The sequence below is a fragment of the Cololabis saira genome, chromosome 1 (genome assembly GCF_033807715.1).
Source record: "Cololabis saira isolate AMF1-May2022 chromosome 1, fColSai1.1, whole genome shotgun sequence".
Lineage (NCBI taxonomy): Eukaryota > Metazoa > Chordata > Actinopteri > Beloniformes > Belonidae > Cololabis > Cololabis saira.
This window is the reverse complement of record NC_084587.1, coordinates 29,436,419-29,555,649: the sequence shown is the minus strand read 5'-3', so window position 1 is coordinate 29,555,649 and position 119,231 is coordinate 29,436,419. Positions and strand designations below refer to the sequence as shown.

General features: G+C 40.6%; 6 protein-coding genes across 15 annotated transcripts in view; 5 read left to right on the top strand and 1 right to left on the bottom strand.

The window, feature by feature from the left end:
* Window positions 1-5,649: 5,649 nt before the first annotated feature.
* Window positions 5,650-7,191, top strand: LOC133457642 (sialoadhesin-like). The gene is made up of 3 exons (XM_061737324.1): window positions 5,650-5,979; window positions 6,095-6,352; window positions 7,094-7,191. Exons 1-3 carry the CDS (start codon window positions 5,871-5,873, stop codon window positions 7,189-7,191), a joined length of 465 nt encoding a protein of 154 aa, XP_061593308.1. The 5' UTR covers window positions 5,650-5,870.
* A 4,548-nt stretch (window positions 7,192-11,739) lies between these two features.
* On the bottom strand, window positions 11,740-13,602 carry LOC133452174 (uncharacterized). Of its 2 annotated transcripts, none has more exons than XM_061731398.1 (3): window positions 13,497-13,602; window positions 12,864-13,028; window positions 11,740-12,623 (listed from the first exon to the last, which is right to left on the bottom strand). In XM_061731398.1, exons 1-3 carry the CDS (start codon window positions 13,516-13,518, stop codon window positions 11,914-11,916), a joined length of 897 nt encoding a protein of 298 aa, XP_061587382.1. In that variant the 5' UTR covers window positions 13,519-13,602; the 3' UTR covers window positions 11,740-11,913. The 2 variants fall into 2 exon arrangements, with proteins under 2 accessions (XP_061587382.1, XP_061587389.1); XM_061731405.1 differs by lacking the exon at window positions 13,497-13,602 and adding an exon at window positions 13,309-13,485.
* A 61-nt stretch (window positions 13,603-13,663) lies between these two features.
* On the top strand, window positions 13,664-23,541 carry akap8l (A kinase (PRKA) anchor protein 8-like). The gene is made up of 13 exons (XM_061720402.1): window positions 13,664-13,810; window positions 14,693-14,734; window positions 16,697-16,913; window positions 18,300-18,891; window positions 19,726-19,837; window positions 19,932-19,981; window positions 20,122-20,152; window positions 20,257-20,353; window positions 20,681-20,822; window positions 21,266-21,371; window positions 21,460-21,590; window positions 21,930-22,025; window positions 22,410-23,541. The coding sequence occupies exons 1-13, from the start codon at window positions 13,786-13,788 to the stop codon at window positions 22,827-22,829; spliced, it is 2,061 nt and encodes a 686-aa protein (XP_061576386.1). The 5' UTR covers window positions 13,664-13,785; the 3' UTR covers window positions 22,830-23,541.
* A 2,171-nt stretch (window positions 23,542-25,712) lies between these two features.
* Window positions 25,713-65,404, top strand: LOC133442378 (bromodomain-containing protein 4-like). 5 transcript variants are annotated; one of them, XM_061720374.1, is made up of 23 exons: window positions 25,713-25,793; window positions 33,645-33,786; window positions 36,516-36,757; window positions 36,865-36,957; window positions 37,446-37,583; window positions 40,657-40,789; window positions 41,642-41,707; window positions 41,945-42,423; window positions 42,505-42,876; window positions 44,423-44,551; window positions 45,632-45,853; window positions 46,021-46,244; window positions 46,322-46,422; window positions 46,527-46,784; window positions 51,028-51,129; window positions 51,241-51,630; window positions 52,477-53,064; window positions 56,678-56,778; window positions 59,751-59,871; window positions 61,796-61,929; window positions 62,042-62,223; window positions 63,164-63,407; window positions 63,500-65,404. In XM_061720374.1, the coding sequence occupies exons 3-23, from the start codon at window positions 36,629-36,631 to the stop codon at window positions 63,566-63,568; spliced, it is 4,275 nt and encodes a 1,424-aa protein (XP_061576358.1). In that variant the 5' UTR covers window positions 25,713-25,793; window positions 33,645-33,786; window positions 36,516-36,628; the 3' UTR covers window positions 63,569-65,404. The 5 variants fall into 5 exon arrangements, with proteins under 5 accessions (XP_061576358.1, XP_061576344.1, XP_061576375.1 ...); XM_061720360.1 differs by having other exon boundaries at window positions 52,474-53,064; window positions 63,500-65,403; XM_061720391.1 differs by lacking the exon at window positions 36,865-36,957 and having other exon boundaries at window positions 52,474-53,064; window positions 63,500-65,403.
* Window positions 65,405-80,515: 15,111 nt separating this feature from the next.
* lpar2b (lysophosphatidic acid receptor 2b) lies at window positions 80,516-102,360 on the top strand. Its single transcript, XM_061720348.1, has 5 exons — window positions 80,516-80,879; window positions 89,833-90,334; window positions 91,595-92,089; window positions 97,127-97,386; window positions 101,276-102,360. The coding sequence occupies exons 2-5, from the start codon at window positions 90,079-90,081 to the stop codon at window positions 101,369-101,371; spliced, it is 1,107 nt and encodes a 368-aa protein (XP_061576332.1). The 5' UTR covers window positions 80,516-80,879; window positions 89,833-90,078; the 3' UTR covers window positions 101,372-102,360.
* A 7,102-nt stretch (window positions 102,361-109,462) lies between these two features.
* LOC133442339 (calmodulin-regulated spectrin-associated protein 3-like) overlaps window positions 109,463-119,231 on the top strand; it is a 25,416-nt gene continuing 15,647 nt past the window's right edge. For 3 of the 5 annotated variants that reach the window (XM_061720315.1, XM_061720306.1, XM_061720330.1), the window contains exons 1-7: window positions 109,463-109,646; window positions 115,099-115,376; window positions 115,749-115,889; window positions 116,861-116,947; window positions 117,324-117,359; window positions 117,885-117,932; window positions 118,915-119,053. In XM_061720315.1, the coding sequence (XP_061576299.1) occupies window positions 109,511-109,646; window positions 115,099-115,376; window positions 115,749-115,889; window positions 116,861-116,947; window positions 117,324-117,359; window positions 117,885-117,932; window positions 118,915-119,053 (865 nt within the window). In that variant the 5' untranslated portion in view covers window positions 109,463-109,510. The remainder of the gene's footprint in view (window positions 109,647-115,098; window positions 115,377-115,748; window positions 115,890-116,860; window positions 116,948-117,323; window positions 117,360-117,884; window positions 117,933-118,914; window positions 119,054-119,231) is intronic. The other 2 variants (XM_061720336.1, XM_061720324.1) reach the window with 1 other exon arrangement.

Here is a 119,231-nt window from a genome sequence, read left to right as displayed (position 1 = left end):
GAAAATTTACTTGAAACAAGTGAAAATTGTCAAAAATGTTATTTTTCTGGTGATGACTCTAAATGTTGAAATAGCAGTAAAACCACATTCATTGATGAAATGACATAAGGGATGGAAAGGGGGGATGGCAGTTTTACAGGGGGGATGATTTTGACGGTTTTTATTTCAGGGGGGGATGCCATCCCCCCTCATCCCCCCTCAACTCCAGTACTGACTTTTGTAAGTAAAAACCAACAGCTGCAAAACAGTCGCACTTCATAAATGGATCATTAGCAGCAGCCCAAGAAGAGCAGTTTGCTTGTTTGCATCGTTCGGGTGGAAGTGCCAAGAAGGGATGTCCTCAGTAATCACCTATAAGAGGCAGTTTTTGCTGTTCATTGGTCAGGGTAGGGATACAAGATTATTCCCAAACAATTTAGAGTCCATTATACATCAAGGAGAAGGAATATTCACATGTGGAAAGCATGCAGAACAGTTTCCATTGCCTCTAAAAAATGAAGTCCCATCAAGTCACCTAAAGGTCAGCGCATGGAAAGCTCAGAGATTGCAAAAAAAAAAAAACTAATTGAAGTTAATGACTGTACAGTTAGAAAAATAGGGATTGTTTGCCAGGAAAATGTCTCATCACTTCAAAGTTTTTTCTCAACAAGCCACAAGTCCTCCGGAACAATTTCTTTTGGACCGACATGACGTGAGCAGTGATGTTTGGACATAATGCCATTTTTTGACATAAATCAAAGAGCTTCAACGCAAATACCTCAAACCAGCTGTCAAGCACAGCGGTGGAGGGGTAATGATTGGGGCTTGTTTAGCACTGATGGATTTGGCACCTTGGAGTCACCGAGTCAGCCTTGATCTCTTTTCCTAATTTAAGCTATTCAAGAGTCAAATATGATACTGTTCGCAAACAGCTAACAAATGTATATAAATGCAATTATCCCAACCCCATAACATAGCTACAGCAGAATGCCAGAAAAAGAAATCAATCCAAATCCTGCAATGGTCAGGTTAAAATCCAGACATCAATCTGATTGAAATAAAGAGTTATGCATAAAGAAAAAACCCCAAACCTCATTGAGCCGAAGAAAAACTTTTTAGAAGAGTGGGACAAAATTCATGCACGTGACATCCTGATAATATACAAGTTATTTGTTATTGGAGTGTAGTTTTCTTACACACTGATTCTGCACCGTCTATGATATTTCTATGATTTAGATGGAAAATAACTTCATGATGCAAATCACTGGATGAATATAACATTTTACATTTTCTCTTTCCCTGATGATGCGTGAGGCACGGCCTCACCTGCCTCCTCTGACCGCACGTCACCGCCTGAGCCATGTCCATGAGCAATCTGCACGCACAGATTGTAAAACTCAGAGCACGATTTAATAAACTGTGCACACATATCTATATCGGATTTATTTATGTATTTTTTACCCACTGGCCCTTGCTGGGCTAGAAAACCTTTCGAACAAAAGTATGAAAAGGCTGAATGCTTTTTCTGTAGAGGAATTGCTTTTTATTATTTGACATAATTATGCTTTTGATTTTTTTTCTTAGACAAAAGCTAGCAAGTACAAAAAAGAAAACCCTCAAAACTCTGCAGAAGTGTGGCATTGCAGTTAGATTCAGAGGTAAGCAGAAAAAAAATATGAACAGTCCTCAAAGGTTTTGTCAGTTTTTTGCAATTTGCAAATCAGAGAGGATGGAAGGAGAAAAAAATGTCTTACTGCTCCAACTGTCAGCTCCTTCAAATCGGGCCTAAAAACATTACTGTTTACTCAAGCGTACTCCTACATTAAATACTTACCTGCTGGACTCTACTGCCCTTATTTTTAACAGCTTGTGCTTTTTATTATTTTACTTCTTTTCTTATCATCTTATTCATAATTTCATTCAATCTTATTTGTTATTTACTGTCTAAATATGTCTTGCCGCTTTTAATGTCAATGTAAAGCACTTGGAATTACCTTGTGTTGAATTGTGCTATATAAATAAACTTGCCTTGCCTTGCCTTTTGATTCAAATCTGTGAGAATTTCGTAACTTAGGTTTCCTGGTTTATATAAACAAATATCTGATCAACTAAGTGTCCTTGGAGAACTCATGAATTACTATCTGAAAACTTTTGCAGCATATTCTTATCTGCGGGTGACTTGGGGTGCAGAATCTAAAAGCTGACATGTGTATGAGTGGATGATTAATGACTCCCTTAGCTTCTCTGTACACTGCTCTACAGATTGACACTTTTATTATACCATCTTGCCAATGGCCATGAATCCTCTTCTACTGGCAGTTTCTAGTAATTTGTACATTTTATATCAAGAATCTTGAATGAAAACACTGGAAGGTTTTAAGTCTCATTTCTAATCTGATGCCTGCACCCTTCCACATGTAAGAATTAGTCCGTTCAGTAGAAGTGAAGAAAAATAAAGTTTCAATATTTGTGAAGACCAACCAGAAAGCAAATAAAGACTCTGTGATTACAGTCCATCATGTAAATTGGCAGCAAAATAAAGTGCATAAGGAACATAACGTCCTCCCTTAACTGAAACACAGTGTAGGTACCATCATGCTACAGATCAATGGCTCTCAGTTGGTCCGGCTTTGAGACCCATCAACCCTTAATGACAATTTGTGACCCAAATCGAGGGAAATGTTCTCACATTTATTTGATGAAAAGATGGTGCAGTTTAAACCTCAGATTGTATCAAATTAACAGCGATTTCATGCACAAATATGAACTAAAAATGTACTACTACTGAGAATTACTTCCAAAAAGGTAACAAATATTTAGCTTTACTTTTGGGTTCGAACCCACCGGCTGAGAATCACTTCAATAGACTGTTATATAAGTGTCAAACAACGAGTTGTGACTTAAACACCAATTTAAAATTTTGGAAAGAGCTGAAATTAGCCTCGGTGGACAGATTTGTGCAGGGAATCAAAGCACTTGATTGCATTACAAAGCACAGGTGGTGGGCGCCAACCAAATGCACGTGAAGCACTATTTACTTTTTTAGTGCTTTGTTTTTTGTCTTGCTTTGGGGTTTGTTTGTTTGTATTTTTTAGCTTAAGGTTCAGCAGCCAAATAGTAGGCTCATTTGAGATTTAGCTCAGCCCTGACCCAGTAGACCAGCTCAAGATGCCTTGATTTATAACATGTGTATGTGTTCAGGTCTGGAGAAGACATGAGAGAATATAATTTAACTTAACAATCCACCACTTGGCCTGACACTTCTCCTCTTGCAGAGGTGGCTTGAGATCGATGTTCACCCTCACGTATAATATATGCTACATGTTTTCTGACCGCTCCATTCTGATGTCTGTCTGTGTTGCAGTTTTGCAGTTCCAGCACTGTTGAAGACAGATGTTAGTCACTGGACATCACACCAGTTTTGAGGAGCTGTTGAACTCTCGAGGGCAGAGACAGAAAGATGAGATGCAAAAGCTTTTTTCTGCCTCTGGGAAGTTTTCTTTTTTAAAGTTGCTGTGAAAAACATCTGTCACCAAAATCCATTCCACTGAATTTTATTGAATATTGAAACTTTTGCTCTATTTGTGTTTTACAATTTCTCCTTTATTTATTTTACTTTGTTATTTATAACTCATGTCATAAGTAATATTAGACACTTTCTTTTTGGCTCAAGTCACATCCACAGCTGCAGCCACAGATACATCTTTTTTTTTTTTTCCCCTGCTCACAACATAACATCACTTTGCTTTTATTTGACATCTCTAACCATGATTCAGGAGTGCAAAGATGTTAGCAGTATAATGTAAAACTAAGATCTTACAATGTCAAAGAAGGAATACAGTTCTAGTGGGACTGCTGGTAAAGCATAAAAATATAACAGTGATGTTTAAATGGGGGATTTGCAACATAAATTGTGACTTTATATATTCTACTTATCACGGATCATCTGTTATTGGATTTGAAGGCGGAAGGAAGACACAGTTTCCTGCCGTTAATTCAGCATACTCATGAAAACCAGCAGTCTGGTCTTTCTAAACGCCGTCCGTGCAGCAAGACCATTGTGACCTTTGACTGGTAAGTTACATTTTGAAATTTATTACGTCTGGTCTTCATGAAGCTGTAGTGTGTGTGTGTGTGTGTGTGTGTGTGTTGGGGGGGCACGACTGTTGAAAACACAATTATTCTAACGACAATTTTATTTGAAACTAAAGGACGACTGCAGCCATGCTGTTGTCAGAACCGACTTGGGCATTTCTGGGTTTTATTCTGTCGACCTCAGGTATAAAACTCATGTGACACTCACTAATATTTAAGACACATAAATATCTTGTTCAAGAAAAAGAAAAATGACATGAAATAGCCACAAGAATAAAAGTGAGCCTTGCATGTCTTCCTTAGATTATTAATGCAAATTCAAACGCATTTATCTGCGTCTCTTAAAGGGGCTTTGGGAAAAGAAACGAGCATCTGTGCCTTAAAAGGTTCATCTGTGAATCTCACGTGCTCGACTGATCATCCAGCTGCCAACATGAGCTGGCACATCATCAGAAGAAATGATTCTGTCTTTGTCCTGCAAGAGCTCTCTGTGGACGGAAAGAATGTAGCACACAAGATAAATGAAGATGGTAATTTTACTTTAACAATCAATGATGTAAAAGGGAGCGATGAAAGTATTTACTGCTGCAGAGGAATCACTGATAAACCAGAACTGTGTTGGCACAACAGAGTCCAACTACGTGTTGCAGGTAAAGGTTTTTTTTCCCATTAGTTTGAGAAATGAATCCGTGTATGCATTGCTATTACTTATTTATCACGCTTCCAGATCTACAGGTGAAGGTGTTTCCTGGCCCAGGCGGGAAAAAAGTAACACTAATGTGCAGAACCAGTTGTCTTCTGCCTGAAACCCCTTCAGCTTTCATCTGGTACAAAAACCAGCAGTTCTTGTATGAGGACTGGTCAACCTGGTACAGAGAGCTCGTCCGCAGTGAGGTAGCACTTAAATATTCTTGCGCTATCAAAGGCTATGAGGATCTGAGAGCTCCTGAAGTCTCGGTGGGTAAGTGACAAAACTAAAACTAAACTAAAACTTTCCAAAATGTGATGTTTTTGAAAAGAGCTCCAATTTGAAACCAGAACAGGACAAACATGACTTTTTTGCGCAGATTCCGTCACGTCAGCCTGTTTCCAGGTGACATATGCAAAAGGGACAATGTGTTCTCATGAGCTCAAATCAGCAAATGAGCCATGCTCCATCACATACCCCAGAGGTGACGTTCCCACGTGCACACAAATATGCCAGCTATTTAAAAAATAGCCAATGTGCCAATAGGCCTTATGAAAAGTAATATTGAATGTCTCCCAGCAGATGTAAATGTTCAAATGAGCCCTGACAAATACTTCCTCACAATAACCTGCAACACCAGCTGTCCTGCTGCTGACCCTCATACTGCCTTTAGGTGGTACCAGGACAAAAACGTGTACAGTGACTGCAAAGATCAGAGCATTACAGTTTTTGGTTCTCATGCAGTATTCTCTTGTGCTGTAATGAACAATGAATATCTGCACTCTGATGAATTCTGTGAGTATGTGATTCAGCTTATGAAATACGCTGTTGGTATCTGCTGTGAATTTAGCTGTCACTGAACATTTTAATCTTTATTGCAGGCACTAATCCACAATCATGCAGAAAGGTGAATTACATCCGCAGGAGAGTCTGTGCCCTGGAGGGTTCTTCAGTAAACATTTTAGGCATCTACTCCCTCCCCAAATACTATACAGGCTCGTGGTATAGAATATTGAGAAGTGTGGAGGAGGGGGGAGATGCTTTAGCCCCCGTTGAGGCTGTGGCAAGGGAGACCACCACAAGCAAGGGAGGCCACCACACGCTCAGAATGAATGACCTGAAGGGGAATGACTCGGGAACATACATGTTACTTTATCACATACCTAATGAGGACTCTAAGCTGTCTGATTTAATGGGCGTGATGTTGGTTGTCACAGGTAAATGAAATACCCATGTATTCATCATCTGTACAAACATCTATTTCACCTTGTATCTGCAGGATGTTGCCCTCTCTATATGAGCGGTGCCATCAAAGTCTGCTTTGTGTTTCAGGTCTGAAAGTGACCATGTTTCCGTCTGCAGACGTGACCGAGGGTCAGAGAGTAACACTCACCTGCAGTACCAGCTGTCCTCTGATGGACAACACTTCCTACATTTGGTACTTCAACAGTCAGCCTCTGAACGGGTCGGAGAACCAAAACAAACACTTGGATCTAGACCCTGTGAGCAGTCTGCATGCAGGAAACTACTCCTGTGCTGTCACAACTCCCTCATATGTTCGCTCACTTGAGGAGGCTCTCACCGTCGAAGGTGAGCATGGATTTAAACTACATTCAGGGGCGCAGCTTGTGAACAGGCAAGGCAGGCAACTGCTTGGGGCCCCGAGTTGTTGGGGGGCCCATGAGGCCCCCAAAAAAAACAAAAAAAAAAAAACATTTTTTTTTTTTAATTTATTTATTTTTTTTTATTATTACTATAAACAAAGGTGTTTCCTGTCAGGGATATTGAGGACTAAAAAAGTATTTTGAAGGCTGTTTTTACTCCACAGATCTCAAAATGTGGTAACCGCACTGACCATATCCTCCTCCTTAAACAAACATAGGGCATTTATCAATGACATCTCAGTAGCCAGTAAGAAACCTCCCTCAAGGGCCCCCATGTCGTCATTCCCATGATCACGGATCATCCACCTGTACACAGTGTCAAAAAAAAAAAAAACTACACACAGTGTCGTGTGCACAGAATTTAACGTTCATTCAGCTCAGCCGAAGGTAAAGAAAAACATTTGGAATAAAAAACAAAATTTCATAAAGTTTTCGTTGGTGTCAGTTTATTATAACATAACGGTGATGAATGCTGGTTTGAGGGGCCCCCTAGAAATTTTTGCCTAGGGCCCCAACAGACCCTAGAATCGCCTCTGACTACATTGGTTGCTTTGATCCTCTGTCATGGTATTTGGCCAGATGTGAGCCCAGAAAATGCACATCTGCATCTTTCTTTGAAATACTTTTAAACAAGCCTTGTGTATTTATTACTTGAATCTTTCCACAGATCTAGCACATGCTGTGGGAATACTGAATATTCTGAAAGTGGTTGTTTTATTTCTGATCCCATCTCTTTTTGTTACACTCCACTTCATGATGAGGTAAAAAAAAAAAAAAGACTATATAAAAACTTGACATTTTGTGCACTTCTTCTATTCAATGCATTGTTGTTAGCCTGTTAATAACATACATAATTTTTCATATCAAAACTCAGATAGTGATAACTGCCGCTTGATGAACTAAATATAAGCTGAACAGGTGAGTACAAAACCTTAAAGTGCAATCCAAATGTACGTGTTTCCACAATCACATGTTTTCTGCTTCCTTCAAACCTGAACCTTCTGTACAGGTGTGTAATATCTACTTGGGCTGCAGAGGAGGACCGAGCTGGCAACACATGACTTAAGTCACGCAAATGCTGTGAATTCTGAGCATGTGCTGCAACCACACTAGGAAGTTGTTAATATAAATATTGTTCTGACATTCGTGGGAACTTTGGGTTGGATGTGAAGCTGTTATCTGTTATCAAGTTTTAAATTTGTTTTCTTGAATCATGCTGCTTGTATATACATCCTGCTGATTGTGGTATGGGTTTCACAGATGCTCATGATAAATGTCTTACGAGAAAAAAAAGCTAATTTCTATACCTATTAATCTTGAATAATGTTTCCAATTGCTGTTATCTATTTTAGTGCCTTTTCAAAAAAATAAAACAACTTCTGTGTATGCAATGACAAATGATATGCAATACTTTTTATTTAAGCAAATACATCGAAAACACTGAAGGAAGGCAAGGTGAGTTTATTTCTATAGCACAATTCAACAACAAGGGGATTCAAAGTGCTTTACAGAGACATTAAAAAATAAATAATAAGCATGATTTTTTAAATTTAAACAAAAAAGAATAAATAAAAATCTGATGCAAATCAGTACCGGTAGTTAAAATATGGTCAAGTTTCTAAACAAGTTTAAAGGTATAAGATGTGGATCTTTATTCAAATGCAGCTGAGAACAGGTGTGTCTTCAACCTGGATTTAAATACACTGAGTGTTTCAGCTGATCTGAGGCTCTCTGGGAGTTTGTTCCAGATATGTGGAGCATAGAAGCTGATGCAGTTTCTTCATGTCTGGTTCTGACTTCTGACTCTGGAAACTGATATGAAAACCTGATCCAGATGACCTGAGGGGTCTGGCAGGTTCATACTGGGTCAGAAGGTCACTGATGTATTTTGGTCCTAGACCATTCAGAACTTTATAGACCGAGGTATTTTACAATGTAATTATTTCCTTTAGTTATTCAGCTGTTTAACTACTGAGCGTGTTTAGATGTAATATAAACTTAAAGAAAATGATTGATCTGGAACCCACTGAGGGAATAACCTTTAGCTTTTGTTGAACATTTTTGTCACTACTAAACCTTACTAATAGAATTGGTCAAATATGGGGAGGGGGGGGTCTTCTTCTTTTTTTGAGAAGGACAAATACTAACTTAGACAGCTAGACATATGTGCTTTATTTCAAAATGGAATGGTCCCCTTTGCAGTCTTTGCGTGGGCACAACCAGCGTCCTCACTAAGAAAAAAACTACAACAAAAAAATCCTCGCCATTTTTCTAGAATAGCGCCGCTCATTTTCATTAGTGGAGTGCGTGCTGGGCTTCCTCATAATCACCCTGTCACCACAATTCGCAGCTGAGAGTCATACAGGTTGTTTGTGTCAGAAGAGGCGAGGAGGAGGTGCGGATCAACCTGCGAATGCAGAGGTTGGCAAGGGGAAGGGGGGCGTTGGATAGACCGATCCCAGGCCAGCGAGGCCACACAACACAAACTGCTCCATGCTTCATCACTAAAATTAAAATAGACCCATATACCTTCATGCAATTAATTGGGTAATGATGATGTAATTGATGATTTTGTATCAAAGAAGGCGAGAAAAGTCAGATTTTAGATTGCACTGCACACATGTTGTTAAGCCAACATGGGTATTAGATCTTGATGAAGGATTTGGGCAATTTACAGGTTTTTATAGGCTTTACTATATTTCCTCTATTTATCTTGTTTTCTCGGTTCATGTTACGTTTTCGTACTTAAGATTATATGATAAAATAATACGAATAATATAAAAAAAAATTATGTATTTATTTTTCTTGGGGGGGGTCGCCCAGGGCGTAAATCTACCCAAAATCTTGCCAGAACCGCCTCTGTGTGGTCCTGTTCCTTCTCTTTTTTTCATTTCGATTAATTCAACTATGTTGTTTGCGACATAGTGCAACCTGGTGGCTGGTGGCTGGTGGCTAGTTTGTTTTTGCCTCGTAGCTAGTAGGTTCCTGGTTCAAATCCTGGCTGGGACCTCTCTGCAGAGGTTGCATGCTCTATCCAAGCAACTGATTATTATTACTATTGTTATTATTATGGGAGTTGTAGAGATGTCAAATGTATACAACTGGCATAATAAAGTTAATTAAAAATACCATGTTTATGTCTCTACATCGTTAAAAAAAAAAAATTCAGATGATTCAGATTCAGATGACTTTATTAATCCCTTTGGGAGGTTCCCTATGGGAAATTGACATCTCCATCTCACACACACAACACTGTCATTTACAAACACCCCAAAAGCCAAACAACCATATAAAGATAAAAAGAAAAGAAAATTAAAAATAAAAATAAAAATAAAATTAAAAGGTAAAAATAAAAATAAAAATAAAAATAGAAAGTGCGGTGCCATAAAAAGAATGATATGGATAGAAATGTTACTGTGTCTGTGTGTCCTTTGTATAGCAGAAGAAGAAGAATTATTTTCTCTTTCATTATGTAAACACTTTATATTATATTATATTATATTATATTATATTATATTATATTATATTATATTATATTATATTATATTATATTATATTATAGTGGCCACTCACTAGCAGGACACTGTGGCTGCGTCCGAAATCCCATACTTCTACTCTAATGAGTATGCAAAAACAGTATGTGAGATTTTTTAGTTTGTCCGAAACATTAATACGTACACAATAGTATGCGCTATCCATACTCATTCTGGAGAAATGTATTAGTGTGGATTGATGGACACTAGCTAAGCAGAAACTTCCCACAATGCAATGCAGGGGTGTTTGGTTGCTACGTGCTACGCAGATACGTATGTCATAAGTATAATATTAAGTATAATACTATTACTATATAATATTAATATTATAATATTCGTATATAATAATACTATATAATGTCATCTTGTTTCGGCCATGATAAACGGGAAAGAGCGGAGCGGAGCGCTGCTACTGCTGCTGTGACAGGAGTTGTTACCATGGTAACAACTCCCCCTCCCAACGGCAGGAAGTGCCGTGTGGCTCTGAGTAGTACGTCCGAATTATGCATACTACTGATATTTACTCAAAACTTTGCCAAACTAAATTATACTTTTTGAGTATATACTGTTTAGTATGGCATTTCGGACGCACCGAGAGTAGTTTCAGTGGGTTAGAATTCACAAGAATCTAGCCGTTATTAATGATGATGATGACTTTTCAGTTAGTGTTCTGTTACTGTTGGTTACAGGTTGTTGAAACGAGAGACTGAAATAAACAACCCAAGTTTTTCCTTCATCCACAAAAAGCATTCTTCAGCTCTGCTGAACTCCAGTATCAGCCGCGGGAGGGTGGTTGTAGAGCAAGCCTTTGGAAGGATGAAGTGCAAGTGGAGGCGCCTACGAGATCTGCAGAACATACGGATTGATGCAGTGCTGATAATCATAATGGCAGCTTGTTCTCTGCACATGTGCATTGGTGCTTCAGAGTTCTGTCAGGAACACTCAAATGGATGCCCAAGACAGGCAGATGAAAATGAGTAGAAGTACTACCAATAATAGACCGCTGTCATAAGTGTTTTTACATTGTGTTGTAAACTTTTTCTCCTACCTATAAATGTGTTTTCCTCAGTTGACTGTTCCTTCCCTTTTATTATTATGATTAGTCTTGAGACTAATCATAATAATAAAAGGGAAGGAAGACAATGGATAATGATCATTGTCCATTGATGGAGTTAACATTGAGAAGGTATCAGAGTTTAGGTTTTTGGGAATCATATTGGATTACAATATGACATGTAAATCACATGTATCATGTTACAAAAAGCTGTCAAAGAATTTTTTTATTTTGAACAGTCAAGTATGTTTTAGATTGCAAAACAATTAGAATGTTGTATTGATCAATTATACTGCCTTACTTGAATTATTGTGCAGAAGTGTGGGGTAATACATATATGAGCAATATAATGCCTTTGTTCTTATAGCAGAAAAGAGCAATCCGAATTGTCCACAAAGTTAAATTTAAAGAACATACCAATAGTTTATTTATCAAATCAGGGTTATTAAAACTTACAGAGATACTAGAACTCCAGACATTGCTAATTATGTTCAAAGGTAAAACAGAGTTTTACCAGAAAACCTGCAAAAGCTATTTGTATTTACCCCAGAAGATGAAACTCATAGAAAGGTAATGTAATAATGTAATGTGAAAATGTAGAGTGCATTTATGTACAAACTCTGTTGTCCACTTTCATGAAAGGAACAAAATAAAATTAATTTAAAAAAAAATATTGTTATTTACTGCAATGACATCAACAAGAACACACGAGGCAGAAATGTAATATAATATTCAAAAGTAAGTTTTTATTCATGAAAAAACAATTGTGAACAAACATGTAAAATGTCCAAAAACTTCAAGTATCCCCAACTAGTGCAAATAAACACAGTGCAAATGGCAAATGTAAACTGTATAGCAAAAATGTAAACAATAACTGAAACGCAAACAGAAATTTGGAAATCAGAGTTTATCCAGTAATCGAGACATCAGTCCCTCAAACCCTTGCTGGGTTGACTTAAGTTGGGCCAGCAACTCTTCGTGGCGCCTCTGTGCCTCTTCATGACGCCTCTGACTGGCCTCCTCGGACTCCCGAAGGAACTGGAGGACGTCGTCCAGTTCCCTCAGACGCTTATGAGGCCGTGTGGGCGTGGTGCTTGGTGTTGGTAGTCTAGCAGAGGAAGCCTCTGCTAGAGGTGCCATGACAGCTGAAGGCCCAAGCACCTCCGGGCTTCTTATTTCTAGCCCTGCTGCTGTACCAACCACAGGGAAGACAACATCATGCTGCCCTCCTAAAAGGTCATCCATTTCTCCAAAAAATTTGAAGCGTCTGGTTCCTATTCCTGTGCTATTATTGTTGTCCTTTATATTTTTATATGCATCAACTATTGTGTTCCATTTGCTGGCCACTTTATCTGGACAGAAGAACACAGAGAACTGAATGCTGAGCTTCTCTGCAGTTTCCATCCACAAGGTCTTCTTGTTTGACCTGGCAGATTTTAGCCGAGAATTCAGTTCCATTAATGTCTTTGGGAGACCGTCGGCTTCTGTCTCCAGGTGTTGGCGCATCAGGTCGATCAAAAACAGCGTCTGGCCCCTGGTGAAGCCTTCACTTGCAGGCAGGGCAGGAGATGGTGATGGGCTGAGAGGGTCAGCATTCTCCTTGAAACTCTCTACAAAACACATAAGTAGTAAGTTAACACATATTGTATCATAAACATCCCTTTTGTTATTATTATCCATCCATCCATCCATTATCTATACCCGCTTTATCCTTTGCAGGGTCACGGGGGTCTGCTGGAGCCTAGCTATTATCAGGCGAGAGGCCGGGGTAAACCTTGGACAGGTCACCAGTCCATCGCAGGGCTCACCAGTTATGTTACTATGTTATTATTATTGTTTTTTTATCTTACCTGTTGTGGTTTGCCTGTCCTCAGCCATAATCAGGTTTGCCACGGTGGTGCAGTCCGGGTCGAGGTAGTACGTGCTCGTGTCGTGTGCATTCTGGTACAAACGGCCATTAAAAGAAATCCTCCTGTCCGGATCCAAGAACAGGCCAGCGTTGTTGTCCATGAAGACTGGGGGGGGGGGGGGGGGTTACATCACAGTCAATTCCCTCATTTATAACATGAAAAATGCCAGTGTGTATTTTTTAAAGGCAAAAAAACAACAAAACCGTCAATCCTCCTCTCCGATAGTCACCGCCACTCAGAGTAGTCTTATCGTTAAAAAAACTCAGAATGTGCATCCCTAATCCAGAGATTATTCACAGCTACATCGTACACCACTTTTAACCCTTCTCCCCATAAACAGGTCACTGACAAAAACATACAACATGCATGCCTGGCACCGACCTACCAGTTGTTGTTAGCCGTTGTTAGCACGACCTGCGTTGTAGTTCGCATATACCACATGAAAAATGTAAATTACACTATAGCAGCGTTTCCACATATATATACCGAGCAATACTTGTATACGACTGATTTAGTGTGACCAAAACTAGACAGAAGTGCTACGAATTATTACAGGAGCTCTTTTCTACTTACTGTTTACAGCCGGGGCAGCCATCTTGGAATGTTAACACGGGGGTGGTGAAGATTCTCCGACATTCAGAGTAGGAAATCCCACTTCGAGGAGCGTTCCAGTTGAAAATTCCGACATATCAGTAACCACGCCTCCCTGATCACGTGGTCTCCTGCGTCACGCCTCCGTCTTCCCAGTCGGCTCGTCTCTTTGGTAGAAAGTAGAGTACTAGGTGCTGAAACATCTACATCTGGCTGCTTGTGTTGATCGTATTGTGTGAAACGTGGTTTAAAAAAAAAAAAAAAGAGTATAATGGACGGCAGAGGCTACGGCTCTGGTGAGTAAACAGGGCGTTATTTACATGTATATGCTCTTATTGTGTCGGTTTGCCGCACGCCGCGTTATTCGCGTTAGCTTGTAGCTAAGCTAATACACATTTGTAGCAACGCATCTAATCGACGGGGGCTTGAAACACAAAGACTAAAGCCAATCAGCCGACAATTCCCTCGTTACTCTTGCGCCATTTCAATTTGGCACGTGTAATCTTGCAGGTAAATCAAAGCGGTGAGTAGTTTATAGGCCTGTCGGGTGTCGTGGATGCAACAATCACCGCCTCGCCGTCATGGCGCTTATCTGCTGCTTTAAGGCTGATTTATGGTTCCGCGTTACACCGACGCAGATCCTACGCCGTAGTGTACGCGGCGACGCGCACCTTACGCCGTACCCTACGGCGTAGCTTCTGCGTCGATTTAACGCGGTACCATAATTCAGGCTTTAAACACGCACAGCTTCGCGGCCCTTTTGTTATAAAACGTGTCGATGTTCTGCTGAGAACAGTCGGCTTATTCTTTTAAAATGGAGTCAGCAGAGAAATTTTGCTCGCTTAGGGAACAGTTGGTAAAATGGCTGCCGCTTTCTAAATGCACAACTTTATCCAAAGATCGCTGCAGATCAGCTGTTAATTATTAATTGACCCAAATTATTTCATTGAATGATGGTCTTACAAGAACCTACAGGAGAGATTTAGGCTCCTCTGGACATCCTTCAGTGTAAAAGTGCGGTTGATTTGATTCAGATAATTGAGAAAATAAAATAGAATGATTTCCCGTGCATACCTCGTATTGTCCTCAGCCAAAAGCCATTGGTGTCATGAAAGTGTGAATATAAGTGCCTGTTTGGTGTCTGTCTTTTTATGCCGACGTTTGATGTCCATTTACAGGTTATTCCAGTTGGGGAGGTGGAGGAGGGTCAGGCAGCAGAGGTGAGAAAAGTGGTAAAATCACATCTTGCATCCTAATCCAACAAGGGCACTAACCTGAACAACATTTTTGTAAAAGACCGACAAGATTATGTAATGAAGTTGACTCAGAGGTGAATTTTTGGTTATTTCATTGGCTATTTGTATTCCTAAAACATGAGTAATCTTAAGAAATTGATAGTATGAATAGCTAATAAAAAAACAAGAAAAAATACACACGGCACACGCAGACATTTTCTATGCTTTATTTTGTTTTTATTCATTGAGGTGTTCATATTTTAGGTTATTACATCTCTATAGAAGCTTTCTTAATGTCATATTAATGTAATTAATCATTTTGTCTCATAAATTAAACTTGAGTTAAATAAAACTCTAAATTGCCACAAAAATAATTAAAGCAAGTATCATGAATTAATGAAAATCCATAGTTAATAAAACAAAGTAAAACAATAAATAAATACACAACTAAATTATGAGACTCCAAAAGAAAACCCCCGAGCAATAATTAAATAAACAATGGCTGGTAAGAAAACCCTTAAGCCAAACAGTCTCAAGGGAAAAACTCCCCTTTAGGAGGGAAGAAACCTGGATCAGGACCTAGCTCATACGGGGAGGCCCTCCTGCCAGAGGCCAGCTGGGCAGAGCAGGAAAGGGGAGAACAGAGAATGTAGAGACACAAACACAAGGCTATCTGGTCCACTACAAGGATGACTATATAACCAGGTGTAGACAGCAGACACTGTGGTGGTCGGGGGGGGGGCTGCAGGTCAGGATGTCAGCAGGCATCTACCAGACAGACAGGTGGAAGCAAGCAGTGGGATGATCAGAGGGTGGGACTGCAGGGCAGCATGCAACAACAGGCAGTCTCCAGTTATTGCACGAGCCCCGGTTTGCCGTTGATTTTATTATTGGGAATAATGTCATACAAAGAGGAAATTGTTTAACTTGCTGTCTTTAACCACTTTGCGCCATCCAGGAATTAATATCATCCAAATGCAACTAATGGTCGTAGTAATCATCAGCAACATCTGGAGATGGAAAAGGAAGGACTCCACAGAGATCTTTAGTTTGGTGTACCAGGAAGAGCTGTTGGGTTACGGCCAGGAAAAAGTTTTGCTAGCAGCATCCTGGATGATGGCCTCAAGTTGCTAAAAACCACAAATTAAACAATTTTCTCATTCTCTGACATTAATTCTCTAATCCCATTGATAATCCAACAAAGATAAATCAACAGGCAAACTTCAGTTACTGCACCAGCCTGTGCTTGGCTCAATTAAGCAGTCAATTCATTGTGGACTAATAAGGGGTCATTTTAACAGGTTAAAGCTTGTAAACCTTGTTGGTCCCGGCTGCAGCAAATGGCAAGATACCCACGTTGCTTAGCAACAGGTTTGATTGATTGACATGGCAAACAAATGATAAAACACACTGAATAAAAAAAAAGCACATACAATAATGAAATGGCAAATAAAATATATATATATATATATATATATATATATATATATATATATATATATTAGACAATGTCATTTTTTTGCCCCCGTGTCCCGACCTCGGATAAGCGGAGGAAAACAGATGGTTAGATGGATGGATAAAACAATCATTAGGAGAAATTTCTTAATCAGCCATGTTTAGAAGATGAAGAAAGAGCATTAAGAATTTTGATAAATCCACTCAACATAAAATGCACAATAAAATGCAGAAGATGCTCTCTGACATTGTGTTGCCTGAATTTTGAAGTCTTTCGTACCATGCCTGGTAGAAACCAGTAGCACTGAAGCAATCTGTTTGATATCTGATCAGTTGTCAGGTTGATGTCCATGTTGGGTCTGTGCATGGTGCAAGTTGACATTGCACCATGCACATTTATTGAAATAGCAAATGTGTCCATCTGCAGCAGAAAATCTGTTACAAAGGAACAAAGTGAACGGTTTTGATTTTTATTTTCTCCGCCTTTTCAAGGTTCTGGAGATTATGACATGTACGGGGAAGGTTATAAGGATTCGATGTCTGGCCACGGGGGCTATGGAGGAAGCAGCCATATGAAGCGTGGCCTTTCGGGTGGATCTCTGCTCTCATCCACAGGCACACATGCAGATGCAGTTATTGCCAAGATTAACCAGCGTCTGGACATGCTGACTCAACTGGAAGGGGGGTTTAAGGGACCTCGGGGAGACAGGTAATATAATTTCCTTATTCTGTCACACACTGTCTCCTTCACATACCACAGTGACACATTGATACCATTGAATGCATTAAAGTTACCAGTAGGTCCTTTCATATTTTAAGTTAAATAACATCATAGGCATATTGATTTGGCATCTGGTTAAGAGCAAGAGTTTTCTTGTCGTCTCTTGTCTTTATAATTTCTAGGCAAATACATTTTTTTTGTTTGGGGAGTATATACTAAGGCACTCAAATGTTAGGGATTATTTAAAAAAAAAAAATAATAATAAATCAATGTCCTAGATTGACTTTCTTCAATGACACTGTAGTCCAGTATATCAAAGATGGAGAAAAGACAATGACCGTGCCGGTGTGGACTGGGTCTCAGAGAGTTGTTTGAAGTGATACTGTTTGAAGAAGGACGTGTTACTCCTGTAACATTTTAGCTCGCTTAAGCACTGATTTACACAATAAACTCAGTGTTTTGAAAATGTGTATCCCTTAATTCCTGTGTGGGATGAAATGGGGATGAGCTGCTTACAGGCTGCATTTGAATGCCTTCACATCTGGGTGTACTTTGCTTGCTTCCCATTTGCTTGTTGCAGTTCATCTGTTTTTATTTGAGGAAAATTATTGTTTCCTTAAAAGCATAGATACCATGAAAAGGCATGGCATCTTGTTGGAGGTGCAATTATAGAACCAACTTTCCATTTGAAGAAAAATGTCATCCTTGCACGTAAATCCAGGCCATCTTTTATGTATATTTCAAACATTTCTTTTGTTTCGACTTGTTTGTGTTTACACACTTCTGTTTCTCTCATCCTCCATGTGACCTAACCTGTGTTCTGGCTTTAGGTTACGCATAAGAGATGAGTTTACAGGTGCTGGCCTGACACTGCTTTATGAAGCTGAAATGTGTATTGGAGGATGCTTGCTTTATTTACAAAAAACATGCTCACTGCTTGGAAAAAAATGGGCAGTTTATATATCATCACCTCTCTTGAGTGTTGAGCATAATAGTCACATCCCAGTATATTTCACTTCTTGCACTGTCTCAAGACTAGTGGTTTTGTTGGGCCATGTTCATGCTTGTACAAGATCTCCCAGCATATCTTTTAACGGGGCATGAAGATTAAAATAAATATAACGCCCTTAATCTACAAGGGTATATCTAAAATAAGGAAGCATTACTGTGTAATAAAATACCACAAGCAGGAGTATGAAGTTGCTTTGGATGATCAGTTTTTGATCTCATGTGGAAATAAATCTGGGAGTGACAAAGGAAATTTGAGAAAGCGAGACAATGGAGAAGAAGGAATTGCAGGTGGAGAAATCCAAACCTGGTTGCCCTCCCTTGCTCTCTGCTCTTCTCTATCAACCCTCTCCCTCCCTCCTGCAGGTTTGACCAGTACGAGTCATTCGACTCGCGCTCCTCTGCTCTCTCCTCCCGAGATCTCTACAGATCTGGTGGCTATGGTTTTGGGGATGGCCGTGGGGACAGCATGCTGATGAATCAGCGAGGAGGCTCGGGCTTCGGAGGGGGACTTGGGCTAGGGGGAGGAGGAAGCGGCTTTGACAGCCCCTCCTCTTCCTATGGAGTCGCAAAAATGCGACAGAATATGAGAGACTCCTTCGCCAATGCCCAGGGAGGAGGTTCTGGAGCTGGAGGATGGGCTGGAGGCCGACGTTCCCCTAGAAGGGGTGGAAGTACTGGGGGCCGAGGAGCTGGAGGAGGGTTTGGAAACCGCAGGTCTGACCCCACTCCATTAGGTGGAGGTTTGAGGGGAAGTGGTGGCGGTGTCCATTCCCATCGCGGCCACTCTCCAGGAGGTGGTAGAGGCAAGCTCCCATCCCTCCTGTCCAGCCGCATGTACCCAGAGAGTGGGGGTTTCCAGGGTTCTACTCCAGGCCCTCACGACTTTCCTGGGAGGCATTTTGGAGGGGGCCCAAGAGCTGGCCGCCAGCGAGGCCGCAAGAGACCCCTCAACAAAGTAAGTACCTCCAGCCAAATAAAACGTCAGACCCTGGGAAAAATTTAAGCCCTTTCTGATTCCCTCCTTTTTGTACCCTTAATCAACTGGCAAGTCCACCATAAGTTCTTGTATGTGCTATTGGCCACGTAAAGCAGTTTGTCACTTAAAATAAAAATCCCCACAACATATTTGACATAGAACTCCCACATCCAGCTCCGTCAAGCCCTCAATTAATTTGGGCTGAAGTATTCTGTGGAACTGCTTTTTATTTATTTCCTACAGTAAATACAAGTGGTTTCTCCATGCCTAGTTCTTACTTTTTCTAGCTACAGGTTCTTGGTTTTGTTTTTATTCTTGTTTTGGTTCTTTGTCAATTATTTATTTTCTTCTTCTTTCCTAGTTTTAGAATAAGACTATTAGTTTTAAAATGCCCAAACAATAATCTAATTTAAGTCTGTTGATAAACTTGCAGTGCAAGGATGTAAATGTATGTCTGTACAGTCAAGTTAAAATTTGGAAACTTTTGAAAAACTGTCGGCTTTTTATGTAATTCTGCAATGATTGGCTTGCAAGAACTGAAGAGAGAATACATTTAACAGAGCATATTATAACGTGAAGGAAAAACCTTTTACATGTTTAAGAAATATTTCTGAGTCTTCTGATAATAGAAAAAAAATGCATTCAGAAGAACAATTAGTCTTAAAAATTTCATAATCGTGCATCACCTGCGGAGACGATAGTCCTGCACTGCACGTTTAGGTTCCGATTTTACAGGTGTGATTATATTTACTTATCTTAAAACCATCTCTTTTTAGATGTTTTTGAGTGCAAATGAAATTTTCTGTACTGTAGCAGGTGAAACCGCAGCGTGATGATCTGAAAAAGAGAAAGCAGACTCTGACTGAAGCTGATGAGCCAGAGTCAAAGATAAACAGGACGGAGTGTGAAGGGTCAGAGGCACAAGGTACTTTAAAGTTGAATGATTATATTATAGCTAATCTAAGGAATTTATTTGGTGGATATTAGTTTTAATCTGATTATGTGCTTTCTTTTAACAGAAGAATCAGAGAAAAATGGAGGCGATGGCAATCCAGAAAATGATGCTGAGGTGAGTCAATGGAGTTTTCATTGGATTTTTGTTTTTGGCTAAAAAGAGTAGCCCACATACATTTCTTTATGATGCATAATAAAAGTATTTATTTTTTTTGTTGATACATCTTTTTTCTTCTTTCAATTCTGTTCCAACAGGATACAAATACCACTGAAGATGGAGATAACAGTAGGCTGAACTTGATTGTTGTTGGCAAATGCATCTTTTTTTTATGCCTTTACTTGATTTTAAATATTGGTATGCTTAAACTTTGCTTCTGTACTGCTGATCAGCTCCGTCCAAACAGGAGAAGAAAAAGCCTCAGGGCAAACAGCCCCAGGCTCAGGAAAAGACGCCAAAGACGAGGAAAAGGAAGGGATTCCTTGAAAGGTGGGAGGACTAATGCTTAGAAATGAATATAATTAATTAGAAATGAATAGATCCCCCTTTCTCTTCTTTGAGATTTGTGTTTCCCTCAACACCTGTTTATGAGGGTTGTGTTAAATTTGTACTTTCATTCCTAATGGAAAACTGTTCTTGAAGTACGTTTTTGACTTGAAATTTGGTCTTTTTCTGTAGTTAATTATATAGTTTTTCTGGCATAATAACCCAAGCTCTGAAACAACTAATTTTGGAATATTTTATCAATTGTTGAATTTATTTAGTTGTTGAAGACTGACTGTGTGTGTGGGCTTTAATGATTTTTCTTTTTACCAGGGTGATGTTTGCATGTTCAGTGTGCAAGTTTCGTTCATTCTACAAGGAGGAAATGGAAAGTCATCTTGAAAGTCGCTTCCACAAGGACCACTTTAAGTTCCTTTCCAGCCAGTTGTCCAAGCCCACTACGGACTTCTTACAGGTGACTGACACCTGTGATTCATTTTATTTGCAAGTCCCATGCATGCACACTTTCAGGTATTTGTATGCAGACACTGTGCATCGTCCCAGGAGCAGAAAACGTCACAGCTTGATAGTCATAGGCTATTGAGTGTCATTGAGAATCATTCATGTCGTTTTTATGTAATCATTTGTTACAAGCTAACAAAAAAAAATCAGCTTTTCTCTATAGAGAAACTGGAAATGCAAATGGTTACCAGGCAGCAAAACTGTTCCTCAGATTTTAAAAGAAATGATATAACCTGCCAAATAAAGTGCTAGCAGCAGAACTTATCAATGTGGAGTTATGAAGTTTGTTTTTTTCTTTTTCCTTGGCATAAAAACATGGAGTACATGCCAACTTGGAAAATACCTGATCCAACTTTGTGTCGTCGTCGTCCCCCCCCCCCTCTTGTTCTCCTTTAGGAGTACTTAAAAAACAAATTCAAGAAGACAGAAGAGAGGGTCGGCCAATTAGAAAATCACAGTGCTGCCATCTGCCAGATGTACAGAGAGCAGGATCTTACAAGGGGTGAGTGAGGAAAACTCGTCTCTTTACAATAAATGGGAAGAGATGTGCATTAAATATACATTAATCAAATATCTTATACATTTTGTAGAGCTCGGCATGGAGCACTTCATGAGGAAGGTGGAAGCAGCTCACTGTGCAGCATGTGACCTTTTCATTCCAATGCAGCCCCACCTGATACAGAAGCACATAAAGTCTCACGACCATAACTACAACCGGAAGGTACACTGTCTGACCAAAACTTTATGTGGGGGTTGAAGCGTGATTAAATTACATTTGGAGACTGTCAGTTGTTTAGTGTTGTCTTTTGCTCCGTAAAGTATTATATTAGAAGTTGGTTTGGAAGGTGAGGAAGACAAAAAGAGGGAATGAGAGATGAATCAGGGATATGTTGTTGAATGTTAGGAGGGGCAGAGAGAGAATCAGATGGTATAATAGTAGAATAATTTTCGTTTGTGGAATAAATAAAGGATTATTTAAAAAATGAAATGTTCATGTACTGTTGTGAGTTTTTTTTTTTATGTGTTTTAATGTGGAATTTATTTATTTTTTCTTTTCAAGGGTATGATGGAGCAATCCAAGCGGGGCAGTTTGTCTGTTGCTCGCAGCATTCTTAATCACAAACTTATTGGCAAGAAGCTGGAAAGCTACCTCAAGGTATTTTGAGTCCTTTTTCACCAATATGTGATCCTTTTAGTGTTTCCTGTTCCCAAACTATCACTATGGCTTTCATAGCCATAGGAAATTATCATTCAGATCGACATTACTCTGTGGTAGCAAAAGTGAACTGAGACAAGTGTCCTGAATAGTGAAAATCATCAAACATTGTATACTTGAACAACTTTTTCGATGCCTCAACTATGACCGTTACAGGTCTTACAGAGAATTTAGGCTTCATCCGAAATGTTCTGGTGGAATAGGAGTGGATATTTGCTTGTTCTCAGGGAGCAACACAGATTTGAATCAGGGATAACATTTGAATCATAAATTAAAACAGTATTTTATACACAAATGTATACCTAAATATTCTTTGATTGTTAGGGGGAAAACCCATTTGACGGTACCCACGACCAGGATCTAGATGACTCCATGGCAATGGATGTGTCAGCGGTGGAGTCAACTGGTGAGGCGGCAGACAATCAGGCGGAAACGGCACAAGTCAAAGATGAGTCTGTGCCCGAGGGAGAAGCCGTCAAAGAAGTGGCCGAGGAGGAGGAAGAAGCAACAGCCACAGAAGCACAGGAGGGGGAGGCAAACATGGAGGAGGAACAGGGGAATCAGGAAGATGAAGAAGGTTTTGAAGTTGGAGAAGAGGAAGATGAAGAGGGATATGTTGTACACGATGAACTTGGCGAAGAAGGATTATTGGTTGATCAAGCAGAGGAGGAAGGTGCCGATGTGGAGGAAGGTGCTGATGTGGAGGAAGGCGCTGGTGTGGAGGAAGACAAAGCTCTTGAATGAACTCTGGGATCCTTTGATTAACTCTTAACCTCTTGATCTGAATATCTCCGGTTACTCTTCCATATCCATTCAGTCCAATTTAATTTAAAAGGAATATTAAAAACTGTACATACATCTGCTATAACAGAGTTCTGTTGTCGTTGATAAGGAATAGTTTCACATTTTGAATATTATTAGAGATAATTAATCTCAAAAAGGAAGGAAAAAACATTAACAAAAGTTGATCTTGTCTTATGCATGTCTCTTTCATTGTCACTAAACTTTTTGTGGGGAATTTTGACCATCAGGCAAGCAATCTCACCCCTTTTTGGTCTCGATTCTAAAATGATCATCTGGCTGCACGATCTCATTCTTATTCAAACACAATTTTTAGATTTTCTTTTTTACTAAAACTTAAGGGGATTCTGTATTTCTGAAAATATGGTATTAGGCTACATTTTGTTGTGCCTTTTTGTGAAATGTTTTAGTTGTTTAGAATTCGTTAAATTATAAGTTTTGTGATATATTTAACCACCCTCAGCATTTACACAATGCTAGAACATTTAGTTTATTGTTATTGTGATGAGTGGTTGACTTATGATTGAATCTGGAACAAAGTTGGCTTCTTTTTCTTTTTTCTTTTTAAATCTTATAGTTGATACTGCCTGTAAAAAGTCTGAAATATTCTGAATATCGTTCATGTCATGTAACTACTGTTTCACCAAAAAATAAACTTGTTTAAAAAAAAAATCTACTTTCATCATCATCACTTGACTTATTTGATATACAAGTTTCAACAAGCACAAGACTACAAGACTGGGCATATAGACTTGAAAGTTGGTCAGTAGAAACTTAAAAGTGAAAAATACATTTTGTTCTTTACATTAGTGGTACAAGTGCAGGATAAGGCTCTAGGTCTCATTTCAGCACTGATATTATTACCATAGCAGAGGCTTTTTTTTTTTGTATATCAAGTCCACCACAGTTTAGATGACTGCTCTCTGTTCTGAAAGCTATATGGATCAGACACCATCCTATACCACAAGGTGGTGCAGAGTCCCTCTTCTCTTTCCCAAACATTAGGAAAGCTTAAAAGGTCAGGAGCTGCTATTACTATACTGACGGGATTGAGGCTTTTCGTTGATGAAAGGCTACCCCACAATACCCCCCAACTTCGTGTAGAAATATGGTTTGAAGCATGCATTTACACAGAACTGTAAATAATATTAATTTTCATATTTTACCTAGATGTGTGCATTTATTTGTTTTCATGGGAATTTTCTCTATTTTGTGTTTAGACTAAAAAGAAACACCCCTTTTTTGTGTGTGTGTATATATATATATATATATATATATATATATATATATACTATAAAAGTAAAACTACTAAACGCATACATGCACACTTGAATACCTCCAATTTTGGTGGAGAACTTATATAATCATGCTAAATAGATTTCAGTGAGAGGCTGCTCCTCCCCAAGTGCAGGACCAACAGACTGAGGAACTCCTCCATCCCCCGTGCCGTCAAACTATTCAACTCCTCAGTGGGGAAGGAGGTCCAAGAAGAACTGATGTACAGAGGGACTGTGGGGGGTCAGTCAATGTAAATAACTGTGCAATAACTTGTGCAATATTACACTGCACTTTATCTATCCATATAATTATTTTTATTTTTTGACCTTTTATTTCTATTTGTATCTTTATATGGGTGTTTGATTTGTAAATGACAGTGCTCTGTGTGTGTGTGTGTGTGTGTGTGTGTGTGTGTGTGTGTGTGAGTGAGTGAGAGAGAGAGAGAGAGATGGAGATGGAGATGTCAATTTCCCCGAGGGAACATTCCAAAGGGATTAATAAAGTCATCTGAATGAATGAATTCATGAATTCATGAATTATTTTTTTACGAATTAATTAATTTTTCGAACATGTATATAAAAAAATAAAAAAATAAACAGTAACATCTTCATATTCACATATGTTCGAAAAAAGGAGTAGGAAGAAGTATACACTTTTTCCTAGTTCCTACCCCTTTATAACTCTGAATTTACATTATTAATATTATATCTACACAATATCCATATAAATATAGTCTATATAAATACTACGTAAACATGCCTATTACTACATAATTATCCATATAAGTATATAGAAAATATAAATATTATATACATCTATATAAATATACAATATATAAACTACATAAATATCCCTATAAATATATATGCTACATACCTAATAAATATATAACATATATTACATAATTATAACTATCACTCTCAACATATAATATATACTACATAAATATCTAAACATATCTTAAGCAAGTATAATATACCTTTTTTCCTATTTTATTAGTTTCTCACACTCCTCGTTCACCCATTTCCTCTTCCATATACCTGTTGATAAATAATTTTTTCTATCTCTTTTTAATCTGAATCAAACCACGCTTATTCGTGCATACTGAAATAAGATAAGATAAGATATCCTTTATTTTCTCCCTCAGTGGGGAAACTTATTTTGTTGTCAGCAGTACACTTAGCACACACATGCAGGGGAGGGGTAAAAAGACTGAAAAGTCAGAAATAAAAAATATATAAAAAATACAAAAAGATACATATATAATATGTATAACCACAGAATATGAACAGTATATACAGTTGGTTGAAAGAAGAAACAGTGCAGAAAAAGCAGGTGGAGTGTTGTGTAGTAAACTGGCAGATTGGCAGATAATATATAATATATAATAATAGATCATATATATTTATTTAGTCTGTGAGGAAAACACCAACCTGAATTCTGGCTGAAATTGTTACCAGGTATTGCATGATGTTGCCCGACCGCGGGGAGGAGGAGGGGGCGGGGCCTAAGTGACGTCTCCGGTGGACACGCCTCCTTGCGTGTTGACGTCACCGACGTAGAACGGGACTGTTTGTTCTGGATTTGGGGCGAGGAAGGTCTGCGAGCGCTGACAACCGCCTAAAGAAGGTAAAACTAGTGGCCGCCGTCTTCACGTGGATGACATTAGCACATCAAACTAAAGCGCACCATGCCGGGGAATCCGCTAAAAGACTTAAATCAACCGTCAGAGCCGTATTTCCCGCGCTGTCAGTTAGCGCCTCGACACACGGAGCGTGATCTGTCTTCGCAGGCCTTCACACCGGTGCGGGCACATGAGACGCCGCTCCAGCCGCCTCACGACCGTGTTGCTCTTAGCTCTTCTAACGCCACACGCTGTGTCGGGGGTTGTTTCTCTGTGCAGGGCAGCCTGCGTGGCGGCGTGTAGCGGGAGCCGCTAGCCCGCTAGGCTCGCTGTTTGTTTGTAGCCCGTAGGCCGTGTCCGTGACATAAGTTGCGTCCTTTCTGGTGCGTAGATTACGCGCTGCTGCTGCAGGAGCGGAGCGGAGCGCGACCTGCGTCACTTTTGGAGCATGTCGGCTCCCGTCAGAGCCGAGTTGTGAGGAAGCTGCTGTCACCTGGACACACACCTGGACACAGGCGGTACTCGAGTTGAGGGGGGATCCATGGCATCCCCCCTGAAATAAAAACGGTCAAAATCATCCCCCCTTTCCATCCCTTATGTCATTTCATCAATGAATGTGGTTTTACTGCTATTTCAATATTTAGAGTCATCACCAGAAAAATAACACCAGAAAAATAACTTATTTGACAATTTTCACCTGTTTCAAGTAAATTTTCACTTGAAATGGGTAGAAAAAAGATTTGTTTTACTTATTTCAAGTGAAAATCTACTTGAGACAGGTGAAATTGTTCTTTTTTCCAGTGATGAGTCTTGTTTTAAGTGTAATAAGATTTTTTTTACTAAAATGAGACATTTTAACTAGAAATCCGAGTTATTCGGAAGCTGCTGTCACCTGGACACACACCTGGACGGACACAGGTGGACACAGGCGGTACTCGAGTTGAGGGGGGATCGATGGCATCCCCCCTAAATAAATAAAAACGGTCAAAATCATCCTCCCTGTAAAACTGACATCCCCCCTTTCCATCCCTTATGTCATTTCATCAATGAATGTGGTTTTACTGCTATTTCAATATTTAGAGTCATCGCAAGAAAAATAACTTATTTGACAATTTTCACCTGTTTCAAGTAAATTTTCACTTGAAATAGGTAGAAAAAAGATTTTTATACTTATTTCAAGTGAAAATCTACTTGAGACAGGTGAAAATTGTTCTTTTTTTTCCAGTGATGAGTCTTGTTTTAAGTGTAATAAGATTTTTTTTTACTAAAATGAGACATTTTAACTAGAAATCCGAGTTGTGGGGAAGCTGCTGTCACCTGGACACACACCTGGATGGACACAGGTGGACACAGGCGTTACTCGAGTTGAGAGGAGATCGATGGCATCCCCCCTGAAATAAAAACGGTCCAAATTATCCCCCCTTTCCATCCCTTATGTCATTTCATCAATGAATGTGGTTTTACTGCTATTTCAACATTTAGAGTCATCGCCAGAAAAATAATTTATTTGACGATTTTCACCTGTTTCAAGTAAATTTTCACTTGTAATAAGTAGAAAAATCAAAGAAAAAAAAGAAGATAAGAAAAACAAATACAGGTGGGCATTTAATTTTAATTCCACCACATAAAGAAAAAAACTAACATCAAAACACATATTTTAGTTACACATTTGAAAAGGAGTGGGAGGAAGTATAAACTTATTTAATCCCACCCCATTTTCACAACTAAACAAATTATATGTCTGTATTTACTTTTTATACTATACACTAATTTGTATAAATATATATCATTTTTACAAAAAGAACCTGTTTAATACCAGATGTAAGCTCTATCATAAATATAATATAACTATGATATAAATATAACGTATATCTAAGTATATAAACATTCATGAGGGGGGAATCCCCCTCATGAATCCCCCCTCATACATATATGAGGGGGGATCGATGGCATCCCCCCCTGAAATAAAAACGGTCAAAATCATCCCCCCTGTAAAACTGACATCGCCCCTTTCCATCTCTTATGTCATTTCATCAATGAATGTGGTTTTACTGCTATTTCAACATTTAGAGTCATCACCAGAAAAATAACACCAGAAAAATAACTTATTTGACAATTTTCACCTGTTTCAAGTAGATTTTCACTTGAAATAAGTAGGAAAATCTGCCAGTGGGACAAGATTTATCTTCTCATTACAAGCAAAAAAATCTTGTCCCACTGGCAGATTTTTCTACTTATTTCAAGTGAAAATTTACTTGAAACAGGTGAAAATTGTTGTTTTTTCCAGTGATGAGTCTTGTTTTAAGTGTAATAAGATTTTATTTTACTAAAATGAGACATTTTAACTAGAAATAGGACAAATATTCTTATTTTGAGTTTTTGCAGTGATCCATTTTACTTATCCTGTGAAGGACAGAATCATATTGATAATTTCAGAAAACTGTTTTTTTATTGTTGTGTTTTGATGTATTTGATGTAAGCCCAGTGGATATTTAAAGCTTACAGAAGGCTGCATTTAACTGCTGCTATGTCATTCCTGCAGTATTTCTGCAGGTGCTTTGGTCACTGCTATTATCTGTAATATATTATATTATTTGTAATCAGCACAAATTGTCTGTCCCCATATGATAAAATCCACCATCCCCCCTGATTTTTTTTTTTTTTACAACTCGAGTACTGGACACAGGTGGACACGAGAAATACGGAATCGTTCCGTAATTGGGAATTAAAAGTTGCGTTCCGTATTGAACCGGACATATATGAATACATGAAACCGGACATATATTATTATGCTCTTATTTATTGATGTCATAATATACAGGTGAATATATTCCAAAACTTAATTTGTAGTAAATTCACCTAAAGGTGAAACAAATATATTACTTCCCACTACATTCAAAGAACATTCAATCATCAAAATTATAACAAATAAAGGTTTAACACATCTTGCTTTGCATGTAATGAGACTATGTAATACTACTACTGTCATTTAGCAGTATATCATATATCTAATATATCATGTAATATATTAGTGTAATATATTAGTTGCAAAAATAACCTGTTTAATACCAGATTTAAGCTCTATCATAAATATAATATAACTATGATATAAATATAATACGTATATCTAAGTATATAAACATACAAAGACAACATGACGAAATAGCAGAACACACACAGCTGGTGATCTTTAAACACAGTCTTCACTTTTATACCTCAAATAAACTATTTCTTTATATTTCTTCTTAAATTGTTTTATGTTTGTAAATTCTTTTTCTTTTCTTGGAGAGAACTGATAGCCTACATTTTGTCGCGAGATCAGGTAAAGATGTCGATAATTGTTGGCGGTAGCACCTGGATGTTTGGACTGTTGTGAAGATAAGCTGGTGAACTGCTCCTACTCTTTGTTTGGATCCATTCAACAATCCTTTTTTTTATGTTAATTGTTACAGTAACTTTCATTATCCAATATTCCCCAAAGAGACGGTAGCAGGTTCCAGACATGATGGATGCTTGTGTGTGTGTGTAGACGTGTCCTTTCAAAACAGTTGTCTAACCTTGAACAATTTAAAATTGAAATATGTCAGAAACGCCCTTTGTTGGTTATAAGCGTTTATGTACAAGTCCTTACAGGTTTAAAAGTTATTTAAATATAACCTTGCATGATCAAGAACATATGACATATTACATTCATTCATTATTATCTTATTAATTAATAATTTACCATTTTGAGACACAATTTATTGATTGAATGCAGGACCCGCTTTCAGACAGATTTTACTTGTTAGAAATAGGCCTTCACGTTAATATATTTTAATATAAGACATCATTGTCAACAGGTCCTGTCACTGCAAAACAACCCTGGATTATCACCTGTCCGTCGCCATGTTGGACAGTTGGTACCATGTTCAATTTTAGCCAAATGCAGTGCTGTGAATTATGGCCGGACAGCTGAATTTTGGTCCGGCCTGTCTATGAACTTGTTCCAGGAGTACCTTGCTTGCAAATTTGTTTACCTAAAGTATGTTTTTGTGTTATGTTGTTTGTTTTGTTTTTTAGAGAGAAGAGGGTTTCTCCTTGCAACCTTTACAAACAAGCCCTACATGTTTAGTCTTTGCTGTCGTGACCTTTAACATGTAACATGCTAATTGTGGCCCATGGATTGGCTGGGGCCTCCACTCTCGTGAAGATTGGTAGCTGTGTTTTTTTCCTCTTGTAGATAATCTTTTCTTACTGTAAAATAATAGACTTGAAATTGATTGAGAGGGGCTTTAAAACCCTTTCCAGATTGATGGACAACAACACTTGCTTCCCCAAGATCATTACTGATGTGACACAACCCTGGATTCTTCAGGCCAACAAACTGCTACAATGTTTTGAGACTCTTACGCTTGCGGATGAATATTTAATCTAGTGTATTTAATGAGCAGGACATAGTGGGGCTGCAAGACCTCAAGAAAATGTGATATTAAAGAATACTGCAGTTATACATTGGTTTTTTGTCTTTTACCTTTTGTTTAACTTAAACTCAACCCAATAACAAGTCAGGAAACTTTGAATAATGATTTAAATATATTCTGTTTTTCCACAACATGGTTTTATTTATTTATTTATTTTTGAAACCCCACAAACATCTGCTTTACTGGCAACTTTAGTTTCTTGGTAATAATTGAGCAGAACATCGCCTCACTTATTAAAAATATTCTGCCACTTTTAATGAAACAATCCTTGGATTTTTTAGTATAATTATTAAATTAAATATCAATGTCATGTATAGATGAAAGTAATGTATTTGCCCACATTGATGGGTGATATGCAATCTATATGCAATTTCTTGCTAAGGTTTTTTTTTTTTTTTTTCGTGCGCACATATATAAATATATGCACATGCTTGAGTGAAATATTATGGTATGTTCTTGGCTAGGAAAAATAGGACCAGCTGCTTTACTGGCAACCTGTGACAGCTTGGCTGTGTGGTAACAACTTAACAGACCATCTTTTCCATTTTTTTTCTTTTTTGCCACTTATGTTTTTGCTATTTGGATGTTTTTGTTTTTTCAATTAAGATCATAATGTAAGTTAAATAAGAATGTAAAAACTAAAATAAATGTTTTGTCAGTGTAACAGTCTCACCTTTTCTCTGGTTTCTCAGCATATTTTCTTTGGTAGGCTTTAAACGTGTTTTCGGAGGGTGAACTACTTGCAGTTATACAGATATACTTGGTGAGTTTACTCACCCGATGAAGTTTCTACTAAGCCTGACGGTTTGCCTCACTTTCAGTGGTAGGGGACAGTAAGTAGCTGTTGAGCTCAGCTTCCTTTGCTTGTGCTAGTTGTACTGAAGATGAGGTAGGTACCGAAGAATTTGTTTTTGGTTTCTTCAGAGGGCCTGGTGGTGGATCCTGTGCCACTGGACAGGTGTGGCTTCTATCTTAAAACAGAATAAAGTAAACAGAAAAAAATAAATCATTATTCAATTTCCACTAAGTGTTCTGTTACAGTTATGCATCACTCACGATCACAACTACCAATTACCTTCTGTGATGCTGCTTCACTTTCTGACAGCACCCTGGTCTTGATGTCCGAGGCGTTTTCCTGCAGATGTAGCAGGCTTTAAATGTGGGATCAGCAAAGCAGGTCATGGCCAGAAGTTCCTGGGTTGCTGAGTTGTCATACATAGTGCTCATATAAGCTTTATTTCCATCTTGATAGATTTTATTAAATCCCTGTCTCCTTCGTTCTCTGCAAGAACTGATGTTTTCATCAGATGAACGACTGGTTTCACACAGGAAACACTAGCAGAACTCCTACCTGTGAGGGCATCTGTAAATTCTTGCAGCAGCAATATTTCTTAGTTTAAAAACACATCCATGTCTTGCCAGGTGGGAACCAAATTTCTTGGTTTTCCATCTGCTGGGACCACTGCGGATGAAGCTTGCGGTTGTTCAGGGACTCTGTCATCTTTTGCTTGGATCCCCATCTGTTTGGGAATTCAGTGACGAGTGCATGCTCTGGGAATTTGTTTTCCTGTTGTGCCTTTATCGATGCCACCTTCCCGTTCCACCAACAAACTGTTTGCACAGCTTAAGCAATGCATCCATCATCTTTGTGAGCATTTGCTGTGGAGTTGGGAAAATATATGATAAAAATGTATCTAAATGTTCAACCTAAAGCAAAACAGCAACAACAATACAATATACAATATATTTAAACATTTCTTTAACTACTGTGGTTTAACTAAAATAAAAACATACTGAACAAAAAATCTCTACAATTCATTAACCGTTACAATTTTTATTTTGCCTTCAGTAAAAACATATTTTGGTTATTTTTATCTTATGTTTTATCATGCCGACAAATAATCAGACATATAATACAAAAGACTGCACTACTGCCCATCATTATATTTAAACACTGATAAGGAAAATATAAGGGATATTTGAACACTCGCCAATAACGAGATGCACCCTGTGACCCAAACACTGAAGTCCGACCCAGTTGTTGAGCTCAGTAGCCTTCACAACCATGTTGTCCGTGGTGACGTACACGTGCTGGTCTTCAGCTAGTCCCCAGTTAGCTAGAACCTCACGTAAGCCAACAGGAAGGTTTTCTCTGGGGGGTGTGTTTTCGGGAAATAGTCTCTGGATATCATCCTTTTAGTTGAAATACTTAATTCAGGAAATGCACTGTAAAATCAATGGAGGGCTCTATCGTACAATTTGACCAAAGATCTGTAGTACTTGTGTAAGGTTTAACTTGACTCAGCTTATATTTAACCATCTTCCAGCACGTGCCGTACATTTGTAGGATGGCGACTTCGGAAAAATAACTCTGTGAAGAAGTTGAATACCTTCGGTCCAGTGTGTTAATTAGCTTCACAAATCCTTCTCTTCTCACTGTATTTGTGGGCACTATGTCCTAAACAACAACATCCTCAGCATGACTTGCAGATTACCTGTGTTTGTAGCATGTCACTGCTCTTCTAAAACTAATTTCCCCACGATCTCTTCATTCCCCATATCCTAATTTTCTCAACTCTTGCCGCACGTGTTCCGTGTTTGCAGCTAAAGTGGCGGAAAGGGCATCTCACGCAGTCCGATCCATCTGATTGGCCAATTGTTGTACTGACATGCAGTGCGTTACTGCGTTGCACCGAGGAATAACGGTGTTATTGCAGTCAGTGCTGTCTTAAACGATATTGGTGTTACATGTTTTCATATTGTGGTAACGGTAAATGTTTGGTATATCCAGCAGCTCTAGCACATCGTTGGTACTTGCTCCCCTAAATCCCATGGAAGCTGATTTATTTATTTACAAACATGTATTATTGATTTGGATGGTGTTCGTAATGGCCTAATTTACAGCTCTGATCAATAACCAGCTAATCACACTTCAATTATTTTGTATAATTTGGTATTCAGTACAATATCAGGAAAATACACAATATCATAGTTGAAAATGGATGGTGATATGACTTCCAATATATACTGGTATACAAGTATTTGGAGTTAATGTCTTTGTAGTTTGGGGCTAAATTGGCACCTAACTTTTTTGCCCGAGATTTGCTCACTTGTCTTGTTCCGTTCTTCATCACAACACTCAGAATACTCTCCATGTAAGATGGCATCTAAATGAGCATCTCGGGCTGTGACATTTAGTGTGAGTGGTCAACCATATTATTGACATTTTAGAGTGCAAATGCAATTTTGCAGTTTTCTCTGTGCTATCATTGGCTCTGATTACAGATGTTTATAATGGCATTGCCAGACTTTCTTCATCATTTATTTTATTGTTTGCAGAAAACAACATGTGTTTTACATGTTGGTGGTCGTTCATCCACCTGTCATTCTCCACAGGTGCGACACCTGGCTCTCCGTGTGCTGTGGTCCCCTAGCCCCTACAGTGGCATATATCCCCTGTTACCGCAGGAAAGTGGTGCCTCATCAACTGAGATATGATCACAGTAGTGGGTTAGACCAGCTGCGCAGCATCAAACATGTAAGTCCCTTCATAGTATATACCTGACCAGATGCTGCAAACTAAACACATTTTAACTTTGGCTGAGAAGTTAAGAGAGGTTAATATAAGCCACTGTGCTTACGGTATATTTTAAATTTCCAAGGGTTTGCAAAAAGAGAATATCGAGGTGCAAGTTTTTATTGTGCTGTTAGTCCCTCAATGGACATTGTGAGTGGAATATGCCAGCCAGTGTTTTGGGAAACAAAATGTATACAGCGGTATAATTTATAGATTCTCTCTTCTAGGGTTGCAACTATTCCTCGAGTACCTCGATTATAAAGAAATCATAGAGGAATTTCCTCTGCCTCGAAGCCTCGTTTAATTAAAAAATACATTTAAAGCTCACGTTTCGCACGGATTCTTTTTAGTGTGACACGAATGCGTCCCCTATAAAGCGGAAGAAGACGACAGCAGGCTTTTCATAACGTGAATGAACAGTTTTGCTGTCAGACGCTGGCCGGGTACTGAAAACAGTGAAGACATATGAGCAAATACAGCAAAGCGAAAGTAATTGGATGAAGAGACAGAAGATATCAAAGCTGTGGGATCATTAAATAAAAAATTAAGGTCCCGGTCCACAGCCAAGTCTTTCTGTTTAAACTTTTGACCCTGAATGTGAGGTTGCACGTTTAAAGGCAGCGTTTGAGAACATTTTTATTTTACTTTTGATACTGAGAAAAAATAAGTGGGACACTATTATATTTATTTTCATTTAATTCTGTGTCTCAGGAAATGTTAAGTTTGAAGTAAATGTATTTATTTTTATCAGAAAATTTAACAAACAGTTTATTATTTTGCATAATATGTAAATGTCAATTTTCATCTAAAGGAAACAAATTGGTTGTTTTTATTAAGTGATCCGTCTTTTTTTTCTATTGTATATTTATAATGGGCTTTAATTAAGCAAAAGTAAGTTTTATCCGATTGCTCAATTAATCGATGGAATATTCGATTACCAAAATATAAGATAGCTGCAGCCCTACTCCCTCATTCACATTACATTTTATTTTTTCAATGGTTTTTATTTATTAGTACCTGATCCCTAATCGGTTATATTCTCAGAATTTCAGCTAGAACAAGGACATTAACTTTACATTGTAAAGTTCATATTCACCTTTATTTGATCTAATATACCCCTTTAGCATCAGATGCTTGTTTTTTTACCTTTCCCTGGAAACGGATCAGGTGGTATGTTATTCGCCTTTGTTGTGAAGAACCCAGTCTGTTTTTCCCTAAAAACTGAAACATGGACTCAGCTGACCGCAGAACACTTTTCACATGGCTTCCCCGTTGTGTAAGACAGTTTCGGGTTACTTGTCTGGATGCCGAGGCAGAGTGATAATGGTTTTCCAAGGTTCTCCCAAAATCATGTCATTGTATTGATTACTGTGACCTGACAGTTTGAGGAAGATGCCTGAGGGCTCAAAGATCACACGCTTCTTTCTGGTCTTCACCTTTATGCAGTGAGATTTCCTGAGACATCCGTGATCTTTTAACGATATATCCTACAAATGTGAACCTAAATTCTTTGCCGTGTTGATTCACACAGCAGCGTTGCATGCCGACGACAGCATCGACCAGAGGCGTCGAACTCCGTAGTGCGTTGAATCCAGTGTAAATGTTTATTTTGAAATTATCAGTGACGGTCTGATGGAGTTTGGCTCAAAGTGGTGATTCACAACCCATCCTTGTTTGGAAAGCCTTGACTGGATCCTCCTCTTATCCCTAATCCTAACAGCCTTACCTGACCATTTAACTGGACTCCTTTCTTTGTGTCAATATACAAGGGAAAACGCATGAAAAAAAATCAATTTACCAACCAAATTGAATCAGTTGGTACTAGGGCTGTTCGATTTTGCCCAAAAATAAAATCTCGATTTTTTTTTTTCTCTCAAAATCCGATTTTCGATTACGATTACGATTATTTTGTGAATTGACAAAAGGCAAAGAAATGATTTCAAATATGCTGGTTTTTTATTGAACATTTGCCCCATTGGGCTTTAAGTGCAAACTTTGCTCTTATTAAACCAAAAATGAATGAATAAAGTGCGAAACTCTGTAAAATAAGTTGAAAAAAAGTTTTAAAAAATATAATAAAATATAAAGTTTTATCTCTGAAAAAAAATCAGCAAATCAGCACTTGCAAACATACAGTAAGTTATATTTCCAATTAAATAAAACAAGACGTTTTCTAATTAAACTAAACTGGGTCTTTGCATGCTAAATAATAATCAACCCATGAAGGAGGTAGAGGTGTGTAATGTCAGTCATTACATTTGCTATTCACATTTGCAAGTTTTTTGCAAGGAACACGAGCCGATCTACCGCATCTGGCTTGAGGGATGCCCGGTGGCATGTTACAACGCCCCCTCCTACACTAAAGAGCCTCTCCCATGGGGCACTTGTCGCAGGTATTGAGAGGTATTTCCATCAATCATTAATATGGTATCAATCATTAATATATGTGCAGACAAGGTAAAAAAAAAAAAAAGTGAAAAATCGATTTTACGAGTTTCACGTTTTAACATCGTTCTAATTACATAATTGCGATTACGATTTAAAATCGATTAATCGAACAGCCCTGGTTGGTACTATTTGAAACTGTGTCACACAAAACCCGCCCAATTATAGTTATAGAAACTTGAGTCAGTCTTGGCTTGTCTGATAGATGTCAGTGGATTTGATGCCTTTTATGATTATCCTTTCAGAGTCTGGTGAGGAGTGTAATGGCTTGAGGGGGCCCCCCCCCCCGCTCGCACCTGCCCCTGCCAGGTCTAATCTGCCTAAACTGTCTGCTCAGCCACTGCAACTTGCCACTGCGATGGGAGACGGACTGGAGGCAGGCAGCAGCCACAACCCTCCCTCTGCCCCGCCCCCTCTCCCCTTCAACCCTCCACCCCCTGAAATATGGAACTCTTCCAAACCCAAACGACAAACCAACCAGTTACAGGTACCTTCACTTCGGTCCGTGCTTTTATACCCGTTAACTGAATGCAGGGGGGGGGGCTGTTTCCAGTTTGACTGAAATTCATTTTGTAAAATTTTGCTCTCTTCCAGTACCTGCTTAAAGTGGTGTTGAAGACATTATGGAAACACCAGTTTGCATGGCCCTTCCAAGCACCTGTAGATGCAGTCACACTTAATTTGCCTGTGAGTCACTTGTTTGTTTTCATGTGCTGATAATCAAACAATATATATATCAAAGCACACATTTAGGATTGTAACACCTGCCAAATTAATTTTATATGAAAAGCATCACACATTTGTGCAGGTGATGTGCCACCCTACTGTTAATGAATGTCTTTCACACCCACTTTTACAGTCAATGTCAAATAGGATGGCAAAAAAAAGCATTTGCTGCAGCCTATTCCTATGTGTTTAAGCCATTATGTTTTTTGCTTTGTTTTTTTTTATTGGGTTGTATCTTAAATTGACCGAAAGAAACTGTTATTCATCTCTCTATCTGTCTCTTTCTCAAGCCATCTAAAGAATGACTTGAGTCTTTGCTTCACATCACTTAATCTTTGGTTTTCCAGTTGTCACAATCAAGAAAAGTGTACATAGGACTTGGAGTCTCACTTATTTTTTCTTCATCTAACAAATCTAATACTTTTGGCCTCTTCTCTTTCTCATTCAAGGACTACTATAAGATCATAAAGTCTCCTATGGATATGGGCTCGATAAAGAAACGGCTAGAAAACAACTACTACTTGAATGCCCAGGAGTGCATTCAAGACTTCAACACGATGTTCACAAACTGCTACATCTACAACAAGGTGAGCAACACCATAACTTCAAGTCACGCTTGAATTTCGTTAAAAAGACTCCGGCTCAATGTCTTTTTTTTTTTTCTTCTCCTTCTTGTTTTAACTTGGCACAGATGTAGTTAACAAAAAAGACCTTTCAGTCAGACTATTATACCATAAAACACCAAATAAAGGGCCGGGCGTTTATTTGCTTATATCGGCATTAATTAGGGACCTGCGTTCATTAATTGTGTGTCGGGTCATCCAAAAACGAAGTGGATGAATGATGCAGTGACAGCAGACTGGCTGCAACGAGTGGTGGGAAAATTTAACTTTGGGCACCGACTCCTCGTATGGGATGCGTACAGGTGCCGCATCAGCACCGCACCGAAGGCCAGAGGTGGACAGAGTACTCGACCCCAGTACTTGAGTAAGAGTACAAATATTACTGGTCAAAATTTACTCCGTTACAAGTAAAAGTAGCTCAGTCAAAATATTACTCGAGTAAGAGTAGAAAAGTACTTGCTTTTAAAGGTACTTAAGTATCCAAAAGTAAATGCTTTTAAATTTACTTTAAGTAAAAGTAAGAGTAAGAGTAAATTTCTTATTTTCCACATCAGTAAATTACTATATTTTTTCTAAATTAATTTAAGGATCTTTTAACTCTTGTTTTTGAGAATTAACTCTTTGAAACCAGCTGCACTGATGTGCTGCTTTTAGAACCACAATGTTATATAAAACCTGCAAATGAAATCAAATGAATGGGATCATACGCAGGCGTAGCCATTGTTGCGGCTATGTCTTGACTTGTTAGACAGATCTAATCTCTGTCTTGACAAACGCAGGCTACTTTGGCGGTATCGTTTTGAGGAGGCTTGACGTATTTCCGCTTTACGTACATCCCAGTGGAGAGCGTGCACTGTGATAGGTCTCCTCCTTTGACAAAAACAGCTTGTGTCAAATAGGATTTTAGGGAAGAAGAAAAAAGAGCAGACCTGAAAGTAACGAGTACTTTTCAGCCTTCCTAGAAATGTACTCGAGTAAAAGTAAAAATATTTGTCTTGGAAATGTATTCAAGTAAGAGTAATAAGTACCAAAGAAATCTAATCAAGTAAAGTACAAATCCTCTGGATATGTACTTAAGTACAGTACTCAAGTAAATTTACTCAGTTACTGTCCACCACTGCCGAAGGCCAAGCTCAAACGGGGATACAACATAACCATGGCGGTCATTCTTGGAGGTCGTATCATTTTCCGCGAAACACGCTGGTGTCTGGCACGCTTGTGAAGTAGCCAAGCTGCGACTTTAGCCTCTAGCTTGTTTCTCCCTCCACCATGCAACCTCGGGCGCTTGCTGTTTTCCATAGCTAACTCTTTTAGTTTGTTTTATTTATTTTTTCCACTCTCACTCTTTTGCTGTCCACTCCAAATTTTCTGGCCGCTGCTTCTCCGCTATTTTGCTCTGCATATCGAACTACTTAACTTAAATTGAACATCATGTTTGTTATGAGAAGCCGTGATGCTGGCCATGGTGCTGAATGCCTGCCTCTCTCTTTGATACACAAGTTTAGGTAGGCTATATTTGCATACGGTAGAATGTGTTTTTCAGCAACTAGAAAAACAATGTTTGACCCGGCCTGCCCTTTATTTGGGATGTGCATTTTAATATTAAAAATATTTTGCTAGACCTGGCGGATAATTGGGACATGTGACAAATTGGGACTCGGCCATTATTTGAACGTTTTTTTGGTAGACTACAGCAACCAAAAGGCTGCAGTTTAGTAACATTTCGCAGCAAAAGATTGTCTTTTTTAACTTAAAATATTTCTTTTTTTGGAAGAAGAAATTTAGTAGATGCTGACCATGGCATACCTCATTTATTGTTTTGTTTTTACTAGATTTTGTTTCTTCTAGACTAATCTGTGTGGTATAAAAGGAAAAAGCCACACAGAATTTCATCAGACCTAACAGTTTACTTCAACCTCAGATTTTGAAGAGCTGTTTGCATTGACTTGTTTCTTTATGCCATAATTTTTGAATTCAGTGTTTTCAATTTGTTGGTAATTACTTTTTAATTCTAAGTCATTAAAAAAAGATGCTCTGATCAACAACATACAGTTCAAAGACAGGAGTGGCTTTATAAATATGTTGCACCACAAGCCACAACTACAGTCTCTCCCACATTCGTTTGTGTCTGTTATGTTCAGTGTGACTCAGACTCAGTTTCCACCCAACAATTCGTCTGGAGAAACCCAGTAAAAAGCACACACAACAAAAACGTAGTAATCCATACCACGAGTGATAGATCTGATATGGTGTTTACAGCACTTCCTACGTTGGGATATATCTATATCATCACGTCGTGAGCATTAATTATGACAAGATTTTCTTGCTTGCCGTCATTTTTCCCAGGAAAGCATGCTCTTGCGTTGCATTTTCCCTCTTAAACACAATTTATATGTTGCTCTCTCACAAAAAACACACTCCAACATCTCACCGCACATATAAAGATACCTTTTTTTAAAGAAAAAAAAGAAAAGCCAAATGGTATTATATTGTTTGCAAAGTTTTGGAACTAATATATTGTACTTTTTATGGCTGAACATAGTTTTATACAGCAGTAGTTTATTTTGATGTACATGCTGCCTTATTGCAGGTTGTGCACAATCTGCATTTTATTTTCATTTGTTACTGTTTCTGTTTAAAATGAGTTTATCTTATAAAATAAGTTAAGAATGCACCCAAAATAGATTTCCTGTTGTTTTAAAGAAATTTGTGAAGCTCAGTTACATCAACAATTTTAAGGATACAGCTGTGAAATCTTTGTATTTAGAAAAATGTCTTACATTTTTAAACATTTTTTTTCTGGTTTATTGCATATGTTTTTCAGCAAATTTATTGTAGTTAGTAAGGGCTTATTACGTACAGATTTTAACAATGTTTGGCTTGTAACAGTTGTATTGATGTATAGCAAATAAAAATGGTACTTTAGCATGTAAAAACTATGTTCTCCGGCAGGCTTGTGCCATAAACGGTTAAAATTTATGATGTCAACAAAATGATCTTAACGCCCTTAAAAGTGTCTCTGTGCCTCTATGTTTAGCCTGGGGATGATATCGTCCTGATGGCCGAAGCCTTGGAAAAGCTCTTTCTCCAAAAGATAACTGAGATGCCCCAAGAAGAAGTAGAGATTGCTGTGGTCACAAAGGGACGTCGCGGGGTCAGGCGGGAGTCGGGTACGTATTTTTATTTATTTCAGCAGAAAGAAATGTTTCCTCTTTATGATGATTACTGTTGTCGTGGGGCGGCTATAGCTCTGAACATAAAGAATCTCCCTTTCAACTGTAACCGTGCTTTATCAATCATGAAATAATCAAGTTCACTTGTAAAAGTGTTCAGGGGAGATAGGAAGATGCTGAACGCATGTTTGCAACCTATGAGTTTCTCCGTTCTCTGTTTGCTAGTTATGCTGGATTTACAAATTTGTTAGTATGCTTCTATTAAAGAAGGAGATATAAACCTCAATAGTCACTGAAATACCTTGAAACTGGCGCAAGTAATCACAAATAATGATTTACTTAACATTGACTAATGAGTCTTTTTTTGAATTGACAAATTAGGTGGCACTTTAAAATAAAGTGGACCACCGAGGGGGACTCCACTGTTGAAAGCAAATAATAAATAAACAGAGACTCTAATGTCTCAAAATGCATATTTTAAAGCCACAAAGCTTCTCCCAAAAGCCACAAAGCTTCTGGGAGAACAAAATTTTAGCCTTTTTGGCGAGTCATATCAATTCGATGTTGATAGATGCAAAAATTAACTCTACTAAAAATGTAGCCAATGTGCTGGTGCCTAAGTCTCACTGAACGTTACAGATATAACGTGATTGCAGTGGTTGTCTCAAAAGGTTGTTCAACAAAAATTAAGTGATGGTACCAACTCGTTTTTCAAGGCCAGTTTTGTTTTTTGTTGGTTTTTTTTTGCGCCTAGTGATTCTGTTAGACCACTATTCAAAAGCAGTGTCTGATGTTCATCAGTCAGATTGTTTAAATTATTATTTCTTATTATTTTTTGTCATTTTCAAGTTATTTCAGTGACCATTACGGAAGGCCATCAACAGATTTGTTCATGTCTGTATCTGCTATACGACGGTAATATACTTTTTGTCTTCATTATTGGTGTACTCCAAAAACTTTAGGGAGGAGCTGCCATTAGTAAATTCATGGCAGTTGAATTGTACCAGTCTAACCTGCTCAGGTTGTCTGCACAACTGGCTTTTCTATTTTACTGTTGTTGTTGCAGTTTCATAATTAGCCTAACAGGTGTAAAGTAGGTGTTGGAAAGAATGTAATCTCTTGTGTTCACTTGTGTTCCTTCATTCTTTCCAGGTCTAACAAAGTCAGATTCAGGCCAAGACTCTTCATCCCCTTCCACTACCCCAAATACAAGAGGCTTTTCATCTCCATCAACCACTCCACGAGCCTGTGGCACACCAGCTACACCCCTGTCCCACTCCCAGCCCCTCGCCACACCCTTATCCCAGCCCCTAGCTACACCCCTCTCTCAGCCCCTCGTCCAGCCCCTCGTCCATCCCCTCGTCCATCCCCTCGTCCATCCCCTCGTCCAGCCCTTATCCCAGCCCCTCACTCAGCCCCTGCCCCAACCCCTCGCTCAGCCTCTATCCCAGCCCCAGCCCCCACGCGTGCCTCCGACACCCACCAACCATGCTTCCCACCTGGGGCCCCCATACACCGTCTCAACTCCAGATGTCCTAGCCCAGGGTATGACAGCAGTTCCTCCTCCAGCCTTGACACATCCAGGCCTCCATCCTCCCCCCATGCTGCAGAGCTCCCCAGCTCTCATCAAGGTACGGGTAACTGCATTGCCATTCTGATAAAATGAAAGCAAATCTTTAATTTCGACCACTAAGTAGTTCATGTTTCAACAGCAAAGGAAGAGCCAGAAGAGGAAAGCTGATACCACTACACCCACAGCCAATGACCAGCTTAGTGAATCACCTCCCGTGTCTGATGTGACTCGTCCACGCCGAGATAGCATTCGCCCGCTAAAGCAACCCAAAAGAGACCCTTTACAGCCAGACTCCCAGCATCACCTAGCAGGAGGTTTGGAGACGGGAGGGACAGTGACACCCAAGCGCCAGGAGCAATTACGGTCCTGTGTGCGCGTTGTTAGAGAGATGCTGTCTAAGAAACATGCGGCTTATGCCTGGCCTTTTTACAAACCTGTTGACGCTAAAGCTCTTGGCCTACATGACTACCATGACATCATCAAGCACCCCATGGATCTAAGCAGCATCAAGGTAATATTATAGGAATATGTGGCCAGTATGTACAATTCTGTCTTTAAAGGGTGGAGGGCTTTAGGCAAGGTCTACCCGCATGTTGGTTTGGTTAACTTAAATCATGTCGGGAGTTCAAATAATTACGATTAAGTATCATACACTGCTTATGAAAAAAGTCACACTAATATTTTGTTGATATAATTATAGTTTGCATTCACCAGGGCATTGTCTTCATAGGGCCAAGCGATGTCATAAAATTGGGTTAATTTTTAAGATTTTGTATTGATGACTGTGTAAAATCTTCTCTAACGCATCCTAAAGATTCTTAGTGGAGATGAGGAAATTCAAGCCACGTTTACACATAGCCGGGTATTTACAAAAACGGATATTTCCCCATCTACGTTTTGGAAAATACCATCATTTACACGAACCCGCATAAATACGCTGTTAATAGGCGCTATGAGCAGCCAAACCTACAGGGGGCAGTGTAACAAGAAGCATAAAGTCATGCTAGCCAATCGGAATCCTGGAAAAAAACCTCAACAAATGACACGTGTAACTTCCAGTTTCTTCCAAGATGGAATGAGAGTCTTTTGTTTGGAGTGACAGAAAGGTGGAGTTACTTTTAAGTGTGACTTTAGAATATAAAACAGGTAAAATACAAGAAAATATTGACGGTGGCCAAACAAATTGTAAACACAGGTCGCACACATGACGCTGGATGACGTTTCTGTGGCATAATGTGACGTTCTGAAGCCTAAATGTCCGTTTCCCTCTGTTTACAAGCAAACGTGAAGACGGAGTTTTTGCAAATCTCCACTTTGGCCAGAGTTTTCAGAAATGATCGTTTTTGGTGACTTTGAGCTTCGTTTTCGTGTAAACGAACGGCCAAAACGCATGAAAACGCCACCGTTTTTGCTACATGTAAACAGGGCCTCAGATCACTGATCCATCATGAAAATGATGACTCATGCTCCCTGAAACACTCTGAATTCTGGGATTTCCATCAAGGAACAAAAATCTGTTCATTGGGGAATAAAACCCAACTAATTCATTCAAGTATATTTGTGTATTTGGCTGATTGTGTTTTTTAGACATAACATTACTGAAGCTAGACCTGACCATTGGCAAAACCTTCTTGTCTAATGCCCCGTGGGCTTGTTGTGGTAGGCATCAGTTATGATGGTTGTATCACTTCATCTGCTGCTCCTAGCCACACGAGCACCCATCACTCTGGACCAGGATATATGTAGTCCAGTCAGACCACAGCCTTTTTACATTTTTCCAATCTTTACGCTCGCCTGCAACAACATGGTTGTTCAAGGAAGCTCCCCATTGCACTAGTTGGGATTAAATAGCTTCCTTCAAACTGAAACATTGATCAGTGAGTGGGGGGGTTCCTATCTATTTGGTCAGTTGAATCTGGGTGGTGACTTTTTCATTTTCTTTTTTTCCTTCATTTTGGTCAAGCGTTGCATGCCACATTTCAGCAATACAGCATGAAGGGAGGAAAAGTGTTGAACTTCATATTGATCACTGTGGATCATGTGTTTGTTTCTTTCAGAGAAAGTTGGATAACAGACAGTACAGAGAGGCCCAAGAATTTGCAGCAGACGTACGGTTGATGTTTTCAAATTGTTACAAGTACAATCCTCCAGACCATGACGTGGTTAACATGGCCCGCAAATTACAGGTAAATCAACACAATTGACACATGGAAAAAGTTAGAATAGACGTATGTACTTAGTATGTCCAAAAGTGTGTGGACAACCTATAAGCTTCAATAGGACAACATGCCAAACTCCCAAACGTGTTGACATGTAGGGTTTTAGATTTAAAGTGGTCATAATATTTGATTGGGTTTCCAAATGATTTTGAGCCTTATATTGTGTATTTATAGCTTTTAATGATTCCATCGGCATGTTCACAGATGGATGCAGTACATACTGAATAGTTTGGTAACAACAACTTGACCACTGAACTGCGTACACACGATGTGATTGAACAACTCAATAATCCATCAGAAATGCTCACCAATATGTCACAAAACGATCTGCAACTGTGGACAGATAACTAGCGATCACATATCACAGGGGTGTCCAAAGTCGGTCCTCGAGGGCCGGTGTCCTGCATGTTTTAGATGTGTCCCTTCTTTTATCAAACCGTGATACAAGGAGCTTGGTCATCAACAGAACTATCCAGACTTTGATGACAAGGTGGTGACGACCGTTAATTAGAATCAGGTGTGTTGATGCAGGGAAACAACTAAAACATGCAGGACTGCGCCCCTCGAGGACCAACTTTGGACACCCCTGACATATCACATGTTAAAGTTGTTTGTTACAGTGTACTTCTTTCTGGCTCGACCTTGGCTGCAGTGTGCAGGTGTAGCTTTTTCTTTTAAGATTTCGTTTTTTGGGGTCATAAAAAAGGCTAATGTGGTTCCTCATATTAGAACTTTAACTGATTTGTAAAACTTTAAATGTTGATAATAAGTTTGCAATTTCCAGTTTTTTGAACAATGAACAAAACATTTACCGGTAAACTTTGGTCGCATCCTTTTTTTTTTTTACTAAAATGTATCTATTTATCTGCAGAACAGTGAGGGGAAAATGTTGATTGAATCCATTTAAAAATTAGTTGGAAGATAATTATGTGTTTTTTTTTTTTTTTTTTTTTTTTTTTTTTTCTGTCTTTAGTTTGTCGTTTTTGGATTGAAAGGACTGTCCAGGGTTTGTGCTCATGGTTGGTTATGCTGTTTTCTATTCAACAGGACGTGTTTGAGATGCGTTTCGCCAAAATGCCCGATGATCTGGAGGAACCCACCTCTGTTCCCACACCATCGTCAGCCCTCCTCTCTGCACCCTCAACTCGACAAGCCCCTCTTCCTCCTTGTGTTTCAGAAGAAGATAGCTCTAGTTCCTCTGAATCTGAGTCATCGGGAGGAGGCTCAGAGCATGAAAGGCAGCAACGATTGGCTGAGTTACAGGAACAGGTTAGATGATTGGAGAAGGGGTGGAGGGATGGGCGAATGAAATACAACAGATGGTTGGGCCATGCAGAACAGTTTTACCAAACATGGATGAATGCTGCAAATGCACAGGCTCAGTAAGGTTTTTCATCTTTTAAGACCACAACTGTGTGTGTCTTTGTGACTTATAGCTTAAGGCTGTCCACGAGCAGCTGGCGGCACTCTCCCAGCCGCAGGCCAGCAAGCCCAAGAAGAAAGAGAGGGACAAGAAGGAGAAAAAGAAAGAAAAACACAAGAAGAAGATGGGTGCAGAGGAACCTGTTGAAAGCGCTTCTCTGGCGATGCTTCAGACTTCTAAGAAAAACAAGAGCAGCAAGGATGCAGTCTTGGTAAAGAAAGAGAGAAAAAAGCCCAGGTGGGTTTGACACTGGCAACGAAAGCATCATTGTTGCTGCTTGAACTGGGGCTGATCTCGTTGTTTGTGTCTGACAGTAAGAAAGAAGGAATTAAAAATGGTCGCCCAGCTGCGCCCCCTCAGCCAGGCCCGATCCCTCTTGTCCCTTCAGCTTCTCTTGAAGCAGAGGACAACATTGGTATGTGTGCCGCAGAACAGATACGTTGCATTTTATTTGGTTTGGTGTACTAGGTGACGTTAAAATGGTCTTTAACCAGTCCTCTGCAATGCTTTCCTGTCCAGATGTATTTGGGAGTGTGTCCACCGACAGAGGCAAGCCAATGTCATACGAGGAGAAGCGGCAGCTGAGCCTGGACATAAACAAGTTGCCCGGTGACAAACTGGGCCGGGTTGTGCACATAATCCAAACGCGCGAGCCTTCACTGAAGAACTCCAACCCCGATGAGATCGAGATTGACTTTGAGACGCTGAAGCCCTCGACACTGAGAGAGCTGGAGAAATATGTCTCCAGCTGCCTCAAAAAGAAGAAAAAGCCATCAGGTAGGTTTGTTTTTTTTTTATTGTATGAAGATATGTTTCATAATTTGTAATAAAATCATTACATTTCAACTGTGGATCATCTAGAGGACTAATGAGTGTGTCAAGAGTTATTAAGAAAAACAGTTAATCCAGTTTTAAAGCTTCTCAAACAAAAAACTGCTCGTTGGTAGACACGGATAAAAAGAAACCAAAGTCAACAAGTTAACATTTGCTACACATCGCTAAAGGGTTAAGCCTAAAAAACTGCCAGCATGCCAAACACTCACACACAATAGATACGGGAATTTGAAAGAAGTCATCTTCACCTTGAAGTTTTGTTAAAATGCTGCAAACTTGCTTGTACTGGGACTTAACCCACTGTTGCGGGCAAAGTGAACACGTGAGGCGGCAGCTTTTTCAATAATGCACATTAGTGCACGACACTGATCACAATAATCTAAACTTAGCACAAAAAGTAAGTAAATTTGATAGTGTTTGAAAGCTTCTCTGCCAATGCCAAACAACTTTGATTCTTGTTTGGTGGATTGGATGATTGAAGTCAGAAGAAACAACACATACTGGCAAGTTAACAATGTATCCATTTAACAAATAGGAGCCACAGCGGCGTGTAGAAGAACCATACACAGCCACAGCAGCCTGGCACCTCCTCCTCATGCTGGTCACCAGCATCTGCTGCAAGTCAGCCATGGTTGTGTTGGTCACTCTGGCACAAACAAGCCCAAGCTGATCCCACAAGTGTTCAATGGGTTTGAGGTTAGGACTACTGGCAGGCCACTCCCAAATTGTGGAGGTATCTTTGATAAACCCCGCTCTGTGGGGGGTGAGCATCTTGGGGGATAGAGCTTGGTCCCAGACTGTGCAGATATGGGATTGCAACCGATTGCAGAATCTTACCTCAATATCTCTCTGCATTGAGATTGTCTCCAATGATGACAAGCCTAAGTTTTCCAGTGAGGGACAAGCTGCCCCACACCATCACACTGCCTCCACCAAATTATGTTACTCTATTGGTGCAGAAATCAGCATATTGTTCCATACTTTGACTCGCAAACAGGCCCAACGGTGAAGGGGCAGTCATGGCAGGATTCTGGCACCCCTACATATTACCCACATACTCAGATGTGCTGCTCATCCCACAAATGCATGTTCTTTACACTCACTCACTCATCTTCTTCCGCTTATCCGTTCCCGGGTCGCGGGGGCAGCAGCCTCAACAGAGATGCCCAGACTTCCTTCAGCCCAGACACTTCCTCCAGCTCTTCCGGGGGGAGTCCGAGATGTTCCCAGGCCAGCCGAGAGACATAGTCTCTCCAGCGTGTCCTGGGTCTTCCCCGGGGTCTCCTCCCGGTGGGACATGCCTGGAACACCTCCCTAGGGAGGAGGGACATGCCTGGAACACCTCCCTAGGGAGGCGTCCAGGAGGATCCGGTACAGATGCCCAAGCCACCTAAGCTGACTCCTCTCAATGTGGAGGAGCAGCGGCTCGACTCCGAGCTCCTCCCGGGTGACCGAACTCCTCACCCTATCTCTAAGGGAGCGTCCAGCCGCCCTGCGGAGGAAACTCATCTTGGCCGCTTGTATCCGCGATCTTATCCTTTCGGTCACTACCCAAAGTTCATGACCATAGGTGAGGGTAGGGGCGTAGATTGACCGGTAAATCGAGAGCTTCGCCTTTCGACTCAGCTCCCTCTTCACCACGACGGTCCGGTACATCGACCGCATAACTGCAGACGCTGCACCGATCCATCTGTCAATCTCCCGCTCCATCGTTCCCTCACTCGTGAACAAGACCCTGAGATACTTGAACTCCTCCACCTGAGGCAGGACTTCTCCACCCACCCGGAGAAGGCACGCCACCCTTTCCCGGTGGAGAATCATGGCCTCAACGCCTGTTTTTTGGAGGTGCTGATTCTCATCCTTGCCGCGTCGCACTCGGCCTCAAACCGCCCCAGCACATGCTGGAGGTCCCGGTCTGATGAAGCCAACAGGACAACGTCATCCGCAAAAAGCAGAGATGAAATCCTGAGGTTCCCAAACCGGATCCCCTCCGGCCCCTGGCTACGCCTAGAAATCCTGTCCATAAAAATTATGAACAGGACCGGTGACAAAGGGCAGCCCTGCCGGAGTCCAACATGCACCGGGAACAAGTCTGATCTACTGCCGGCAATGCGAACCAGACTCCTGCTTCGATCATACAGAGACCGGACAGCCCTTAATAGAGGGCCCCGGACTCCATACTCACTGACCCCCCACAGAATGACACGAGGGACACGGTCAAATGCCTTCTCCAGATCTACAAAGCACATGTTGACTGGTTGAGAAATTCCCATGAACCCTCAAGCACCCTGCGTAGGGTGTAGAGCTGGTCCAGTGTTCCACGACCGGGACGAAAACCGCATTGTTCCTCCTGAATCCGAGGTTCGACTATCGGCCGTATTCTCCTCTCCAGTACCCTGGCGTAGACTTGTTCTTTACAAATGTGGCAAAATAAAAGGAAGTCAACAGACTTTCCAACTGTATAAGAGTTATTGCCTAGTAGCATTGTTACAAAAATGAAATAATATTCCAAACACATTTCTTAACTTTCTGTACTAAACTTGATTTATTGTCTACAGTTATTAAGTAGTAGGCAATCAGGCCTACCATTGTGATCTTGACTTAATTTATTCACAGTTCTTACCACTAATTTAGTCTTGATTAGTAAATGATAGTTTGACTAAATATAAAGGCTGTCACCTCAACTAATAGCTTACAAGTCTCCATAATCTCAATATGCTCATTTTATCCTAAAATATGTCACTGAAAGGGATCATTTCCATCTCACTCAGACATGTTGAGGAGCATCATCCTGTAATTGTTGGTCACGGCCCGTCATTGATTGACTTGGTCTGTACGACAACTCTGAAGTGGAAATAATATGCCAAATTTTGGTTGTCCATGTTACATACCACCAACTACTAACTTTATTTCAATAATAAATATCGTGGCTTTTTCAGAATATTGTGGATGTGGTTTTTAATTTTTCTTATTCAATAGGAAATCTTTTTACGCACTTTGATTCATGAGAAACCATCAGTGATGAAACATAACTCATATTTTGTGTAATAACATATTTAACTGGTGCTTTTTTGATCTTGTTAAATGCAATATAATTCAATTCACTTCAGTTGAATAGATGGTTACCTGTAAAGCAAAGTTGACTGGAACTAAGATAAATGATCATGATTAGCTGTCCAAGCTCTTATTTTTAAATGTTGGATGGTGGATAGTCACAAACATGTCTGCTTGCCTGTTTAGACTGAACTAATGTTAACTTTCTATTAGTGAGGCACCGATTGTTCGGTAACCGAAATTGTTCGGCCGAAAATGGCAAAAAAACACTTTCGGTGTTCGGTGGAATAACTGGGAAAAAAAACGAACAATTAATAACGGCGTTGTAATATAAGGAAATAGACTGGCCGCTCCGTAACTGTTGCGCACTACATAAATCGTTGGCCAACCAAAAACTAACCACATAAGAATTTTACCTAACATTCACCAGCAGGTGGAACCAAAACAACATAAATCAATCTATTACAGGTGCGTTTAGATGACGAAATCAAACAGCGAAGAGCGTGGAGTTAAGTGGTGCGGTGCAAACATGTCAGCAATGTGGAAGTATTTTAGAGCGGCAAAGAATAATACAAGAATGGCTGTTTGCAATGAATGTTCTGCTCAAATATCTAGAGGGGGCACATCTGCAAAGTCTTTCAGCACTACAAGTTTGATTTATCATTTGAAATGATAAAAAACCCTGAGCGCTTTAATGCATTTTTATTGTTTTAAGGCCTATGTTACAATGTTCAGTCAGTTAAGCCTAACGTAAGCTCAAAGATGGCCAAAAAATGTATTTAGCTAATTTATTTATTTTAAGTTATTGTTCTTTGCTGGTATAATGTCTGCTGGAATATTTAAGAAATGCTGGGAAATTAAAAAATGTTCAGTTTTTTATGTTCAACAAATGTTTTCTACCTTGTAATTTTGTAAAATATTTTTTTCTTTTAAAAGCATGCCTAAATCAAATTTATTTGATTTATGCAATGGTGAAAAAATTGGCAAAATAAATGAAAAACTGCGAAGAACCATGTTCGGTATTGTTCGGTATTCGGCCAAGTGTTTATTATTATTTTCGGTTTCGGCCACAAATTTTCATTTCGGTGCATCACTACTTTCTATTAAGTTGTTGAATTTTGTGGCTTTTTAGCAGCGGAGAAGCCCCTGGAAATGACAAATGTGATAAAGATGAAGACAGGCACCTCATCTTCAGGCAGCAGTGACTCCTCTGATAGTGAAGACTCTGAAAATGGTACACACTCATCACTGCATAGCAGCATATTACGTTCCTCTAACCAGCAGATCCTTTAACGTGTGTTCACATTCCATAGACCACTCAGACTTGTTTTGTCTCTGTCCACAGGGCTGGTTCCCAAACAACAGAAGACAACCTCGACCAACAAGGACATGAAGAGATCACACCACCAGTCCCTCAGTAGTGACATGGGCCCCGGCACCTCCGCGCCTCAGACTCTGCCTCCACTGCCTCAGTCCAAACCCTCATTTGTACCCCCTCCTCCTGTACCCGTCCCTGTTCCTGCTCTGGACTCCTCCCAACTTATCACCTCAGGATTTGATCCTTTGCCTCACTTCATGAACCATCACTTGACGCAGGCACACACAGAGCCCAGTGCAACCATTACCCCTGCCGGTGCCGCTGCTGCCCCTGGTCTTCTCAACGCAAATGCACCCAACCAGATACCCACCGAGACGCACCCTTTTCTAAACCAACATCCCATCATACCTTCCCCAGGTATGTGAACTAGAGCAGAGCTCTGCTACCAAGTCCAGAGTTCAGGGCAGACTGTTATCGAGGAAGAGTTCATGGTTGTTGTACATGAAACTTTTAAACGTTTAAACCGTCTTTATTGATTTACAATTACCGTATTTTCTGGACTATAAGCCGCACCTGCGTACAAGCCGCATCCTCTATTTAAAAAAAAAAGATATGCAAGCCGCAGATATTTATGTTGTTAGATTAGATATTTACTACATGTACAGAACGATTTTGAACTGTAAATGATGTACATGTTTGTACCTAAATAGATCCTTTTAACACGGCAGCAACTTTGCTGATTAAAACGGGACAGAACCAAGAGAAAATAACCGGTATTTATTTATCTATTTATCTGTTTGAAATCTGCTTCTACTTCTATCTGCTAAAGAAGTAGTAGTGTATTCTTCTTTGCATTTATTTTGTCTTAGTTTTGATTCTAATTCCGGTTAGAGCGCCCCGAGCGGTGGAAGAAAAATCCACAGAATAGCTGCACCTTTGTATAAGCTGCATGGTTCAAAACCTATGAAAAAAGTAGCGGCTTATAGTCTAGAAAATACGGTACATGAATGAAATGATAGTAAAAACCTCTCTTACCGTATTAAAGGACGAGCAGGATAAATGCAATTGAAAATATTTTGTCACTTTTACCTGCCATATTTTGAATAGGCGTATGGCTATTTTAGTTTAATAGATGGAGAAACAAAAAAAGACCTTTTACTGTACTCAAAGTAAAAACTGTACATCTTGAATTAGTTATCTGTTTATTTGTTGTTTCTTTTTTTTTGTATTATATCATGTTTAACTCTCATCTGTTTGCAGCAGTCCACAATGCTCTTCCCCAGCAACCATCAAGACCCAGCAACCGCGCTGCACCACTTCAACGCAAACCCTCGCAGCCTCCCCCGTCCTCACTTCCCTCCATGCCTCCGTCTTCCTCACCGCAGCTTCAACCCACGCTTTCCCTCAACCTCCCGCAACCTGTGCCCCGCCCACGGGTCCCTTCGCCGCCGTCACACGGCATCCTAGGTACGCTCTCAGCACAGCCTCCCCAAGCCCTGCTGGAGGACGACGACGAGCCAACACCCACCAGTTCTGACACGCCTCCACTGAGTCAAGTCCACACGCTCCTGCAGTCGCTCCAGGCAAGACCCGCCACGCAGCTGCAGCCGCTGGATGCACCTGTGCAGGTCGCCGCCCAGCTGGTGTCGTCTATGCACACACAAGTTATGACGACAACCACGCCTGCCCTGGCGCAGAGACACAGCTCAGGATTCATGTCGCAGCCGTTCGCGCACACGAACTCATCGTCACAACAGCAGAAGGCGACGGTCTTACCGCAGAAGATACAACAGTTGCAGCAACATCAACAGCAGCCATCACCACGAAGCAAAACAGAGCCTTTCTCAACAGGTGAGATATCTGGAATTGTTTTTACTCTACTGGGCCTTGTATTATCCCTTGTATTGAAGAGTATGGAAACTTTTGAGGCCAGTTTTTAATGGTTCTGATTAGGGCTGGGGATAAATTAAAATGTCAAGAATCGATTCGATTCAGAATTGATTATCAAGATTTGATTCGATTCGATTCCGATATTGATTTGGGTTAGTGTTATTAAAACTGTTTTTTGAGCTGTTGCATGAATTATATGACTGTAGTTATGCAAAATATTACTACTAGTATTATATTGAGATTAACCAGCAAGTATTGGCAGCTAATGATGCTGTAAGGACCAATCAGCTCCCAGAATGCTGATAGAACTGCTTTCAGAAACATCATGTGGGTCAGAATTATCAAACAGATCCAGGGCAGCAAACAGAGACGGATGAAATCGGTTTTTATTTTTTCCATTTTCGGTCTATTTTGTTTTTTAATTTTTGAGCATTTGGTTTTTATCATTTTTTGCAAATGTAACCCCAAGACAGTTTGTGGAACAGCCTCCCGGCTGCTATATAAAGCAGCATATAAGCATATAAGTGCTATATAAATAAAGTTTGATTTGATTTGATATAAAGTAATGAAATATAGACAATCTATGCAATTATAACCTAACACTTTAATGTTTTCATACTTTTAAACATATTTAAAGGAGCTGTCTGTAAGAAATGTCCAAAACTGGTACTGCAGTCACTTTCAAAATATTGTTGAGCGGCGTGTACCCTCCCCCTCCTCCCCCCGACCAGAGGTTGCCAGGTAGGCAGCAGAATGCAGCAGGAACGTAGGCTGCCATGGCTGCGATAATTAGAGCCGAGCTGGCAACCCGGATGCCGAAACAATACTGACTTCGTGATTGGGAGATAGGTGGAGGGTGGAGCTTCAGAAACAATACTGACTTGGTGATTGGGAGATAGGTGGAGGGTGGAGCTTCAGGCCAAAACAAAAAATGACAACATCAACATCAGTTGAGGGCTGCAACTCCTCTTTTTAAACTGGAATATCCTGGCTTGAGTGCTGTTGTCAGTGACATAAGTATTTGAAATGAACATGATTTTTAAATGTCTGTTGACATATCGGGGTCATTTTATGATTCGTTTTATTATTGCTCTTACATACAGCTCCTTTAAAGGCAAAAACATGGCGCCAGCTATTCTCGTGTCCCCTTTTTTGGGGATAAACAAAAAAATAACCAAAAGTTGTAATGTAATGATGAAAAAAAAAAATACACAAATAAATAAAAGAACCCCCCCCCCCCCCAAAAAAAATCGATCTTTAGACATATGAATCGGTTTTTAGAAATGAATATGAGAATCGATTTAGAATTGGGAAATCGATTTTTTTCAACACAGGCCTAGTTCTGATTAGGGATGTCCCGATCCAATCACGTGATCGGAAATCGGGCCCAATCATATCGTTTCAAACTGGCTCGAAATCGGACGTTGCATCTGGATCAATGATCGGATATATATTTTATTCTCATTATTTTGATCAGCACATCAAACAGACTATAATAAACAACTGGTGTATCAACAAGCAACGGGTCCATGTCATTTTGGGCGACATGAAGAAAGCTATGGGTGAGGTGGGAGTGCGGAGAGTGGGCTGTGTCATGTAAAGTGAGTTTGATAAAGATGTTGGTTTGTGGTGATCTGTGCATGCACACAGCTCTGTTACAGCGGAGGCAAATAAATAAAAGTTAAGTTACAACTAGTGATGCACCAAAATGAACATTTCTGGCCGAAACCGAAAATAATAATAAACACTTGGCCGAATACCGAATAATACCAAACAATGGTTCTTCGCAGTTTTTCATTTATTTTGCCAATTTAAAAAAAAAAAAGAAAAAAAGAGAATTATCTTTCACAATCTCTAATAGGCTATGTTCTGCTCTTATATCTGTTAATGCTTGTAAGCCCCGTTGTTGGGCATGTGTAGGCTATGATAATGAGACGGGTATTTCTGCAGCCTGACGGGAGGCTCCAGGCTGCAGAGGGCCCGGTCCTGATAAGCCCCGCCCCCCGGCCCGGCTCTGATATGTTCTACTGGCGAGAGGGTTCTCCTCCTGGGGATGGGGACTCCTGACAGATAACCATCTAACTGTTGAGCGGTTGCGCTTGTCGTCTGCATCTCTAGTACGGGCCCTTTTCTCTGCGCTCTCTCTCCTGCGCTGTGCGTCCCGTGACCGTCTCCATCACCAAGCAGCTTCCCAAATCCAACTCAGCCTGGATCATTTCTCGTGTCCTCTGCTTTTTCCCCACATCCAAGTAATGATCTGACATGCTGACATGTTTGCTGCGTTTAACACCGCACGCCCCTCACTCCACGCTGTTCGCTGTTTGATTGCGTCATCACACGTCGTTATTAATTGTTCGGTTTTTTCCCCACTTATTCCACCGAACACCGAAAATGTTTTTTTTGCTATTTTCGGCTAAACAATTTCGGTTACCGAACATTCGGTGCATCACTAGTTACAACAGTGATTGAAAACCGAACAAAGCTGGCGTCTATCTTGTCTTTCTAAGCTGAGCGTTCAGAAAAACACCACAGGCTGTGTCGCACATTCTTGCCGACTTTGCGTGCATGAGGGCTTTCTTTCTCAACGCAGTGTGATGGACACCCTGCAGGAAGATTGTAGGACACTTCAAACACCAACATTTTATTCTTTAAGCCAGAAAAGGACAGTAAGAATAAGAGTACAGTCTAAAAAGCACATTACTGGCCTTACTTTACAACACTATTGCACTTTTATTTGCTTATTTTTTTACATGCCTGCTGGGTATTTTAAGTAGAGCTGCTGTTTTTATTTAATTAAAATGTATGTTTAAATTTGCACTATTATTACTTGATTGTTCAAGCTAACTCAAAGAGAACTGCACTGTTTAAAGGAGCTTGAGGCCGGATTGTGGCAAGATTTATGAAAAAAATCTGTATACATTTTAAGTTTTCTAGTAATAATGTCAGATGAAGCGTTCCAAACCCAAAAGAATGAGCCCTCTAGTGTATCTCTCCTTTGCCTTGAACAGGCTGTGTGCTGCAAAATGTGCTGCAATTCGGTCCCGAATTTCCCGCGCTGTCCTGCGGATGTGACGTCACATGACGCTGCATGTGCGTTCTCCCGTGCCGGCTTCACTGTTGGCTGCAGTACCCCCGACGGCCGTCGTGGAGAAGGGTGGCGCTAGAGAGTCTCATTTCTTAAAAGGAGCCTCAAGCTCCTTTAAGTGGAGAATGATAAAATAAGGTGAATGAAATAAAAATAGGGGACAACCTGGTTCTGTTTATTTTGCATTTGTTCATTTTTTTAATGTGTTACAAAAGTATTGGATCGGGACTCAGTATCGGCAGATACTCATAATCAAATGACTCTGAATCAGATCGGGGCCAAAAAAGCCTGATCAGGACATCCATAGTTCTGATAATATGAGACTCACACTTAAAGCATTATGTTAAATTTAATACATTCTTTCGATTACAATCTTCTATGAAATGACACTGTTTGGTATCGGACCTGCATTTGATCATGCTGTGAAGCGATGCAACTCAGGATGCTCACTGTAAATATTAAACTGATGTCATGTCTCTGTCTTTCTAGCGAGTCTGCATGGAAGCCCCTCTCCGCTGATGATGCACTCTCCTCAGATGCCTCAGTTCCATACAATGGGACAACAGTCGCCCTCACAGACCAAGAAGCTTGTAAGGAATTCAGCAATTTCACAGTTTTGGATGTGAAGTATTTATTATAAACCCTCTGGATGTTTGTCTGCTTTGGATTCTTTTTCTCCACCTTTAAAAATTGTCTACCTTGTAGGGCTGGGCGAAATGACCTCAAATCAATATCATGATAATCTGGGTAGTTTTACCTCGATAACGATGAATGCACAATAACCCCCCCTCCCTCCCCCCCATATTAGGGAGCAAGGTTTGCGAAAAATAATGTCATCACGGTGTGCCTTTTGTCGCTACTTTCATGAGGCGTAAACCCCATGCGCCGAATGTCGACCCGGCTTCTTCAGAAAGAACAGAATGGACTACAGAAAATGCACAGTTTTATTTATTCTGTAACAAAGGGAAACACTGTAGTGGCCATTGTCTCTTCACAATATTCATGCTATATTAAATAATTTGCCTTAGTGATGTATAATATTAATAATGATAGTTATTGAACAGCAGTGAGCTCATTCGGCTCTAAACAAACAAAAAGTGTGCGTGCGTGCGTGCGTGCGTGCGTGCGTGCGTGCGTGCGTGCGTGCGTGCGTGCGTGCGTGCGTGTTTTTAAGAGTAATGTGCGTTGTAACTTAGGTTACCTCCGCTATGCATTCATGGAACGCTTAAAGCTGAAACTCAGACCTTACTCCGCAACAAAAATATCTATTTTCTGATTGGCTGATAGGTTGGTAACTCCAGACAGCTGAGCTGAGAGCTCAGCGCAGCAGCGTATTCTACATTTGACTCACTTGTAAGATGGGCTGTTGGAATTACTGTGCGGTGAAGTTAATTTCTTAGCGTGAGAAATGCCGAGTCTGACGTGAGAGCGTGTGAAATTGATGAAATGCGCGAGTCTCACACTCAATGGGTGAAACTTGAGAGCCCTGTTATTTGTTATTCACTGTCAACTACTTCTTAGTTTGAACCATCAGCCATTTTCTTGGGTTTCCCTTTTCGTTCAGACTGGATGGGTGAAGTCACGTGATTACACACACAAACAAAATAGCCTGTCAGCACACACATCAAAACAGACAAAAAGATGTTTATTTTATTGATTTATTTTTTATCAAAACACCAAATTTACCGGCATGGGAAATTGACTTCAGTCATCGCAGTGAATGTCGGTAACGGTACATTTTCAGTTTATCACCCAGGCCTACTACCTTGCTTTGTGTGTTATAATGTTTGTCCAGCACAACCTCTCGTGTGTGAATTTACAGTTATTTTTCCTTTTGACAAACTGCATTACCACATTGGACCTAAAACCACACAAAAACAACAGTTACCGTAAAACACCAAATAAAGGCCTGGCGTTTATTTGCTTAAATCACTCAAATCAGTAGGCGTTTATATGAGACCTGCGTTTATTAATTGTGTGTCTATTCAACCCAAATTGGGTTATTATTGTGCGTCTTCGATCTAGCCAGCCAGCGCTAGCCGTGAACGGCTTCTCGTTGTCAGCTATGGTCTGATACAACTCTTTTCCCATTACTCGTATAATCTTCCGCAACTCACGTTGGTGCCTGGCACGCTTGTGAAGTATCCAAGCTAAGGGAAAAGAGAGAGGCACAAAAAAGGAGCGGGAAAGAGGTGAGCGAAGAGCTAGAGGCTCTGAGCACATCTTACACATCAGTGAGGTCCCTCTAGAAATTAGACAAATAGTCACACAGTTCTCAATTCTTTTAAGGTTATTTGTTTGTGTTTAGGTAGGCTATATTTGCACACGGTAATTTTTTTTTTTTTTTAGCCAGAAAAACAATGTTTGACCCGGCCTTTATTTGGGATGGGTGTTTAATTTAAAAAATATTTTGCTACACCCGGCGGATAATTGGGCCCTGGAGCGAATTGGGACTCGGCCATTATTTGAAGTTTTACAGTATAAACACTTTCATATCTTTTATATCAAATGCAATGCCTTACACGTTTTATTTTTATTTTTTTAATGTTTATTGAAAAAAAAAAAAAAATAGGTGTCAAAATACGATGCTACACAAATCACTCGTGCCGCTCCACAAACGGTTCGTGACCACGAGCAGACAGGGGTTCATCAGTCCTGACACCTCCAGGTACGTCTCGTCACCTGGAGGCAGCGTTTCAAAACTCACTATCAATATTTCTTTCAGGCACACAACTTATTAACTCTTACTCACCTTACCTTGCCATATAATTTTTGATTGGTGGTTGTGGTGCATTTCTCCACCAATAGGAAAGGGAGTGTCATGTTTGATCTTTTTTTTTTGTTTTGTTTGACCTTCATCTTTAAGCTCGAGTATGGCTGTTTTTTTATTTTTTCTTCCTGCACCAAGTGTGCACCAAACATGACAATAAAATAGAAAATAGCATGCTGTATATTAGGGGTGCAATGATTAGTCAACGTTCTCTATGGAGGACCAAAACTGACTTCATTAAAAATAAAAGCAGAAATATCTATACTTTATTTTTCCTTTTCCTTATACGTGCATTCCTTGTTTTTAAATTCCCTCGTCTCCTCTTTTTACTTTACCTTATGCGTTTCTGCCTCCATTATACAAATGAGGAGGGCTGCCCTTCTTGGTCCAGCTCCTTTACTATTGGTCAGTAAACAGGAAGACGCAGCATCGGGCCAAAATCAAGACTAAAAAAAAAATTAAATGTATTTTTAACTGAAGTGTCTATCTCCCTTGTCTTTTATTTATAATTAGCACGTCATTTTAACAACCTCTGACTAGTCGACTATCAGAATATCTGCAAATAACGGAGGTCTGGTTTTACTTGGCTCATCAACACGGTTTGAAAGCTGGTTTATAGTTTGAAGTCTGGGATTTGAAATGAAGCTTCGTTGCTACTTCATCATAAATTGGTTAAGTAATTTGAAAGCCTCAGTACGTATGCCGTCTCCAGAGGGTAAAATTGTATGAAATTTACATTACATTTTTGATCACGTAAATGTTTCTTTCTTATGGTTGTCTTTCTCTCTGTAGGAGGAGAGGTCCAACCTCATGGGAGTCAAAGAGGGGAAGCCTTCACACTCGCCCATTCTGCCCCCCTCACCCTTCAGCCCTGCGGGCCGCCAAGACACACACAAACAAGACGGCAAACACAGTGAGCACAAGAGTCACGCAAGAGCACAACATCTAGCATGTCTCCTTTTTACATGATCCGACGCGGTGTGGCGTGTCGAGCTGCCCCATGAATTACTCTCCTCCGGGGGTACAATTAACTGTGGGTCAGGTCTAATGTAAACAGGACTAACGTGGGGTGGCGGATCGTGGGAGGGGTTTGTTGATCATGTAACCTGAGTACAGCCCACGAGGGGAGGGTTTTTTTTTGTAAATAAAATAACCAAACACTTGATGAGAGTAACAAGCAGCTGCAGGAGGTCTCAGGTAGGGCCTATATTAGCAAGATGAGTATCTGGGGAGACGAGGAAATCTGCAAGCAAGTCAGTCTAATTCGAGGACGCCATAAACCAGCGAACGTCCGAAACCACAAAGGATGGTCCTTTGTTTGAACAACTGGACACAAAAATGACGAACTGGGACTTTACAAAAAGCATAACCTGGCCAAAGAAATGCTCATCCTGATGTTCATCCATCCTTGTTTTGAAAACTACACCTGTCTGACGGCGTATGAACCTGTGTGGGGACACGCCCACACAGGTGACGTCATGTTACACAGATGACGCCTCCAGACTCGCCTTCTCTCCCCTCAGCTCACCTTCAGGCCAGAGGGGGCACACGCTTTGTGTTTACATTACTAACGCGCGCGATAATGGTGGGATCTGATATAGAAAGGCCTAGAGTCTGCTTGATTGATTGATTTAATTTATTTTTTTGTTTGTTTTTTTGTTACTGACTGAGGAAACACCTGAATGAGGAAGAAGTAAACGAGTGTAGTGTCATCGGCAGGTAGCGGTGTAGGGGACATGCCTCATGGCTAAAACGAACAAAAGTGGGCTACTTTTATACAAAATTTGGAGGAAGAGTACACAAACTAAGTGGTCATGGCTTCATACAAAAGGAAAAAAGGAGAGATCTTACGCAGTTTATCTTTTTGTTTTTCAGATAATGCAGTTATTTCTTTCGTAGCACTGATTACCGTATTTTCTGGACTATAAGCCGCACCTGTATATAAGCCGCACCCGCTCTATTTAAAAAAAAAAGATATGCAAGCCGCAGATATTTCTGTTGTTAGATTAGATATTTACTACATGTACAGAAGGATTTTGAACTGTAAATGATGTACATGTTTGTACCTAAATAGATCCTTTCCTAACAGTGTCTTTTAACACGGCAGCAACTTTGCTGATTAAAACGGGACAGAACCAAGAGAAAATAACCGGTATTTATTTATCTATTTATCTGTTTGAAATCTGCTTTTACCTACTTCTATCTGCTAAAGAAGAAGTAGCGTATTCTTCTTTGCATTTATTTTGTCTTAGTTTTGATTGTAATACCGGTTAGAGCGCCCCGAGCGGTGGAAGAAAAATCCACAGAATAGCCGCACCTTTGTATAAGCCGCATGGTTCAAAACCTATCAAAAAAGTAGCGGCTTATAGTCCAGAAAATACGGTAGATGTTATTTATTTTAATTTTCCCTTTCCTTAATTGAATTGTTTTTTGTTGTTTTATACGTTGCAAATGCTCCGAGTCTCCCTCACAGAGCAGTTCTAGTGGAACCAGCAAGGTATTAGAAAATGTCTAAAACATTAAAAAAGTGTATTCTCTCTCTCTTAACTGGAAACTAAAAGGTGAATGTGTTTAAATATAAAATAAAAAAAACATAGTCTTAGGCATGTCATTTTAGTTTTTTTGTGATACAGAAAACTTTCATGTGCCCTTCAAAATGAATTTCAGCCACTTTAAAGGAACATTATCAGAGTAATGTTCACACAGATGCAGCAGCCCTGAACTTATATTTCAGACGAGTCAGGAGGAGCTGTGGCTTAACCGTGACATCTCCATTCATGAGGGAAAATGGCTTGTGAAGCTTTGCTACAATCGATCTTCATTTGTGTCTCCCTCAGGGTCGGATATGAAGCCACTGGATGGTTCCCACCCAATTTCCCGCCTGCCAGACTCCCCTGCCCCACCATCTTCCCAACAGGACATCAAAATTAAGCAAGAACCCAAAACTCCCATTGCACCCAAAAAGACACAGGTGTGTATAAAACAAAAATATATGGACAACATAAAGTCACCTTTCTGCCCGATTTATCTGTTGTTCATTTCACCATTTATTTCCATTTGTATCTTGTCTCTAACATGTAAAGTTAAAGAACATGGGTTCTTGGGCCAGCCTGGCTCAGAGGTCCCAGTCCACACCGGCCTCGGCGGTGCGTTCATCCAGCGACAGCTTTGAACAGTTCAGACGAGCTGCCAGGGAGAAGGAGGAGAGGGAAAGGCAGCTGAAAGCACAGGCAGAGCAGGCCAGGAGAGAGCAAGAAAAACTACGGTAGGTGGGACGCCTCTGGACAATTACAGCGTCACTTGGGATTATCTCAAACATGCCATCAATCTTTTTATGCCGTTTTACTCTACTATTGTATGTTGGCAGAAATGCCCAAGAAATTCTTCGTATTTGTAAAATATAAAACAAAAGGTAATGATAATTACAATGGCAGTACAGGCTCATTTAGTGTTACGATCATTAATGTTATAATCAATCAATCAAATTTTATTTGTATAGCACCTTTCATCCAGGTACATGAAATACAAAGTGCTTAACATTTTGAATGAAAAATAAGCATAGTAAAAACAAAAATAAAAACTGGGAGACCAATGCACACTGACATACAATATAGGTAATTAAAATTAAACAATGATAAAAAAATAATCAGTCCGCAATAATAAAATATAATAATAATAAAAACATTACAAGAAATAGATAAATAATATAAATAAAACAAATATCTCTAAAAAATGTTAAACAGAATAAAACTATAAAATTTGATGCTACATCAAAGCCAGACCAAAGAGATACGTTTTTACGTCTACATTTAAAAATGTCCATAATAAACATATTCCTTCTGTCAACCCATAACACCTGTTTTCTGTGCTTCTACACTGTTCCCTTTTACCAAGTCCTATTCTCTACATTGTACATGAAAATACATAGTATCATATTACATTTAGAAATTAAATATTTGAACTGTACTTTAATTATGAGAGAATTTCCTCTCATTCTCTTACCCTCTGCTGATAATTTGAAATTGGTCATTCCCTATCAATAATTGTTTTTTTTTGTGATTATTAATTTAATGTATGTTTTTTTTTTTTCCAACAGTCAGGCTCATTTGGTTTTTAATCATTTTAATGTTTCAGTCAGTGCTCAAACATAATGGGAAACTGACTAAACCAACAGCCTTGTCATCGTTTTTCTATTTCTGTTGTAGCCGTGACGACGAGGACACGATGGAGCACACTCGTCGAGCACAAGAAGACAGCCGTCGTCGTCAGGAGCAACAGTCACCGCTGGCTCCAACACCTCCAGCCTCAACTCCACCCACTCACTCTCCACAAGCTCCGCCCACACAAACACAAGCCCCGCCTCCACCTACCGCCGCTGCACAGAACTCTCTGGACCAGCAGAGGGAGATGGCCCGCCGCCGGGAGCAGGAGAGGCGCAGGAGAGAAGCAGTAAGAACCTTTTTCCCTTTCTGTTTTTTCTAGTTCTACTCCACGGGTCTGCATGTAACACTTCATACTTTTGTTTTTCCTCTTTTCTGCAGATGGCAGACACCATAGACATAAATTTCCAGAGTGATCTGATGGCAATTTTTGAAGAGGATCTGTTCTGAGAGAAAATGATGCTGGCATGAGATAAGGACCTATAGTCACAAATAAGCAAACTGACAAAAAGATGAATAATAATGCTCTGATACACATGGTCGCTGCTACACATACCCACATTAAACAGATCTAATTGTAGCTGTCCCTTTCTCTCAGATGTTCAAACATCTGATTTGTGTCGTATGAATTAAGGGAGATTGAGATTTCCTCTAGAAAAGATATGTTTCTGGCTTGATGGGACGGTTGTTAGTTAAGACGGCAGGAATAACAGACACACTGTTGGCTCCATCAAGAAAACACTGAGAAGGAAAGCACAGAACTGAGGTAAAAAAAAAACTAAGGTGAAGAGCGAGACTTTATTAAAGAAGTTTGGGTGAAAATTAAATATTTTCTGTGATATGTGATGGGAGAAAAGTTTTTAAAAGGACTGGTAAACGAATAAACAGATCACTTTGCTCTTTTTTTTGTTTCCTCTCTTCAGATCACAGTCTCTGTATGAATATAATTTAATTTGAATTCTAACTGGGAGGGTTTGGCTGAGGTTGCCAGGTTTGACAGTTTCAGCTATCACCCGAGTTGAATTGGTTTCTCAGGGCACAGTGGGAGTGAAACAACCTAGCCGCTTAAATGTGTTTCTAAGCCTCAAAGCCCTCCTTCCCCATTTCACTTCCTTCTACTTCTCTGCAGTCTCAAACAAAGGAGCTGGAGGCATCAGCCATATTAAACGTTCAAGGGCAATCAGGAAGGATTGATTGCATTTGAAACATTTTGGAGTGTGTCCCTTTGCCTAAGTGCTCTGGCCTGTAAACTGATGATCACACCCCACAGATTATACATATATATAAATATATAAATAGAAACATGAATAAATATATATTATATATGATGAAATGTCAGCGAAAAAGAATATGTGAGAGCTTTTGATTGTGGATGGCAAAGCTCGTGTCTGTGTTCATCTCTGAGCTCTGGTTTTGACTTTGTAGAAATTACTGTAAAGAAGAAAAAAGATCTTTTTTATGATTCTATTGAGAGGATTGTTTTATTTGTCTTATTCTCTATCTATCACACTTCTTCTGTTTGTTTTTTTCCCCCCCTCAACTTTATGCCAAAACCAATCTTATTGAGTGCTGAAAGTTCTTTCACATTTTTTTACATGTAAAATGTATCTTCTTTTCACTTTATATTAAAGGCTATGTTTTTATTGCTATTTAATTTTCCTTTATCCCCTTTTAAATCTGAAGTTATGCAACAGTTTGCTCTCTAATGGTTGGAAAAGCAGTTTCAAAATAATTTTGTGACTACTAGGTCCCATCATTCTGTAGTTGTGCAGTAAATCTGCACTTGTGTTTAATCATCATCATCATCATCTTACTTTTATCACTTCTTTTCATCATGTATACGTTTTTAGTCTCTCCTAACGATATAGTGTACAATCATCTCCACAGCTTCAGCAGTTTGTATGATATGCTCTTGTTTTTGATTCTGTTGTTTAGTTTTTATTTTTTTGAAATGTGTTCATTGTCCACGGTAAAAGTTTTGGATTTTGTGTGCCATTGTGTTTTTCTGGAAGTGGGGAGTTTCCCAGTTCCTGTAGATTTGGCCCAGAGATCCAAGAGTGTTTTCAGTTCCATAATCACTTCTTTTTTTTATGTTTCTTTCATTTCTTTTCCCTTTTCTTAATTCCCATTTGACTTCCTTTCCTTTATCCTTTGCTATACTCTTGATTTATTTTACCCAGAACAATGTGTTGGTATGTTGGTGAGTGAGGCATTGAGGTCAATAGGTTCATCTTCAGATAATGGAGTACAGCATCTTTTTTTAAAAAAAAGTATTAAAATGATATTTAAAAAAAACAAAAGTGGTTGGTATTGATGCTCTTTTTTCCTTTCTCTGAATGTAGTTGATGTGACTGGAAGTGTTGGGTCTTATCAGCCTAAATGAACCTATTTTGACTAAATCAGCCACTCAGGCGGCACAGCAGCAAATGGATTCCTTCAGGTTTCGTTTGAGGTTTCAAATAATTTATAGGAGAAATAATTGCTGGTAGGAGTAAAAACAAAACAAACATTAAAGCTGCAAGCAGCGATGAACGGGCCCTCGCGCATACGCGTGCAATTTTCACCAATAAAAGTCAAGGACTCAAAACTAAGTCCGATGACACCACCCTGACTCTTTATGTCAAACCATTCAAAAGTTATGGCAGAAAATAGGAACTATCAAATATCGACCAATCAGATGAAGGGGCGGGGCTAATTTGCACCAATTATGTTCAAGGACTCATAACCAAGTCAGCTGACACCACCCACGAGTCTTTATGTCAAACCATTCAAAAGTTATGGCAGAAAGTAGGAACTATCAAACATGGACCAATCAGATGAAGGCGGGGTGTGCTTTTTGGCGTCTATCGTCACCACGGTAACTCTTTTGACTGAGCAAAGTAATGCGCATCGTCGCAGGATGGAGACGCACATTTTGATGTATAACACCTGGGTGCACGTTACTGTTCGGGCCGCATTAACGGCCGAAGAAATGGACTAAATTGCTCCAAAATTACACGATTAATTCAAAATGGCCGACTTCCTGTTCGGTTTCGGCCATGGCGCCAAGAGACTTTTCTTTAAGATGCGACATGATACAGGTGTGTACCGATTTTCGTGCACGTACGTCAAACCGTATTGTGGGGCTTGAGGCACAAAGTTTTCTAGGGGGCGCTGTTGAGCCATTTTGCCACGCCCATTAATGCAAACCATTAAATATCAAATTTTTCGCCAGGCCTGACTTGCGTGCAAAATTTGGTGACTTTTGGGGCACGTTTAGGGGGGCAAAAAGGCCCTCATTTCGTCGGAAGAAAAACAAGGATAACGAAAACGAGAAAAATTCCTACAGATACAATAGGGCCTTCACACTGTCAGTGCTCGGGCCCTAAGAAACATTATCAAGTGAAAGTATAGAACTCAAAATCAATGGAGAGCATCCCAAAGTGTTCCTGAACAGGGCACTGAACCCCAAGTTACCCCTATTTTACCAACAGCACAGGTCCCAAACTAACAAATGGGGAAGGTTGTCGGAAGGAACATCCAACATGGAGAGGAAGATAACACTAATTAACAGCCATTTGTTAAAAAGACAAGAATTGTAAATGGTTAAAAAAAGCTTGTCAATATAAATGTTGCATATTTTTGTTAAAATGGGGCTAAATGTGATAACAGATGTGAAAGAGGTGTGGGGTTTTTTGCCCGTCAGTGGGCTACGGTTACCTGTAAATGGGGGGACACGGAGGATGGGGCTTTTCACCACAGCAGTAGAGTATGATGCTGGTGGTAGCAGTTCAAGAGGTCACAGGTTGGAGAGAAGAGAGACGCAAAGATCAGTGCACACACAGCTCTTTCAGACCTCATAAACCATTGTGTCTTTTAAAACAACCCTCGGTCCTCTAAAACATTTGAAGCCTTGGTACCTAAACTGATAACGATGTTGACCGTGTCGTTTGAACTGTATTCTAAACTGTCTCCCTCGCGGCCTTGAGACATCTTGCCGGCCGATAAAACTACAGTTGTGAGGATCTGTTTGCCCTTTCTTCAGCTCTGTCAGCAAGCAGAAACATTTTCTTATCTTCCTCATTTTTGAATTTCAAATACACGCCTTTGGGTTTTTGCATCACGTTGAAAGCAGTTCCAATACAGCATGGAAATCAGCTCAAGTTTCAGCAACTCCCCAAAACATGTCGCTAAGGTCACTGAAACCAAATGTGTGGAAAACACCAAGCTGGCCCTTGAATTTATCAGGTGAAAGGATGAGAAAAGTCCCACATTGAGATAAGGGATGCTGCTGACATGCAGCACCCGCCGTGTTCTTCTCCAAAAAAGAGTGCCTTGAGAAAATACTGGGCACAAAACAAAAACGCCTAAATTATGCAGGAATGTGTAAATGGTAAAAGTTTGAGGCAAATACTGTGGTGAACAGAAGGTGAGTTTCACTGTGAGGCGATTAAAAGTTTAGGTGCGTTGAGGGGAGAATGAGTAAAAGGAAAGGAATGACAGACGGTTCGTACTGCTCGTGGAAAGAGATACTAGAGAGCGGTCAAGCGAGCTGTGTGTGGTCGTGGAAACGTCACCTGATCCTCTTGCGAAAGCAGCAAAGTGCAGTTCTGTGCACTAGTTCCCTATCCAGACATTTTGTTTACCATCTGCCATGACAGGAGAAATTTACTTTTAACCATTTCTGTAAACTGAGACAACTTTACTTCCTGTTTACATTAGTTTCTATAGACTTTCATGATGGCAACAGCATCAGAGATTGGTGGTTGAACTGCCAGTCGGGGCAGGCCTCCAGTCCCCTCCGCTGGTGACTGCCCAGCAAACACTTGAACCTGTGGCTACCTGTCTGAGAGGGTGGACTGAAGAAGCAGAAGGCACTAGAACAGGGGTCGGCAACCCGCGGCTCTAGAGCCGCATGCGGCTCTTTAGCGCCACCCTAGTGGCTCCCTGGAGCTTTTTCAAAATGTTTGACCTTTTTTCCTTTTTTTCTTCTTTTTTCTCTTTTTTTATTTTTCTCTTCTTTTTTTCTTCCCTTTTCCTTTCCTTTTTATTTTCGACATTTCAACTTTTTTCTCGACATTTCGACTTTTTTCTCGACTTTTGGACTTTTTTGTCAACATTTCGACTTTTTTCTCGACATTTCGCCTTTTTTCTCAACATTTCGACTTTTTTCTGGAGATTATACTTCAACATTAATCTCGACATTTCGACCTTTTTCTCGACATTTCGACTTTTTTCTAAACACTTCGCCTTTCGCCATTTGCCTTCATTCTAAGGCTTATACAAGACTAATGTTTTGTGGCTCCAGACATATTCGTTTTTTGTGTTTTTGGTCCAATATGGCTCTTTCAACATTTTGGGTTGCCGACCCCTGCACTAGAATAAACGGGACGTTCTCCACCAAACAAATACGTGCTCTCAGTAACAGGTAATAATAGTAATAAGATGAGGTCAGAGCCGCTCAGCAGCACTGACACTTTGGCAGCGAGAGACATCACATAACACAGCTGCTTCTTGGTTAACGGATCTGATAGCTGACGGCAATCTCCAAGAACAAAAACCATTGACTATCGCAGAGTCTCGAGTACAAAGACTTTGACTGCATCAGTGATACGCTCGTACTGGCTAAAGATGCTAACTCCTGAGTTTACAAAGACTTCCCCCCCTACGATAGCCTGCAACACAATCCAAAAATGTTGTTTAACTTGTTATGTTTGTCTCACAGCACACAGCAACGTTTTAAAATGGCATTTGTGAATGAAAGTTCCCAAAGGAAACCCACGTCTTTATTATGAAACACTGTGTGCCTGAAGCTTGCACTGTTGCCCTTAATATTTTGAAATGACTCCAGATTCTTTGAGTCTTTATTATTATTATTATTATTATTATTATTATTATTATTATTATTATTATTATTATTATTATTATTATGCATCGTATCAGGATAAATAATCCTTCCTCCACAAAGACTCCACCCCTCATGGAAACTGCCTTTTGTAGCAAGTCGCCAATTTGAAATAGCATGATAATTTTCTGCAGTCGCCTGGGTGCTTGTAGAGGTGACTGAAGATCGGTGAAGATACCACTGATGCAGAGACACATATTAAAACTTTGGAGACAAATCTACAGCCATCAAAGCTATAAATCTATTCAAAGACTATATCAGACCTCATCCTTCATGATATTCATCAGCGTAACCTCATAGAAGGTGTGCTTTTAGGCCTGTGTTTAAGGCCTGCACCCAGTCAAAAACCATCTCCAATAGTCTATAGGGCATGGTTAAAAAAGAACACCAAACTGTTCAGACAAAAGGGGTGATGCATGTACAGCTTCCTCTCCACCCTCCGACTCAGAAAGAACTGCTCCAGTGTTCCCGTTAATGACATTAAAAGAGGCGGTTGGGGGTGGAAATCAGCGATGGAAGTAATCAGCGGGACATCAAGGCACTCACGAGAATTGATGCCAGATGACAATAAGCAGCTCCATATGTGATTTACGGACACAAACACATACAGTCACAGTTCAAATTTAAACACGTTACACAAGACCCCACATCATTCTGTCGAAAACACACACTGACTTACTGACAAACTCTGCCGCTTACACGCAACTTGTGCTCATGATCTGCTTTTTGTTGCACGTGGTGGTTATGAGAAGTGATCTGGCTGTCATTTGCTCGTCGTCTGGGCCTTCCTGCTCTGTCTCCGCTGCCTCACCACAAGCGGCTGAACAGGGGTAGGCTGTCCCCGTGAAACCACTTCTGCTCTGACTCCTTTGTTCTGTAAGCATGCACACAACCTTTCCTTTTCCTCTATCCTGTTCTATAATTGGACTTCCTTTTGTCTGTTTCAACGTTTTTAGTAACAAAGGACTCTTTTTTTTTTTTTTTTTAGGTAACCTTTGTAACCTTTTGCATGAAGTTACATCATCAGAAAAAATGTAAATACCTAATAAATAAATGCCTTGAAGTCTTCTCGTGACCTCTGAATGAATGTGTACTTGAGCCGAAGTACCCACAAACATCTACCAACATTATTGCATAAAACTGCATGTTTATAGGTTCACTTTGCTCTACTAAAATCAATGTGTCCAAAAATAAGAATAATAATATTAAAACATTAATGGTGCACTTAAAATTCAACCTCAAACTCTTGCAATCTTTTAGGAAATGCACATTATTTCTTCACGAGAAACTTTCTTAACAGTTGTAATGTAAATACAGCGTGTTGCTCTTGGTTAGTTTAGCATAACCACTGGAGACAGGAGGAAACAGCTGGCCCGGCTCGGTCTAGCTCCACTGCAGTTTACTTTACTGTGCTGCACTTCTTCAGAGTTTTTCCAACGACCACTTGGCATTCCAGTGACTGCGGATACAATTTAAACAAAACTGAAACAAAACAGACACAAGCAAACGAGACTAACAAACAAGTGTGGCTGGAGCTCCATCAGAGAGAAAACGGAATTGAATGGGAACTTAACTGTACTCTTTGTTTGTTTGGCCTTTCTTAGTTGCTTTTTTTTTTTTTTTAGGGGTGGGGGCGGGGGGGTCCAATAAAGAAAAACACCTGGAATCTTCTGATTGGACGATACTGGGAGGGATAAGGGTCCTCTTGAAACAGATGTAGAGTCATTAGTTTCTACACGTTTTTTCCCTTTGTTCATAGAGGATCTTTGTAAGTTTTCTCAGTTTTTCATGGCAGGACATGACCAGGACCTGCAGCTCAAATCCACCCTTTAAAATCCTATAAAGTGTAATCCTCTTTCTGTGCTGTCAATCATCTCTGCATGGCTATCGCTGAGTTTAGAAGATAAACTTCTGTTCTCACGTAGCATCTCATGCTCACCCACATGGAAAACTGTTGTAAGATATAATTATATGGAGAAAGGAAATCAAATTCAAAACTTTCAATTCAATAGTGTACTGCTCTGGCCTACTGGTAACCCTGGCCTAGTCAATATTAGGTTTGGATATGGGTAATCCGTCTGGTCATGTGTAGCGTAAAATAGGTGTGTAACACATGAAGGCCAATCAGCATCTTGGTATCCATAACAACCAGGCTTGCTGCCTCAGGGCATCCGTGTGCACGGCCGAGAGGAAGTCAAAGAATGGAAAGGCCTAATGCAACAACTGGAAACTATGACTGCTGGAACACCCGTAAGCTTCATCACTGCAACACGCAACCTGCCTAATAAGGACAAGAGCTGTTGAAATAACAGTCGTCACTTTCACGTCTCCCACATACTAACTTCTCTGGGTCATTTGATGTCACCCCGCATTTTTATTGACATTCCATCTTTGCCTCATGTGCAATCTTCCTGTTGTTTCCTCCTGATCTCCCCCCTGTCTTCTCTATGCAGTCTAGTGATGAGTCAGTTGTTTGGTCAAGTTTCTGGAGTTCCATAAACGTTATTGCAGTAATCCCAAGTACAAACAGCTGAACCCAAGCTACAAATCTTCCCAAGACAGTGAAAGAAGAACCAGATAACAAAGCTGAACTTCTGCTTTTTGTTGTTGTGATGGTCGCAGACGCGCCCACACCACGGCAACCACCACCACCACCACCGTCTGCCTGCCGGTAATCCCTCCCCTTCACACTCACTCACAGTTTGCTTTATTATTATTATGACCTGCACACATCACAACATGAACATCAGTAAACAAATAAACACACGACACATAGGCTGCGTCCAAAATCGCATACTTAATGAGTATGCAAAATGAGTATGCAAGATTTTTTAGTGCGTCCGAAACATTAGAACGTACTCAATAGTATGCTCTATCCATACAGAATTTTTTTAGTCTGGATTGGTGGACACTAGCCAAGCAGAAACTTCCCACAATGCAATGCAGCGGCGTCTGGTTGCTAAGTGATACGTATATGTCATAAGTATAATATTAAGTATAATATGTTATTATATAATATTATAATATTTGTATATAATAATATTATATAATGTCATCTTGTTTCGGCCAGAATAAACGGGAAACAGCGGAGCGGTGCTGCTACTGCTGCTGTGACACGTCACTTCCTCCCAACGGCAGGAAGTGACGTGTGCGCTCTTAATAGTACGTCCGAATTAATGCATACTACTGATATTTACTCAAAAGTGTGCCGAACTAAAGTATACTTTTTAGTATATACTTTTTAGTATGGCATTTCGGACGCACCGAGAGTCTTTTGATTTCATAGGTCATACAGACTTTACTTTAAAGGGGACCTATTATGGCATTTAAAGGTATAGTTTGTAATCGTATTCAAAAACATTTATTGTTATACTGGGTGAAATGGTCCTTCCATCCTGAGAGTAGCCAGTGAATAATGTGTTCAGAAAAAGGAAGGAAAAAAATCCGACCTCTCTGACAGCTTTAATCCTGTAAAAACTCTGACCAATCTGTTTTTTGCGCACCGAATGGCACGGATTGGTCAGAGGACCAGAGGATTGGCAGGGGGGAAAGAACCAATCAGATGCCTTCATTTTAAGTCCCGCCCACGCCCCCCTCTGTCCCATGCGCGCACTCTGCTTCCAGACCCCCGTGTCCACTTCCCACGGGTCCTCCTCGGCTCAGAGTGTCCCAGTGCATGGACCCCAGTATGGGGGTCCGTAGGGATGGAGGCGTAGGGTACGTGGCGACGCGCACCATTCTGCGTTGGTGTAACGCGGAACCATAAATCAGCCTTCAGTGTGTGCTCTGTGGGCTGTTTTGAACACTTCTCTGTTGTGCTCATTTTGCTGGGACGTCGGGTCCCTCCGCCGAGACACAACTTTTGCGGTATGCGTTCATTGTTGTGTCTAAAAATGATGAAGATATTCTGTGATATTTTTTTATATTTATAAAAAAATAAAATTATAAAAAAAATAAAGGATCCCCATAACTTTGATTGGGTGGGCAGGACGCACGTTTGGATGGGCACAGCCCACCCCGGCCCCCCCCTAAAACCGGCCTCGCTTACAGTGAGACATGGGGTAGTTTTGTTGAAAATGTGCTGTCCAAAATGTCCTGGAAAACTCAACTCCTGCAAATGCGCGTTCCCCAAAGTTTGTGGGGGCGTGGCTTTGGACGGAGCGCTGACGGGAGGGGGAGGGGCTTAGAGGAGGTGCCACTTTCAAATCTTGCCAGCTCTCCAACATAATGGACTATACCTTTAATGTATATTTTAAACAGGCCTTGAATGTCTTACAAACAATCAAAAGCTTGTTTTTTCTGGTCCTGGAGGGCCGCTTTCGTGGGGGCGGATGCACCTGCCCGCGTCAGCGGCCGGAGCGGCTCTGTCTCTCTGCCTCGCTGGCGGTGGGTTGCCTCCCTCCTACTTCTCCCCTCTGTGGGGTGGCGGGTGGCCTGGGTTCCGGGTTCTCCCTAGTCGGCCCCTGGTCTCGCGGGTGGTGGGGTTGCCTCCCCCCCCTCCCCCAGTATAGATACACTTCAGGTGGAGCTTTGATAGGATTATTACGCACATTTTTACCGCTTCTAACTTCCTTCTCTATGAGGGATTCTGAGGGGCGGGGAGGCTATGATAATGAGGCACTGTGCTGATTGGCTGCTTGAATGACGTGTAGCAGGGAAGGGAACAAAGCCTCTCCGGACAGAAGAGCAGCGGCTCCGTACACAATTAAAGCGTGTCCCATGCGATGCGAGCGTCAGCGACAAAAACAATTCCATGAATTGCGGTCCTGCGTTAAATCGACGTGTACCCTACGCCGTAGGCTCTGCGTTGGTGTAACGCGGAACCATAAATCAGCCTTTAGTTACCTGACCGGGTCATCTCCTCTTCTGACTAATTCACACAGGAAGATTTAATTGAATTCTAAACAGGTACACCACAGTTATTTACTCCGATTCCTCATCATTTCATTTCTTATGTTACAAGACAAATGAATCATGTTAACTGTGAACACTGAATGTTCACAAATTGCGTAAGTTGTATATAAATAACATTTATGCACTATTGCTGGCTCAAGGAAGGACCATGCGTCTTCTGAAGGTGTCGTTCAACAGCTTCAGGTGCATTGCTTGGAAGATCTGAAACCAGACAGAAAAAAAATGTATTACTAATTACTCATTATTACTAATTACTATTACTCCGGTGTTACCTAACGGGTGAGTGGCTCCGTTAGGTAACACTGGAGCCACCGAAGCCACTCACCGGTCCGGTCCGGTGAGGAGCTCTGGTGCTCTGGAGCTAAGCTAAATACTTAGCCCATGCAAAGATCATACTATACTAGACCAATATAGATAACATAAAAAAATAACGTCACTTACCGCTGACTCGTGTGCAGTCGCTGGGTCCGTACTGTTGGTACTGATCCTTTTATGAGGGTAAGTGTCGATGCAAAACCTAATTTTTACTGTCCCTCGTTGTTCAAACAGCCACCGCTTCGGAACAATGGTGGACGCTCTAGCCGGCGGAGTTAGTTGTGGGCGTGGTTCCACGCAGCGGTGGAGACCGAGGCGTGGTTTGCATTTTGCTTACGTAACGAAAATGGGCAAATCTGAACGGCTCATAGAAGTCACATGACACTGGAAGGATCCTACGGGCGGGGTGTACAGACACTGTAGAATTTGGTTGCTTTCCTCCTCTGAGTTGGCAGGCTGAGGGAAGACCATTTTATATATGTTAAAGCAAGAAAAACGTGTTTTTCATAATAGGTCCCCTTTAAGCACATCATGGTCACACACTTGCTAGTGCACACATTTGTGTTGACTATGGGTTTGCTTTTGTTTGTAATTATTTCTGTTTGTTTATTATGTTTATATCCTGTTTAAGACCTGCTCGACACGATCCATCTGCTCTCCAGTCGTGGGGGGGATTTAAGATTTTGTTGTTTTTGTTCTGTTTAATCTAAGTTAGATAAGTTTATGTATGTAAATATTAGTTTGAGTAGGTTATTTCTGTAGAAATATTTAGTTTGTCTTTTCCACAATTTTTTGTTCTTTTGTAAACTTAATTGATTTGGCAATTATCCTGTCATTTATTTTGGTTTGGTCAGGGAGTATATAATGCAGTTTCTTTGTTTCATTTGGGAGAAGAGAGGTTGAGGGTGTGTTTGGTTTTGTGTCCTGTCTTTTTGGTTTTGTTTAACTTTAAAGTGCCCTACATTTTTTGTTATCTTTGAGTTTTTGTCAAAGAAAATAAATGCAACCTATTTTTGATAAGCTTTTTGAGTATGTGTCCCTGTGTCGACTGCTGGGTCCCTCACTGTTGTCAATTGTAAAACCAAAATATCTGGATTTTTGCCCTGTCCCCGTGATGACTCCTGAAGACTAGTTCTTGTGCTTGTTGGTAACACAGAGCAAGAATTGGTATTGATAAAGATGTGATGATAGGTTAATTACAGGCCTGATTAAATAATAAGCATAAAAAACAGTATTCCTCGCTGTATAATGTTACTATCATTTGAGGATTTGTAACTCTGACTCTAACCCAATTCACACAGACCAGATGCAATGTATCCATGCTTTTACATCTCAAGCCTGGTGTCAAATGAGCGCAACGTCATTTTTAAAACATGTATTGATAAACACAAGGTGAAAGCCAGTTATATAGCCTACAAGAAAATCTGAAATGTAAACCTTTCAACTTGTTTTCATTTCATGTTTGAGGTTTCTTTGGAAGATGTGAATTCTACGGACAGTTTCAAGTTTCCCAGAAAATCAGCAGGTTTTAAGAAGGCTGTTTTTAAAATCAAGAGTTTTGTTATAATGTCAGCTTCAATAGTATCTGAGATCAGAAATGATCTCAGATCGTTTCTTTAATTGTTTCAAAATGTGAACCTGCAATCCACCACACCCTATGGTTCCTGCAGACAGTAGACTACAGTATACCCTATGACCTACGGCCCAGCGCCAACCAAGGACGTGGGGAGAGGATTTGGGTTGGGGGTGCTGAAGAGGGGTTTCCAAATAAATAAAAGACCCACCATATTTAAACGCCACCAATTTATTTAGGCTGATATCAACCAGATATTGTAGACAGGCACCATTAACAAAATTCTGTGTTTTTATACACATTCATTTTGTAATTTACCACAACATGGGCTACAACACAAGTCATAACATTAAAGCATTTGAACCTTTAAAAAAGATTAACCTTCTTTTTTTTAGCATACAATAAGTTTAGTAACCATCATACCTTTAAGGACTTCTAGCAAACTTTTTTCTCTGTTCTCTATAACATTTTTAACATTGTCACTAAAACAAAAAGTTACTTGGAGATGTCACGAAAAATGTTGACATAAAGTTTGTATTGACTCAACCTAGTTATCTCAACTGATGACATAAACAGCTTGTATTTGTAGCAACAACAAAACAAAAGCGTGGACCTAATAACACTGCTTGGCGGCAGCTGATGACAGACCAAGCAAACACGGACTGACGCTCAGCTGTAGTGGATGAGACATTTCATGAGAGCCTTCATGTCTAAAGCGTACACAATGTCTCTGTGGACATTCATCAGTAACAGATGTGTCAGTCCCTTCTGTGTCATAGTGGACTGTAACCATGTTTTTCATATCCTCAAACTGGACATCAATGAAGCCGCTGATATTTTAGTGGGTTTTTCTCCCACTATGGAAGTTTTTACCTGCCATTGTTTATGTAATAATTGCTTGAGGGTCATGTTTTGGATCTCTGGAAAGCGCCTAGAGACAACTTGTGTTGTAATAGAAATTATATAAATAAAATTGAATTGAATTTGGGCAGCACGGTGGCTTAGTGGTTAGCGCTGTTGCCTCACAGCAAGAAGGTCCCCGGTTCAACTCCCAGGTCCAGCAGGGTCTTTCTGTGTGGAGTTTGCATGTTGTGCTTGCGTGGGTTCCCTCCGGGTACTCCGGCTTCCTCCCACAGTCCAAAAAAAACATGCATGCTAGGTTAATTGATGATTATAAATTGGCCGTAGGTGTGAGCGTGAGTGTGTCTGGTTGTTTGTCTGTATATGTGGCCCTGCGATGGACTGGCGACCTGTCCAGGGTGTAACCATCTCGCCTGAAAATAGCTGGGATAGGCTCCAACCCCGTGACTCTGCAAAGGATAAGGATAAGGTATAGATTATGGAGCAAGAATTACTTTTTTCCCATGATCTAAAAGGCTGGGCTAAGGAAGGTAGAACATATTAAACCAGTTGATTACTAGTGGTGCTATAATAGATTTTTGCTGCTTATCTCTTAAGATTTCAAAATGACAGGAAAATTGTTACTTTCACATATCACATTTATTTTCTCAGGCAAAATCAAATATAATCACATGTATATAATCACAGTTTTGGTAATACTGTGGTTGCAATTCTGTTTGGGAAGTGTGGGAAAGCAACGTCCCCTGAGGGGCTTCCTCTTGCTGTAATTAAATTTGCTGTGAATCATTTCCAGAAATCAATGATGAAATATTTTTCAGAAGAATCCTGTTTTTTCAAACCCTTTCAGGATTACGGTATCGTCCAATGTACAAGAAAACATCTGATGAGCTTTGTTGCTTTCATTTACGTCTGAATCTGCTCCCCCTGACCTCTCCTCTCCCTTGAAGTCATCAAACCCTTGAACAGGCCAAGTTATGATAAATTGAACCAATCTATACAATCTATGCATTAAAATTGCTTGTTGAATGTTGACATTGAGTTAGGACTTGAATCGAGTGTCCATCCATCCATCCATCCATCCATCCATCCATCCATCCATCCATTTTCTATACCTGCTTATCCTTTTCAGGGTCACGGGGGTCTGCTGGAGTCTATCCCAGCTCATCACAGATGAGAGGCAAGGGTTCACCTGGACAGATCAGCAGTCCATCGCAGGGCCACATAGATATACAGACAACCAGACATACTCACACTCACACCTATGGGCAATTTAGAATCATCATTTAACCTACTATGCATGTTTTTGGACTCTGGGAGGGAACCCACGCAAACACAGGGAGAACATGCAAACTCCACACAGAAAGAACCTGCTGGGCCAGGGAGTCAAACCGGGAACCTTCTTGCTGTGAGGCAACAGTGCTAACTACTAAGGGCCAATCCCAATACACCCCCTACTTTCTACCACTAGCCCTACTCACTACCACTACCCCTAAAAAGGAAGCCACAGGTTTTAGGGCACTTGAAATCTTCCCAGGGGCCAGTCCCAATACTCCCACTACTCCTACTTTTCAGCACCACCCCTAAATTTTCCTTGCTACGTCACTGCATGGTTTACTTTGGGTACGTAAGCGACTGCGTAGTTACGTTTGCACATACGTCACACCATATCAGGAAGCCGAGAGCCAAAAGCTGTTTTAATTTCAGCTGTAGCGCTGTTAATATGCCACTTTATTAGGTTTTAATATTTTTTCAGGCGTAAAAGTAACCGTTAAGATCCCCAACCTGGGCTCAGTTTATCCAAATAACGCCTGTTAAGAAATTTGATCCGATGTTTTCGGAGAAGAGCCGCCGGCTCGGAGCAGCAGCAGCAGCAGCTCACGGCCGGGTCAACCTGCACCGTCGTCCCAGGGAGAAACCTGCAGCTCTGTGGAGAATGACCACTGGCTGAAATAAATAATTTAGGAAAATAAATGTTGGTTTAATAGATGAAATCTAACAGTTGTAGCTACGCCTGTTAAGAAATTTGCTCCGAAAATTTCGAGATGAGTACAGCCGGCTGCCGGCTCTGGAGCTGATTTATGGTTCTGCATTAAATCGACACAGGGCCTACGGTGTAGGGTACAGCGTAGTGTACGGGGTACGGAGTGCGTCGCCGCCTAACCTATGCTGTAGGCTCTGCGTTGGTGTAACGCGGAACCATAAATCAGCCTTTATTCTGGCGAAGTTTGAAAAAGACTTCGCAACAACGGGCAAACGAGTGATTATGTACATTCACTGAGTGAATATTATGAAAGTAAAATATATATTTCTCGCTAGAAATGTAATCAAAACACATTTTTATGGAGAAACTAACTCATAATATTGATTTTATTTACTAAAAAATAAGAAATGTCCGCCATGTTTTTTTTTTTATTCAGTCCGCAAATGACGACGAAAAGCATTCTGGGAAAATTTTCTGTCCCTAGTTAATCTAGGGTGCATCCGAAAACCCTCGATCCGTAGGGACAGATTCATAGCCACCCTCGTTTTCTCCACTCCCCCTAGGTGAAAAGAGGAATTGGGACACCACTAGTGAGGGATGGCCTCCTGAGGACCTTCTATGACTCTGTGGTGGCGTTGGCCATCTTCTATGGGGTGGTCTGCTGGAGCAGCAGCATCACTGCAGCAGAGAGGAAGAGACTGGACAAGGTGGTGAGGAAAGCCGGCTCTGTCCTGGGCTGCAGTCTGGACCAGGTGGAGGTGGTGGGGGAGAGGAGGATGGTGGCTAAGCTGTCCTCCATCATGGACAATGTCTCCCACCCCCTTCATGAGACTGTCAGAGCCCTGGAGAGCTCCACCAGTGACCGGCTTCGTCACCCACGATGCACCACGAGAGGCATCGCAGGTCCTTCCTCCCCGCTGCCATCAGACTTTACAACCAGGCCTGCTCTCAGTAGCCAGTGGACTATAAGATGTGCAATAATATAAGATGTGCAATAATATAAGATGTGCAATATCTGTCAATCTGCCAGTCTACCTCACAACACTCCACCTGCTTTTCTGCACTGTTTCTTAACTGCATATACTGTTCATATCCTGTGGTTATACATATTTTATACGTATCTTTTTGTATTTTTTATATATTTTTTTATTTCTGACTTTTCAGTCTTTTTACCCCTCCCCTACATGTGTGTGCTAAGTGTACTGCTGACAACAACATAAGTTTCCCCACTGAGGGAGAAAATAAAGGATATCTTATCTTATCTTATCTTACTACCCTCACGGGAACGCGCAGAATTTAGGGGTAGGGCCCCTACCCCTACTTTTCAGCCCTAGACTTAAGCCCTGTCCCAATACTCCCCCTACTGTAGGGGGAGTATTGGGACAGGGTTTAAGTCTGAATTGAGTATCCTGAAGTGTTTTTCTCCCTCCAAGTTATTGCTTGTTGTAAGGAATTTAAGTTGCCACTGCTAAGAAACAAAAAAAAAACCAAGATAACACCGTGTTTTATCATAACATTCCTTTGCTTTACCACAATAGGCTTGAACACAGTCCCAACCTCAGGCCGACCTTGATCATTAATGATTCACCTCCTACTACTAAAGGCTGAATTATGGTTCCGCGTTACACCAACGCAGAGCCTACGGCGTAGGGGACGTACCCTACGCCGTATGCTCTACGTCGATTTAACGCAGAACCATAAATCAGGTTTAAACTCCTGTGCGGTGTTTGTCTCCTCGTGTCAATCACACGCTCAGCGCCACTCTGATTGGTCAACCCTTCTCCCATTAGCCAATGGGAGCCCGCGGGGGGCGGGGCCAGCGCGCCCAGGTTGGCGCAGGGAGAGCAGACGCTGATTCGGTGAGAGGGAGCAGCTGCAGAAACCAGCTGCAGAAACCACCGGGATTGTGCCGCACCCTTTCTGCGTGACCTGCGCACAGCTCAGGTAACCGCTGCCCCAAATACCGGAAACAAGACACAGGTTACGGAGGTTGCATCCACCTTTTTGAACTTTTTTCTTTTTTGGGGGACCTAAAAAAGTCTGGAAGTGATCCTTCACTCCGCCACCAAAGCAGCAGATCTGTCTCTACTGCTTGTACTTGTCTTGTTAGTGCCCAGTGACAGTTTAAGGAGACTTGAAGGTGAACCCAGGTGAGACTGAGAGACTGGTTTTGTTTCACAACTCCCTCGACGTGATCTTATCCGGGAAATCTTGACAGAGAAGCAAGACAAAGGTGAGTTCAGCTCTTTCCCCTGTTTTGTAAACATGCTTCTAAAGATTTCTGTGAGAAAACTTTTATTTTTGTGATTGAAATGTGTGTAGTTTTGTTGTACCTATGATCAGGGGATCAATCTCATCATCTGCTCTGACTCAAAGTAACGTGGAGGGAGTCTGGAGTTGATTACAGCCTTAACACTCTCTAATATCCGACCATGCGCGCTTTCAGCAGCCTTTTCATCCATCCATGTGAAACATGACCCTGCTCTCTGCAAAAGCAATCTTATCTGGCCTCTACGCAGGATAAGACATTTCATTTTTGTATCTTCTTTTTGCTGAATGTAGCCACCTTATTTTGTGACAGTAGGCAGCACTACAGCATGGTGAATTTTATAACGTTTCACCAGTGGCGTCAATTCAGTGGAAGCTAAGGTATGGCAAGGTTACGAGTCACAGAACTTAACTAGAGTATCAATCAACACGTCCAGCAAATACTCATCACAGAGTCTGCTATGTAGCTTATCTGTGTGGTCAAGAAAATTGGAACTTTTTCAAATGCAGTCTCGCTCACTGCAAAAACTCAAAATCTTACCAGGAATATTTGTCTTATTTCTAGTTAAAATGTCTAATTTTAAGTCAAAAAATCTCATTACACTTAAAACAAGAGTCATCACCAGAAAAATAACTTGTTATTTGACCATTTTCACCTGTTTCAAGTACATTTTTACTTGAAATAAGTAGAAAAATCTGCCAGTGGGACAAGATTTATCTTCTCATTACAAGCAAAAAAATGTTGTTCCACTGGCAGATTTTTCCACTTATTTTAAGTGAAAATCTATTTGAAACAGGTGTTTTTGAATCTTGTCTTAAATGTAATGAGATTTTTTTTGACTAAAAATTAGACATTTTAACTAGAAATAAGACAAATATTCTTGTTAAGATTTTGAGTTTTTGCAGTGTATAATAACTAGTGAAATCGATCATGTTCTGATTTGCATTTGTAGTTCTATATGTATTAAGTAATAGAATAATCAATACAAAAAGACAGAGTAATTCCATAAATGTATTTAAAAAACAAAAATTTACATTTTCCCTTGAAGCCAAGGTGTGGCGGCTGCCATACCTTCATACCCAATTGACGCCCCTGCGTTTCACAGTTAATGTATTGTTTTAAAAGTGCAGGTGTGAGCCGTCTTGAATAGGTACCTAGACTATAAATGCAATGCAGAAAGTTGAGTTCAGTTCAGTTCTGCAGATCAGAGTTGTTGTAAATATGGGTTATGTTGAATTGAATTTAAACATATGTTGCATTTAGGGGCATATCCCCCCATCATTAACCAGCCTCTGGACTGCTCAACAACAACAGCTATGACAGTTCTTTGGAATGGAAAAAAAGAAGAGAAAAGCAGAAAATCCTTGATTGTGAAGCCTCTTCATAAAATACCTAAACTTAGCATCAAAGTTGTCCAGCTGTACACGTTTGTTGAGCCAATGGTCTGAAACATCAGCCTGTTCTGGCATTTCACTCAATCCTCGGGTCTGTCATGCTCATAAGCCCTTATCTTCACTATCTACCCACTTTATGTGGGAGAAAAAGCTATGAAATATATCACATCCTCCCCAGAATTGATGTTTTTACCATTATTGCTTGGCTAATAAATTTCCATCCTGTCATGCCTCCCATACCATGAACAGTATGTGAAACATGCTCAGATAGGTTGTCTGTGTGTCATGAAATCCATAACACCTTTTCCCCAACACCCAAACCCAGAGACTGATACTGAGGTTCCTTTTTTTTTTTTCTTCAACGACTTGTTAACCTCAAAGGAAGTCCATGTTTCCTCTGAGCTTGAATGGAGTAATGCTTTTGAATGGGAGTTCTTATAAGCAATGGAAAAAGAGAACTAAATCTCAAGCAGACTGACCAGTGGAACCGCGTTTAAGTGAATGAATTGAATCACTACTGAGACGACACATGGCCGGCCCCGCCAGCTTCGTGTCACAGTCTGTTTTTACTTGGAGATTGATGTCACAAACTCAACAGATTGTCGTTCTCTCCGCTGCAGCTTGTCGTCCTCCCTGTGTGCCTGCCTGGTTTTTTTTTGTGCAGCAAGCCTGTCCTATTCCGTTGCAGCGCTGCTTGAAGTGGAGCCGTTGAGCTCTTCTCTCAGAAGAGGGAGACCAGGAGGGAGGACAGAGCTGGGTGTGGCTCCACTGTTAATGACGGGGTTTGCATTCAAACCGGTGTTTACTGATTCAAGCCAGTCAATTCACACACAAATGTAGATGCGTGAAAACCCACGGGTCATGCAAGTTAAGTCCACAAGGAAATCCTGGCGCTGCTTCCAGCAAGATTATGGTCGGAGTCAAACACTTACAGCTTGTGCAGATCAAGTTGTACGCTCAAAGTTTAATGAGCTTAGCAGAAACCCATGCAATTTGGTGTGTTATTTTTTTTAAATAGATGGCATAGATTTCTTTATTCTTCTGTAAATTGTTCGTATTATTAATATGCAGTAATTCCAGTTATGTTTTTTGTTCTTGCAAAGAGCCTGCTCATGGTTTTCTTTTCCCTCATGTTAGTCTTGTTGACAGATTGAAGCTCCTTTTTCAAGAGATTCCTGAGCAAGACAGCACTGATTTAGAGCTTGTTAGTTATCCATAATTCCTAATAATCCTGAGGTTATCTGTGAAAACACTGTACTCCTCACCTGGCTGTGAGGGTGCTTTTCAGAAAACCTTTTAAAGGCAGCTGAAGCTATGTGAAGCACAAGTCAGCTCAGACATTTTGGAAACACTACCACAACGTTAAACGCAGAGGAAAAGAAGGACAGGCAGGAACATGTTATCAGTTCAATTGTGACAGGAGTGTCTGAAAAACTTCGCTTGTTCTCCAAAACAACATCCTCGTGCATGTCGTAGAGGAGGAGGTCTCAAGTTTCACCTTTCAACACTTGAAATGCTTAATTCTCCTCCCAGACATCCAGGTCTGATTTTTATGTGACCAAAACATCTCAAAGATTTAAAAAACAAGAAGAAAACTACACAGAAAACTGTGATTTCCATTCCACTTTAACTACTCACAAGGATGAACGACCTATAGATGGCTTGAAATTCCTCACCGGTCAGTTACAACTGAATAATTCATTTTGATGAAATGTGACATTTTTTTTCAAGAACCAAGAAAAGAGGTCCATTTGCTTTATGTTCAAGTGCTATATTGTTGAACAGGTTAGGAATCCATCTGTTGTGAAATACTCTTTTTCAATATGAAGCGCCTTTGTGAGACTGAAAACCCAGCATTGAAGCAGTTACCGTTCGGAGACGCCGAGGCCGGTTTCTGATGATGCTAAGATGTTAAGATGTTAAGATTATACAGTTTGCAGTTTTTGTAATCTGGAATATTGAGGTCCTTTTACTGTTCACATTATAAGATTCATTGCTGATGGAGGGCACATTGTGTCCATCTCCCCCTGCCTTGTTGGTTTTTCCATTCGGGATTACTTTCCTTTTCTCATTACATGTGTTGTTTAACGTGGAATATTATTCTCCTTAAAGCTCATGAATGACCTAATACATGTGGGTGTGTTTACCATCATGATAGCTGTCTGAGGAAATCATTACGATGTCAAAGAGGATCTGAGAGGATCATTGAAGAACGACATGTTTAAGATTTATTAGACTTGTACCGTGACACGCTCGGACTATTCTGTACTTGGTCCTGGCAGATTGATGCACTCTCCTCTCAGACTTGAACTCTGGACGCTGACATGTACTGCTGCAGTGTTAATGCTGAAAATGTACAAGATTTAGCTGCTCATCATAAGCTGAAAGCTTCAGCAAACTGAGGGTAACAGATACCTCATTTTACGTATACATTTTGTATATTATGCTTCTAGTGGCGCTTTTTTAAATACAGTTTTTTTTTTTCTTCCTCTGACTTCTGTGTTCACGGCAGGACTTGCAGTACCCTTTTTTTTTTTTTTTTTTTTTTTTTTTTTTTTTTTTTTTAGTACCCTCATCGTATTGTGAAGACCAGAGTTTACTTTTGTGTCTTATCTTGTAGAAAGCCGCAGCAAATTTGTTCCAATTACAGCAGACGTCCTGAGATGTCAAGCTGATGGGTTTTCTGCTTCTGCTGCGTGTTTTCTGCAGGCAGTTAAAAGATAATAGACCTCCAGTTTGAAAAATAGTTTTTCTTTTGACATTGACCAGTGCCGTTTGTGCATCTGATCCATCCCCTTTCTCTCTGAACTCTCGTCTTTCTCTTTCCAGTGTAAACTGGCTTTTAATCAGTCAGCATTTAGGTTACTGTTGCCTGAATTCCCAGAATTCTTCACTCTGCCCGGGGTGACCTGAGCAAATGGTTACAAAAATGCAATTATATATTGACTTGAGACCTGAAACCATTCTGTCAGTTCAGTTCACATTTATTTGTGTTGTGCGGATTCACAACAAAACTCATCTCAAAGCACTTTTGACGGAAAACAAACAAGTCTAATTCAGTCCAAATAGATATAGTCCAACTATAATCCAATTCATTTTATGAAGAAGAGGCTAAATGTTTTTAATTATCTCATATAACCACACGCAAGTCTGAAAGTTGGATAGGGTTTATTTCATGGTATTTAAACATCCGTCCAACTGCTCACACTTCCTTCTTTCTCTGTGTTTCTAACTCTTCACATAAATATGTGTTGTTTTTATATATAGTATCATTGTGTCACCTTCACATCCTGTGACAGTGGAAACCCACGTCTAGAACCTGCAGCTGCAGACGTGTGCAGGCTTTTCTCTTCACACCATCTTCCTCCTTTAAATAACAGCCTTATTGGTTTGAGGAGAGGTGCACTGACGGATCAGCTGCTGGCCAGGATGGGACAATTTAAGCATCCTTCTAACCAGATGTTGATTAATTGAATGTCTAATAGCTGACATTTCATGCTGTGGATGCGTTCCTGATGTTTTCATTACTTTACAGGATTCCTTGTACGTGTGTACGTACTCAGTGAATAATTCAGACTCTTTTGCATGAATGAGTGTAGGGGATTACTTTAATGTAGAGACACCTCTGCTCTTGTTTAACTGTTAAAAATTTGCTGTAGCTCATTTAAATCTGTGCCGATATGTCCTGCGCTGAGAAAACAGAAACCAAGCGTGGTTTCCTGTGTGTGTGTGTGTGTGTGTGTGTGTGTGTGTGTGTGTGTGTGTGTGTGTGTGTGTGTGTGTGTGTGTGTGTGTGTGTGTGTGTGTGTGTGTGTGTGTGTGTGTGTGTGTGTGTGTGTGTGTGTGTGTGTGTGTGTGTGTGTGTGTGTGTGTGTGTGTGTGTGTGTGTGTGTGTGTGTGTGTGTGTGTGTGAATCATCTCACATTCACACTCTTAATGCCATCATGACCTGAAGACAGTCAGAATGTGCCACTTGTCAAGATGGTGAAAGTGAATTCCCCTCGCAGTCTCTACTTCTACTTGTCTTGTTCCAATCCAACTTTTTTCCTCAGTCTGGGGCATCATTTCATTCCTGGGCTCCTGATATTCTTTCACTCCACATTTTTCAGATTTTGATTTGGCATTTGTTTCCACAGAATCTTGGTTGAAGAGTAGGTTACTGTGTGTGTGTGTGTGCGCGCACGCGCTGCATCATGCATGTTTGGATTGAGATTGTGTTGCATAGCTGGATTGTGTAATTGTGAGGTGTGTCTCTGCCACAGGGAGCTGCTCTGCTGTTTCCATTGTTGAGTCGGTTGAACTCGAAGTCGACCGCGCTGCCGTGTCCTCCAGCTGCTCTGCCGTTTACAGGGATATAAAGAGTATGAGAATAAAAACTCACCGTGCAGCCTCTGCGTTGTTTACTGTAAATCCAAGCTTAAAGTCTCTTCATGCCGGCAGACTTTTGAATGTGCGTCGGGTCGCGAAGGTTGAGCTCTGCTCTGAACTGTAGAAGATTTTGATAACAGTCACAGGCGTAAGGTTCCTGTACGGGCTTGTCTGGCTGTATAGAGGTGAAATATTTACTCTGCAGACACATGATACCGAAGACAGTTGCTCCACATGAAAGTCTTTGGCCTTGTGACAAAGAAAATGCTTTTAAGATGTGAGATTTGGAATATAGATGTCAAATATTTCCATTTAAGACCAATATTTAGATGGCATTTAATGCATGTATTTGTGTAGGTAAAGTTGATTTAGATTTTCTCGTCTACAGTTAAGTGACATGGAGCAAACTGCCTGTGTGACTGAGGCTTACCATCATGTTCTCATTTAAATTTTAAAAACAAACATTGTCATCGTTGTTTTTGTTTTTTTCTCTATCGTTGACATGAGAATTTTTTTGTTATTGTCATGTAATTCAGTTCATCAAGTCTTTCAGCATGTTTTTGCCAGATTTACTGGTGGTACTTGGATCTGTGATAAATAATTGTCTAGTTCCAATGTTTGAAGCGCTAAAGCTGACAAGCAAACAAGCAAACACACCAGATTTGAATAGGAAAAGTTAGGATTCCAGTGAGACACAAATCCATCCCTCTCAGCTTTCAGCGGGTTAAAGGTCACGCACGTTTTGTATTTACGAAGGTAAACGCAGTAAAACGGACAAAATCCAGTTCAGTGTAAAGGTTGTTTTAATGTATAACATTTTACATAAATGTATTATTACTTTAAATATAATTTGTATGAACTTTATTATCAACCTTTCTTAAGCCTATAATGGGAAATGATGCACCAAAACTTTATATGTGACACTTTGTTTTTTTTTTTGTTGTTTTTTTTGTATGATTAAAACACATGGTATCATAATGATTTAGATAAATCTGTATTTCCCACCATTGACCAGCAGTTGAAGAAAATGCTGCTTCAAGAAAATCCTCTCTCTGAACTTCTCAGAACTGGAGCTGAAAAGCCAGACGTGAGAGCGTTCGTTACCTTCAGGAACAGAGCTGTTTGTGTTGGAGTGACCGCCAAGGTCAACATGCGTTGAATAAACAAAACCAGTTACAGTGCATCCGGAAAGTATTCACAGCGCTTCACTTTTATCACATTTTGTTATGTTACAGCCTTATTCAAAGATGGATTAAATTAATTTTTCTCTTCAACATTCTACACACAACACCCCATATTGACAATGGTTTTTCGAAAGTTTTGCAAATTTATTAAAAATAAAAAACTAAGAAATCACATGCACATAAGTATTCACCGCCTTTGCCATAAAGCTCAAAATTGAGCTAAGGCACATGCTGTTTCCACTGATCAGCCTTGAGATGTTTCTATAGCTTAATTGGAGTCCACCTTTGGTAAATTCAGTTGATTGGACATGATCTGGAAGGGCACACACCTGTCTATATAAGGTCCCATGGTGCATGTCAGAGCACAAGCCAAGCATGGAGTCAAAGCAATTGTCTGTAGACGTCCAAGGTCTATTGGTCTTAGAGGCACAAATCTGGGGAAGGGTACAGACACATTTCTGCTGCTTTGAAGGTTTCAATGAGCCCAGTGGCCTCCAACATCCGTAAATGGAAGAAGTTTGGAACCACCAGGACTCTTCCTAGAGCTGGCTGGCCGTCTAAACTGAATGATCGGGGGAGAAGGGCCTAGTCAGAGAGGTGACCGAGAACCCTATGGTCACCCTGTCAGAACTCCAGCGTTCCTCTGTGGAGAGAGGAGAACCTTCAAGAAGGACAACCATCTCTGCAGCAATTCACCAATCAGGCCTGTATGGTAGAGTGGCCAGACGGAAGCCACTCCTTAGTAAAAGGCACATGGCAGCCACCTGGAGTTTGCACCTGAGGGACTCCCAGACCATGAGAAACAAAATTTTCTGGTCTGATGAGACGAAGATTGAACTGTTTGGTGTGAATAGCAGGCGTCATGTTTGGAGGAAACCAGGCACCGCTCATCATTATTTTTAATAAATTTGCAAAAATCTCAAAAAACCTTTTTTCACGTTGTCATTATGGGGTGTTGTGTGTAGAATTTTGAGGAAAAATGAATTTAATCAAATTAAGAACAAGGCTGTAACATAGCAAAATGTGGAAAAAGTGAAGCGCTGTGAATACTTTCCGGATACAGTGTACACTGTATGTTGTACCAGGGCCACGATAAGGAAGTATCTTATCTGTTTATCTTTTATTCACAACATATCGATGCGTTTTGTCAGAAAGATTAATCAGCAGGTTAAAGGTGGTGTCACCAAATACTTACCTCAAGTGCTTGTAGCAGAAATGCAAACATAAATAAAAGGGGGGAAAAAAGTTTGAAATAGTTTTGTAAAATAAATAAAATGTAAAAAATAGACCAAAGATATGAAAGTAAAGTAAATAGAAATTTTAACCCAGTTAAACTGAAACGTAAAGCAAACATTTTTTTTAATATATTTTAAATATTACCCAATTTTAAAAAAACAAAACAAACTTCGGACCCTAGTGAGCAGTTAAAAATCATATTCTCTGAATCAGGTGTGAGGATTTCCTGTCACATGGTCTCTTTTACATCTCCTGGAGACTTGAAAAAAGTTGACTTTAAATTCATGAAGGAAATTATAAATTCACAAAGTTTTGTAACTAGAATGTCAGGTTATTTTTTTTCCCACTTTATTTCAAACACTGCATCTATATATTTTGCCATCATTTAGAAAATCTTTTCTCTTTATCAAGTAACAGCAGGAACATCAACCAGGCGCACACACAGAAGAACGGCTTTAAATTTCAAGGGTTTATTATTTTCATTTAATAGCCGGCCTAGAGACGCATGAATTAGGAGAACAAGTATCCAAACTACCAAAATCAGTTTTCTGAAACCCAATCTCATTAGCACCAGAGTTGATTTATGTAAATTTTTATGGATTATCACCTGATTAATGCTGATTTAAAGTTCGACCTCTAAACCACAGTCCTGGATGGTGTGTTGCTGGTTTTGCAGCAGTGCTCTGTAACTCATCTTCAAATGAAAAATGAAATCTGCTTTCCCCAAATTCCTAGGTGATTTGTCCACAGACGTCTAACGTGGATCCAGTGTTGCAGACGGCGACGACAGGCGAGGCCCCAGCCTTCAACTTGGATCCCACCTGTCATCACCTGTCCAGGTGATGGCATGCCGATCTCCGCACCAACAGAGAGGGCGAGTCTGAATGCCGCCATAGTTCTTCCCTTTTGCTTCCTGTTTGCCAATCATCTCCGCTCTCGACCGGCTTCAGCGCTTCCGTGATTCCCACATCCACCTTCAACATGGATACGACGACCGACGACGAAGTCGGATGCTACTTGAACCGCACTGTCAAGTTTTTCTACGAGCAGAGCGGCAAGAACATCAGCTCCCACTGGCGCAGACGGGACTATGTGATCGTCACTCTGGGCATGACTGTTTGCTTTGTTGTCATCTTCTCCAACCTTTTGGTCATCGGGGCCATCATTAAAAACCGACGCTTTCACTTTCCCATCTACTACCTGCTGGGTAATCTGGCTCTGGCAGACCTCTTTGCAGGTAACATTTTTACTTAATTTTGTTTCTGTGACACCAGTTACCACTAAAATCACTGTTATATAATTACCATTATATTTAATATAAATTCCTAAATGAACTAAGAATTTCACTGCCCTCTAATAATCAGTTATTTTACTATAAAGCAGTGATTGACTGCGTGTGGCAGCAACTCCTCCACCTCCAGGGGGGGAGGAGTTGCTGCTTCTGACCCATTGTCTCTATGTAAATATAGTTGACTGACTTTTCCTGTAATGTCATAAACAAATCTTGTTCTGGCGGGGCGCTGGCTGCTCAGGTGCAGCCCCACAGTACATGCAGCATATGGAGGCGTGCACAGTGAGTGCAATGAAATAGGGCTGGGCGATATGGACCAAAAGTCATATCTCGATATTTTCTAGCTGAATGGCGATACTCGATATATATATCGATATTTTTTCTGTGCCATAATTGGAGTTTCCCCTAAAGCATTATAGCATAGCATCTCTGTTAGCTTCATTTTTTTCTGAGGCAAACCCTTAAAAAAACAGTCAGTTTTAATACAAAGCCTTGTGCCAAATGTCACACAGGTACCTTTATTAACAGAGGTCTGCACAATATCAAAATGTATAAAATAAATGAAATAAAAATAAACTGCCTGCATATATAGAATAAAAATGCTTCTTGAATAAAATAAAACAAATATCCCTTTCCTGCATAACAATTAAATTAAAATACACTGTGCAATTAATACAATGTAGACAGTAACAGGCAGACTTTTCCACTGAGGTTGAAAGTTGTGCAAATAACAAAACATTTGTGCAAATATCAAATAAAACATTCAAGTCAATTTGTCACAAAATAAGATATATCAAAATCATAAAAAAAATATATATTTTTTTTTAAATCGATATAAACGATATTGTCTCGTACCATATCGCGTTTGAAAATATATCGATACATATTAAAATCTCGATATATCGCCCAGCCCTACAATGAAACCAGTGTCTTCGGTCATTAGTGCATCTGAGTCATCACAAGCAGCAGAGGAGCCCATACAACACCCATCATACACTGCATGTACTAAGATTGTGCATAAACGGGCAGCAGCTTCTGTGACCTTTCTCTGATGATGGGATATAATGCGGTTTGTGATGGCTCTTTGAAAGAAAACAGCAATTGGCCAAAATCAAATTGGCAGATCCTCCGCCAGAAAGCCTCAAATCGACATTGAAAAGACACGTTAAATTTCTGTGCAATAAGTTCCTCGTCGTTTTCCCCCAGGTGTCTCCTACCTCCACCTGATGTTTCACACCGGCCCCTGGACCATTAAGCTGTCCAAGTACCAGTGGTTTGTGCGACAAGGGTTGATCGACACCAGCCTCACGGCCTCGGTGCTCAACCTTCTGGCGGTGGCCGTGGAGCGCCACCAGACTATATTCAACATGCAGCTCCACAGTAAGATGAGCACCCGGCGGGTCTTTGTGATCATAGTTTTCATCTGGCTGGTGGCGATCATCATGGGCCTGGTACCCACCATGGGCTGGCACTGCCTGTGTGATCTGGAGAACTGCTCCACCATGGCGCCCATGTACAGCCGCAGCTACCTGGTCTTCTGGGGCCTCCTCAACCTGCTCACCTTCTTCATAATGCTGGCCGTCTACACCCGGATATTCGTCTACGTGAGGCACAAGAGCAGGCAGATGAGGGAGCACACCACCCAACTTAGACACAGAGAAACTGTGTTTAACCTGATGAAGACGGTCTCCATGATCCTGGGTGAGGAAGCACACACACACACACACACACACACACACACACACACACACACACACACACACACACCCGATACACTCACATACAAAAACACAAAAAAACAAATATGTCTGGAGCCGCAAAAAATGAAAAGTCTAATGTTGAAGTACAATCTCGAGAAAAGTCGAAATGTTGAGAAAAAAGTCAAAATGTGAGAAAAAAGTCAAAATGTCAAGAAAAAAGTCAAAATGTCGAGAAAAAAGTCAAAATGTCGAGAAAAAAGTCAAAATGTCGAGGAAAAAAGTCAAAATGTCGAGGAAAAAAGTCAAAATGTCGAGGAAAAAAGTCAAAATGTCGAGGAAAAAAGTCAAAATGTCGAGGAAAAAAGTCAAAATGTCGAGGAAAAAAGTCAAAATGTCGAGGAAAAAAGTCAAAATGTCGAGGAAAAAAGGCAAAATGTCGAGGAAAAAAGGCAAAATGTCGAGGAAAAAAGGCAAAATGTCGAGGAAAAAAGGCAAAATGTCGAGGAAAAAAGGCAAAATGTCGAGGGAAAAAAGGCAAAATGTCGAGGGAAAAAAGGCAAAATGTCGAGGGAAAAAAGGCAAAATGTCGAGGGGAAAAAAGGCAAAATGTCGAGGGGAAAAAAGGCAAAATGTCGAGGGAAAAAAGGCAAAATGTCGAGGGAAAAAAGGCAAAATGTCGAGGGAAAAAAGGCAAAATGTCGAGGGAAAAAAGGCAAAATGTCGAGGGAAAAAAGGCAAAATGTCGAGGGGAGAAAAGGCAAAATGTCGAGGGAAAAAAGGCAAAATGTCGAGGGAAAAAAGGCAAAATGTCGAGGGGAAAAAAGGCAAAATGTCGAGGGGAAAAAAGGCAAAATGTCGAGGGGAAAAAGGCAAAATGTCGAGGGGAAAAAGGCAAAATGTCGAGGGGAAAAAGGCAAAAGATCGAGATTAAAAAGGAAAGGAAAAAGGAAGAAAAAATGAAGAAAATGAAGAAAAAGAAAAAAAAGAAAAAAAGGGAAAAAAAAGGAGAAAAAAAAAGGTCAAACATTTTTGAAAAAGCTCCAGGAGCCACTAGGGCGGCGCTAAAGAGGCGCATGCGGCTCTAGAGCCGCGGGTTGCCGACCCCTGCTCTAGCTCATCAGCAGGACTGGAGGAGGTGTGATTGTGTATTACCTTCTTTCTTTAATTCCTTCCTCAGATTGGGCTGAAAGTACAAACGTAATGTCAGTTTTGTTCAACATCTAGCAGTTGATATTTCGGTTTAACTGTTAATTTCTGTTCCTGTGATATAAACTTTCCTCGACGTGTTTTTCTTTAACTCTGAAATGTGACAGCGACCCTACAGCAGGAAAACCAGTAAACAGCTCAGTGATTAAAGGGCCACATTTTCTTGGTTTTGGCAAAAATACAAATTAAAAATGTGAATTGTAATGGGTTTTAATGACTCAAAACGATTACGCTACATTAGTAGACTAAGGAATGGTCACATTTTAAAGTTTGGAGGTATGTTTTTTTTTCTTAAATGAATGTGAAAACAAAACATTATCAGTCAAATTGAAACCTGCGTTAAAATGCTGTCAAAAAGAAAAAAATTCCTGTGAAATAACTTGCATTCTTTAACTATGGCAGATAATATTCTTATCATGTGGGGTCTGTGAAACAGTCATCAGTGAAATTTTTCATTTTTATAGAAAATTCCTCTCCTTATCGCCCATGGATGTTGCACTTCTTCTTCTCCTGAATCTGGTCTGAGCCCCAGGCGGGCTTCAGGGCACTCATTAAAATCCAGTCAAACTTGAAAGCACTTCTATTTTTAAAAAGACGTCATTGTAATGGTGTCATGCCATTAAAATGCCTTTAATGGACAAACTGGGGGAAGACGGCAGGGGACTGACATCCAGGAAAGGTCCATGCTGACCAGAAGTGGAAATGGTCAACTTGCTGTGTGGACATACAGCTGCTCCTTTCAGGTCCTCTTATCTCAAAACAGGACATTCCTCCAGCTCTCTAAAAACAAGCACACAGTTTTACAACCGTCTTCAAAAACACGTCTTGTTGTAGGTTCATTCGTCTTGTAACGCTGAATCAGAGTTGTTTAAACTTGCTTCTTCACTCATCTCTTGCCTTTTTATACTTCCCTCAATGGTGAATGTCAATCACTGAATGTAAAATGTCAGTTTTATGTCATTTTCAAATTCAGTACTCAGAAGATGAATATTTCAAATTCAGTTTTCACACATAAAATGAATGTTTGAATGCCAACAGATGGCGTCAGTTTTAAAAGACATTGCGGAAGCTTTGTTGTCATCTACAATGTTTTGCTTGCATTCATCGTTGAAGCAAGTTTATCATCAATAGCAGCATTGGAAACCACTTAATATCATTATAATGTTAGCCTGTAAAACCTAAACACATGGACGAATACACAGACATCACGTGACGTCAGTGTCTTTACTTGTGACTGGCTGTTAAGTTACCTCAGTCTTCTTGTCCTTAGTGACGTCTGGGTATCCCAGACCGGTTCAGTAAGATCTGGGTGTCTTGGCCGGCAGTGGTGGACAGTAACGGAGTAAATTTACTTGAGTACTGTACTTAAGTACATATCCAGAGGATTTGTACTTTACTTGAGTATTAGATTTCTTTGGTACTTATTACTCTTACTTGAATACATTTCCAAGACAAATATTTTTACTTTTACTCTAGTAAATTTCTAGGAAGGTTGAAAAGTACCTGTTACTTTCAGGTCTGCTCTTTTTTCTTCTTCCCTAAAATCCTATTGGACACAAGCTGTTTTTGTCAAAGGAGGAGACCTATCACAGTGCACGCTCTCCACTGGGATGTACGTAAAGCGGAAATACGTCAAGCCTCCTCAAAACGATACCGCCAAAGTAACCTGCGTTTGTCAAGACAGAGCCGCAACAATGGCTACGCCTGCGTCAGGAGAAGAAAGTTAATAAACTCTGCATCCTCTGCTGTCCTCTTATGATCCCATTCATGTGATTTGTTTTTGGTGTTTCTGCAGGTTTTATATAACATTGTGGTTTTAAAAGCAGCACATCAGTGCAGCTGGTTTCAAAGAGTTAATTCTCAGAAACAAGAGTTAAAAGATCCTTAAATTAATTTAGAAAAAATATAGTAATTTACTGATGTGGAAAATAAGAAATTTACTCTTACTCTTACTTTTACTTAAAGTAAATTTAAAAGCATTTACTTTTGGATGCTTAAGTACCTTTTAAAAGCAAGTACTTTTCTACTCTTACTTGAGTAATGTTTTGACTGAGCTACTTTTACTTGTAACGGAGTAAATTTTGACCAGTAGTATTTGTACTCTTACTCAAGTACTGGGGTCGAGTACTCTGTCCACCTCTGTTGGCCGGCCAGCTGACGAGGTAGTCTATCCTCTGGATTCAACTTCAATTTCTCGGGAGTTGAACGCAGAAGAAAGCACCTCTGGCAGCCACTGGCTGTTTTTGCAGAAGATATTAGCAAGTCTGTCGTGATATTGGTTGGTTTTGAATAGTGGTAAAAAATGTTAAGGTCCTACGGAAAATAAAATTACTGTGCGTCATCTCAATTGTACAGCAAACATAGTGCTTCTTATTTAGGCTTTCATTTTGGCAGCAAACTCGGGAGCTCCTTTTGATAACATGCATATATTGCACATAAAATCCTCCCAAACAACAAGGCCCAGTAGACCTTCAGTGTGTGTTTACATGTTGACTTCGGCTGAACGGAGTGAGCGCAGACGGAGGTCGCTCACAGTTGGTGGGCTGTGAGTCAGAGCCGTTTCAGAAAAGAAGTCGGCCAGGATGTCGGGGCCATTAAATCAAATCACAATGTCGCTAAGTCAGCAGCAAAGACTGCACGGAAAAGTCAACAACAGGGTTGTGTCTATTTTTATCAGAACACTGTCTCACAGGTGTTGTTTTGTTTTTTTTATCAAAGTGTTTTTGGTGAAGGATGAAGCAAGTAAGTGCAGCTATACAGTGCAAAACCAGTTTAATGATTATTAAAAATACAAAATTGGCATATGAATTGTTCAAATACACCGTACGCGGATGACTTTCACACTTTCACACCCGTGCAGTTTCCAAGTTAAGCACTTCCTCAGATCTGACTTCTTGTTCGAGGAATACAGGAGACAGTTTTTCTCAGAATTTGACACTTGAGCCTCTTCAGGGTGTGAATGCGCTCTGGAGTTGTGCAGGTTCCTGTCTTAACTCGCCCGTACTTGCAAGACCCCCCCCTCACGTACACACATTCTCTCCTAACCTCCCTTTGTTTTCTCCTGGACCAGCCCTCACTCCGCTGTCTCGGCCAGCCTCCCTCCGGCACCACGAACCTTGGATTAAATTCCACTAAAGTTTTAGAAAGGTTACAGGCCTTTTGTCCTGTCGCTCAGCAGCGAGGGTCCAGCTGCTCGGCTTGTGGGGAAGGTGGAGAAACGCCCCGGCCGTACCCTGACAGGGAGCTTCACAATCTGGTTCTGTTACAATAAACAGCCTCACCCCGGGCCTACGTGACACATCGGAGGGTGTGAGAGGGATTCAGGCCAGTCCCTTCAGTGTTTGCGAGCGTGGAAACTAAAAAATGAGGACGTTTTTGTTTCTGATGTTGGAACGCTCTTGCTGCCGCTCAAGCGGAAGCTGAGGGACGAACGTTTACATGTGAGGTGTGACATTAGGGTTAAGTTGAGTGGTCTGGTGTGAGGAATGCATATCACATTGTAAGTGTGAGTGTGTGTTTCCACATCCTTTTACCATTTCCGTTTATGGTTTATTTGTGTGCATATATATTAGTGCGTACATTCCTGAGCTGCCTTATCAAGTATTATAATAATGAAACCTGATCACACAGACTAAACTCACTCCACACGCTGGATTTTCTTTTTTTTTTTTTTTTTTTTTGTTTTCTCCTTGAATGTCTACAGTTGAACAGACGGATCCTTTTCTTCCTCTCCAAAAAAGCAAAAGCCCCTTACTACTTCTCATTCTCTAGTTTTGTCCATGATTATTTCAGAACCTTCTCAGCTCATCTGCTGTCTAATTCCCCCCAACAGGCTGCTTCGTGGTGTGCTGGACGCCCGGCCTGGTTGTGCTGCTGCTCGACGGCCTGGGCTGCGAAATGTGTCAGGTGCTGCGCTACGAGAAGTACTTCCTGGTGCTGGCCGAGTGCAACTCCTTCGTCAACCCCATCATCTACTCCTTCAGGGACAAGGACATGAGGAATACCTTCAAGGCGATCCTCTGCCACCTGTGCAAGCGGGGGGAGGAGCACCGCGGCACCTCCGAAGTTCATTTTAACACCTTGGAGCAAGAGGTACTTTCCGAAAGCAACGGCGCCAATGGCAGCGATCACAAACCAAACAAGCACTCACTCTGAAGACTGTTTATTATGTCACAGCGTTAAAATCACACTGACTCTAAACAGATGACGCCGATCTTTTTTTATTGATTTAGCTTGAAACCTGACGACCTAGGTGAAGTCAGCTTACTCACCTCTTTTGTTTGAATTTCCCTTCAGCCCTGGCACATTGTCAAATAGTTGAGTCTCAAGTGATGATAATTTCACTACATAAACAACTGATGCAACTGATATTTTAAACCAGAAATGTTTCAAATAAGATTATTTTTTGAAGTGGGCGGTGTTGCAAATATGCTTGGAGGCAGAAAAACAGAAAAGTGAGTCAAAACTGTAAACCTTTGTCAGAAGGTTTTTTCAAACATTTGCAGCCTGAGTTGACTCCTATTTGATATATCTACTTGAAAGTTTAACACATATTTTGTGCCATTTGTAACTTGATGCGTCGCCATATGCAGCACGCAAACAGGTGAGCATCCACACCTCCTTCAGGGCTCCAGTTACTCCTCATTTATAAATAATAGCACAAAAGCTGTTGCCTACAGCGAGCCGACGCGTGTCAAATAATCTGATCGTGTACGCTAATGTTTATTTTGGGATTTTCTAATTGTTCATTTCCTTTTTTCGCTTCCTTTTCAACTTTTTTTATGTGCTCAAACTCTCACCATGACACCGAGGCAGTCAAATGCCACCACTGCAGTCGTAGAAACTTTAGTGTTTGTAAAACAAGAACTGATGAAGTCTGGATACTTGAATCTACTACCAGCTCTCTTCTGAGCTCCATTTCAGCCGTGCATGTTGCATCTCGTGCTAAATCTTCTGTTTTGGATGAGTTGTTTCAGTTCCTTTTTCTCTTGATTTGAAATACTTTTTCTCTTATTTGTATGAGCACAGATGTGTGCTCTCTGGTTTGTCAAATTCTTGACAAATCTGTGCTCGGTACAAAGCCCTGTGTAACCTCATGTTTCTGTTTTTAAAAACTGTAACTTCTCCCTTTTTTATTATTTTTTTGGAATGTATGCTTTTTGTGCCAACTTTAAAAAAAATATATAGTCACAGCTGTACCTGCTTTCTGTCACCGTGTGTGCCTTTTCTTGTCCATGTGTCTTGTCCGTGTGGCGCTTCAGCGTTCATTACTTGCTGTGCTGAGATGCGAGGACGGGGAAATGGGGATAACGAGGCACATGAGTAGTGATGAAGTGCTTTGAAATGATGATTTGTGACTAAAGACTCAGCGCTGCAACTATTTAAGTAACCTTTTTAATCACCTTCTTGAGGATCCACCTCAAATTGCTTTGGTCAGCTTTTCTGTTTAAAACTTAAAAGGGACCTATTATGGCATCTAATACCTATTTTAAACAGGCCTTGAATGTCTTGAAAACAAGGTTTTGATTTTTGTTTGCTAAATAGATTAGAAATTCAGCCTCTGAGCCATGTCTTTATCTTCCCATTCTCTAACCTCATTATCTATGTGGGATTCTGAGTGGGCGGGGAGGCTATGATAATGAGGCACTGTGCTGATTGGCTGCCTGAATGACGCGATACACCGCTACGAAAAAATGGCGGAAGCTCCGGCCGGCGGAGTTAGTTGTGGGCGTGGTTTCACGCATCGCTCCCATCGTTGCGTAACGACGGGATCAGAATCTGAACGGCTCGTAGAAGCCACATCACACTGGATGGCTCATCCGGGCGGCTGTACAGACACTGCAGAATTTGGTTGCTTTCCTCCTTCTCTGAGTTGGCTGGCTGAGGGGAGACCACTTTATATATGTTAAAGCAAGAGAAAACTGGTTTTTCATAATAGGTCCCCTTTAAAGATACGGATACAGTTGAATAAATAGCAGAAAGCACTCGTGGATTATCACATTAATTGGAACTTCTTTTTCTTTTTTTCCCCCCTCAAAAGCAGTTCATGTTGTAACAGTCAATGTCCAGTAATCGTTAATGATTCACTAACTTATGTCCCTGAAATGAAATGACTGTTTCACTCATGAACCGTTAAGGAAGGGTGAATGTGCCCTGAGAGCAACCCGGGCTTCAGGGTGTCTTACCTCTGCGTGTGCGGGTGGCTTTCAACTCGCAGGTGACTTCAGATCCTGGAGCAGGAAACTTTGAGCACATGTCTCAACTTCCCTAAACAAGTGAAACCGTCTTGGTTTGAGTTCTGCTTGCAGACCGGGATGTCTGTGTGAGAGCTGCTAAGATAAGTCCGAGGCGTTTCCTCCTTTTGTTGCAAGTGTGCTCTGTGACAACTGTTGGCATTCAGGTTTTCGCCCCTGATGTTCAAATGTGTCGACAACAAACCCTCCCCCACGTGCACGCACACACACACACACACACACACACACACACACACACACACACACACACACACACACACACACACACACACACACACACACACGGGTCGCCGCAACCCCCTTTCCGTTAAAGCCTGTGTATTATTGTGTCACTGCAATTTCAGCATCCCCGTTTTGTTCTTTGGCCGGCATACAAGTTCTGTCACGTTATAGGAATCTTTGGCTTTGAACCGATAATCGGGTGGTAGTCTCTCATGACAGCCCCACTCGCCAATAGTTTTCCTTTACAGAATGCAGATTGTTTGCAAATGTTTTTATTTTTCTGCGCTCTAAACACGTGCCACTATTCATGCAGATATAATTCCACGCATATGTAAGTTAATCTGGACAAGACGTCAAACTTTCCAAGGAGCAAACTTTTGTGAAACATCAAGGAGTGATCTTGATCAGAACTCCTCCGATGTCATGAATTACTTAAAGAGCTCTCTGCCTGGAGCTGTAAACAAGACTTTTTTTTTTTTTTTTTCATTGGAAATACCCAAATGTCTGGGATCGTTCTGTTGCCTCATGCAATTCTCAGTTAGTTCATTGCGAAGGCAGCATTTCTGCATCCTGGCTGCAGAGCTCATCCTGTGCCTCTGCGCTGCGCGCTCTTAAAGCGGGCCAGATGTGTGCCAGTGGTTGGAGTTGTCATGCCTTTTTCGCCACATTTCCCCTGAGTCGTTACTCTGGCATCCCCCGCTGACTCACGCTCATTCACACGCCGGAGGAAGTGTAAGGATGAGGGAGTCTTACATGGATGTGCATGCATATTTGATGGACACTGGGGATTCACAGGCGCATTATTTCACATGTTTTATAGTTACTTGATATTAAGACCGAAAAAGAGGCTTTGGGGGCGGTGCAGGTCTGAGCGCCGTCGGTCCTCGCTGTGTTTTTGATCAAACGTGCAATACAGCATGCAGTTTAAAGTTAGTTAATCCTTTTATATTGGTAACAGCAAATCATTTACCAGAAGTACTCTTAAAGGGGATGTTATTGCAAGAAGTTAATGAGTATATATTCCAGTTTTAGTATTTGCCATTTGATTTTAAATAAATTGATTCATTAACCCTTTTTTTTTTTTTACTGTATAGACATTCTGTTATTGATCTGACCATTTAGAAATATTTTTATATCACTTGGGTTTATTTTTTTTGTTGATACAACTGACAGGAATAAATCCACAAACTGTCTGCAAGTGTCATTTGTTCATATCTGCCTTCTTTGTCTTTCTTTCCATTCTGAGTGTTTTTCTTTCTTGCTTTTTATGGGATGGGCTGTGAAATTAGAAACATGGCAAACTGTGTGGTAACTGTACCTGTGGGGATACATTTGTTTTGTGTCTGTTTTCTCTCTCTCTCTCCTTGCTAGTTTAGACTTAACTAACTCACCCGCTCTTGTTTTTCTCTCTCTTGTACCTAACCCCCCTCCTCTCCCTCTTGGTCCTTCACCTCAATTCAACTCTCGATCTCATACTCTCATTTTTCTCTCCACTACTGTTGTAGAAGTCTAAGAAACTCACTGTCCGGACAATAGAGAGCAGCAACGGGACACCCCTCATACACCACGGATCAGGAGAGCCGGCCACCAAATGGGATTAAGGCAACATTAACTTCTTAACACGCTCAAGAAGTGAGGAACACTGACTTTCTGTGTGGTTAAACGAATGAGCTTCAAGAGGCATCTCGCCACCGCTGAGTGATGTGTATCATAAGGGCAGGAGCTGAAGACGCGCCCTCGTCAGCCGCCAGTGAGACTAGAGGAAACCTGGAGGACTTCCCCATGGAGCTGAGATGACTCGCCACCCCCGCCCCCCCAGTTCATGGTGACTGAACACCTGGAACAAGTTAACAGTTCAAACAAGAAATGACTCAACTTGTACAGTCACAAAGCCCGTGTGTGTGGTTTTCTGACGGGTTATCGGCCCGGCAACGACACGTGGCTGGTGTCTTGTCAGGTGGACGGAGCTCATACTGAGAGATGCAAATTGTTATCAATGCAGATTTCACAAAACTAGCTCAAAAGTGCAATAAAGCATCCTTCATGACTCAGCTGTTCTTTGAAACTGATTTTAAACTGCAGTGTTTCAATCATGTTGAGTGGTCTTTTAGGGGTTATATTCATAGAAATCATATGTGATGTGCAACACGGTCGCAGATAGAATTGACTCTTTTCAAAGAGGTTTCCATGTAAACATCTATCAGACTTCTCTGGGGTTTTTTGTCCTCCTGAGAAGTAAAGTGTTAGCTGAGTGGATGTGGAATAGCTAGGAATATGATGCAGTCTAATCCACCAAAGGTTTCACAGAAACTGCAAATCTTTTTTAAGGTCAGCTACAGGTTTTAACTTGGTGGTTTTTATCCTAAGACGCGACGGCTGAGCGCTTGTGACTCGCTCTTTAACTCACACAAGAATACCCTTCTTATGGGCAGATCTGAAATCAGAAAACCAGCAAAGCATCCACACAAGAGTTCAGTCCCTTCAAAATGTTGAAATTGGATTTTTTTTATTTATTTTTTTTAAACTTGAATGGTTCAACATGTTTCTAGTCCTGCTCAGTGACGGTTTTGACTCATCATTACTTGGACACTCACACGTGTGTGTGTGTGTGTGTGTGTGTGTGTGTGTGTATGTATGTATGTATGTATATGTGTCTCATACATATATATGTGTGTATATATATATATATATATATATATATATATATAATGAGACACAGCAAGTCCATCAGGGATTTACAGATAAAATGACAACCTGTTTTTTTTTAATCATCATTAATTATTTCAAATGCACCCAAGCACATCAATAATTAATGTTTAGCTTTTTAATTGTTGTAAAGCTCAATGACCGTCTCTTCTTTTTTCCTAAAACTGGCATTTAAAATTTTTTTTTTTGCCATTTAAAAAAAAAAAAATTTTTATTGTAAACTCGGTGTGATGCAGTTTGTTACCCCTCAAGATGTTTTCTGGATATTACTTTAGTTCCCACTGCATACATGGGCTTGTAAAATGGTGCCACATGTGTATTTTTATAGTTACAACACATAAGCTGTGGTTTTAAGTCTTTTTATTTAAATATATTTCTCAGCTCACGGTGCTTGTGTGACCTGCAACATGTTAACCGTCTCTGCTGAAGTGATGTACATCATTCATTTGTAGGGCGCTGATGATGAACTTTATTTATGATGGGAGATGTCGTGTTCAGTATTTGGTGCAATGAAACAGACATGAAGGATCACGGTACAAAGGGAAATCTTGAGCACAAATGTGGTTTGAGTTTTAAATACTTCACTTTTGTTCGCCACAATTTAGCAACCAAGCGTGAGAAAGATTTTAGGGTGAATGCAGTGCAGCTCACATATGTCAGTATTAAACTGACAAGTAAAGGTCGGGATTTGGGAGGTTTTGTGGCTGTAATGACATTCAGCTGCGATCATTTATTCTCTGTAATTTAATATGTCATTAAAACCTTAAGTTCACTTGTTTTTCAGACTCTTGATTGACTTGTTTACCAAAATCTTTTTTTCTGTCTCCCAAGTTCAAGGTATTTCTCCATTTCCTTTGGATCCAGTTGAATGATTTAATCTCAATAACTTTTTCAGCTTCTTTTTTTTTTATCATTTTCTGCCTTTGTGTTCTCAGGTGGAGAAGCTGAAGTGTCTCAAATTTTTTTTGTTGTCTTGAGAGGATTTATTTTTCATCTGCCCTCCAAGTCGACCGATCCCCCCTTTGTCCTTTTCTTTCTTTCCTGCTGGACCGCTTTGAAAAGAATCCTTCCTTAAGTTACCCAGAGAGAGCCTCTTCAGCGTTGTTGACACTTTGTCTGTTGTCAGAGAGGATCTCTTCTGCGCATGCTTGCCGGTCTTCTGTTTATCTATGCTCAGTTTGTGGAGAAGACTTTTCCTCCTGCTTTTCTTCTTGGGCAGCACCCTCTTCAGTTCACTCCACGCTTTGCTCAGAGGTGACGACTTCTTCTTCTTTTTCCCAAAGAAGACTTTTTTCACAGAGGAGCCACCCATAACCAGCCTGCAGGAGGGAGCAAAAAGTATGTTCAGCCAAGAACGCTAAGCTGTTAAGGAGTCAAACACAGATCATCGTGTTCTGCATGTTGATTAGTCATAAAACCAATCAAATTCAAGTTTTGAAAAACATCCACTCTGGATACAATGACATTTTGAAGAAACTTAAACATGACTGCTGCAACAATTGATTTCCCTTCAGGGATTATAAGTATTTTGAAATTGAACTGAATACTGTATGTGACAAATTTCGGGAAATCAAAAAGGACAAACGAAAAACTGGTTGCTTTTCAATATAAGCCACTAATTTGCACTTACTTTTTGATTGCTGTTGCATAATTTGGCTTTGATATGAAAAACGTGATCATCTTTCACCCACTGGTACCATAATTGTACGCCTAAAAAATCTTCAAATGATAACTTGTTGAGAAATTAGCACCTCTTTGTAAATTTACAGAGTTGTACTTATAATCTGTGACATATCAAAGCAGAAAGATGACTTCTGTCATTTTAAAACTGCTGTTTATTGATCTTTAAAGAAACCTTCCCTAGTTGAATCAACTCTTGCTGTTATTTGATAGTGAGTGTAAACCTTTGTTGGGGACCAATACCGACTTGAAGGGAAGCAGTTTGATGTAAAAACAGTGTATTTGCAATTGCAATTAATGACCGCGCTTGAGCCAATAGAGCTATGTCAAAATAAATGATGTAGGTCTATTATTAAGCAGAGTTGATGCCTCTCCTTCCAGATAACTGGATAGTTATCCAGAAAAGCTCCGAGTGGGGAGAAGACGTAAGAGAAGTTTAGTTACAGTTCATGTACAAGGCTATTCAAAGGGGTTCACATACAATCCATAAAGTGCATCAAACAGTGAAAGAGTTTAAAAGCAAACTAAAATATTAAAGAGACGGATATAAGAATTAAAAACGAATATGGCAGATAAAATGCTAGAAATAAAAGTTACAGTGCATTGTGGGAGATTATTGAAGTTCAGAGGCCATGAAAGGAGAAGCCTATATAAAAACAGTCCTTGTAATACACTTTTTGTATACTTATAAAGCTCCATTTACTCCGGTTTCTCTGTAGGGTCCCTGTCTGCACTTTCTCTTAACTTCAGTGATGCTTTTGAGGCTGGCCAGAGGCTTAAAACGGCCGTTTGTCCTTAGGCTGGTTTATTACCATCAGTGCAGACTTTCACTGATGTAATTCAAAGTATTTTTCTTCACAAAAAAGCTCCAGTTCATGTTGTTTTGTTCCCACATAAAAATTTACATTTCTTACGATTTAATAATAGACTTAGGATTGTATTAACTCTGAAATCTTAAAAGCTGAAAAGGGAAACATTTTTTTTTTAAAGACTCATCAACTTGAGTTCTTTCTAAGGGGATGCAAGGTCAACAGTGAATGCTCTAGATGTCCTGCTTTACGCGACTCTCCACATGTATCTGGGCTTGGGTTCGGTGCCTTGCCTGCAGGGCAGGGGATCAAACCGACGCCCTTCCCGGTGGGAGAGTACCTGAATCTTCCCCCCACGCCATGACTACCACACAGGTAACAATAAAACAAGCAAATCACATCAGCAGAAAATTTAAAATGGGAAAAATTCAAACAAAGACAAAAAACATAAAACATGGAAATAAAGTAAAATAGTAGACAAAAAAGATAACTGTGGTAGAAAATGTCAATAAAAGAGATCCAGTATCTTCTAATTTTTGCAGCACAATTGCTATGTGATAACATTTTCACTCTGTTTGGTTTTGACAAATATCTCAAATACATGGTTTATTCTCTACAAGGAGATTGATTTATAAACTAGTAATAGCAGTTGAAAGTCCATTGTGTGGGTGACCTGGTGGCCAGTGTAAAGATCTGAGAGCAGGAGGGATGTGCACCGTTTCCCTGGTTCCCTGGCATCAGGTTGGTGGGAATGATGAGCTTCCTCTTGGTCTTCTCCGATCATCAAATCTAAAAGGTTTATAACTAATCGCACAATAAAAGCCATTCAAAAGTGCACACAGCTGTGGAGAGAGAGGGTTTTCTGTTTTGTGTAGGCACAGTAAGAAAGGTGTGGACTCACCTCCAGTCTCTGCTGCAGTCGGAGCAAAAGTTTCCTTGTGCTTTGTGCTCAGAGTCAATCGGAGTCTGAGATATTGTAAGTTTGTTCTTCCTTTTACCGTCACAGGAAGTATCTGAAAAACCAGATCAGCTAGCTCAGTTGTTCCCTCCCACCAGGTATCTTATGGAAAGATCAGGATCACAATGCTTTTTTTTTTTTCAATCTTCAGCCATTGAGTCAACTGGAAGATCAAACTGGTTTTGTGACATTCTCCGAGGCGTGTGACATCTCTGCCCCTTAAAAAGAACCCGGTCAGATTTGGCTCTTAAAAATGTCCGTGGACCTTTATGAGGTACAGACTGTGTGTGTGAGCCTTGTAGGACAGTTCCTGTCAACGCTTCTGTGGGTTCACTGTTTTCTGTGAGTGTTGAAAACTCAGCTGAAGCGACACAGGTATTACTCAAAAACATGAGGCCTGCCAGCGCTTCCTTCCAGTTAGTAAGCCGATAAAGAGGGTGATAACTAGTAACAGGGAAATACCCTGCTTTTATTATCACAGTGTCACATGTTGAGACTATGATTAACAATGTCACCTACCTGAAACTGAATCTTTGGACATGAGCCATGCGGATGTGAAATAGCCACCATAAAAGCAATTTGACAATGATGAGTTAAAAAGGCTACTAAACAACCCCAATTTGAAAGAAATTAACTGTGAATGAATATCAAATTGACAACCATCAGGAGGAAAAGCAAACCACCTCCATGAGACACACAACAGTTTTTAAGATGCAAGGTGATCACAGAGATGTTGAATGGCTGCAAATTGAAGAAATATCTATGGAAACACAAAAAAGGCCACTGATCAACCACAAAGTGAAGGTAAATGAACAAAAGAATGAACAAAAAGGTGCAGATTATTTGCAGAAGATACAAACGGCTGGCCACTGTACATGCAAAATGTGTGGCTGATTTCTCTCTTTTGGTTGCCTGCGTGTCTTCATCTTATGAAGAACAGATGCGGCATCTGTGTCACATCCGTGTCTATATCATATTTAATTTTATTACATTTTACCCTGTTGTATTGTTTAATGAAAAATCATAAAAGTTCTAAAGATGTTTTCAGCAATCTGACCAGACACGAGCAACCACACACGCACTCCCACGATCAGTTTAGAAGCACCAGTAGGAACATGCGTGTGTTTTGGACTGTCTTGGGGAATCTTAATAAACATGGGGAGAAAATGCAAATGCCGCATAGCAAGGTCCCTGCACACTGTAACATTCACATGACCGGAAGTCTAGTTTTTATACAAACCATGGAAAAGTCTTGACCATCCATACTTATTTACCCCTCAGACAGAAAGTCCAATAACCCAGCTCTAAAAACCTGAACAGAATATTAATCCTGGTTTATAGTCACCAGAGGTGTCAAGTAATGAAGTACAAATACTCTGTTACCTTACTTAAGTAGAAAATTTGGTTATCTATACTTACACTGAAGTAATTATTTTTCAGACGACTTTTTTACTTTTACTCCTTACATTTTCACGCAATTATCTGTACTTTTTACTCCTTACATTTTAAAAACAGCCTCGTTACTCTATTTCATTTCGGCCTTTAAAAAAAAACTATCCAGTTAAATTGCTCCATCCGGATAGAGTGAATTTGGTTGTGGTTGTTTCAGATGTTCTTGTCCAGTTTTGTTCTTACATCCGTTCCCTCAGATTCCTGCAACTAAACTTGGATGTACATTCCAATAAACATTAGGATAAATGATAACATGCCTCTGAAGTTTGACTTTTTGCACCATTACAATACTTATAGGCAACTAGTCATCATATCTCCTGCTCTCTGAAACACATGTTAATGCTCAATAGTACACATATATGGTTCTTTAATATATTTGCATTATACTAAGATGCATTCATTTTCAATGGCTTTTGTCCTTTATGGCTTTTTTCCCCCTTACATTACTTTTACTTTTATACTTTAAGTAGTTTTGAAACCAGTACTTTTATACTTGAGTGAAAAACTTGAGTTGATACTTCAACTTCTACAGGAGTATTTTTAAACTATAGTATCTATACTTCTACCTGAGTAATGAATGTGAATACTTGTGACAGCTCTGATAGTCACTAATAGCTGTATGGGCCAGTTTCCTGAAAAAGAGTTAAATTGGTGCTTGGTATTGAGAGTAGATACACTAAATACTCACATGCGCTCATGTCACGGAGCGATTTTGTTTTGGATCTCTGGCGCCTTTATTTTGTGCTCATATTGTCACTATACTTTCCTTTTGTTGTTTAATAAAAATCTAATAAACATCGATTGTAATGTATATTCCCTATACCCATAGACAGTTTTTCATGGACTTGTGAACACACTCAAAGGTTGTACCGGGTAAATTGTCAATAAATAATAGGATGTCATGATGAGACCACCAAAGACTTTTCCACATCTGCAAGGGTTCTCTCTAATAGGTGAATCTGTATGATGAAGTTTTTCCTGCCAAACCAGTGTGTTATGAAACTTACGTCCACAGCCTGACATAAATATTCAAATTGAGTTTACTCATTGGAGTCCAGAGGGCTGTGGTTTGCTCAAGGGGCGCCACCGTGTGGAGGAAAGAGGGACTTCTCTACCCAGGTCGAGCTCTCCAGCTTCTTTATGAGAGAAGGGTTGAATTTGCGGGTCTAAAAAGCCCATATGAAGAGTTTGAAGAAGATTCTGAGTGAGCATGCTCTTTGACTGACCTCTGATCTTCCAGGAGGCGTGGGGCCATTTTTGGCACAAGTGAGTATCCACCCCCCCAGTCCGATTATTCAGGGCATTTTTATCCCATCTAGCAAGTTTTCTTTCTTTCTTTCTTTCTTTCTTTCTTTCTTTCTTTCTTTCTTTCTTTCTTTCTTTCTTTCTTTCTTTCTTTCTTTCTTTCTTTCTTTCTTTCTTTCTTTCTTTCTTTCTTTCTTTCTTTCTTTCTTTCTTTCTTTCTTTCTTTCTTAGATATATTTATTGAGAGCAATAAGAAAAAAAAAGATTTACAATAAAACTTTACTTTACTTTTTTAACTTTTCATAAAAATAATTAAACAAAAATAAATAAAGAAGAAGAAAAAAAGAAAAAAATGTATAAATAAATAAATACAACACACCCCTCTCCCCTTCCCTCCCTCATATGGTCAATACATTACATCATTCAAAATCATTTAGCTTATCTTCACATATGCATAACAATACTGGAGCAAATGAATAATAAAGTGAATAATCTAGTCCTGAAAAAACACATTCATTAATGCAGTAGATGATTCAGATCATTAGCTAGTCCAATAAAGGCAAAAAATCCAAAAAAGGGTCCCCAAATACGGTCAAAGTATTTAGGTTTTTTTTTCTAACAGAATACAGTATTTTTTCTGGAGTGCTATGATGGAAGTTTATTGATCCACTGTTTTTTTCTGATTTCCAGTTTTTTTTAAATACAATTTGCAAGTGCAAGTTTCCTTTCTTAATACATCTCTTTCAGCCCTGTGTCTGCATCACTGGATCCTCCTCCATCTCTCCTCCTCCTCCTCCTCCTCCTCCTCCTCCTCCTCCTCCTCCCCTCCATCCTCCCCTCTCCCCGGTGCGGTCCTGCTGCCTCCTCCGGTCCTCCCGTGCTGTGCAGACATGGTGGACTCTCCCAGCGCCACCAAGAAGACTTTCTCCGCGCCGGAGATCAGGTCGCTGGACCGGTACGACTTCAACCGGGCCAAGATCTGCGCCAGCGTGCGGTGGCTGCTGTCCAAGTCGTACGGATGCGCAGGTACAGACTCGGGCTCTCGCATCGCCGCGAGGCGCCGCTTGCATGGGTGGGGCGCTCAATAATGTATCTGGCTATATATGGAGCTCCGGGCTGTGCACTTGTCTCGTTATTCCATGCAAACCTCGAGCATCCCTCTGCTCAGCCTCGGTCTCCATCAGGGGCCTGGTGCTCGTCTCTCCTGGTGCAGCTTCTCACCGTGCAGGCTGCAGCCGGGAGGCTGCTCCGACTCTCACAAGGGGAGAAAACCAGGAATTTCCTCAGTGATGCAGTGCAACAAAGCCTTTTGTCAGAGCCGGTGTTCTGCCAATCCTTACCTTGCCGAAATGGTTTTCTATCTTTGTAGAGCTACAATTTTCATGTGTTTTACTCTACCCCACTCCCTTTTCCCCCCAAGTGCCAGGCCGTCATTGTAAATAAGAATGTGTTCTTAATGACCTGCCTGGCTAAATAAAAGCCAATGACTGAATGAATATAAAATAAAACGATATAATTGGGTTTTTTTTCTCTTTATGTAGCCTAATAATATATAATGTTCACAAAGTGTAATGCATTTCATGTCATGGGTAGTGTATTTTGAAGGATCAAATACTCAACATCCCATATTATCAATTTTACATCGTGCAAGAAATGATGGGGGTGGCAATCAAACTTTGAAAATCGACTGTGCGCATGAGCAGAACCACAAAGTAGCATTTCTCGGCAGGTAGCGAGGATTGGCAGAACACCGGCCATCATCAGGCCCTTGGGTGCTTTTCACCGGGACACACATAGATCCAATACTCGTGGCTGAAAACACCTTTAACATGCTGCTTCTTGTAAGGATTCGTGTCCTGGTGATGAGTGGGTCGCCTGTAAATGGGTCAGGGCCCCATAATATTTGTGTCAAGCCTGAATTATGGTTCCGCGTTAAATCGACGCAGAGCCTACGCCGTACGGTACGTCGTAGCATCGCGTACCCTACAGCGTAGGTTCTGCGTTGGTGTAACGCAGAACCATAAATCAGCCTTCAGTGTTACAGGCGCCTGCAGCGTGATATTTCAGTGAAGGTGACACACACGTCAAGTATTTTAAGACAATGGAGCGTTTTTTTTTGTTTTTTTTTTCACTTTTATGAATGAAGGCACCGTGCCAACATTCATTCATTTCAAAATAAACTGGAGGAAATTGTAATCATGTCTGAGATTGAAACATAATGCAAACGATTGTTTCCCTGATTGCAGCCTGCCCACCTGCAGGCGCATATTAACGCACCGTCTGCTGCATCATTTGAGTTTTACTCAGGCATATAACAGCTTTGTGGAGAATTTAATAATATTACTTTGATGACATGGAGACAAAAAAAGTGAAGTCCGCTCTGTGGCCTTTGTGGGTGTGTGTTATATTCCATGATGACATCATACTGTATTTGAAGGTGTTTCCTCTTGCGTTTTCAGCACAAGCGTCCATATGTGGATCTGTTGCTGGCATTGTCTGCTCATCGAGTAGGCTACCGTATATGACCTCTCAAAGCCCTACTTTACTAAAATTGAAACAAGAAAGTGGTAAATCATTGACATAAAGACACAAAATGATGTGAATAAAAGACATGGTGGAACACGCGCACCCTACGGTGTGTGTCGCCCAGGGCCGGTTCTAGAAAATGATGACTAGGGGTGCATTTCAGATCAGAGGGGGTGCACATGCCTGGCACGTTATTCAACACTAAATTAACACTAACTAACACTAATTTTTGCAGCAATATCGCTGCAGAACAAAGAAAATGCTACATTTAGTCTGGACTACCTCACCCATCAGACAATCTAGCAACAGAAAATAAAACATAGCAACAAAAATAAATGTAACCATAAATATACAAGGCTGTCTCAGAAAATTAGAATACTGTGATAAAGTCCTTTATTTTCTGTAATGCAAAAATTTCATACATTCTGGATTCATTACAAATCAACTGAAATATTGCAAGCTTTTTATTATTTTAATATTGCTGATCATGGCTTACAGCTTAAGAAAACTCAAATATCCTATCTCAAAAAATTTGAATATTCTGGGAATCTTAATCCTAAACTGTAAAACATAATCAGCTATATTAAAATAATAAAAGGCTTGCAATATTTCAGTTGATTTGTAATGAATCCAGAATGTATGACTTTTCTTTTTTTTTTAAATTGCATTACAGAAAAATAAAGGACTTTATCACAATATTTAAATTTTCTGAGACAGTCCTGTAAACTTGCTGGCGTGGTTGTGCTTTAACCACTTCCGAATATCCATTGTTACTTTGTGTTAACGGAGCAGCAGAGAGCAGCGTCTTGCTGGTGCAGGAAACTGCGCGCTGGAAGCAGATGAGTGACGGACACTGGCTGATTTATGGTTCCGCGCACCAACGCAGAGCTTACGGCGTAGGGTACGCGGGGACGCGAACGTACGGTGCGCGTCGCTGCGTTCCCTACGCCGTAGGCTACGCCGTCGATTTAACGCGGAACCATAAATCAGGCTGACGCGCGCGCATTTGTCAGTTTTCTTTTCGTCTTTTCAACTGAGCATGCAAACACATAAACTGAGGGTGCAATGCATGCTTTTGCACCCTCGTAGACCCGGGCCTGGTGACGCCACATACCTACGCCGTAGGTTACGGCGTAGCCTACGCCGTAGGCTCTGCGTTGGTGTAACGCGGAACCATAAATCAGCCTTGACAGTGTCGGTATATGTGAAATCTCAGCTTTGGTTTTGTCGGGATTTCATTTGGTTTGCCAGTCAGTAAAACAGGGGGCACAGCCGGCCAGAAAATCCTTTCTCTGTCAGGGGGGTGGCTTTGTTGTTATATGTAAACTGGAAAATGGCAACTGGGATGCTTAAGATAATTTCAGTGAAAGCCCTGAAGAAAACGGACCCTAATAAAGCCACAAATTTGTTTAATTCACCACACAAACATCTGACCCTTCTGGGATTTATTCTGCTTGAAATAGCAAAAGGACAACCGCTGCCAAAACCAGCTTCACCCGTGGCAATTCTGTAATCTCCTTTGATATTACTAAGTCACGTTGGTGTTTCTGCAGTCAAGAGAAATGCACTTTTGCATACAAAACTGATTGAGACAGTGACAATACAATTCAACAATTCAAACGTACAGTGAGTTTTGTTTCAACTTCCGCTTCTAAACATTTACATTTATAGAGATAGGTATCTACAAAGCCTTTCTCTGGGACAATTACAGATGTTAGAAATGACAGGAAATGCAAGACCGATATCCACTCATTCATCACTCCGATTTGGGTCTCTGGCAAGTGCTGAGAGAAAGATTAGAGGCTTAAGCTGCTAAATACTTCTAAAAACTAAGAGATGAGCATGGGCTATTTAGTGCTGGATTGTAGCGTATTGGGTTTGGCTGAAAACAGCTGCCTGCAGAGACTCAAAGCAACAGAAGTGTAAAAGTCTGAGCAGAAAGCGGGGCTCAGTGAAACAATCGCATCACACTTGCATTAAATATTGTATTTTTATTTATTATTATCGATACTGAATTATATTTTCAGTCTTTAGAGAATCATAAATTTAATTCAATTCAGATAACTTGTAGGATCTTAAAGGTCAAGTTATATAAAACCATGAGTGGGTTAGATGACTTTTAAGCTTCTGAGGTGCTGTTTGGAACATTTTTGTAAGTATTTCAGAGTAATAATTATGATTATTGTATAAACAAACATTCACTGGTTTTGGATCCTCAAAAATGTCATCTTTCCACTTCTCTTTGCTGTTTGGAACAAGACAAAAATGGTTAATTATGAAATGAAATGTTGGCTGCTTTAACATTCCTTGTCGTTGGCGCTCTGGCCATGGAGAGTAAACATTTTTAAAACCAGCGGATCAAACTGACCCGCTGGAACTCATGAAAACTGGTTAAATGGGTTTGTGAAACAAACCTAACACATTGTGATGCAAAGATATACATGAATAATGATTATATTATCTTTTTAGTTATTGTGATTGATGCTAACGTCCTAACGATGCACGGACTCAGAGCAGGAAAGCTTCACATGTCTGTTTCTGTCTCTTCCTAAAAGAATTAAGCGATTTGTTGAATTGTTTAGCTGGGCCCTGCTCTGCAGTCCTGTCTCACTGCCTCTGCTGTGATTGGGACAAATGGCCACTTTCCCTTTCCACCGTTCCCATAGTAACAGTGGGTCTCCCCCGCCCCGTGCTGCAGAATGTGGAAAGCGAAGGGTTCAGTCCCAAACAGCGAGTGTCACACTGCAGCAGAGTGGATGCTTAAACTCTTGTTGACATAGTGACATGGACATATTCCCTCCTCTCTTGTTCTTCTCTCAGTGGTGCCCAGATACTGTATGTGCCGGAGGATGAGAGGAAGGACTGAGTTACATAAGAAAGCAGAGATTTACAGTGAGAAGGAAAATAAAAGCAGCTGCAGCCTTCATTATGTGTCTTATAGTTGGAGGATTGGGGACATAAACCAGCAGCAGAGAAGAAACAGTTAGAGAAAGAGGACCGACCGCAGAGGGAATGGAAGAAATCTGGACTCTGATATCTTCTTTAAGAAGCCCTTTCCAATTTTCAGGATTACTCAGAGTAAGAATATGGGTCAGCCGTGAAAGTGTGGGTTTTTGTGTCCACAGTGTGCATGTGTATGTAGTGACCCACTCAAACTGGCCTGAGATGACTCTATATGAGCGCGCTTTCTTGTCACGGTGACCAAGCTGAGCTATTCATGCAGATGATGACATTATCATCTCCTGCAGTAAGAAGCCATCTCTCACTGTCACCTATTTTATTTTCCATTGTGGAAAAGCGCCTGCAGGTTTTTCCTCAGAAGTTAGTATTCTCTACTGGAGCGCACATTGTCTGCAGTCTCTTTGCAGCAGCAACTTTTTCTGCGTGGGGCAGTTGCCTGACGAAGCTCTTTTCTCCCTTTTCTGCAAGAACAATGCAGCAAAGCTGACTTTCTTTCCTTTTTGATTTGTTATGTCTGCAAGAAGGTCCGTCCCACTCCCCTCTTATCGGCAGCATAATCTGCTTCACATTTCTCTCGTGCACCTCAGAGAATATTTTTGGGTGACAACGTAGATAAGCCCTTCCGCTCAGTAATTATCAGAGCCTGTAGATAAGGATTCAGTACGTTCTGTCTCTGTCGCTTGTACTTTGCTTAAAAATGACAAAAAAGCATCTCAGCTCTTACTTCAGCTTTCTGATGGCCTCCACGACTAAGCAGCTATGATCTTCACCGTCATCAGCACCTTACGTTTTCATCAATTAGTACAATACACAAGCAGGATTTTTAATGGTAATGTCATTTCCTTTACATGTAATTGCTTAAAGTGAAAATGTGAAGGGAAGACTGCACCAGATTAAAAGTTGTAGGCTCACAATTCATCCTCTGATTCATCCTCCTTGCGCATTGAGCTGTTTCATAGTCTGGACATTGAGACTATCTTTCTTTTTTCAGAAAATGTTCCTGTGGAGCTGAGAGAACCACTTTACAAGGACCAGTATGACCAGGAGCACCTCAAGCCCTCCGTCTCCAAGCTGCTTCTCTCCCCGGAGATTTACTGCCGAGCTCAGGCCCTGCTGGCTCAGGCGCATGTGGCCTCCCTGCCAGCGTCGCAGGGCTCCCCGGCCGACAACTCAGCCCTGCTGCAGTTCCTCATTAAGAAAGGTTTCGCTCCAAAGGTCCAGGATGCAGACGTCACGGAGGCCGACCTTAGCAACACACCCATCAAGACGGTGCGTGCGTGGCACCGCCGTCCCGCTTTAACCTAAAGTTGTGACAGAAAGGCTTATTCCAGTGTTCTGCCTCCTTTGCTCATTCATTCAATAATCAAATTCATAAAACACAATCTGATGCAATGTCAGTCAAAAAGAAGGATAAAGACTTGAAGAACATGAGGAGAAAGAAGAATGTGAGGGGTGGGTTTGAATCGGGGAGTTTATCCTTTGGTTCGGTGTCAGATGAGGCTCTGGATGTTAAACTAATGCAGCGGTGTAAAATGTATTTTTAAACATATTCAACTGAATATTTTTTCAAACATATTAAAATCATTTGCGGATCTGAGCACAGGTGCTCAAAGTGTCGTTCCTCATCTCCAACTGTTTTAGAAAGCTCATCTCGCCCTCATCGACTCGCTGATGTCGCTGGCTGCCAAAGAGACGGTGGGCCAGGTGAAGATGGCGGTGGAGGCCGAGCAGATCGGAGTCGGGGCTCCGTGGGAGAACTCCATGCTCTTCTGGGTCAACAGGGTGAGGGCTTGAACCAAAGCAACCGTGCTGATATCGCTCTAACCTGAACCCACTGCTTCTGTTGCAGTTCTTGTGCAGTTCAGAGTATAGTTATAGATGAGATAATGGCACCAGCCCTAGTTACAATAATCTCACAGCAACCTGCTAAGGATTTCAGCCTCCAATCAGTACAATTCATCAGTTTTAAAATAACAGTGTCTTAACAAATTCAAATTAAATCCATGTTTTGCAGGACTGAAAAACAGCTACATATTGCAGTGTATTTTTTGTGTCATAGGTTTTACCCGTGCTGCCTAAATGAGCATTTTATGCCTTTTTATTTATTTATTTGCAAAAATTGACATAATTTCTTTAATATAGTGTCCTTTCTATGCTTTGGTTATAATACCACTGGAATATAGTATAAAAGCACCCTTTTCATCCACATCTCTACACCTTAGTTAAATTCAGCTAGTTTCAAACACCAAAATAAATCTTCTCAAGGAAAGAAAAACTGCAATTAAATATATTTTTTTAATTATATTTCCCCTTTTATATCCTTTAAAGACCCAGAGAAACAGTTATATAAAATCTATGAAAAAATAAATTGAAATCAACATATACAGTAGCTTGTTTTCCTGTAATCAGGTCCCACCGACATTTATGGATCTCATAGGTTTTGACCTGTTAGATAACCAGCAAATGTTTCACTGAAGCAGCAGGACTGCAGTTCAAAACAAACAAAGCAGACACGGAAAGTGAAACCTGCCCTTCAGACAGCTCTATGTCTGGAGAACCGGAGCATAGCTGCTTCTATTCTGTGTCCAAATAAACAATGTTTACTCTGTGGAAAAAGTGGCAGTTTGACTTACGCGTGCCAACATGTTATACATGGATGTGTAGTTGTGTCGATGGGAAGTTTTGGAACTTAAGCTTTATTTGGACAAATGTGCAGTAGTTTTGCTGATGCAATGCTTGCATGTGGTTTTCAGTTGAACCAGAAGTTGAGAGAAAATACAGAAGAAGAAGAGCTCCCCAAATCACAGACGTGTACAGACCTGCAGCCTGTCCAAGACACGGTAAAAAGCCAAACACACACACATATGTAAAAGACATTGCTTATCTTTACTTCTTTGGGGGGGATTTCATCAACATAACACATTCCTATTCCCGTTTCACCTGTCTTAACCATCACAACTGAATTCCTGACCCCATCTCTTTAGTGAAACTTCAAAACACATCCTAAACAAGGGCAAGTTTGCAGTCTGAAGTCCCCAACATGACTGAAAACAAGCATAGTTTGCAGTCTGAAGTCCCCAACATGACTGAAAACAAGCATAGTCAAACATTCTCACACGTGTGATGATTTTTTGATGAATTTGCTGCGTCTCATTGCTGTAGTAACACCAGCCTTGGTTTGTGTTTTCTCCCCTGGTTCCCGTCGCTCTTTGGCAGTGTCAGTCCACCCGCTGGTACTGGAAACTAGTCCCTGTAAGTGCACTCCTTTATTGTCTGTCCCTGTCTCTGTCTGTCCGTCTGCTATGGCTGACATTACTGTGCCTGCTGGAAAAGCTGCATCTTTTATCCGTTACTCTGACTAAACTCACTTACTGTAGGATGGTCACGCTTTGAATTTAGAAACTGAGCAATTAGATGTCTTATGTCTCTTGGAGCAGCATATTATTGTCAAATGATGTTTTTTATGCACCGGTGTTGGCGTTTCTGACTTTGTCACATCAGCCATTGGTTTCATCACTAAATGTTAGTATATCAGTGTGAGGATGGGGGGGTGTTGGAGAGGAGCAGAGGGAGGGTGGTGAAATGCCTTTTTTTAAAAGAAGGATTATCAAAAAACCTATGTGCCTCCTTTGTTTGTCCCCTTCCTCTCCTCCCCCTCCTCCGTCGCTCCTCTCTCCCCGAGCAGAGCCATGTGACTTTGTGGTGTGGCGGTTCCCATGATGACCGGCCTCCTTGTCATTTATGCCTGTTTCCCTCTCTCTGCCACCCCCCATCCAGCATGCTATCGCTTTTTGTTTGAAGGAGTCGGGGAATAAGCCACCAGTGGTAATGTATAACACCTCGCTTATTACTCACCACCCCCCCCCATCCTCCTCGTCTCCCATAGCAACGCACTCGACTGAGTGTCAGACTGATCAATCGCCCCACCTCATCCACGCTGACGAACCACAGCTGACTGGATCGACCGATTCTGCACTAATTGCCACTCCAGCTCCATTACTGGATGGATCAATTCAGACTCATCAGCTTTTAACACAAATTATTGTTGTTGCCAAGTCATTTAACAGGAGGCATAACACAGCTGATTGGTTCTGAATCTCCCATCGTTGCCCCTCCTCCAACATGGCTGTGCATCAGTCTGAGTTACAGCTGACGTGCTCAACGACATGCAGCGCTTTATTTGTTGTTGGGGTTTGTTTTGATCTCATCTGGATGTGGAATAGTACCACAGCACTTGAGCTGCAAATTCAGAGTTGTTTTTATTTGATTATGTGGCTGTAAACTGATCAGAGGGGAAAGCCCACGGTCTGATCAATGCCTGTTCCTGCTGCATGGGCACTGGAGGGCAAATATTCTCATTTTCACTTACATGTTTCTAACCACAGCTTTCTTTTGGTAGTTTGTTTCCCCCTTTCCTTTTTTTTCAAGCTTTGCACTGCAGCCTCTGGGTGGTGTGAATGTACATGTGTGCAGATTTATTGATGCGTCGCTGGTCTTGTGTTTTGTTTCTGTGGGTTTTTCTTCCCATTTCAGTTTGGTTGGCTTCACAGTTTTAAGCAACACCTTTGTTTCATGTCTGTCCTGGCTGGACAGACAGTCCAGGCTGGTTTAAGGTTTCCTTTGCAAGTTTGAAGTGTATTTGAATTGTCTTTGGCATCACTTGTATTTGTCTTCAACCATTTTGGTCTACCTGTCCCATTTCTTCTTTTTATGTTTGCTTTTTTCTTTGTTTCCAAAAAAAAACCCTACCCCAAACCCCCAACCCCTGCCCAATTTCCTCCGTCTTCCCTGTATTTCCTTTTTCTAGATCCGCTATAAGAAGGACAAAGTGCAGTCCAAGTGTACTCCTACTTTTCCGCTGGTTTCTGCGGTCAAAGATCTATCTAATGGCTGCGCGATAGCTGCGGTGATGCACTACTACTGCCCAGACCTGCTTCCTCTAGAGGGTACGGACATGAGCACAGACACTATCATTCATGCACAGCTTAAAGTAACACAAAGGATTTATTTCTGTATGTTTCACTATCAGTATATTTTATGAAGGAATAATTGATTACTTCTAGACAGTGTTATTTACCTCCCTCTACTGTCCTTTTTATAGGCAAAAATCACACAAAATAACTG

What these genes read in the sequence shown, in the direction of transcription:
- LOC133452174 (XM_061731398.1), bottom strand. Translation starts at nt 13,518, where the DNA reads ATGGCTGCCCCGGCTGTAAACA. An exon ending in GGCTGCCCCGGCTGTAAACA is followed by an intron (nt 13,029 to 13,496) that starts GTAAGTAGAAAA and finishes CCCCCCCCCCAG; the next exon opens with TCTTCATGGACAACAACGCT. An exon ending in GGACAGGCAAACCACAACAG is followed by an intron (nt 12,624 to 12,863) that starts GTAAGATAAAAA and finishes TGTGTTTTGTAG; the next exon opens with AGAGTTTCAAGGAGAATGCT.
- lpar2b (XM_061720348.1), top strand. Translation starts at nt 90,079, where the DNA reads ATGGATACGACGACCGACGACGAAGTCGGATGCTACTTGAACCGCACT. An exon ending in GACGGTCTCCATGATCCTGG is followed by an intron (nt 92,090 to 97,126) that starts GTGAGGAAGCAC and finishes TCCCCCCAACAG; the next exon opens with GCTGCTTCGTGGTGTGCTGG. An exon ending in TTAACACCTTGGAGCAAGAG is followed by an intron (nt 97,387 to 101,275) that starts GTACTTTCCGAA and finishes CTACTGTTGTAG; the next exon opens with AAGTCTAAGAAACTCACTGT.
- LOC133442378 (XM_061720360.1), top strand. Translation starts at nt 36,629, where the DNA reads ATGGGAGACGGACTGGAGGCAGGCAGCAGCCACAACCCTCCCTCTGCC. An exon ending in CGGGGTCAGGCGGGAGTCGG is followed by an intron (nt 40,790 to 41,641) that starts GTACGTATTTTT and finishes GTCATTTTCAAG; the next exon opens with TTATTTCAGTGACCATTACG. An exon ending in AAAGAAGAAAAAGCCATCAG is followed by an intron (nt 46,785 to 51,027) that starts GTAGGTTTGTTT and finishes GTGGCTTTTTAG; the next exon opens with CAGCGGAGAAGCCCCTGGAA.
- akap8l (XM_061720402.1), top strand. Translation starts at nt 13,786, where the DNA reads ATGGACGGCAGAGGCTACGGCTCTG. An exon ending in AAGGGACCTCGGGGAGACAG is followed by an intron (nt 16,914 to 18,299) that starts GTAATATAATTT and finishes TCCCTCCTGCAG; the next exon opens with GTTTGACCAGTACGAGTCAT. An exon ending in AGAGCAGGATCTTACAAGGG is followed by an intron (nt 21,372 to 21,459) that starts GTGAGTGAGGAA and finishes TACATTTTGTAG; the next exon opens with AGCTCGGCATGGAGCACTTC.
- LOC133457642 (XM_061737324.1), top strand. Translation starts at nt 5,871, where the DNA reads ATGAATGACCTGAAGGGGAATGACTCGGGAACATACATGTTACTTTAT. An exon ending in CGTGATGTTGGTTGTCACAG is followed by an intron (nt 5,980 to 6,094) that starts GTAAATGAAATA and finishes TTTGTGTTTCAG; the next exon opens with GTCTGAAAGTGACCATGTTT. An exon ending in GGAGGCTCTCACCGTCGAAG is followed by an intron (nt 6,353 to 7,093) that starts GTGAGCATGGAT and finishes ATCTTTCCACAG; the next exon opens with ATCTAGCACATGCTGTGGGA.